The sequence below is a fragment of the Rattus norvegicus genome, chromosome 8 (genome assembly GCF_036323735.1).
Source record: "Rattus norvegicus strain BN/NHsdMcwi chromosome 8, GRCr8, whole genome shotgun sequence".
Taxonomy (NCBI): domain Eukaryota; kingdom Metazoa; phylum Chordata; class Mammalia; order Rodentia; family Muridae; genus Rattus; species Rattus norvegicus.
Window position 1 is genome coordinate 95,404,015 of NC_086026.1, and position 100,954 is coordinate 95,504,968.

Consider the following 100,954-nt stretch of genomic DNA (forward strand, 5'->3'; position numbering starts at 1 on the left):
TGTCGTTTTGTCCTAACCACAGTGTCCTTTGCCTTACAGAAGCTTTGCAGTTTTATGAGATCCCATTTGTCGATTCTTGATCTTAGAGCATAAGCCATTGGTGTTTTGTTCAGGAAATTTTTTCCAGTGCCCATGTGTTCCAGATGCTTCCCTAGTTTTTCTTCTATTAGTTTGAGTGTGTCTGGTTTGATGTGGAGGTCCTTGATCCACTTGGACTTAAGCTTTGTACAGGGTGATAAGCATGGATCGATCTGCATTCTTCTACATGTTGCCCTCCAGTTGAACCAGCACCATTTGCTGAAAATGCTATCTTTTTTCCATTGGATGGTTTTGGCTCCTTTGTCAAAAATCAAGTGACCATAGGTGTGTGGGTTCATTTCTGGGTCTTCAATTCTATTCCATTGGTCTATCTGTCTGTCTCTGTACCAATACCATGCAGTTTTTATCACTATTGCTCTGTAATACTGCTTGAGTTCAGGGATAGTGATTCCCCCTGAAGTCCTTTTATTGTTGAGGATAGCTTTAGCTATCCTGGGTTTTTTGTTATTCCAGATGAATTTGCAAATTGTTCTGTCTAACTCTTTGAATTGGATTGGTATTTTGATGGGGATTGCATTGAATCTGTAGATTGCTTTTGGTAAAATGGCCATTTTTACTATATTAATCCTGCCAATCCATGAGCATGGGAGATCTTTCCATCTTCTGAGGTCTTCTTCAATTTCTTTCCTCAGTGTCTTGAAGTTCTTATTGTACAGATCTTTTACTTGCTTGGTTAAAGTCACACCGAGGTACTTTATATTATTTGGGTCTATTATGAAGGGTGTCGTTTCCCTAATTTCTTTCTCGGCTTGTTTCTCTTTTGTATAGAGGAAGGCAACTGATTTATTTGAGTTAATTTTATACCCAGCCACTTTGCTGAAGTTGTTTATCAGCTTTAGTAGTTCTCTGGTGGAACTTTTGGGATCACTTAAATATACTATCATGTCGTCTGCAAATAGTGATATTTTGACCTCTTCTTTTCCGATCTGTATCCCCTTGATCTCCTTTTGTTGTCTGATTGCTCTGGCTAGAACTTCAAGAACTATATTGAATAAGTAGGGAGAGAGTGGGCAGCCTTGTCTAATCCCTGATTTTAGTGGGATTGCTTCAAGTTTCTCTCCATTTAGTTTAATGTTAGCAACTGGTTTGCTGTATATGGCTTTTACTATGTTTAGGTATGGGCCTTGAATACCTATTCTTTCCAGGACTTTTATCATGAAGGGGTGTTGAATTTTGTCAAATGCTTTCTCAGCATCTAATGAAATGATCATGTGGTTCTGTTCTTTCAGTTTGTTTATATGATGGATCACGTTGATGGTTTTCCTTATATTAAACCATCCCTGCATGCCTGGGATGAAGCCTACTTGATCATGGTGGATGATTGTTTTGATGTGCTCTTGAATTCGGTTTGCCAGAATTTTATTGAGTATTTTTGCGTTGATATTCATAAGGGAAATTGGTCTGAAGTTCTCTTTCTTTGTTGGGTCTTTGTGTGGTTTAGGTATAAGAGTAATTGTGGCTTCATAGAAGGAATTCGGTAGGGCTCCATCTGTTTCAATTTTGTGGAATAGTTTGGATAATATTGGTATAAGGTCTTCTATGAAGGTTTGATAGAATTCTGCACTAAACCCGTCTGGACCTGGGCTCTTTTTGGTTGGGAGACCTTTAATGACTGCTTCTATTTCCTTAGGAGTTATGGGGTTGTTTAACTGGTTTATCTGTTCCTGATTTAACTTCGATACCTGGTATCTGTCTAGGAAATTGTCCATTTCCTGAAGATTTTCAAATTTTGTTGAATATAGGTTTTTATACTAAGATCTGATGATTTTTTGAATTTCCTCTGAATCTGTAGTTATGTCTCCCTTTTCATTTCTGATTTTGTTAATTTGGACGCACTCTCTGTGTCCTCTCGTTAGTCTGGCTAAGGGTTTATCTATCTTGTTGATTTTCTCAAAGAACCAACTTTTGGTTCTGTTGATTCTTTCTATGGTCCTTTTTGTTTCTACTTGGTTGATTTCAGCTCTGAGTTTGATTATTTCCTGCCTTCTACTCCTCCTGGGTGTATTTGCTTCTTTTTGTTCTAGAGCTTTTAGGTGTGCTGTCAAGCTGCTGACATATGCTCTTTCCTGTTTCTTTCTGCAGGCACTCAGCGCTATGAGTTTTCCTCTTAGCACAGCTTTCATTGTGTCCCATAAGTTTGGGTATGTTGTACCTTCATTTTCATTAAATTCTAAAAAGTTTTTAATTTCTTTCTTTATTTCTTCCTTGACCAGGTTATCATTGAGTAGAGCATTGTTCAATTTGCACGTATATGTGGGCATTCTTCCCTTATTGTTATTGAAGACCAGTTTTAGGCCGTGGTGGTCCGATAGCACGCATGGGATTATTTCTATCTTTCTGTACCTGTTGAGGCCCGTTTTTTGACCAATTATATGGTCAATTTTGGAGAAAGTACCATGAGGAGCTGAGAAGAAGGTATATCCTTTTGCTTTAGGATAGAATGTTCTATAAATATCCGTTAAGTCCATTTGGCTCATGACTTCTCTTAGTCTGTCTACATCTCTGTTTAATTTCTGTTTCCATGATCTGTCCATTGATGAGAGTGGGGTGTTGAAATCTCCCACTATTATTGTGTGAGGTGCAATGTGTGTTTTGAGCTTTAGTAAGGTTTCTTTTACATATGTAGGTGCCCTTTTATTTGGGGCATAGATATTTAGGATTGAGAGTTCATCTTGGTGGATTTTTCCTTTGATGAATATGAAGTGTCCTTCCTTATCTTTTTTGATGACTTTTAGTTGGAAATTGATTTTATTTGATATTAGAATGGCTACTCCAGCTTGCTTCTTCTGACCATTTGCTTGGAAAATTGTTTTCCAGCCTTTCACTCTGAGGTAATGTCTGTCTTTGTCTCTGAGGTGTGTTTCCTGTAGGCAGCAGAATGCAGGGTCCTCGTTGCGTATCCAGTTTGTTAATCTATGTCTTTTTATTGGGGAGTTGAGGCCATTGATATTGAGAGATATTAAGGAATAGTGATTATTGCTTCCCGTTATATTCATATTTGGAAGTGAGGTTATGTTTGTGTGCTTTCATTCTCTTTGTTTTGTTGCCAAGATGATTAGTTTCTTGCTTCTAGGGTATAGCTTGCCTCCTTATGTTGGGCTTTACCCTTTATTATCCTTTGTAGTGCTGGACTTGTAGAAAGATATTGTGTAAATTTGGTTTTGTCATGGAATATCTTGGTTTCTCCATCTATGTTAATTGAGAGTTTTGCAGGATACAGTAACCTGGGCTGGCATTTGTGTTCTCTTAGGGTCTGTATGACATCTGTCCAGGATCTTCTGGCCTTCATAGTTTCTGGCGAAAAGTCTGGTGTGATTCTGATAGGTCTGCCTTTATATGTTACTTGACCTTTTTCCCTTACTGCTTTTAATATTCTTTCTTTATTTTGTGCGTTTGGTGTTTTGACAATTATGTGACGGGAGGTGTTTCTTTTCTGGTCCAATCTATTTGGAGTTCTGTAGGCTTCTTGTATGCCTATGGGTATCTCTTTTTTTAGGTTAGGGAAGTTTTCTTCTATGATTTTGTTGAAGATATTTACTGGTCCTTTGAGCTGGGAGTCTTCACTCTCTTCTATACCTATTATCCTTAGGTTTGATCTTCTCATTGAGTCCTGGATTTCCTGTATGTTTTGGACCAGTAGCTTTTTCTGCTTTACATTATCTTTGACAGTTGAGTCAATGATTTCTATGGAATCTTCTGCTCCTGAGATTCTCTCTTCCATCTCTTGAATTCTGTTGGTGAAGCTTGTATCTACAGCTCCTTGTCTTTTCTTTTGATTTTCTATGTCCAGGGTTGTTTCCATGTGTTCTTTCTTGATTGCTTCGATTTCCATTTTTAATTCCTTCAACTGTTTGATTGTGTTTTCCTGGAATTCTTTCAGGGATTTTTGCGATTCCTCTCTGTAGGCTTCTACTTGTTCTCTAAGGGAGTTCTTTATGTCTTTCTTGAAGTCCTCCAGCATCATGATCAAATATGATTTTGAAACTAGGTCTTGCTTTTCTGGTGTGTTTGGATATTCCGTGTTTGCTTTGGTGGGAGAATTGGGCTCCGATGATGCCATGTAGTCTTGGTTTCTGTTGCTTGGGTTCCTGCGCTTGCCTCTCGCCATCAGATTATCTCTAGTGTTACTTTGTTCTGCTATTTCTGACAGTGGCTAGACTGTCCTATAACCTGTGTGTCAGGAGTGCTGTAGACCTGTTTTCCTGTTTTCTTTCAGCCAGTTATGGGGACAGAGTGTTCTGCTTTCGGGCGTGTAGTTTTTCCTCTCTACAGGTCTTCAGCTGTTCCTGTGGGCCTGTGTCTTGAGTTCACCAGGCAGGTTTCTTGCAGGGGAAAAGTTGGTCCTACCTGTGGTTCCAAGGCTCAAGTTTGCTCGTGGGGTACTGCCTAAGTCCTCTCCGCTGTGGCAGCAACCGGGAAAATCTGTGCCGCTCCTTCTTGGAGCCTCCGTGCACCAGGGTTTCGGATGACGTTTGGTGTTTTCCTCTGGCGCCTGGATGTGCACAGAGTGCAGTCTCTTCTGGTTTCCCAGGCGTGTCCGCCTGTCTGAAGGTTCAGCTCTCCCTCCCACGGGATTTGGGTGCAGAGAACTGTTTATCCGGTCTGTTTCCTTCAGGTTCCGGCAGTGTCTCAGACGCAGGGGTCCTGCCGCTCCCGGGCCCTCCCCTACGGGAACCCAGAGGCCTTATACAGTTGCCTCTTGGGCCAGGGATGTGGGCAGGGGTGGGCAGTGTTGGTGGTCTCCTCCGCTCTGCAGCCTCAGGAGTGCCCACTTGATCAGGCGGTGAGGTCTCTCTCCCACGGGGTTTGGGAGCAGAGAGCTGCTGCGGTCCGGGATCCGCCGGTCTCGTATCCAGTTTGTTAATCTATGTCTTTTTATTGGGGAGTTGAGGCCATTGATATTGAGAGATATTAAGGAATAGTGATTATTGTTTCCCTTTATATTCATATTTGGATGTGAGGTTATGTTTGTGTGCTTTCATTCTCTTTGTTTTGTTGCCAAGACGATTAGTTTCTTGCTTCTTCTAGGGTATAGCTTGCCTCCTTATGTTGGGCTTTACCATTTATTATCCTTTGTAGTGCTGGATGTGTAGAAACATATTGTGTAAATTTGGTTTTGTCATGGAATATCTTGGTTTCTCCATCAATGTTAATTGAGAGTTTTGCTGGATACAGTAACCTGGGCTGGCATTTGTGTTCTCTTAGGGTCTGTATGACATCAGTCCAGGATCTTCTGGCCTTCATAGTTTCTGGCGAGAAGTCTGGTGTGATTCTGATAGGTCTCCCTTTATATGTTACTTGACCTTTTTCCCTTACTGCTTTTAATATTCTTTCTTTATTTTGTGCGTTTGGTGTTTTGACAATTATGTGACGGGAGGTGTTTCTTTTCTGGTCCAATCTATTTGGAGTTCTGTAGGCTTCTTGTATGTCTATGGGTATCTCTTTTTTTAGGTTAGGGAAGTTTTCTTCTATGATTTTGTTGAAGATATTTACTGGTCCTTTGAGCTGGGAGTCTTCACTCTCTTCTATGCCTATTATCCTTAGGTTTGATCTTCTCATTGAGTCCTGGATTTCCTGTATGTTTTGGACCAGTAGCTTTTTCCGCTTTACATTATCTTTGACAGTTGAGTCAATGATTTCTATGGAATCTTCTGCTCCTGAGATTCTCTCTTCCATCTCTTGTATTCTGTTGGTGAAGCTTGTATCTACAGCTCCTTGTCTCTTCTTTTGGTTTTCTATATCCAGGGTTGTTTCCATGTGTTCTTTCTTGATTGCTTCTATTTCCATTTTTAATTCCTTCAACTGTTTGATTGTGTTTTCCTGGAATTCTTTCAGGGATTTTTGTGTCTCCTCTCTATGGGCTTCTACTTGTTTATTTATGTTTTCCTGGAATTCTTTCAGGGATTTTTGCGATTCTTTCAGGCATTTTTGCGATTCCTCTCTGTAGGCTTCTACTTGTTCTCTAAGGGAGTTCTTCATGTCTTTCTTGAAGTCCTCCAGCATCATGATCAAAAATGATTTTGGAACTAGATCTTGCTTTTCTGGTGTGTTTGGATATTCCATGTTTGTTTTGATGGGAGAATTGGGCTCCGATGGTGCCATGTAGTCTTGGTTTCTGTGGCTTGGGTTCCTGTGCTTGCCTCTTGCCATCAGATTATCTCTAGTGTTACTTTGTTCTGCTATTTCTGACAGTGGCTAGACTGTCCTATAAGCCTGTATGTCAGGAGTGCTGTAGACCTGTTTTCCTCTCTTTCAGTCAGTTATGGGGACAGAGTGTTCTGCTTTCGGGCGTGTAGTTTTTCCTCTCTACAGGTCTTCAGCTGTTCCTGTGGGCCTGTGTCTTGAGTTTTCTTGCAGCAGAAAATTTGGTCTTACCTGTGGTCCTGAGGCTCAAGTTCGCTCGTGGGGTGCTGCCCAGGGGCTCTCTGCAGCGGCAGCAACCAGGAAGACCTGTGCCGCCCCTTCCGGGAGCTTCAGTGCACCAGGGTTCCAGATGGTCTTTGGCTTTTTCCTCTGGCGTCCGAGATGTGTGTGCAGGGAGCAGTCTCTTCTGGTTTCCCCGGCTTGTCTGCCTCTCTGAAGGTTTAGCTCTCCCTCCCACAGGATTTGGGTGCAGAGAACTGTTTATCCGGTCTGTTTCTATCAGGTTCCGGCGGTGTCTCAGGCAGGGGTCCTGCCGCTCCTGGGCCCTCCCCCACGGGAGCCCAGAGGTCTTATACAGTTTCCTCTTGGGCCAGGGGTGAGCAGTGTTGGTGGTCTCTTCCGCTCTGCAGCCTCAGGAGTGCCCACCTGACCAGGCGGTTGGGTCTCTCTCTCACCGGGTCTGGGAGCAGAGAGCTGCTGCGGACCGGGATCCGCGGGTGTGGGAGTTAAGTTGACTTTTAATTTCACAGTGTATTTTAAATTTGGGTACTTAGATGCTAGCAGAGAATCAAACTAAGTTTCCTCATTCATTCATCCAGCTATTGTTTTAATGGGCTCCTGATAAATGTAAAACCCCAGAGTCAAGCATCAGGACATGCTAGAAACAGAAAGAAAAGACTACGATAACAGAACTTCATAAGTGTAAGTTGATGGATAGTAACAGTGGCCTTTTCTCTGCCCTGTGCCTCGGGAATAAGATTTTAAGGGTTAGCATGGCTTCATCATTCTTGGTTTTCTGTTGTGTGATTATGGGCTTCCAACCCAAGGCTTTATTCATTCAAACTGAATGTTTTTCCATGCTACATGCTCAGCCTACCATCCTTCTTGAGAACAGCTGGACTTAACAAAGTAACCACAAATCAAAACCAGTGCTGGTCAGTTTTTATTGTCAACTTAAAACAACTTAGAGTCGCCTGGAATCAAGAACCTCAACTGAGGAATTAGCTATATCGTACTGGCCTGTGCCCACATCAGTGAAGCATTGTACTGGCTACTAACTGATGAAGGACTGTCCAGCCCGCTGTGGATGGCACAATCTGCAGGAACGTGTTTCCAGGCTGTTTAAGAAAGCTAGCAAACCACGAATCTGTGAGCAAGCTAGAGAGCGGCATCCCTCCATAGGCTCTACCTCGGGTTCCTGCTTTATTTCCTGCCTTGACTTCCTTCAATAATGGACAGTGACTTGGAAGTGTGAGGCACATGAACCCCCTTAAGTTAATTTTGTTCTGAATGCTGTTTCAGAACAACAGACTGTAACTAGAACACAGCCTGCCTTCCTACAAGTCTCTGAACAGAAACAGTGTCCACATCTATGTATCCACAGGGACCCGGACTCCCTCCTCTATAGTACACACCATTACTTCTATTCCCCCACCTACTCAGATACAGAGCCGTAACACAGGGTTCAGGTTAGGTGAGTCCATAGCGCTTCAAGATCTTTGTGCTTCTCCCTTATAACATAATAACTTCACATTTATGCATCTTTTAAACGCCTTCAGTGACTATTAATTGAGTTATAGTAATGATAAGACATATTTTAAAACCTGGATCTGGGCAATCACCACTCTTAATCATGTCCCTGATCCCTCCAATTATAAGCTAAAGTAAAAATATACACCATGAAGAGTATACAGGATTCATATGCGAATCAAGCAATTGGCTGCCCAGAAGATCTCTCCAATAACTACAAAGTATGAATGTAACTTTTGGGAAAGCTAATGCCATGTCCTCACAATATGTAAAGTAAGGTTCTATTTTACATGTGTTAACCCAGCTGCTGCTCACAGTGGTCTGTGAGGGAGATGGAAGTTTACCAGCCTTTTTTTATGTAAGGAATCCCAGGCCATAAGAAAACTCAATGACTCCTAGCTGCCAAGTAACAAAGGCAGAGAACACCCAATCAATCAGGCTCTAGATACAAGGATTGGAACCCACCTAGAAGCACTGGGACGTGACTTGCACAAGCACAATCCATTCCTCTTTCTTCATCATGTTCGATGTGCAAATCATCATGATTAAAGGCATAAGAAATGTGCAGATTAAAAGAAGACTTCACAAAACTAGCCAAGTACTAGAAGAACACAAAAGTCATTAAAAGCATGTGTGTGCCACATCCCCACTCTCGTGTTCTTTCTTCAGTCACACTTCTTACTGTCAGTAAGACATTCGTTAGTACTCCTGGGTCAGAAGAAGGAAAGCCACAAGTAAGAGGGAATCACCGATCTCTGTAAACTGGGGTCTTCAGGAACACAAGGGTGCTGTATAGCTAGCCACCACAAACCACTCTAGAAATGGACTTTGAATTGAAGGCAGATGCGAATGGAGCCTTTATTGAATGTCATGTTTTAAGTTAGATCAATGTCACATGTCTCAAGTAATGCCAAAACATAAGACATATCCAAAAGACTCCATGCCTTGTGAAGAAGATATTAGAAAACCCTTATGAATACCTGTTCCCACCAACCTTCAATAGCTCTTCATCCAACACCCTAACACCCTTCCAAACTGCCTGAGACCCTTCACAGTTCTTGAGGAAATGGAAGCAGGTACTGACTGTAAGGAGACCCCCAGGGGTCCACTTGAAGTTTATTCCCAGAAAACAGCCAAGAGCTATACTTTTTAAATGTATTTAACCACCAAAGGCATTTAGTTACCTAGGCTGTTATATTTCTCAGTCTTCTGCCTTGCTTTGTCTCCTTCAGTGATCCTGTTTAATGCCCCTCATAATCCAATTGCTTAAATTATAAATCCTAAGGTTTGTTTTGAGCCATGTATCTTAATAAAGAGCAAAAATAATCAATGGTCTGCTATAATTTTATAGGCACCTGAGGGTACTCTAACAGGTTATTAGGAGAATGGCTGTAATGTATGTCTACAACTCAGATTTGCATCTTTAACAAGCTCTGTGGGGAAGCTTTCAAGAATTTTAATTAGCCAAAAATACTATGCTGTGGATCAATTCTAGATGCTGGGATGCATGCGTTCTTTGACTGCCTCATATGAGACCAAAAAGGGGGGAGGGGCAACCTGTTGCCCTAGCCCTTGGCCCCGTAAGATGGTCCTTGAGGGTAGAGTGCAAGAAGGTGTGGAATCAACAATCAACAACACAGATTCTGGGAGTCAGATGAGAAGCAGAAGCAGACTCACTTAATGTAATAGTGGGGAGTGCCTTTATACTCTTCGCCCATCAGTAACTGCTCTTCCCGCACAGTTGGCACAAGCCAATTGGCTGCCCCATCACACGCTGTCTTTGGTCATCTCTGGGTGTCAGGCAGGTTACCAGGTTAGTAAATGCAGAAGCGACTGCTGTGCATGCATGGGCCATCTAGTCAGAACAGGCAGCCTCACTCCTACCTCAAAGAACCAACTAGAATTTATCACATCTTCTAAGCCTATCCTTAGACTGAAATAGCTTTACTAGGCCATGGGAAATTTATGGAGATGTTCCCATCTGGTGTTAAAGAATATTGGACATTTATACATGTGATATTAAAAGTACAGGGAAGGCACAGTGGAGGGCAAAAGTTTTCATCCACAATGAGGGGAAAGTGGTGAAGAAGAGGCAGTGGGGTAGAAGGCAATAGAGGAAGAGAGGCAGTCAGGGAAAGGGTTAGCCAAAATTAAGGGTGGAAAGCTACTACTTTGAAAACTTACTTCAAGAAAAAAAATTTTTTAAAGAATTTGAATAGAAGTACCCTGCACACGTGGGTAATGTGGTTCCCAGAATCCACAAATTCTTAAATTAAAATCTCAGTACCAAGTGTGTGATTCTTCCATATGAGTTGTTACCCAAGAAGGACCCCAGAGATCTTGACAATATAGAGTGATGTCAATACTCTTGGTTGTCAATCAGAACTAAATGCTAAGGCCCTACACCTGAAGATGTCACACACTTCGGTATCAGGGCGTATAGATATTAAGCTGGAACTGAACTAGGAACTTGCTCTCTGCTGGCTAACATTTGTAGTACCATAAAGTGCTGTTCAGACTACTACTGTTGAGAAGTCAGCTGTCTCATCCAATGGTAGACATGGATGCTACAATACCGAGCTGGCAGGCAATCACTAGCATAATAGTGGCATGCCTGATGTAGGGGTAACAAACTACTTGAGGACCAGCCCATTGAAGGGAAATAATGTCTGGCTGTTCAAACCATACACCCACAAAATCCCACAGCTGAGGAAGTCATAAGTCCCAGAAGTAAACCTCTACTAACATCCTGCTAAATAAATGTTGTCAAACAGACCTCTATAAGTGGTGATCTCAGCCTCAGCCAAAGAAGCTCCTTTTTTGCAGTAGTTAATACAGAGACTCACAACTGTTCAAAGTCATGTGAATAAATGACTATTGAGTGCCAACTCCTGCATGGGACATCTCTATCACCCTCTCCAAGGCTCGGGGAGCAAGACTGAACAGGAGGAGGGAAGAATATAAACCTGAGAAAAAGGAGGAATGTGTGAGACAGTCTTCTGGACATGGCTGTTACAACCATGTGATGTCCTGAACAAGTTCTACACCAGAGTAGATTATCAGCCTTCGACCGTGGATGAGAGAGGAGCTCATGAGATCCCATCCCTTCCCTGAAGAGCTATAGGCTTTATGTTTCTGGAGGAGTAGCACATTTCCCAGTGGTGTAGCCACTAGTAAACTGCCCTTGCTCAGATAAACAACCCGCATGCATGTTCATGCGTCTGCCACCTAAACCCAGTAGATAACATAGAGAAGGAGGAGGAGGACTTCAGAGGAAAGAGGTCAGCAGGAGTGGGAGGGGAGTAAGAGGGTGATGGGGAATGTTAACCTGATCAAAGTGCTTCATGTGTGAGTGTAGTTATGAAATTGTGAAAAAATACATTGAAAATAGTCTTAGATGAGTATTGGTCACTCAGAAAGAAAGGAAGAAGGCATACATAGTGAAGGGCGGGTGTCTTACTCTAATATTGGCCAAAAACGGCAAAGAATGAAAATGGAGTCAGAGATGTTGGCTTTTGCGGCATTCCGGCAAAATGATAAAAATCACGAATGACAGTCTGCGTCTCTTCTTTGCCTTTTGTGGGGGAAGGTTGTAGAAAGAGACTGTCATTGCTCCAGACATTATTGAAGTCAAGTGAACAAGAAAGAGAAATAAATAAACCTACCATTTTATATTAAAAAAAAAAAAAACCAAACGAACAACGAACCTGTCTTGTTGGAACGGCTGACTATGGAGCTGATGACCATGAGCTTGACAGTCCCCGCTTAGTAAGCTCTCACTAACTACATTTACTTCACCACTGGGGACATCTTTCCTTTCAGTGCTTTTTACTACTGATATAGATTTCCAGCTGCCAATATCTTCGAAACCATAAACTAAGCAATGAGCTATTTATTTTAAAAGCACAGAGTGTAAAGGAAAAATGGCAAATTTCACTATTCTACTCTAAGAGTCTGTGTTGCCTAAAGGAGAGAACATTGGCATGAACAGGCAGCATGCAAGTGCTGGAGGAGGCTTTCAAGGCTGTGGGAAGAATTTCTTCAACGTTTTGAAATGATAGGTTGTGCTTATTCTTTTACATTTATATACATGTGCCTTTTTATACACAATTTATATACAACGCCTTTTTAATAATATCCACTACCTCATCCCAACTCCACCCGAAGTCCCCAATCGATCTCCCGTAAGATTCATGTTCCTCTTTGTTTTTAATTATTTCCATTACGGATAACTTCCTGAGCCCAATTAGTGATGACCATATGTACATAGATATGGGGCCATTCCCCGGGGCCCTTCCTTTGCGGCCATCAGCTGCCAATAGTAATTCCGTTAGGGGTGGAGGGGTGGGGCTCCTGGAACTCCTCCTCCTCCACATAGTAAGTGCCTGCCTGAACGAGACCCATACAATCTTTACAAATTTTGAAGACGGCAACCAAATGGAAAACTGAATAAAACCTTGATAACATATTGCGTGCAACGGAATATGCAGATGGACGATAGTGAGTAAATGATTGTTTATCCTCATTAGTCATCAGAGGATCACGGGAAACTCCTGCAATGCTATGCAACTGAAAACAAGTGAGAGTAGGTGACTAAAACAACAGGAAAGGAAGGTGGCAGGTGCTGAGGAAGAGCCCTGGGCATGCGCAGACCCTGTTGGAGAGCATGTTAATTAGCTAGAAGGCTTTTGGGGGGCAGTGTCTGCCAAACTGAACATATGTGTGCCTTATGATCAAAAGACATGAACATATGTTAAGCACCAACAGTACTGGAATGCTCATAGGTGCCCCACTGCAATAGTTCCCTCAGGGAAACTAGCCAAATGCCTATCCACAGTAGACAGAATAAACAAAACATGGCATATTCACACAGCAAGGAGAACCACCCTATAGCTGTGCAAATGTGTGAGTGACACAGCACAAAGTTACACACACACACACACACACACACACACACACACACACTCTATTCTTTCTATTCCAATTCCTTAAAGTATGAAAACTGACAAAAAATGTTATGTGCTTTTTACAAGACTCAGTTACTGCCAGAGGTGAGGAGGCAGGCTACTGGGAACTTCTTTTGATTTTCAATATAGAGTTTGCTTACAAGCTGTATTCATTTAATAGAAAAACTGTCAAGTAGTATAATTAGCATTTTGGGGTATAATGCTATTCTTCAATATAATTACCAAACAACAAAGAAATGAAAACAAAAACCTTTTATTCCACAGGGAACGTTGCATATTTTAATAAGTAGTATTTGCATTTCATCTACCTTCTTTGTAATCAAAAGAATATATTCTTTGAAGCACTCTTCTACAAGAAAACCCAAGCATTTACAATATATTGTTTTCTTGAACTGATACAATAAATTTTTACAGTAAGCTAAACAAACCAAAAATATTAAGAAATCTTGCGTGTAAGTATGTTTTGATGTGACTTGTGTTTAGCAGAATACTTCCTACTTCAGTGCATGATATATCTCCCATGAACACCATGTGTGAGGGAGAGTAAGCCTCGGCATTATTGTTCCATTTTATGGATGACAGATAAAGCTGAGGCTGCAAATGTGGGGCCAGAGAGATGACTCAGTGGGTAAAGGTGATGGCCACAAAAACGTGCCAATCCAAGTTTGACCCTTTTATATTGTATATATGGAAGGAGAGAACTGACCCACATCGTTCAGTGACTTCCACATGTGCACTGTGCCATGCTGATCCACACACATGCATGCACAGGTATTAATCATAAATATTTAAAAAGATACAACATATCCAAAATCACCAGGGTATTTTACATCCACTAGATTTTATACTTTCCAGGTGAGAACCAAATTATGAATGTGCACAGATGTTATTTTAATTTGTCATGTATTCTTAGCAATATGCTTTAGGTAAAAAAATCTATCTTCACTCCCTTTTCCTTGTTCAAAAGCAGAAAGATTTCTTGATGAAGCACAGATTTCATGACGAAGTATTAGTTAGAAGATGTTTGCTAGGTTATGTTTTATGCCTTGTGTCATTTTCCCTTTGTTTTGAATTTGGAAAAATATATGGAGCTATGCATTGTGTTGAAAAGAGTTCACTCCATGTAATTTGTCTTTTTCGCAGGTGATTGAAACAGTGGTACAATGAGAAGGTGAAAAGAGGGGGAAAGAAAGATGAGCACATGTAAAAATAATTTATAGTTATGTTCTAAGGCTATACCACTGCTTTCTTTGATAAGCGATGTTGTTGCTGAAGACCTACGGGGTTGCATTCCCACGGGTTTGATTATTCAAGAATATTCCCTGATGTTGAATACAGCCCATCTGGTTTCCCAATCCTTCATTTGATCAAAATGGCTCCTGACTGCAAGTGAGAAGCCATACCCCATCAGAGTGATGTAATTGTCCTCCAAGACCATTGCACCTCAGTGGTTCTAAAATGCCTTTGGTTGTTTTAGAATGGATGTTGAAATAGAGGTCATCCTTGACTCGAAGTGAAGAATTTTGCTGTGTTCCCGTGATACTTAGAATTTAGAGACTAGGATCTTTAGTTCACAATGAAATGTGCCAGTTATTCATTGTGTCACAAAACATGAATGCAGGCATAGTAGCTGAAAATAATGTAAATCAACTGTCCCAGAGGTCAATGGTTGAAAGCCCAGTGTAGATCGCACTGAACTTTCCCAGTTCAAAATGCCCAGGCAATGACCAGCTGTTTGGTGTCCTAGTGGTATGAGGTTACCTGTGGTTTTCTGTTTGTGGTTATGACTTCCAAGGTAAGATGCTCTTTCTTTGCTGGCTGACTTTGAGACAGCTGTCCCTAGCATCTAGAGTTCCCCTTCCCAGCAAGTTGATGAGTCTTGGTAAGGGTGCATCTCTCTGAGCCACTCATCTCTCTGAGTCCAGCTGGATGCATTAGGATCATGTCACTGTTCAAGCTCTCTGGGTTTAATCACATCTTCAATTTCTTTATGCTTTTTTTGGGGAAATGCACAAATTCAGAGGCCAACAGATGCCTATCTTCGCAAAGGCGTACATATTTCTGCTTTTTTCTCTGTTTGAGTGAAAAGCACAATTGTCTTATTTTTTAGTCACTGTAAGTCGCCTTATGACATTATGTTTATGACATATTATAGATATTTATTCATTGAACTCCGGATTCCATATAGTATAATAAATTACTTGGTAATCAAGTAAATTATTTGGTCTTTCTTCTCTCCACCATCTTCTCTTTTTTTTTTTTTTTTTTTTTTTATTAACTTGAGTATTTCTTATATACATTTCGAGTGTTATTCCCTTTCCCGGTTTCCGGGCAAACATCCCCCTCCCCCCTCCCCTTCCTTATGGGTGTTCCCCTCCCAACCCTCCCCCCATTGCCGCCCTCCCCCCATAGACTAGTTCACTGTGGGTTCAGTCTTAGCAGGACCCAGGGCTTCCCCTTCCACTGGTGCTCTTACTAGGATATTCATTGCTACCTATGGGGTCAGAGTCCAGGGTCAGTCCATGTATAGTCTTTAGGTAGTGGCTTAGTCCCTGGAAGCTCTGGTTGCTTGGCATTGTTGTACTTTTGGGGTCTCGAGCCCCTTCAAGCTCTTCCAGTTCTTTCTCTGATTCCTTCAATAGGGGACCTATTCTCAGTTCAGTGGTTTGCTGCTGGCATTCGCCTCTATATTTGCTGTATTGTGGCTGTGTCTCTCAGGAGCGATCTACATCCGGCTCCTGTCGGTCTGCACTTCTTTGCTTCATCCATCTTGTCTAATTGGGTGGCTGTATATGTATGGGCCACCTGTGGGGCAGGCTCTGAATGGGTGTTCCTTCAGTCTCTGTTTTAATCTTTGCCTCTCCCTTCCCTGCCAAGGGTATTCTTTTTCCTCATTTAAAGAAGGAGTGAAGCATTCACATTTTGATCATCCGTCTTGAGTTTCGTTTGTTCTAGGGATCTAGGGTAATTCAAGCATTTGGGCTAATAGCCACTTATCAATGAGTGCATACCATGTATGTCTTTCTGTGATTGGGTTAGCTCACTCAGGATGATATTTTCCAGTTCCAACCATTTGCCTACGAATTTCATAAGGCCGTTGTTTTTGATAGCTGAATAATATTCCATTGTGTAGATGTACCACATTTTCTGTATCCATTCCTCTGTTGAAGGGCATCTGGGTTCTTTCCAGCTTCTGGCTATTATAAATAAGGCTGCGATGAACATAGTGGAGCATGTGTCTCTTTTATATGTTGAGGCATCTTTTGGGTATATGCCCAAGAGAGGTATAGCTGGATCATCAGGCAGTTCAATGTCCAATTTTCTGAGGAACCTCCAGACTGATTTCCAGAATGGTTTTACCAGTCTGCAATCCCACCAACAATGGAGGAGTGTTCCTCTTTCTCCACATCCTCGCCAGCATCTGCTGTCACCTGAGTTTTTGATCTTAGCCAATCGCACTGGTGTGAGGTGAAATCTCAGGGTTGTTTTGATTTGCATTTCCCTTATGACTAAAGATGTTGAACATTTCTTTAGGTGTTTCTCAGCCATTCGGCATTCCTTAGCTGTGAATTCTTTGTTTAGCTCTGAACCCCATTTTTTAATAGGGTTATTTGTTTCCCTGCGGTCTAACTTCTTGAGTTCTTTGTATATTTTGGAAATAAGGCCTCTATCTGTTGTAGGATTGGTAAAGATCTTTTCCCAATCTGTTGGTTGCCGTTTTGTCCTAACCACAGTGTCCTTTGCCTTACAGAAGCTTTGCAGTTTTATGAGATCCCATTTGTCGATTCTTGATCTTAGAGCATAAGCCATTGGTGTTTTGTTCAGGAAATTTTTCCAGTGCCCATGTGTTCCAGATGCTTCCCTAGTTTTTCTTCTATTAGTTTGAGTGTGTCTGGTTTGATGTGGAGGTCCTTGATCCACTTGGACTTAAGCTTTGTACAGGGTGATAAGGATGGATCGATCTGCATTCTTCTACATGTTGCCCTCCAGTTGAACCAGCACCATTTGCTGAAAATACTATCTTTTTTCCATTGGATGGTTTTGGCTCCTTTGTCAAAAATCAAGTGACCATAGGTGTGTGGGTTCATTTCTGGGTCTTCAATTCTATTCCATTGGTCTATCTGTCTGTCTCTGTACCAATACCATGCAGTTTTTATCACTATTGCTCTGTAATACTGCTTGAGTTCAGGGATAGTGATTCCCCCTGAAGTCCTTTTATTGTTGAGGATAGCTTTAGCTATCCTGGGTTTTTTGTTATTCCAGATGAATTTGCAAATTGTTCTGTCTAACTCTTTGAAGAATTGGATTGGTATTTTGATGGGGATTGCATTGAATCTGTAGATTGCTTTTGGTAAAATGGCCATTTTTACCATATTAATCCTGCCAATCCATGAGCATGGGAGATCTTTCCATCTTCTGAGGTCTTCTTCAATTTCTTTCCTCAGTGTCTTGAAGTTCTTATTGTACAGATCTTTTACTTGCTTGGTTAAAGTCACACCGAGGTACTTTATATTATTTGGGTCTATTATGAAGGGTGTCGTTTCCCTAATTTCTTTCTCGGCTTGTTTCTCTTTTGTATAGAGGAAGGCAACTGATTTATTTGAGTTAATTTTATACCCAGCCACTTTGCTGAAGTTGTTTATCAGCTTTAGTAGTTCTCTGGTGGAACTTTTGGGATCACTTAAATATACTATCATGTCATCTGCAAATAGTGATATTTTGACCTCTTCTTTTCCGATCTGTATCCCTTTGATCTCCTTTTGTTGTCTGATTGCTCTGGCTAGAACTTCAAGAACTATATTGAATAAGTAGGGAGAGAGTGGGCAGCCTTGTCTAGTCCCTGATTTTAGTGGGATTGCTTCAAGTTTCTCTCCATTTAGTTTAATGTTAGCAACTGGTTTGCTGTATATGGCTTTTACTATGTTTAGGTATGGGCCTTGAATTCCTATTCTTTCCAGGACTTTTATCATGAAGGGGTGTTGAATTTTGTCAAATGCTTTCTCAGCATCTAATGAAATGATCATGTGGTTCTGTTCTTTCAGTTTGTTTATATAATGGATCACGTTGATGGTTTTCCGTATATTAAACCATCCCTGCATGCCTGGGATGAAGCCTACTTGATCATGGTGGATGATTGTTTTGATGTGCTCTTGAATTCGGTTTGCCAGAATTTTATTGAGTATTTTTGCATCGATATTCATAAGGGAAATTGGTCTGAAGTTCTCTTTCTTTGTTGGGTCTTTGTGTGGTTTAGGTATAAGAGTAATTGTGGCTTCATAGAAGGAATTCGGTAGGGCTCCATCTGTTTCAATTTTGTGGAATAGTTTGGATAATATTGGTATGAGGTCTTCTATGAAGGTTTGATAGAATTCTGCACTAAACCCGTCTGGACCTGGGCTCTTTTTGGTTGGGAGACCTTTAATGACTGCTTCTATTTCCTTAGGAGTTATGGGGTTGTTTAACTGGTTTATCTGTTCCTGATTTAACTTCGATACCTGGTATCTGTCTAGGAAATTGTCCATTTCCTGAAGATTTTCAAATTTTGTTGAATATAGGTTTTTATAGTAAGATCTGATGATTTTTTGAATTTCCTCCGAATCTGTAGTTATGTCTCCCTTTTCATTTCTGATTTTGTTAATTTGGACACACTCTCTGTGTCCTCTCGTTAGTCTGGCTAAGGGTTTATCTATCTTGTTGATTTTCTCAAAGAACCAACTTTTGGTTCTGTTGATTCTTTCTATGGTCCTTTTTGTTTCTACTTGGTTGATTTCAGCTCTGAGTTTGATTATTTCCTGCCTTCTACTCCTCCTGGGTGTATTTGCTTCTTTTTGTTCTAGAGCTTTTAGGTGTGCTGTCAAGCTGCTGACATATGCTCTTTCCTGTTTCTTTCTGCAGGCACTCAGCGCTATGAGTTTTCCTCTTAGCACAGTTTTCATTGTGTCCCATAAGTTTGAGTATGTTGTATCCTCATTTTCATTAAATTCTAAAAAGTTTTTAATTTCTTTCTTTATTTCTTCCTTGACCAGGTTATCATTGAGTAGAGCATTGTTAAATTTCCACGTATATGTGGGCATTCTTCCCTTATTGTTATTGAAGACCAGTTTTAGGCCGTGGTGGTCTGATAGCACGCATGGGATTATTTCTATCTTTCTGTACCTGTTGAGGCCCGTTTTTTGACCAATTATATGGTCAATTTTGGAGAAAGTACCATGAGGAGCTGAGAAGAAGGTATATCCTTTTGCTTTAGGATAGAATGTTCTATAAATATCCGTTAAGTCCATTTGGCTCATGACTTCTCTTAGTCTGTTTATATCACTGTTTAATTTCTGTTTCCATGATCTGTCCATTGATGAGAGTGGGGTGTTGAAATCTCCCACTATTATTGTGTGAGGTGCAATGTGTGTTTTGAGCTTTAGTAAGGTTTCTTTTACATATGTAGGTGCCCTTGTATTTGGGGCATAGATATTTAGGATTGAGAGTTCATCTTGGTTGATTTTTCCTTTGATGAATATGAAGTGTCCTTCCTTATCTTTTTTGATGACTTTTAGTTGGAAATTGATTTTATTTGATATTAGAATGGCTACTCCAGCTTGCTTCTTCTGACCATTTGCTTGGAAAGTTGTTTTCCAGCCTTTCACTCTGAGGTAGTGTCTGTCTTTGTCTCTGAGGTGTGTTTCCTGTAGGCAGCAGAATGCAGGGTCCTCGTTGCGTATCCAGTTTGTTAATCTATGTCTTTTTATTGGGGAGTTGAGGCCATTGATATTGAGAGATATTAAGGAATAGTGATTATTGCTTCCCGTTATATTCATATTTGATGTGAGGTTATGTTTGTGTGCTTTCATTCTCTTTGTTTTGTTGCCAAGACGATTAGTTTCTTGCTTCTTCTAGGGTATAGCTTGCCTCCTTATGTTGGGCTTTACCATTTATTATCCTTTGTAGTGCTGGATTTGTAGAAAGATATTGTGTAAATTTGGTTTTGTCATGGAATATCTTGGTTTCTCCATCAATGTTAATTGAGAGTTTTGCTGGATACAGTAATCTGGGCTGGCATTTGTGTTCTCTTAGGGTCTGTATACCATCAGTCCAGGATCTTCTGGCCTTCATAGTTTCTGGCGAGAAGTCTGGTGTGATTCTGATAGGTCTCCCTTTATATGTTACTTGACCTTTTTCCCTTACTGCTTTTAATATTCTTTCTTTGTTTTGTGCGTTTGGTGTTTTGACAATTATGTGACGGGAGGTGTTTCTTTTCTGGTCCAATCTATTTGGAGTTCTGTAGGCTTCCTGTATGTCTATGGGTATCTCTTTTTTTAGGTTAGGGAAGTTTTCTTCTATGATTTTGTTGAAGATATTTACTGGTCCTTTGAGCTGGGAGTCTTCACTCTCTTCTATACCTATTATCCTTAGGTTTGATCTTCTCATTGAGTCCTGGATTTCCTGTATGTTTTGGACCAGTAGCTTTTTCCGCTTTACATTATCTTTGACAGTTGAGTCAATGATTTCTATGGAATCTTCTGCTCCTGAGATTCTCTCTTCCATCTCTTGTATTCTGTTGGTGAAGCTTGTATCTACAGCTCCTTGTCTCTTCTTTTGGTTTTCTATATCCAGGGTTGTTTCCATGTGTTCTTTCTTGATTGCTTCTATTTCCATTTTTAATTCCTTCAACTGTTTGATTGTGTTTTCCTGGAATTCTTTCAGGGATTTTTGCGATTCCTCTCTGTAGGCTTTTACTTGTTTATTAATGTTTTCCTGTGCTTCCCTAAGTGTGTTCAGGTCTTTCCTGAAGTCCTCCAGCATCATGATCAAATATGATTTTGAAACTAGATCTTGCTTTTCTGGTGTGTTTGGATATTCCATGTTTGTTTTGGTGGGAGAATTGGGCTCCGATGATGGCATGTAGTCTTGGTTTCTGTTGCTTGGGTTCCTGCGCTTGCCTCTCGCCATCAGATTATCTCTAGTGTTACTTTGTTCTGCTATTTCTGACAGTGGCTAGACTGTCCTATAAGCCTGTGTGTCAGGAGTGCTGTAGACCTGTTTTCCTCTCTTTCAGTCAGTTATGGGGACAGATTGTTCTGCTTTCGGGCGTGTAGTTTTTCCTCTCTACAGGTCTTCAGCTGTTCCTGTGGGCCTGTGTCTTGAGTTCACCAGGCAGCTTTCTTGCAGCAGAAAATTTGGTCTTACCTGTGGTCCCGAGGCTCAGGTTTGCTCGTGGGGTGCTGCCCAGGGGCTCTCTGCAGCGGCAGCAACCAGGAAGACCTGTGCAGCCCCTTCCGGGAGCTTCAGTGCACCAGGGTTCCAGATGGTCTTTGGCTTTTTCCTCTGGCGTCCGAGATGTGTGTGCAGGGAGCAGTCTCTTCTGGTTTCCCAGGCCTGTCTGCCTCTCTGAAGGTTTAGCTCTCCCTCCCACGGTATTTGGGTGCAGAGAACTGTTTATCCGGTCTGTTTCCTTCAGGGTCCGTCGGTGTCTCCGGCAGGGGTCCTGCCGCTCCTGGGCCCTCCCCCACGGGAGCCCAGAGGCCTTATACAGTTTCCTCTTGGGCCAGGGATGTGGGCAGGGGTGAGCAGTGTTGGTGGTCTCTTCCGCTCTGCAGCCTCAGGAGTGCCCACCTGACCAGGCGGTTGGGTCTCTCTCTCACCGGGTCTGGGAGCAGAGAGCCGCTGCGGGCCGGGATCCGCGGGTGTGGGACTTCCGGTAAACACAGAACGTGCCCGGTTCTAGAGAAATTCTGCTTCCGTGTGTCCCAAGCTCACCAGGCAGCTTTCTTGCAGCAGAAAATTTGGTCTTACCTGTGGTCCCGAGGCTCAAGTTCGCTCGTGGGGTGCTGCCCAGGGGCTCTCTGCAGCGGCAGCAACCAGGAAGACCTGTGCAGCCCCTTCCGGGAGCTTCAGTGCACCAGGGTTCCAGATGGTCTTTGGCTTTTTCCTCTGGCGTCCGAGATGTGTGTGCAGGGAGCAGTCTCTTCTGGTTTCCCAGGCCTGTCTGCCTCTCTGAAGGTTTAGCTCTCCCTCCCACGGGATTTGGGTGCAGAGAACTGTTTATCCGGTCTGTTTCCTTCAGGGTCCGGCGGTGTCTGTGGCAGGGGTCCTGCCGCTCCTGGGCCCTCCCCCACGGGAGCCCAGAGGCCTTATACAGTTTCCTCTTGGGCCAGGGATGTGGGCAGGGGTGAGCAGTGTTGGTGGTCTCTTCCCTCTTCTCTTTTTTTTAACTGTCTACCTCTAAGCTCTCCATCTTTGTTCCCATAAGGAGAGAAAACATGAGGTATTTATTTCTCTTTCTGAACATGGCTTATTTCACTTAATGTGATAACTGCTTTATTCCACCCATTTTCCAGCAAATGACATAATTTTGTTCTCCTTTATGCCTCAATAAAACTCCATTCTGAATGTACATCCCGTTTTCTGTACCATTAATTTGTAGGTAGATACATGTGCTGTTTTCATTTTCTGGGCTACTAGCATTAGAACAGTAAAAACACCAAGGCATGGATCTCTGTGCTGTGCTTATAACGTCCTTCCATACACACTCAGGAATAGCACAGCTAGAGTACACTGTAACTCGATTTCCTGTTTCTCAGAAACATTCGTACTGACTTCCTTGTGGCTGCCCAAGTTTACATTCTCACCATCAGTAGAAAGGACTTTTCCTCCCCACGCACGCTCCCTACAGTATTTCTTGCTATTTGTTATCCTTGTTTCCTTTTCCTGTGGAAGAAAAACAATATCAACCAACCAGACCCCCTGAGCTCCCAGGGACTAAACCACCAACCAATAAGTACACAGGGAGCGACCCATGGTTCCAGTCGCGTAAGTAGCAGAGGATGGCATTGTCTGGCATCAGTAGGAGGAGAGACCTTGGGTTCTGTGAAGGCTCCTTTCCCCAGTGTAGGGGAATGCCAGGACGGTGAGATGGGAGTGGGAACATCTTCACAGAAGCAGGGGGAGGGGGGAAGAGGTAATGGGGGAGGGGGGAAGGGGATAACATTTGAAATGTAAATACATAAAATATCCAAGAAAAAAGAAGAAAAAGAGTGCTGCAATACTCAGGCAATGGTTTGTTTTGGTTTTTTGGGTTTTTGGGGTTTTTTTTCTTCAATTATCACTGCCAGTCCATAATACATCATGCAAAATCCCAAAGTACAAATTCAAGTCAGGCAATGCCTTTACTAAATTACAAAACATTTACAAATCAATACAGTACTCATAAACACAATAAAATACTATTTTTGCTGGATCCATATATTAACTTAGTACTATTTTTCATTCCAAAAGTACTGTTTAAGTGCCAAATCAAAAGTATATATATATATATATATATATATGTATATATATATATTTTAAATTATATGATTTCTCCGATGAAAATGAGTCTCTCATGCAGCTCATTCTAGTTGGCAACAGTGAGCAACTGTGTGGACATGGGGTGGCTGGGCTCTATGCTGGTTGGTTCGCAGAATGGGAATGATATAGTATCTGGAAAACTTTAAGGCTCTACCTGAGGGAGACAAGCTCAATAGCAATTTCTTTTAAGTACTTCAAACACACAAACACAACCTGTTAATTGTTCACATGAACACAAGACTGTCCTAGTCAATCATCTCAACCCCTTCTAGGGTCAGATGAATCCTTTGATTTAAAAGCTTTGGTCCTGGAACACCCATTCAGAGCCTGCCCCACATGTGGCCCATACATATACAGCCACCCAATTAGACAAGATGGATGAAGCAAAGAAGTGCAGGCAGACAGGAGCCGGATGTAGATCTGTCCTGAGAGACACAGCCAGAATACAGCAAATACAGAGGAGAATGCCAGCAGCAAACCACTGAACTGAGAACGGGACCCCCGTTGAAGAAATCAGAGAAAGAAGTGGAAGAGCTTGGAGGGGCTCGAGACCCCTTATGAACAACAATGCCAAGCAACCAGAGCTTCCAGGGACTAAGCCACTACCTAAAGACTATACATGGACTGACCCTGGACTCTGACCTCATAGGTAGCAATGAATATCCTAGTAAGAGCACCAGTGGAAGGGGAAGCCCTGGGTCCTGCTAAGACTGAACCCCCAGTGAACGTGATTGTTGGGGGGAGGGTGGCAGTGGGGGGGGGAGGATGGGGAGGGGAACACCCATAAAGAAGGAAAGGGGGGGGATTAGGGGGATGTTTGCCCGGAAACCGGGAAAGGGAATAACATTCAAAATGTAAATAAGAAATACTCAAGTTAATAATAAAAAAAAATCATTTGGGAAGGTTGAAATAGAGAATGAAAAAAAAAAAGCTTTGGTCCTCTGTTTTGATCAAAAGTCACAGCCTTAATCTACCTCATTAAAAATAATAATAATATCTTGGCATATACCCAAAAGATGTCCCAACATATAACAAAGACACATGTTCCACTATGTCATAGCAGCCTTATTTATAATAGCCAGAAACTGGAAAGAACCCAGATGCCCTTCAACAGAGGAATGGATACAGAAAATGTGGTACATCTACACAATGGAATATTACTCAGCTATCAAAAACAATGACTTTATGAAATTCGTAGGCAAATGGTTGGAACTGGAAAATATCATCCTGAGTGAGGTAACCCAATCACAGAAAAACACACATGGTATGCATTCATTGATAAGTGGATATTAGCCCAAATGCTCGAATTACCCTAAATGCACAGAACACATGAAACACAAGAAGGATGATCAAAATGCAAATGCTTCACTCCTTCTTTAAAAGGGGAACAAGAATACCCTTGGGAAGGAATAGGGAGGCAAAGTTTAGAACAGAGGCTGAAGGAACGCCCATTCAGAGCCTGCCCCACATGTGGCCCATACATATACAGCCACCAAACTAGATAAGATGGATGAAGCAAAGAAGTGCAGGCCGACAGGAACCGGATGTAGATCTCTCCTGAGAGACACAGCCAGAATACAGCAAATACATAGGCAAATGCCATCATTAAACCACTGAACAGAGAACGGGACCCCGTTGAAGGAATCAGAGAAAGGACTGGAAGACCTTGTAGGGGTTGAGACCCCATATGAATAACAATGCCAAGCAACCAGAGCTTCCAGGGACTAAGCCACTACCTAAAGACTATACATGGACTGACCCTGGACTCTGACCTCATAGGTAGCAATGAATAGCCTAGTAAGAGCATCAGTGGAAGGGGAAGCCCTTGGTCCTGCCAAGACTGAACCCCCAGTGAACAGGATTGTTGGGGGGAGGGCGGCAATGGGGGAGGTTGGGGATGGGAACACCCATATAGAAGGGAAGGGGGAGGGTTTAGGGGGATGTTGGCCTGGAAACCAGGAAAGGGAATAACAATTGAAATGTAAATAAGAAATACCCAATTTAATAAAGATGGAGGGGGAAAATTATATAAGATTTTTTTAAACTTTTACCAGGAATCTAAGAATAAAGCCAAACTGTTGGAAATTACAAAAATAATAATAATAATAATAAAATATACCTATGGCAGCCATTCTAACTGGCAAGAATTAAAATCTCAGTGTGGTTAAATTACATTTCCTTAATGTCTATTTTGCCAATCCTATATATCTCTGGATGAGTGATAATTTCTTCTACAGAAGGAAATAAAAGAATATTTGAAATAAAGTTTGTTTGTTCACATGAATTTTTAAAAATTTAAAATGTTTAAATGCTTAATGTTTCCTGGGGACAGCATACTATGACAGGGACAGCCAGCAAATATTTGCTTGATTCTTATATTTTGTTCCTACTTATAACTAATTAAGTCTGAAGGGAAAGATGAGGTAGGGAATAAGATAATGAAAAAGAATATCATATATATATTGAGCTTCTCATCTCCAAGAACTGGAAATAAGACATTGGGAGATAATGATAGTTAGATGAAGATACAGGAGTGGGCCCATGAGAAAGGATCTGTCCTCTTGTATAGGACCACCAGTAGTCTCAGTAGTCTCTCTCTCTCTCTCTCTCTCTCTCTCTCTCTCTCTCTCTCTCGCTCGCTCGCTCGCTCGCTCTCACTCTCTCTATCATACAGAGTTACAAAGTTGAATAATTCTCATTTTCAAGGAACTGAACAATCAGAAAAGAAGATGTGGCTGTGGTATTTTGTCTTGGGTGATTTGCATATTGCTGATAACGTTTGGAAACTCACCATGTTTATTCACTGCTTTTGTTGTGTTTCCGTGTGCAGAAAACATACTTTCTATTTCACATGGAGAGAGAAATTTTGCTTCTGCAGAACATGGTATTCTAGCATCAGATGAGAACAGCTGCTGGATCCGCCTGTTTTTTCACAGGGGCAGTGGGCACTTCCACAACTTCTGAGAAAACCCATGGTCTTAACCTCAATGATCTGAACTCTCTATGACCATAATAAGAGAGTAAGGAATTCAAAAATAGACCTCATTTAGACTCCAAAGTAGCTTAAGTATTGTCTTTGTTCCTAAGGGTGACCTTTTGTGCTTCTTTGATGTGACAAGCTTTGAGTGCTTCATGTGGAAAAGGAGGACATGTGTGTCACTAAGTTCTTAGGCTTCTTTCAGTTAGAATTGCAAAGGCTCTTTTCAATGAAGACAGCACCCCTTGGAAACTCTAAAAGGCTTCCCTTGCAGCAGCCCTGGGCAGCAGCCCTTGCTGTAACCTGCTGAAGGCTTAAATGCGCTTTTTTTCTTTAAGCATTATATGACTGTTCTCTCCTTGATTTGTCATAGATCAAAGGTAAAAGCAATCCACTGTGATATATTAAAGTTCTAAACAGTTTAATAGTTTTTTATTATGAGATCAGAGCAATTTCTCAATAACATATAAGAGAAAGATAAGTCACTAAAAGCAAGAGTGGATTATAGTGATGTGGCCACAAGCAAAGGAACACCTGGAGTCACCAGGATCTAGGAGAAACAGGAAGAACTTCCCCAGAGAGTATTCAAAAGAATCAAGCACAAATGGTGAACTTCTATCTTTCAGAACTGTGACTAAATAAGTAGTAGCTGTTTCAAGCCACCAAGCACAGGGCTGTGTGTGTGTGTGTGTGTGTGTGTGTGTGTGTGTGTGTGTGTGTGTGTGTGTGTGTGTGTGTGTGTGCATGCAGCCCAAGGAACTCATACAATTTTCTAGCACATTGCCACATTGCAAGGACTTCAGTTTAGTTAGGGAATTTTCTAGCACATTGTCACATTGCAAGGACTTCAGTTTAGTTAGGGAGAAGTAGGAATCTTTGGTGGGTCACAGTAGAGAAGTGACATCATCTATCATTTTTTTAACTAGTATACAAAGTTGAAAATAAGTTATAAGACCCAGGTTAATTCTGATTTCCCCGATGTCTGAGTTGGTTGCTTCTAATTGACAATATAATTTAATTTCAAAGAACAAGCAATTCTGTTCTTTTAATCTTCATTACTAAATACCCTTTGAAAGTCTTTATTTTCAGTGCTAAGTATGGTGAAGCTTGTTCACATTTTAGCACTCAAAAGACTGGATAATCGCCATGACTTTGAGGCTGGCTTGGACTACATAGCAAGACATTGTTTCTAAAACATCTATCAATCAATCAAGTGGTTCTTAATCCCTAATATGTTTTGCAATCAAAATGTGACGATTAAATGAACATGACGTCCAAGCGTCACCCATGCCCAGAATAGCAGTCAGATACTGTGTAGTCCCACACAACACTTACTTTCCTAGTGTCACACCAGTATCGGGCTCAGCATTTGCTGAAAGGAAATGTCCACTTTCTAGCAAAGCTGATGCCAGGGGGTAAAACTGTCTCACTAAAGCCATCTTGCATCTGGAGATATCTCCTTGGGAAGATAGGCAAAAATAAACAGTGACCCGTGGGATCTTGACCCCATTATACTTTTATTAACATGGTAACTCTTTTAACTAAGCAATATCCTCGATTGGATAATTACCTCCCACATTGTTTCCCTCTTGACTTAAGAACTAAGCCCCAGGCTCTTTCTCAACCAATATGCTGTGCTTGAACCAAGTTTCTTCTGTGCTGTTAGCCAGCTGTGTCCCAGCTATCCAGATGTTGCCTGAGCATGTCCTAAATATAGTTCTTTAAGCACATCCAGAATTCCTTCAGGAAAAATTAAACAATGCAAGTAAGTATATTTCCCTTATGAAAATCAGGAGTGATCTCCAACAAGTCCTTTTGGGAGAGAACAGGATTACAAATAAGGCGAACAAGACAGAATTTTATTCTGAATGCTTAATTTCAAACTAGTGACCTGACCATGGTAAAAAGATTATCAGGTACATGACCCAAAATTATTAAGCACAAAGTTCTTTTCCAGGAAGATGATACCACTAATTAGAGGTAATTTAACCATAAAATGGCTGACTATGAAAGGAGGTATGTTGTGGGGAAGAAAACTGCTTGTGTTTTGAATTTAAATAGTATTTAAGTAAAAACTGAAAGAAAAAGAAAAGCAGAATTATTCTGAAGCTAAAAACAGACTGGGATTCCCATTTCCCATCCACATCATAAATGAGTTCATTCCACAGCAATGATGCCTTACACTATGGGTGTGCCCAGATGGGGTCTGTGGCCTGGACTCAAGGCACCAAGAGAACACAGAGAACACACACACACACACACACACACACACACACACACACACACACATACAGAGGGGAATTCACAGCTCTACATGAAGCCATATAACCATGACTAATTCTTTACAAAGTTTATGAATGAATAGCTAAAGTTGCTTCAAATAGAAGTGGCAGAAGACAATGTTCTTCTCATGGTGCTTTGAAAATAAATCCCATTCATTAGTGAAGTTAACAAAATATGATGCTTTGACACCAAAAATAATACTTAAGAGTCTAGAAATGCTCTGTCATGTGGTGTAAAATCCCCCAAAGGATTATTAAAGTCCAGTGTCTCTGCTCTACATTCAGAGGGCTCTACCCACATGGCTTCCCTCCAAGCATGGCGCTCCTATTCATGCAGCTGGCACCGACATGCAGTAGCCTGTCCTCCTTCGCCTCTCACTTGGAGAGTTGCAGCCACAGCCCTCTCCTTGATCCTCAAACAGAGCATTAATTTGGAGGAATTCACAAATGACATGGTGAGAGAGCATGGCGAGGCGACGACACCACAGCCCGAATGAAAACATCGGAGCGAACTCAGCTGAGGAAGGAAAAGTTGAACTAATGACTTCAGGAGGGTGAGTAAGAGGCATGATTTACAGACGTGACTGTACCCTGTGGGAGATGAGCACGCACACAGCAGAAGCAGCCAGCTCCAGTCCCGTCCACATCATGCTCTGTGGTGGCTGTGTTTTCCATTTCCCATCCACATCTCAAGTGAGTTCATCCTGCAGCAATGATTCCTTACATAGCGCTTTATTGTGATCATCGCTTAGCTGCCAAATTCTGTTCTCTGGTTCAGTTGCTGACTCCAAGTCTCATTGGACGTTTGTAAGGAATGTGGCAATCATAGTTGCACTGTACCTAGTAGGTATTTTGGTTTTTTTTTTTCTTGTTTTGTTTGAGTTTTTTGTTGTCTGTCTGTTTGTTTGTTTTTATTGTTTCCTCTGAAAAATAAAGAAAGAAGTTGCTAATGATAGATTGAACATTTGATTTTGATGATTATTTTAAGGGATATTTTTAAAAAATAGAAACAGAAGATAATTTTCCATTAAGACCTAAGGTGAGGGGAAACAGAGAAAGGAGAAAGAAGAGAATAGTGAAGAGAAAAGAAGGAAGAGGAAAGAATTCGAGCTGTGGTTAAAGACGTCTAATGAGTGATATCATGGCTCTGGATAAGAACACAGGGCTAATGCTCTTGGATCCGATGAAATTGCAAGAGAGAGGGAGTAGTAGAGAGAGAAAGGGAGTTCAATGGAAGAATGCTAGGTACGTTTGGCAACCGTTTCTTCAAATTCTTAGGCTTCCTTCTAGCATTTCCTCTCAGCTGTCTGGCTACGTACCAGGGAAAAGACAAACCTCCTCATACCATTCCTGTGGGGACTTTGAATTGTAAGTATGAAAAATAGCCATGCTCCACAAGCCAAAGAAGGAAATGGTGAAATTCCTCAAAGACTAGAGTGACTAGATCGGGAGCAGGGTGACAAGTCTCTGTTCTTCCACCTCTCTGTGGTCATGCCCAAGATGTCTCTTTCTGGCCTGAGCCCCTTCTGACAAATTGGCAAGAGCTGGCTTTGACTCTGGTAAGTCCCATGCTCCCTAAATACCACTGCAAAATCACTAACCCGTGCAGTGTGTTTGTGGGAGCTAAGGACTCCTTGATGGACAAGCTACACTTAGTGCAAAGTTGTTTCTGCCTGGATCATTCTGGCAAGTGTTTAAACATGAGCCTCCATTTCCTCAGATAGAAAATAGGATTAAGGGGCTGGGAACATAGCTTGGTTGGTAAACACATACCTGTCATGCAGGAAACTCTAGGCTCACTCCCTAGTTCTGTATAAACCAAGTGTGGCATTGTGCACTTGTAATGCAGCACCTGGGAGGCTGAAGTATCAGTCGTAAGTTCAAGGTCAATCTTGTCTACATAATGAGTTCAAGGCCCGTAACTTTAATGTTTTAACTTCATTTTTAAATATGGTTTTTTAATGCTTTAACCTTCCTTATAACCCACTATCCACCAGAGGTATTGGAAAAGAAAGGATACAGGAGAAGTGGACCTGTTTAGAAAGGTTCTTGGGAGCAACTCCTGTCTGTATAGTCTGGAAATCATCAGTTCAGTTCACAGGTTAGCAGGCAGCGGCAGCTCGATCTACTTGTAAACACTTCACGGATACACTAGCAGTCCAGTTCACTAGAGCTGGGAGAGCAACAGCAGTGACGCGACTCAGCAGAGAGAACCAGGCCCCAGCCTCAGCTTGAGTCAGCAGGAGAGACCAGAAGGATCACCAGGAGAAGTTCTTGGTTGAGCCTCTCTCTGGGAAGCAAAGATCAGCGAAGACAAGAGACACAAGCATCGCACAGCTAGCTGTACCAGCAAGCTAAGCTCTGTCTCCGTCACTCCGTCGAGTCCCATTTATACCCTCCAAACATCTCGTGCCCTCCACTTCAGCACAGGTCTTGTCTTACCATGTGCATCCAATCAGCCTGAGTCCTTGAAAGCAGGAACAAACTTCAGCACACCACCAGAAGGTTTTTGGTGCATTTCTTCCTATGGAGTCCAGACAAAAGTATCTCAACTACGCAATGTAAGGCGGACCAATATATGTACGTCGTTAGCAAAGAATCTTTTATCCCATGTCTTTTTAGATGTTTGTTTCAGTAGAGCATCCTGCTTCAGGGATGTGGTCCTTCACAGGTCTGGCTTAGCCTTTTACACCTGTGTCCACTCTAAGCCTTCCTTCATGTATTTGCCCCAGGAAAACACCATCCAACCAACTTTCCAAAGAACCCTTAAGTTTCCACTTAAGAGAGTCCCATGAGATCTTGTCTCAAAAAGAAAAAAAAAGTGTATTTCTAACAGTTCTTTCCTTATAAATATGTACCAATTGATTTAAACTATTCACAGTATTTGACAGATAGTAAGCACAAAATATATTAACCATTAAACTGATAATCATCAGACTAGTAATATTTATGTGACTCCCAGGTGCACATAAGAGTCTTTTATATTTCACATTCCTATAAGTCCTATGGAAAATTAATCATTTAGATGTGTATACGGCCTAGAAAGCTTTATAAAATAGCCAGATATTTCATTTTGCTTTTTATTACTCAATATATACATTTCTGTGTGATAGAGTATATATACATATGTGCACATGTAGAGGCCAGAAGAAGGCTTGAAGTGTTTCCTCTCTCACTTGGAGGCAGCGTCTTTCCTTGAAGCCAAGCCTCTGTTTTCATGGCTAAGCTAAGAGCCAACGACCAGGATGATCCTCTACTCCACTTCCTCTGAACTGAAGTTACAGTCGTCTACTGGCTGGTTGTGTGGGTTCTTAGATCTGGACTTGGGTCCTTGTGATTGTGGAACAAGTACTTTAAACTGCTGAGCCATCCCTCCAGACTCCTCATATATCAATTTAATTTTACATCATTTGTTATAACTATGCAAAAAAATTATGTTTTATGTTACATATTTTGTATCCATCATCGTATGAATAGTTTTTTGGATTTTTTTTCCATTGGTTGGTTTTGTTTTTTGTTTTCTGGGGTTTTCTTGTGGTTGAGTTTAGGGTTTTGGTTTGTTTTCTTTTGTTTTATTGGATTTTTTATTTACATTTCAAATGTTATCCCCTTTCCCAATTTCCCCTCCAGAAACCCACTATCTTCCTCCTGCTTCTATGAGGGTGTTGCCCCACCCACCTACTCCCTCTCACCTCTCTGCCCTGACATTCTCCTACACTGAGGCATAGAGCCTTGACAGGACCAAGGGCCTCTCCTCCCATTGATGCCAGACAAGGCCATCCTTAGCTACGTATATGGATGGAGCCATAGGTCCATCCCTATGTACTCTTGGGAAGGTGCTTTAGTCACTGGAAGCTTGTTGGTTAATATTGTTGTTCTTCTTATGGGGTTGCAAACCCCTTCAGCTCCTTCAGTCCTTTCTCTATCTCCTCCATTAAGGACCCCATTCTCAGTCCAGTGGTTGGCTATATGCATCCGCCTCTGTATTTGTTATGCTCTGGCAGAGCCTCTCAGGAGACAACTATATCAGGCTCCTGTCAGCATCCACTTCTTGGCATCGGCAATATTGTCTGGCTGTGATGGCTGTATATGGGATGGATCCCCGGGTAGGGCTGTCTCTGGATGGCCTTTCCTTCAGGCGCTGCTCCACACTTTGTCTCCGTATTTCCTCCTGTGAGTATTCTGTTCTGCTTCTAAGAAGGGCTGAAGCATCCACACTTTGGTCTTCCTTCTTCTTGAGCCTCATATGGATGATATTTTCTAGTTCCATCCATTTGCCTAAGAATTTCCTGAAGTCCTTGTTTTTAATAGCTGAGTACATTGTATAGATGTACCACAGTTTCTGTATCCATTCCTCTGTTGAAAGACATCTGGGGTCTTTCCAGCTTCTGGCTATTATAAGTGAGACTGCTATGAACACAGTGGAGCATGTGTCCTTGTCATATGTCAGAGCATCTTTTGGGTATATGCCGAGGAGTGGTATAGTTAGGTCCTCAGGCTGTATTATGTCCAATTTTCTGAGGAATCGCCAAACTGATTTCCAGAGTGGTTGTACCAGCTTGCAATCCCACCAACAATGAAGGAGTGTTCCTCTTTCTCCACATCCTCACCAGCATCTGCTGTCACCTGAGTTTTTTATCTTAGCCATTCTGACTGGTGTGAGGTGGAATCTCAGGGTTGTTTTGATTTGCATGTCCCTGATGACTAAGGATGTTGAACATTTCTTTAGGTGTTTATCAGCAATTCGATAGTCCTCAACTGAGAATTCTTTGTTTAGCTCTGTACCCCATCTCTTGAGTTCTTTGTATACATTAGATATTAGCCCTCTATCCAATGTAGGACAGGTTAAGATCTTTTCCCAATCTGTTGGTTGCCATTTTGTCATTTGCCTTTCAGAAGCTTTTTAGTTTTATGAGGTCCCATTTGTCCATTCTTGATCTTAGAGCATAAGCCATTGGTATTGTGTTCACGGAATTTTCCCCTGTGCCCATGTGTTCAAGGCTCTTCCCCACTTTTTCTTCTATTAGTTTCAGTGTATCTGGTTTGATGTGGAGGATCTTGATACACTTGGACTTGAGGTTTGTACAGGCAATAAGAATGGATCGATTTAGATGGATTTGAATAATGGGTGACTTTACTTCCTGTGTGCTGGGTTTAAAGGTGTATTCCCAGATGAATAGTTTTAATTTTATATTGACAGCCTATGAAAAGTAGAAATGTTGTCTGAGAAAAAAGGAAGGTGGAATTCATTGAGAAACAGTAATAAAAATAGCAGTGAGCCTCCAGTTTCTTTTATTTTGCTATCATTTACTTATTTATTTGTGTTATGTGCATTGCTGTTTTGCCTATATGTCTGTGTGAGGATGTCAGAAGTCCTAGAACTGAAGAGAGCTGTCATAGTGCTGGGAATTAAGCCTATGTCTTCTGGGAGACCAGCCAGTACCCTTAACCACTGAGCCATATCTCCAGCCCTGAAGTTCTAGATCTTTTTATTGCCCCATTTAAAAAGTATTAAACAGAGGTCAAAATGGGGCGGAAAATTTTACTCCATAGTTAAGAGCAATGGCTGCTCTTCCAGAGAACCCAAGTTTAATTCCCAGCACCCACAGTGTGACTCACAACTATCTGTAACTCTACAGGCACTCAGACAATATCCATACACATAAAAATGAATAAAACATTTTTAAAAGAGTTAAGGTTTGCTTGCTCTCAAAGAAGTCAAAAGGACAAATGTTTTTCTCTGCTAATCTGCTAAACATTTGTCTGATGAGCAAGTGATTGAAAGAGTTGATATATTAGGATAACTTCACCCAGTCTAGAGAGTACTCCCTGGAGCTGTATAAACTGTCCCTCCCTGTCCTGTGCTCCATATAACTCTCCCATGTCCCTCCCCCTTCCCCTTTCTCTCATAGAGTTGACTTTAATTAAAAAAGAAAAAAAACAGTAGTTACCACCCTACTAGAATCAGAATCAACACCTTCCATAGCCTAGCAAAGAAACGGGCACCATGCAAAAGCACTGGGTAAGAAGCAGTCTACCATTCTGTTTTCTTGGCAGGCAGGCTGTTGTCCAAAAGAGACTAGTTTCAGTGTGGATGTCCAGTGAGCAGGATCTGGAACATCAGTAAGCGAAGACTCTATGTGCCTACCCTTATTCCACATCACTGCCTTCTGGCTGATGCTCATGGAGATATTTCCAACAGCTTCTGTTTCTCTGTTTTCTTCCAGATGCCTGTCAGGGCCAGAGCGGTTCCTCAGCTAAGGGTGTCTCCTTCTCCACGTTGTCTGCTATTAAACTGTTTTTTATATTACTAGAGTATGTTGGCCTTTTCAGATGAATGGCTATTTCTTTTTTAAAAAAATGATTCATTATCTTGACCCTTGGAGTTGGAAGTAATGTCTTATTGAGCAAAAAGGAAGCACAGAAGCACAGAGAAACTGCATTTTAGACTCAGCTCATACCTGTTGGCTTCCCAGAACTCTGTGGAAATTATTGTGAGGGAGCAAAAAGAATTTGGCCGGGACATATGGAAATAGCAATAAAAATCTACTCTGTGTTAGAAGCATTAGAGAGAGCAGTCATTAACAGCACAGCTACAAGTAGCATTTAGTTGCTGGGTCATTTACTCATCCAGGTTAAAATGATCTCTATGGGAAAAGTTTTGTTTCCAAAATATTACTCCTAATAATACTCTTGTCATCTTATTTATATGAATGGACTTACTAATCCTAGAGCTGAATGACAAAAATTGGAAAATAAGTATATTGAATTAAATCAGAATGGAGGGTTGTGGTGAATGTATAGCTAATTTGCAGGTCAAAGTTCTTAAGGATTAATTCAAGAGTTTAAAAAGAAACAAAAAAGGCCAAGCTTCAGCCACTCATCTCATGCTTTTGTTTTGTGTTACTGTTGTTCTTTGGGGGTTATCTTGTATTTGAATTCCCCTTTAAAGGGTGAAGAAGAGAATAATGTCTGTCATTATGATTATGGTTAGGTCTTCTTCATCTCGTATTTTCAGAAGTTTACTCCTTTTCTTGTTGACATGGGTCTATTAGATAACCACTTTGTAACTAAAATAAATTCCTAGCTTCACTGAACTCATGTTTTAGAAGACAAGCAAGAACTCCATCGATAAGATATATAAAATATACAAAGTATAATCAGGAGATCTCATCGACTCAAAGATGGCTTAGGGAAGGAGCAATCTTCTCTAAGGAGAGGCAGTGGACACGAATAATCAAATGTGTCAGACAGCGTCGGTACTGAGGGACATTCTGGGATGAAAATAAATGTTATTCCTGGAGACAGGAGCATAGGAATTAATTCATGAAGTGTCCAACTGCTGTAGCCGGGGTGTGGGGAGGAGGCAGACATAGGGTAGCTCAGTTGGCCAAAACTGGAGTCACAGCGGGTTCAGATTCATAGCTGAGACAAGGAGCCAGCTCTGTGAACACAGCCCTGCAGCTGCACAGGCCTTAGTAGGCAGAGCCCTGGACTTGGATGGATGTTCCACATTAACCTCCTTGAAAACTGAAAGCCACCAACTAGCCCCTGTCATGTCAAAGACTTTGAATAGCAAGTCTTTCAAAAAAAGAGTTAAAAACAGAACCAAAACCCTCCTCAGATTATCTCTCTCTGTCTGGCTTCAACAAGAGTCACTCAGTCACTACTCAAGAGTGCCAAGTCTCCAAAGAAGGAAGATGGATTTCTGAGAGAACACACCCAGCCACGCACTCCTGGGGAAATGGCTGTTTGAGGTTCTTGGCCTTTTCTCTAGTTCTTACTCACACCTGGGTTTGAAAATATCCTCCAACCCACTTATACCACAGCCTTCTAAATAGTCTCTGGGATTACATTTATGAAAGCAAATCCTTCAAGCAAGAACACAAAACACCATTTGCCGATCCCTTTTCCAAAACACACAGTGTTTCAATCAGCCTTCCAATCCAAGTACTCGGAAATCTATGCAACTACTCCTAGGATCTGGGTGGGTCTCCATTTGAGTTCCAGTTACACATTGGCTTATGGTATTGCCTATCTGTGGAATAGCATATCAAGCTGTATCTTGCTGAAATTATTTATGATTCGATTCCTTATTTTCCTTATTTAAAGCACAAAGCTCTTGGCCCAATAACAATGCTTCATTCACCTACCAAAGTCATTTTTATTTCCAGTGTCTTCTTTTTCCTTTTCTCATTTCATCACCTCACCTTCACTGGTAAAAGTGATCATTTCCCTCTTTGAATTACTTGAGACATTTTCCTGTAAATCTAGGTCCATATAAACAATATGCTTTAGTTTCTCATTATTTATTGAGATTAAAAACTCAAGAAGTACAGAAGCCCATAGCAACATATATAAGCACAAACAACTGTAATATATGCATATGTGTATATACATGTACACAAATATAACACTCATATATATGTAGGCTTTGATTTTTTTAAACCTACTTTTAATGAAGGATTACACATGCTTTGACACCCCCCCCCACTTCTACCCACCATCTAAAGGAAAGAGAGAAAAATGGTAAATAGGACAAGGGGATGTGGACCTATTTAAAAATAGTTTTGGGGGGACAATCTCTGTTTCACAGAATACCGACGGTCCAGTTCAGTAATGTCAGGATACCAAACACAAATCAGCAGCAGAGGCATGATCCAGTAGAAACAGCCAGGCCTCCACCAAATCTGCACGAGTCAGTGGAAGCAACCAAGATCAACTGAGGATTCCAGAAGAAGTTCTCTGCCATGCCTTTCTCAACAAAATGAAGATCAGCAAGACAAAGACATGAGACTTACAAGGCGTTACAAGGCTAGCTATGCAAGCACACCATCACTATCTAGCTAAGTCCTATTTATACTCTCTCCAAATATCACCTATTCTCCCATGGGTCTTGCCTTAGTAAAACACCATGTGATTCTGTATCAGCAAAATACTATGTGAGTGTTCATCACCTGATATATCAAAAAAGTGCCACCTCAAATATATCTGTACACATGCACACAAATGCACACATATACATATACATGCATGGATATAACATAAACATTTATATACATACACATACACAAGTAACATATTTTCCTGCCTCTTACCGCCTTTAGTTCCTTCTATTACATCATATAACACAGTATATAAAAGTCTTGCAGGGATGCCATTTCTTCCAAAGAGAATGCTTAATCTTTATCCCATTAGATAATAGATACCTAGATGAAAGATAACTTTAAATAGATCATATTATTATTTTAGTTCATCAAAGGAAGATGGATAGAGAGAGGTGTCTATCTTAGAAAAGTTTTTTTACTCATAAATCTCTAGAAAAAGTAGCATACTATGTGGTAGACACATGAAAAAAGTAGAAAGGTCAATTAGATGTAAAATATACAGAAACCATAGGCAGGAGTCTTTCTTGTAAGAAAGAATAGCAAAGGGTAGGGAAGCAGGTGACACGTTCCCTATAATGTCAACATGCTCTAGGGTTTGGAAGCTGCTCTCACTTTGGAAGCTGGCCCTGAGATGGCTGAAAATATCCCAGAAAATGACAGTCCTACAAAAACCTGGTGAGTTTGTTGCTGGATTGGCTGCCTTACCCTCTATAGGAAGTAGCTGAGGTCATCCAGCACGGTTTCTAAATGACCAACAAGGCTACAAGATAACAAGCATCTTACTAAGAAAAGTCCAAGTTAGCTGTACCATAAAGTCACCATGTCCAAAAGAGCATAAAACTAGGAGCTGAAAAGCAGAACATTCCAGTTAAAAATCTCAGAATGTGGGGTAGGCACGGTGTCCTCCAGTTTGTCATTCCAGCCCTGGGGAAACTGGGGCAAAAAGGTTCAAGGTCACCTTGGACTAGCAGTAAGACAGTGAAAGGCACCCTGGTTCCGGGATGAAAAGACTTGAATCCCACACTGGTTCCCGGTTGAGGAGGCTTGAACCCTGGACACCCTGAAAAGAACAGTAGGCATTTCATCTGACTCCTAGGAAACCAGGCCCATTACTAGACCTCAGTCCTCTATAGATTTGTGGCTGTCAGTCATGTAAAGGACATCCCCCTAAGCCCCTCCACAGGTAGGGAATGTGACTACAGGTCATGTAGGCTCAAGACAGATCTCCATTATAATGAGACACCTAAAGGCCTGGAGGCTTAGCCAATGAATTTCCCTTCCCAGACACTCCTCCCTGCAAAAAGTATTTAATCTCAGGCCAACTCTGAGAAGTGGGCTACAGTTTTACTCATCCACTTTCCGCCATGACAATAAATGCCTTAAAACCATAGACTGTCTCTTTTCATGGGGATCCATTGTGGGAAGCCACAGAGAAGGCCTTCACCTACAGAGCCTCCATCTAATCTCCTGAAGAAAGCCTCCCTGTGCTACCAGTGGTGACAGCTACTAAGCTCAAGCCCAGCACTGCAGTCAAGTCAAAGACTCCGCACAGGACCAGCCGGAGCTCCCCCCGCCCCCACTTCACTCTCAGCCATTCCGCAGCATCCCAGCAGTGACTGGATGTCCAAGAGCCTGAGAACCCGAAGGCCTGGCCTCCTTGCAGGCCTGGACCCCAGAGCCAGCTCCAACCATGTCCTGCTCCCAGACCGAGCTTCCCCTCAAACCCCAGCAGGGTCCTGTGGCTTCCCGCAGCCTGACAGCCGCCTGGTGGTGGTGTGGGGTAGGCACAGACAAACTTCCCCTGTACTGCCTCCCTGAGCAGCCTGAGCCCTGTGGAGGAGGGGACTCGGGACCCAACTAACCTAAAAACTGTCTCAAAATTCTCAAAGGAAAAATTACCATATTTCTAAAACTCCATTTACACACACACACACACACACACACACACACACACACACACACACAGAGAGAGAGAGAGAGAGGGAGAGAGAGAGAGAGAGGGAGAGAGAGAGAGAGAGAATTAAAGAAATAGAAATTATAGTTCAATTATTTCCACTAATAAAATATTCAAACACTGCTTTCCCTAGTAAAAATTAACATCATAAAAGCCCAGGCACGCTGGTATACACCTGAAATCCCAGCATAAAGGGGGCTGAAGTAATACGATCTTGAACTGGAGTCCATCCTGGGCTGTAGAGTGAGTTCAAAGCACGTCTAAGCTAATAGTGAAACCATGAACTGAAAACTTTCAAGTGCTGGAGATGTATGTGAGAACATTTGACTTGGCAGACACAAGGCCTTCAGTTCAATCACCAGTACTGCAAAAGTACAACTAGAACGTAGCAGAGCCGTGTGACCTCCAGAGGTCATAAATGTGGCTTCTACGAAATAGGAACTCTAATAGGCATGAATACTGGCACACACAAGTTTATCTCATGCGAACATGCAAGCATGCTGACCTGTGTGGGCCTGTAGACACACACATACATGCATGCACACACATACATACACATTTCTGTACTGGTGATGAAGGTGTGAGCCGGTATGGAGTGGGCCTGTCCTCTTTACTGTACACAATTATGGGGCAGCGCTATGACGGGGAACAATGCTCTCAATGTTTAGCAAAGGATTCTCGATGTTTAATCAGGAAGACATGATCAGCGTTTGGGAAGATATGCATGTTTGCTCAAATTTCAATGTTACACAATGTTCTCCCGTAAGCTGTGCGAACTTTACAAGGATACAACACAGACCTCATCTTCGGGGGCTCCTCAAATATGCACAATCCTCATTTATAACCTACGAATAAATTTAGTTTTAAAATGCTTTTAAAGAGTATTTTGAGTATCTTTGGTCATTTTCCAGTATATTCAAAGATTTATTTTCACTATTTTTTCCTGTTTAAATACTTGTTATCTTTAAGGGAGAAATGGCTTAAATTATTTGTGTCTATTACCTCAAACCTAGCACCACTTTTTGCATGTATTTAGTGTGTATGCACAGGCATCTGTGTGCATGTGTGGTGTGGTGTGTGTGTGTGTGTGTGTGTGTGTGTGTGTGTGTGTACCTGCATGCATATGTGTCTACGGGCATGCATGAATATGTCCGTGCAAAAGTGTGGTGTGTGTTGTGTGTGTGTGTATGTGTTTGTATGATTGTGCAAATGTGGAAACCAGAAGGTAACATGCAAGAAGAGTTGGTCCTCTCCTTCCAACATGTAAGTCTCAGAGCAAATTCAGGTTGTTATGCTTGGTGGCAAGTACCTTTACCAACTGAGCCATCTTGCCATGCCCCAATCTTGTTTCCTTGACGTGCAGTTCTATGACATCTAATTGTGAAATGACATAGTAAGCAGTGTTCAAATGTAACCGTGTTCAATGTAGCATCTGCTCCAGCATAAGCAGTGGATAAATGTGACAAGCATTGCTGTTTAGCAATATTGATATATTTTATTTGTTTGCTTCTAAAAGGAAGTATAAAAGTTTCCAGCCATTTCCTTTTTAGTCTTGGGTGTGTTTTAGTGGCATTGACAACACGACAAAAGTCTCGGAAAAACAAAAAGAATAATAAAACAGAAAGCCAGCCTTTTGTGACTTGTAAAAATATCTCTCTCTCTCCTCTCTCTCTCTCTCTCTGACACACACACACACACACACACACACACACACACACACACACTATTCTTTTACGATGCAATGTAGTTTGATCTTGAGAGAACTATCATTTTGAGCCACAATTTGAAGAAATCTTAACTAGATCCACACAAGACGCTCCATAACCATCTGAAAGACAGCAGCCCCACCCACCCTTCATCAACACTAAGAACAATGACAGCTGAATGCCAAGGAGCAGCTAAGTGATGCGCAAGAAACTATTTACAAGAGTAAAATGTCTTCAGGTTTCTAGTGCTGGGAAGAGATACCATGACCATGGCGACTCTGATGAGGAAACATTTAATTGGGGCGGGTTTACAGTTCAGAGTTTTAGTCCATCAACATCACATGAAGGGAAGTGTGGCAAGGCAGACACGGTACTGGAGAAGGAACTGAGTTCTCTATCTGGATCACCAGGCAGCAGAAAGTGAGTGAACCACTAGGCCTGGTTTGAGATTCTGAAACCTCAAAGACCATCACCAGTGACGGACAAAGCCACACCTACTCTACCAAGTCCGTATCTTCTAAGAGTGCCATTTTCATCCAAACCATCCCAGAAAGTTCCTCTGAAATAATTCTAACCAGTTCATCGTTTAGATGTTTCATCATGACAATTCCTACCTCTAATCGTGTTAGTTAACATACCATGCATTAATGGTTGTAGAAACTGTTGTGAATGGATGTGTATAACAATCATCAGAGACCTAATCCTATGGAAATCACAAGTAAGGGGAAGCTTAAAGTTCAGATCTCTGGCGACTCCGCATTCAACAGGACCAACCTGCAGCGGCAGGCTGACAGGAACTGAAGCAGCACTAGCACCTGTCCCACGCAGGCCTCAGGAGGAGGAGTCTAGTCTCTGAGTGTTGTATTTTCTCTGCCCCGCCCCCACTTTCTTCCATTCTTCTCTCCTCTTCCTTTCTTCCTTCCTTTCTCTTGTTCTTTTCTTCCTTCCCTCTCTTTTCTCTTTTTTTCTTTCTACTTTCTTCTCCTTTCCTTTTTCTTTTCTGAGACACGCTGGTCTGGGATGCACTCTGTAGCTCAGGATGACTTCGCACTTATCATCTTCCTGCATCCTGGGTGCTGGGATTACAAATGTGTGCCACTGTACCCAGCTATAACTGCAGCTTTTCCATGGGCAAAGAACTCTAGGATTCCTCAGCCGTCGGCAGCAGCTGGCTGAGCAGCAGGGCTGAACCCTAAGATTCCTTAGCCCTTCCATGACAGCTGCCAGTGTTCAGCTCCTGGACCAGAGGAGTCTAAAAACCCTTGGGCACAAGGGCCAACCAGCTCTGTGTGACTTTCCCAGTGACCTGGGCCCGGAGCGCCTCGCCTGGCTCTTCGCAGCCTTCAGTCCTTCTTCTGCCTCATCTGTCCATCCTCCCCACTTCATGCCCCTTCTCATTCTCACTCTGGCCACTCTTGTGAACTGCCGCTCCTCTTCAGCTATCAAGCACTTAGTTGTTGCCAGCGTCTGCAGCTCAGCCTCCTTTGTGCTCCATTGCCCCTGCCTTTGCCGCTCTCCTGCGCCCATCATCACTGCCTGGGGTTTTCAACTCTGGCTTCTTTCATTACCTGCCCAGTCTCTACTACTAACAAGATGCAAGAAAATCCACTTGGCAGCTTTATCTGGAGCCTCCCAATGCAAATACGCAATGGTGCACCTCGTGCTACTCAGGGAGGGAGCACAAGAGAAAACTGCCCAGGAAACACACTAAGTGGACCCAGCAGCCTACATTGATAAACAGGGGCGAGGGCTGAATTTTGGACCAACCACAGCACAACTACGTGAAATGACAGCATGCATATACACCAATCACAATACACCTTACAGACTAATGGGATTTCGGTTTCCGCCAATCACAGCATTGATCTCAGCATTTCCTCTGGTAGAGCAGCTGTGGAAGAGCCACCTCTCTAGACTAATTGAAGGTGGCTGCTGAATCATCTGGAGTTTGCCTTGTCGTGTGACAGACAAAAATCTGATGCGAACTCAATGCTTACTGGGGCTGCCTCCTCAGAAGCTGGAGCAATCAGCTAGGATCCTGTGAAGTTTTCTTAGGCAACTGGGGAGTCTTCAAAACAGCCCCTGCTGGCAGTAAGTGTGGCCCTGTTAGCTGTTTGACAGTCCTTTTTAAAAAAATATATTATTTATTTATTTATTTATTTTTCTTTATATGAGTTCATTGTAGCGTCTTCAGAGACACACCAGAAGAGGGCCTCAGATCCCGTTACAGATGGTCGTAAGCTGCCATGTGGTTGCTGGGAATTGAACTCAGGATCTCTGGAAGAGCAGTCAGTGCTCTTAACTGCTGAGCAAGTCAATCAGAAACACTTGAGGGCTGCAACTGCTGTCCCATGAGATCTTTGCTTATTTACAGGAAACTGAACAAATAAGGAATACTTGCAATAAGAAAATAAAGAACTTATAGTTAACTATAGTAATATACGGTTACACCACATCCCTTCATTCTCTTTCTTTCCCTAACTTCTCCACGATCTTTCCTCATTCTGTCCCAAACTCCTGGCCTCCTCTTCCTTAACTGTTATTGTTGCATGTATATGTATTTACTTCTTTTGAAAGTCTATATGCCATTTTCATATACAGTAAAAACTGTCCTCTTTGTTAAACTTCTTTCTGATATGAAAATATTAGGCAACTAGGGAGTAAGTGTGGGACTGTTCCTTACCCTTCCCCAACTTTTGTAATCCCTCTCAGTCTCCCCTAAATTCTTCATTCTGTCTGGCAAATGGGAAGTTCATAAAATGATGAAGTTTTTAATCAAGAGCCTCCCAGTGCAATAACAACACAACATCCAAGTGTGGAGGTGATACCTGGCAGTCCTTCATCATTGCTTAACTGAAGACACTTGAGTATAGAGGAAGGATTATCTAAAAGAAAATTTTAAGCTATTATGATAAAAGAGAAAACAATACAAAGGCAGCTATGGATCTGAAGCTCTGGCACCAGGGAAAGGCGCTTTCCAGCCAACATCCTGAATACCCCAGATGTGTTTTTCTAGTTAATGATAATGGGTATCCTTATTCCTGGCTCTTTAATCAGTAACAAAATCAAGTCAATTAGCTTAGCATGTAGCTGCCAATCAGGAGACCCTAGACTCAGTAAAAACCACTCTGAGAATATCTCAAACATTTTCAACACCCCTTATTTGGCTGGGTCAGGCAGTTGAAGGTTCTAGTCGAATTACAGACAATATTCTGGATGTGACTGTGAGTGACCAGTTATTTATTACATGTGAGGACTCTGAGTTGTAAATCATTTCAGATGAAGAGTAGTATCTATGAACAGAAAACATCCACTGGCCAAAGGCACCACGGATCACAGTATCACATAGACCTCACTGGCAGACTTCCTGTCCAAAAATATAATAATCCTAAAATTGTAATAAATAATTCTACTATTCAGTTAACATACAGGATTATCAAAGCCAGCATTTAGACTGTAGGGGGGAAATGACTGATTATTTAAACACTGTTCAATCTTGGCAGTTTGGTACTGTGTGTGTGTGTGTGTGTTTGTGTGTGTATGTGTGTATGTGTGTGTATGTGTGTTTGTGTGTTTGTGTTTGTGTGTGTGTGTGTGTGTGTGTGTGTGTGTGTGTGTGTGTGTGTAAGGGGAAGAAAAGTATGATGCTTTGAATAACTATGGCTCCCATAAGCTCATACATTTGACTGATGGTCATCAGGAGTGGCATTACTCGAGTAGGAGGTGGTGTGGCTTTGTTCAAGGAAGTATGTCCATGGGGTTGGGCCTTGAGGTTCTAAAAGCTCAAGCTAAGCCAAGTGTCTTGACCTTCCTGCTACCTGCACATCCTATTATAGAACTCTCATTTCCTTCTCCAGCACCATGTTTGCCTACATACGACCATGCTGATAACAAACATCTGAAACTGTAAGCCAGTCCCAATTAAATTTCCTCTTTTATAAGGGTGTTCATGGTCATGGTGTCTCCTCGAAGCAGAACACTGACTAAAACAGGAGGACAGAGTACAAACTTAAGTGTCTTCTTTATAACACAGCCTACCTCCTTTTTAGATAGAGACTCTCATGGGCCTAGAACTCACCAAATAGGCTAAACTTGCTGGCCAGTGAACCCCAGGGATCCTCCTGTCTGTCCCTATCAAGTGCTGGAATTACAAATACATGTCACTATGCCAGCCATTTTAAGTGAGTTCTGGAGAGAATATTTACATCCTTCTGTTTACAAAGTAAGCACTGTATCCACTAAGCCATCCCCTTCCTAAGGTAAACAGATTTGTAATTTTACATATAAGATGCTTCTAGTATCTGTTTAAAAAAATGTTAGAGGGAGCTTTTTTATGTCCACACCTTAATGATGTCTATCCATCTGGATCCATAAGACCCCAAACTCTTAAAGTCTTGACTAATATTGGCCATGTGTACTTCGGAGTCCATGTTGTGTTTTCTGGCCATGGATGATGTTTTGATCTCTGAGTTTGCACTTCTGTTCTTCACTGAGCAACAAGGAACAGTCTCAGCTGTCAAAGAGCCCCATGTGCCTTCTTGCTGGCACCCCTAGCATCACAGAGACCCATTCACTGTGACTTCTGAGCCAGCTTTAATAACAAACCATCCATGGAAAGCTGAAGTTTACCACTGGACCATCCTAGCCCTGTGGCTATGACCTGTGAAATCTGAGCAGGGAACAGTGAAGTAGGTGTCTCATGATCCCCTTCAGAGGGTGCAATCAGACTCCTTGAAATCACTGTCCCAAATGGGATATTGGGCATTAATCTTAGTATAAAGTAGTGGATATGTTTCTTACATATTGGCAAATAAAAATAACCTAAGTAAACTCTTAAAAATCAAAGTACAAGGTATTTTCACCCACAACAGGGGTATGGGGAGCACTAGACATTGTATTATTTCATATTTGTTGTCTTATTTACCTTTTTTTAAAGATTTATTGATTTATTATATATTATATCAAACACACCAGAAAGGGGCATCAGATCTCAATACAGAAGGTTGTGAGCCACATGTACCTGTGGGATTTGAACTCAGGTCCTCTGGAAGAGGAGTCAGTGCTCTTAACCACTGAGCCATCTCTCCAATCCTTAGTTAACTTTCGATGCTGTAATAAATCATCATGACCAAGGCAACATACGGAAGAATTTATTGAGGCTTACAGTTCCAGAAGGTGAGTCCATGACTATCATGGTGGAGATAAAGGCAGACAGGAATGGTACTGGCAGTAGCTGAGAGCTTACATCTTGAGACACAGCTATGAGGCAGTGAGCCAACAACACTGAAAATGGCATGTGCTTTTGAAATTTCAAAGCGTATCCCCGGTGACACATCTTTTCCAACAAAGCCACACCTCCTAATACTTCCTAACCAGTTCCACCAATTGGACATTAAGAATTCAAATACATGTACCTTTGGGGATTGTTCTCATTCAAATCACATTTTTTTGGAACTAGAAAAGTTATAATAAGAGGATCAGAACACACCCAGGAGGAGTAGAAGGCAGGAAATAATCAAACTCAGAGCTGAAATTAAAAAAGTAGAAACAAAAAGGACTATACAAAGAATCAACAGAACTAAAAGCTGGTTCTTTAAGAAAATCAACAAGATAGATAAACCCTTAGCCAGACTAACCAGAGGACACAGAGAGCGTATCCAAATTAACAAAATCAGATATGAAAAGGGAGACATAACAACAAAGCCAGAGGAAATTCAAAAAATCATCAGATCCTTCTATAAAAGCCTATATGCAACAAAACTTGAAAATCTGGAGGAAAGGAACAATTTCCTATACAGATACCAGGTACCCAAGTTAAATCAGGAACAAATAAACCATTTAAACAACCCCATAACTCCTAAAGAAATAGAGGCAGTCATTAAAAGTCTTCCAACCAAAAAGAGCCCAGCTCCAGATGGGTTCAGTGCAGAATTCTATCAGACCTTCATAGTAGACCTCATACCTATACTATCCAAACTATTCCACGAAATTGAAACAGATGGAGCGCTACTGAATTCCTTCTATGAAGCCACAATTACTCTTATACCTAAACCACACAAAGACCCAACGAAGAAAGAGAATTTCAGACCAATTTCCCTTATGAATATCGACGCAAAGATACTCAATAAAATTCTTGCAAACCGAATCCAAGAGCACATCAAAACAATCATTCATCATGATCAAGTAGGCTTCATCCCAGGCATGCAGGGATGGTTTAGTATATGGAAAACCATCAATGTAATCCACTATATAAACAAACTGAAAGATAAAAACCACATGATCATTTCATTAGACGCTGAGAAAGCATTTGACAAAATTCAACACCCCTTCATGATAAAAGTCCTGGAATAAACAGGAATTCAAGGCCCATACTTAAACATGGTAAAAGCCATATACAGCAAACCAGTAACTAATATTAAACTAAATGGAGAGAAACTTGAAGCAATCCCACTAAAATCAGGGACTAGACAAGGCTGCCCACTCTCTCCCTATTTATTCAATATAGTTCTCAAAGTCCTAGCAATCAGACAACAAAAGGAGATGAAAGGGATACAGATTGGAAAAGAAGAAGTCAAAATATCACTATTGCAGACAATATGATTGTATACTTAAGTGATCCCAAAAGTTCCACCAGAGAACTACTAAACCTGATAAACAACTTCAGTAAAGTGGCTGGGTATAAAATCAACTCAGACAAATCAGTAGCCTTCCTCTACACAAAAGAGAAACAAGCCGAGAAAGAAATTAGGGAAATGACACCCTTCATAATAGTCCCAAATGATATAAAATACCTCGGTGTGTCTTTAACCAAGCAAGTGAAAGATCTGTATGATAAAAACTTCAAGCTTCTGAAGAAAGAAATTGAAGAAGATCTCAGAAGATGGAAAGATCTCCCATGCTCATGGATTGGCAGGATTAATAGAGTAAAAATGGCCATTTTACCAAAAGCAATCTACAGATTCAATGCAATCCCCATCAAAATTCCAACCCAATTCTTCATAGAATTAGACAGAACAATTTGCAAATTTGTCTGGAATAACAAAAAACCCAGGATAGCTAAAACTATCCTCAATAATAAAAGGACTTCTGGGGGGAATCACTACCCCTGAACTCAAGCAGTGTTACAGAGCAGTAGTGATAAAAAAAAAACTGCATGGTATTGGTACAGAGACAGACAGATAGACCAGTGGAATAGAATTGAAGACCCAGAAATGAACTCATACCTATGATCACTTGATTTTTGAAAAAGGAGCCAAAACCATCCAATGGAAAAAAGATAGCATTTTCAGCAAATGGTGCTGATTCAACTGGAGGTCAACATGTAGAAGAATGCAGATCAATCCATGCTTATCACCCTGTACAAAGCTTAAGTCCAAGTGGATCAAGGACCGCCACATCAAACCAGATACACTCAAATTAATAGAAGAAAAAATGGGGGAAGAATCTCCAACACATGGGCACTGGAAAAAATTTCCTGAACAAAACACCAATGGCTTATGCTCTAAGATCAAGAATCGACAAATGGGATCTCATAAAACTGCAAAGCTTCTGTAAGGCAAAGGACACTGTTGTTAGGACAAAATGGCAACCAACAGATTGGGAAAAGATCTTTACCAATCCTACAATTGATAGAGGGCTTATATCCAAAATATACAAAGAACTCAAGAAGTTAGACTACAGGGAGACATATAACCCTATCAAAAAATGGGTTTCAGAGCTAAACAAGGAATTCACAGCTGAGGAATGCCAAATGGCTGAGAAACACCTAAAGAAATGTTCAACATCTTTAGTCATAAGGAAAATGCAAATCAAAACAACCCTGAGATTCCACCTCACACCAGTCAGAATGGCTAAGATCAAAAACTCCGGCGACAGCAAATGCTGGCAAGGATGTGGAGAAAGAGGAGCACTCCTCCGTTGTTGGTGGGATTGCAGACTGGTACAACCATTCTGGAAATCAGTCTGGAGGTTCCTCAGAAAATTGGACATTGAACTACCTGAGGACCCAGCTATACTCCTCTTGAGCATATACCCAAAGATACCCCAACATATAACAAAGACACATGCTCCACTCTGTTCATAGCAGCCTTATTTATAATAGCCCGAAGCTGGAAAGAACCCAGATGCCCTTCAACAGAGGAATGATTACAGAAAATGTGGTACATCTACACAATGGAATACTACTCAGCTATCAAAAACAATGACTTTATGAAGTTCACAGGCAAATGGATGGAACTGGAAAATATCATCCTGAGTGAGGTAACCCAATCACAGAAAAACACACAGGGTATGCACTCACTGATAAGTGGATATTAGCCCAAATGCTCGAATTACCCTAGATGCACAGAACACATGAAACTCAAGACAGATGACCAAAATGCAAATGCTTCACTCTTTCTTTAAAAGGGGAACAAGAATACCCTTGGGAGGGAATAGGGAGGCAAAGTTTAGAACAGAGGCTGAAGGAACGCCCATTCAGAACCTGCCCTACATGTGGCCCATACATATACAGCCACCAAACTAGATAAGATGGATGAAGCAAAGAAGTGCAGGCTGACAGGAACGGGATGTAGATCTCTCCTGAGAGACACACCCAGAATATAGCAAATACATAGGCGAATGCCAGCAGCAAACCACTGAACTGAGAATGGGACCCCTGTTGAAGGAGTCAGAGAAAGGACTGAAAGGGCTTGAACGGTCTTGAGATCCCATATGAACAGCAATGACAACCAACCAGAGCTTCCAGGGACTAAGCCACTACCCAAAGACTATACATGGACTGACCCTGGACTCCAACCAATTAGGTAGCAACGAATAGCCTAGTAAGAGCACCATTGGAAGGGGAAGCCCTTGGTCCTGCCAAGACTGAACCCCCAGTGAACGTGATTGTTGGGGGGAGGGCTGTAATTGGGAGAGGATGGGGAGCGGAACACTCATATAGAAGGGGAGTGGGTGGGGTTAGAGGGATGTTGGCCTGGAAACTGGGAAAGGGAATAACAATCAAAATGTAAATAAGAAATACCCAAGTTAATAAAGATGGAGAAAAAAATTCTGCATTAAAAAAAAAAGAGGATCAGAGAGCAGAGTGATGATCACCAAGAGCAGATTGGTAGGAGAGGTTGAGGAAGACATTGGTCAAATTGGTCAAAGGTCATGATGTTGTATTTAGACAGTAATAAACTCAGTGTCTATCCTACAGCACTGTGACTATAGTTTATAGCAATGTGTCACATTACAGTTTTGTGTTCTCACGTAGATATATATGGTAAAGCACATGAGTTAACTTGATTTAGTGATTGAACAATATATAAACTTTTCCAAATATCATCGTATGTACTGAAAGTATATAAAGTTTGTCAATTATAAAGTTAAAATAACTGTCTTAATGTGCTCTAACTATGTTTGTTCAATCTGCCCTGCCAGCCCTTATCTTACTTGTCTTTATTTCCTCTACAACTGGCTGATTCCAAGGCAAAGATCAGAGTCCAAGTTTCCAAACCAACTGTTCAGTGCTAAGGGAACACATTGGCTCTGTAACCTTATTTAGGAATTTTCCTGGGGACTACTTGATAGGCTTTATGTCATGTGCTGTCTAAGGTGGAGCCCTTTACTCAAGCTGAGACAAGAGCTGTTTCCTTTCAATGTCTTCAGAGATACAGTGTGGAATTAGAGGCTCCTGTGTGGAGTACAGTGAGGTCTTTCAGAGTGATTTTTCTCAAGTGAAAGAAGCCAAAGTTTGTGGTAACTCTGTTCTAAAGGAACCAAGCTGAACCCCTAGACTTTCCTTCCGTAGAGAGAAGCTGTGTCAGCTGAGCTGTGTCGTGTTTGCCTAAGTGAACTTGAAGAAGAACTGAGACTACTTTCGATGAATTAGCACCCTGGGCTTAAGAGGACTTTGGTGAAGCCCTGTAGGTGAAACAGCAGAGGAGTGTTCTGACTTGGTGCTGCATTAGAGATGTGTGGCTATTACATAAGTAAATAATAGGAAATAGAAAAAGTAGGTCTTAAACTGTCCCAGCAAGGAGTTCACTGGATTCTATACCTGGTTTTATAATGTTGCAACAATCAGGGTATTTGGCTATTCCATCTGACCCCGGAAACATGCATGTGCATTTTTGCAGTTAAATGAGAAAAACTAAGACACTACTTAGACCACAGAATGCAGGTGATCACTCAGCTGGAACCAGGGTAAAGAGAGGGCAGAGAGGCACCTGGCAACAAAACTTTGAGAAGCCTAAAACTGCTCTGTCACAGAGTGTGGGGAGACCCAGCCCTGCCACAGCCTCCAGAGGTTCTGAACATGATCAGAGCTCAATAGCAGTTTATTATGACAGGAGCACTGACAGCCTAATGTCATACTCGACATGGCATGAAGCGCCTTAGAGATGGTGACATCACTTGCAGAACCCATTACAAAACCAAGAACTGTATTCAAGATGATTTTTTTCCCTCTGATGGTTTCCATCTCAACCTGACAAGGGGTTTGTTTAATCATACTTTGTTATCTAATACCATAGTTCCTTGGACTCTGAAATACTAACTAAGCACATGAAGCTTAGGTTTGGATAGATGCATGACAGAGGCTTAATTTAAGCTCACTAAGACTTCTTAGAGTCCCATTAGAGAAGTTGTTCTCTCATCTTTGGCCCCAGGCCCCAAATTTCCAAAACTATCATTCAAAGTTTTGGATCCTTAAGGTCCACTCAGAGAATCTAATGAGAATTTCTCCAAATGCCAAAATGTAACTGCCCCTAACTCTGAGTGAATGGGTGTAGCCAGGTGACCTGCCTGGGCTTCCCTTCTCTCTTCCTCAACAATTTAGGATTCTGGTGATCAATACACTTACCCATAGAAAGCCAAACTGAAAGGCTCAGGAATTAGAGACTAGATCTCTCACTAAGGAAACTCAGAGACCAGCCAGGGGGGGATGGGCAGGACTTGGTGTGTTTACCAGAGCAGAGAAGAAATGGGTATCATTTGTCACCTAGAGGCTAACTGCAAGAGTAGTTTATTTCTATCAATATTTTCCCTATAGAAAGGAAGAGAGAACCAGAATCCTGAGGGGCCTGGCTCCAGTATTCATTAGAAGCAAGTATATCTAAAATCAAGAGGGTCAGACTATCATGAACTCAAGGACACAGTGCTGTCTCCATATGAGCTCTGTAGGACACAATGACAGGTAGAAGGACTTCTTAACTAGTCATTTTGTGCTTCCAAATCACAAAATAAGATGTATATGGTGTTCCATGAGTTAGGATCAGAACTTTGCAGTATTTTCTCTACTGTATCCTATCGCTCAATGTGCATCATGGCAGCACAACTAATTTCAGTGTCCACAAGAATCTATCTCCAAGATGATATAAATTATCTACGAGGTGAGAAGGTTATAAGACTGGTTATATTTGAAAACAAAAGTTTATACTTGAGATTGGACTAGATTGAATTTTGAACGACTTCCAATGACAGAAAATTATGAATTCTGGACAAACTACTATTTTAGAGTGGGGGAAAAATCAGACATAATAGTATAGAGAACATTTAATAGCATACATTACAATTTTCTTTACATAGCTTTTATTGTTTTTCTTCTATTCTGACAAACTATCTGAAACCATCTATGTTGTAAAGAAAAAGTTTGTTCTCCTTATACTTGGAAGGTTCAAAGAATGGTGCCAGCTCTTCTAAGGACCTCACTAGATGAATCACAAAAGGTGAGTCGTATAGGAAAGGAGAGGTCCTATGTCCAGGCAGCATACATCAAGCTATTCCGTAATTATGCTTGGTATTGACAACCTGCTTTTGTATGAATTACTTCAAACTCTCATGTACTTTCTTATTTTTATTCAAGAGGGTTCCATCAATATTCAAGGAGCTCCCACTAAACTTCGAAATCTCAGCATCTCCTCCCAATATGGCCGCTCTTGGGCCTAGAACTCCAACTCCTGAATCCTTGGGACAAAGAGCCATCTAAGCCATTGTATCCTCATTCTCAGAGAAACTATTCTGTAAACTACATAAAACTGTGTTCTTATGAAGACTGTGAGTTATTAGAAAAAATAATGGGTTAGGTTACAGTGCCAAAACTGAGGTTTTGCAACTATTTCATTCTTGCCATAAATTTTAGTTAAAGCTCAGTATGTGACCCCTTCACTTTCCATAAAATTTTATAACTTTCCTAGATATGAAGATCATGGAAAAATAAAGTGTCCTACAGTCCTCATTCACATCCTGCTCCATTTTGAACAGATTAAGGGATAACTGGAATCCACAGTATCTGATAATTATTTCCTTAAACTGAACAGTGTATTAGAGTAGACTTTTTATAAGTTTCATCAAGAATAATGTATTTTGGGCTGGAGAGATGGCTCAGCCATTAAAGGCTAGGCTCACAACCAAATATATAAGAATAATGTATTTTTCATTAATTATTTTACTTATTTATATTCCAGATGTTGTCCCCTTGCAGTCCTCCCTCTTGGATCCCCTTCCAGATTTTTCATCCCATTTTTCCTCCCCTTCCCCTCCCCAGGCATTCCCCTTCCCTAAGGCATCAAGACTCTACAGAATCAGGTGCATCCTCTCTTACTGAGAGAGGCAGTCTTCTGCTATGTATGTGCTGGGGCCTCAGACTAGTCAGTGTATGCTCTGGGTTATTGGCTTAGTCTCTAAGAGCTCCCATGGTTCCAGGTTAGTTGACACTACTGGTCTTCCTATGGGGTTGTCATCCCCCTCAGCTTCTTGTATCACTACCCTCTTCCATAAAGGTCCCCAACCAAAGTTCAGTGGTTAGCTATAATGGTTTTCTGAATCTGCCTCAGTCAGCTGCTGGTGAAACCTCTCAAAGGACAGCCATGCTAGGTTCCTGTCTGAAAGAACAACATAGCATCAGTAATAGTGTTAGGGTTTGGTGCCCACCCATAGGATAGATCCCAATTTGGGCCAGTCACTGTGTAGAAATACCTTTGGTTATATTATTTTGCTCTATCGAGCTTATTCATATTAAATATGAAACGTGGGATTAGGTATTAGTAAAAAGTGTTTGGAACTAAGATCAGTTGTGCATTAATTCAGGCCTTGATGGAAGTCCAGAGAGCATCTGCTGAGGGCTGCAGACTTTGTTCTCGAGGTCCCAGAACAAAATAATTCAACCAGGGGTTGTGAATAGTGGTAGAAAGGAGCCATGACCTTTATGGGTCACTAAAGCAGCACCTACCTTCTCCCAGATGTGTGTGTTATGCACTTTCCTTGCATGAGATCTGTCCCTTACACGTAAGCCTGCTGGGGAAGGGTTTCCAGTTGTACTGTACATTACAATGGTGAGTGTTCATGTGCTATTTGAGTTCACTGAGATGCTGGCTCTGGAAGCAGGGTTGTTCCCCTGTTCCTATTTCCGACCCAATACTTAGTTCAAAGAACCTTCCAAGACCTCCTTGGCTGGAGATGAGCCACCTCCCCTAAGTCTCTGATACGAAGGATAAAACAGCCCAAGAGTCATAACACCATGTCCCTGAAAACAGCTGGAAGGTGAACAATTTCCAAAAGATGTTACCATTGTTTATCCCATGTTATAAAAGTGTCTGTGGTGGGAAAGGGATGCTGAGGGCTCAGCCATGGGTGGTTCACCAAGGAGGAAGCTCAATGAGGAACTTTATTGGACTGCCTCAGATTCCCCAGGCAACTTCTGCTGGGTGCAAGCCCCTGGATTTACAGTGTGACCTTCTCATTTACCTGGACTCTCCATCTGTGGGGACACTGATCTGCCTGCGACTCTCAATGAGGAACTACCCCTTAATGGGGTAGCCTCAGACAGCTTCTGCTGATGTTTGTAAGCTCCCAACTTGAAGATGTTACCTTTCTGCAGTTTATTTGATTGCCTGTTTTGGCTCGGCCCCCTCACCTGAAGAGACGTTCTATCTTGTCTTAGATTCTCTCCAGCTATAGACACAAGGAGGCATCTCTAGTCCATTTCTGCTGGATATTTTAAGCACACAATTTGATGGTGCTTTCGTATCTATCTGTCTACCTACCTACCTATCTACTTATGTGTCTGTCTGTCTATTTATTCACATCCAACAATTGCTTGGGGGTTTTTTGTTTGTTTTATTTTGATTTGCTATATACTTAATAAACTCTTTCATTCAAAACCGAAAAACAAAAGATTATCCTGCAGATAGTACAGCCTTTTAACCAACAGGCTTTTTTTTGTATTAATCTTTTCTGACAGTTACATACATGTTTAAAATTAATTGTGTCCACACTCATGCCCATCACCCTCTTGTATTCCTCATCAGCTTCTGATGATTCCTTTCTTCTTTCAATCAAAGCTTGATCTTATCCCATGTCTAGTGACATGGTGTGCGTCTGTCTGTCTGTGCTCCTGTGTATATATGAGAAGGTTCTTCTGAAGACAGCAACAGTTTATGTATCTTCTAGTTTTTACATTTTTTTGGCCACCTCTTTCATGATATTGTTTAGATTTGGGGTGTTTACAGCTGAGATCTTGTTTAGAGATGAGATCTCAGTAGTTGCTTATTCCCAGAACGTGGACCAGGTGGAGTCCTTGCATTTTCCATCACTCTGCAAAAGAAGCTTCTCTGATCCAGGCTGAGATAAGCAGTAGTCTATGGGTCTAATTATACGTGTTTGTGGTGAAGTTTGACTATGTGTCCACTCTATAACACATCAGTAATAGTCTCTCCTAAAGCCTGTGACTGCTCCATTCATAATCTTCTGAGTAAATTTATAGTACCAGATACATATTCTCTCTCAATATCAAGCCTCAAATACAACTGGAGAGCAGTTTGTTAACCACAAAATATTCTTGACAGTATTGTAACAGTGGGCACATCTTATCTGACATGTTGATAATATAGTCTACAGGGTACATAGGTAGGAGAGACCATTGGTGTCTTTTCTCCCCCTGCACCCAGAATAGCCCCTTCCAGAACTATGAGAGCCAGCTATCAGGGAGGAAGCTACCAGACCAGCCCCAGGTTAGTTTCTCTGTTTCTTACATCCAGAGTGAATGATGTCCTCTTCAAAAGTCTTACCGTATAGTTCTGGTGGATGACTGAGAGCAATGGCAATCACCTACTCATTGACCTTGATGTGCCCCTCCCTCTGCACTGTTCTATTGTCTGTTCCTGTAGTGTGAGGTGGGTCATTCCATTATCTGAATCAAATTTCTGTGTCAGTTCAATATTCACCCATTGCATTTGACACACAGCACATAATCTTGATGGTGAGAGAATACAACCACCTTGAATTTCTTCTGTCCTTGTCTTTGTAAAATTAAACCCACAAGCTTCAAGTATCTGCAAAATAATAAATGGCAATCAGTTAGGCTTAACACAAAAACAGTTTTGCTTTGAGATAGGACTCGTGTCCACTCCCTCACCCCTAACAGAGGAGCTGTTTGCAATTGATACCTACTGGAAAAGGCAAAGCCAGTTTTATCCAATGGAGTGATGCTGGTCATATAAACCACTTCCAGTAGATTGCCAACAAAGAACCAGGCTTTAGGGGGCAGCTTTTTTGGTTTGCTTGGTTGGTTTTGGTTTGGGTTTGGGTTGGGTTTTGTTGTTGTTTTGTTTGTTCATTTATTGTTTGATATTGTCTTGTTGGGTCTTCTTTCATGTGTTTTTTTATTTTGTTTTTGTTTTTAGTTTTGTTTTTTCTTTGAGAGGAAAGGAAAGAGAGAAAAAACATGAAAGTTGGGTGGATAGGGAAGTGGAGACAGCCAGGACTACATAGAGACACCCTTCCTCTGTAAAATATAGCATTCTAACAATCACAGTCTAAATGAGAATTAAGACTTTCTAGAAGGAAAAGTTAAAGGTTGCAATGTACTATAGAGTAAGCTTTCTTTTCTCCTCCCCTTTCATGTAACTAAGATCACATAAAGGCATCTACTGTTAATCCCATTATGACTCCTATAGGAAAATCAGTAATGATTTGTTCTAACCATAAACAGTGTCAGAAACCATCACTACAAAGATTGTGGTCAAACTAGAAATAAACTAAAGCACTTTGAAAAGTATGGATGGTTATGATAAAAACAAGACGTTTGTTTTTCATTACTGTTGTTACTGCAGAGTCAACCACCATGTTTCTGATGCCTTCTGCAACTTCTCCAAGCTTGCAAGGTTGTCATAAATGCTGACACGAGATCAATACTGTAGTCCATAAATACTGTTCTATTCCTTTGATCATACTTCCATAAAACACACTTGTTTTAGATTCGCTTGTCTCTGGAATACTTCATCCAACAGGCTTCATCATAATTATAGATATAATTATAGTGATGGGAAGAACATACTTAGAGGTTCTGGGTGGGAATGAAACGTTGAGCATCAGATGTGATTTTCTCTCAAAGAGTCCCTACGCTCCTTTTCTACCATAGCTCATGGACACCTACAGTAAATCAGAATCTAGAGATGGGATAGTCCAGGGTAACCTGTCAGTGTAAATTACTGCGGTCACTAAACAGGTCTGCATTCAGCCTAGGCTGTCCAGGGACTTGAAACTACTAAATCCAAATACATTTTTACTTGAAAGAAATTTTAAAAATTATATGAGAAACCTTGATGCTCTCTATCCCATTTAACTGTGGGGACTTTTAAAAAAATTAACTAAGAAAAAACTTTTTACATGAAGGTACATAGCTTAAAGTGATATTACCTGGTTATTTTTTATATTCGGCATCCAAAAAGGAAACAAACAAACAATTAAGAAGAGTCAGAAACTGTGGAGTACAGAATGTGGTGCTTCCCACCCCCAATAGACTCATCAGGGAGTGGTACTACTTAAGAGGGATTTAGAAGTGTGACCTTGTTTGAGTATGGCCTTGTTTGACGTACTGTGTCACTGGAAATGGGCTTCAGGGTTTCAGAAGCCCAAGCCAGGACCAATATTTCTCTCCTCTTGCTGTCTGCCTGTGTGCCATCAGGTTTTCTGTCATAATAATAGACAATACCGAGAGACCTCACCGCCTGGTCAGGTGGGCACTCCTGAGGCTGCAGAGCGGAGGAGACCACCAACACTGCCCACCCCTGCCCACATCCCTGGCCCAAGAGGAAACTGTATAAGGCCTCTGGGTTCCCGTAGGGGAGGGCCCAGGAGCGGCAGGACCCCTGCGCCTGAGACACCTCCGGAACCTGAAGGAAACAGACCGGATAAACAGTTCTCTGCACCCAAATCCCGTGGGAGGGAGAGCTAAACCTTCAGAGAGGCAGACACGCCTGGGAAACCAGAAGAGACTGCACTCTGCGCACATCCAGACGCCAGAGGAAAACACCAAACGCCATCTAGAACCCTGGTGCACGGAGGCTCCCGGAAAGAGCAGCACAGATCTTCCTGGTTGCTGCCGCCTCGAAGAGGACTTAGGCAGTACCCCACGAGCAAACTTGAGCCTTGGAACCACAGGTAGGACCAACTTTTCCCCTGCAAGAGACCTGCCTGGTGAACTCCAGACACAGGCCCACAGGAACAGCTGAAGACCTGTAGATAGGAAAAACTACATGCCCGAAAGCAGAACACTCTATCCACATAACTGGCTGAAAGAAAACAGGAAAACAGGTCTACAGCACCTCTGACACACAGGCTTATAGGACAGTCTAGCCACTGTCAGAAATAACAGAACAAAGTAACACTAGAGATAATCTGATGGCGAGAGGCAAGCCCAGGAACCCAAGCAACAGAAACCAAGACTACATGGCATCATCGGAGCCCAATTCTCCCACCAAAATAAACATGGAATATCCAAACACACCAGAAAAGCAAGATCTAGTTTCAAAATCATATTTGATCATGATGCTGGAGGACTTCAAGAAAGACGTGAAGAACTCCCTTAGAGAACAAGTAGAAGCCTACAGAGAGGAATCACAAAAATGCCTGAAAGAATTCCAGGAAAACATAAATAAACAAGTAGAAACCCATAGAGAGGAGACACAAAAATCCCTGAAAGAATTCCAGGAAAACACAATCAAACAGTTGAAAGAATTAAAAATGGAAATAGAAGCAATCAAGAAAGAACACATGGAAACAACCCTGGATATAGAAAATCAAAAGAAGAGACAAGGAGCTGTAGATACAAGCTTCACCAACAGAATACAAGAGATGGAAGAGAGAATCTCGGGAGCAGAAGATTCCATAGAAATCATTGACTCAACTGTCAAAGATAATGTAAAGCAGAAAAAGCTACTGGTCCAAAACATACAGGAAATCCAGGACTCAATGAGAAGATCAAACCTAAGGATAATAGGTATAGAAGAGAGTGAAGACTCCCAGCTCAAAGGACCAGTAAATATCTTCAACAAAATCATAGAAGAAAACTTCCCTAACCTAAAAAAAGAGATACCCATAGGCATACAAGAAGCCTACAGAACTCCAAATAGATTGGACCAGAAAAGAAACACCTCCTGTCACATAATAGTCAAAACACCAAACGCACAAAATAAAGAAAGAATATTAAAAGCAGTAAGGGAAAAAGGTCAAGTAACATATAAAGGCAGACCTATCAGAATCACACCAGACTTTTCGCCAGAAACTATGAAGGCCAGAAGATCCTGGACAGATGTCACACAGACCCTAAGAGAACACAAATGCCAGCCCAGGTTACTGTATCCTGCAAAACTCTCAATTAACATTGATGGAGAAACCAAGATATTCCATGACAAAACCAAATTTACACAATATCTTTCTACAAATCCAGCACTACAAAGGATAATAAAGGGTAAAGCCCAACATAAGGAGGCAAGCTATACCCTAGAAGAAGCAAGAAACTAATCGTCTTGGCAACAAAACAAAGAGAAGAAAAGCACACAAACATAACCTCACATCCAAATATGAATATAACAGGAAGCAATAATCACTATTCCTTAATATCTCTCAACATCAATGGCCTCAACTCCCCAATAAAAAGACATAGATTAACAAACTGGATACGCAATGAGGACCCTGCATTCTGCTGCCTACAGGAAACACACCTCAGAGACAAAGACAGACACTACCTCAGAGTGAAAGGCTGGAAAACAACTTTCCAAGCAAATGGTCAGAAGAAGCAAGCTGGAGTAGCCATTCTAATATCAAATAAAATCAATTTTCAGTTAAAAGTCATCAAAAAAGATAAGGAAGGACACTTCATATTCATCAAAGGAAAAATCCACCAAGATGAACTCTCAATCCTAAATATCTATGCCCCAAATACAAGGGCACCTACATATGTAAAAGAAACCTTACTAAAGCTCAAAACACACATTGCACCTCACACAATAATAGTGGGAGATTTCAACACCCCACTCTCATCAATGGACAGATCATGGAAACAGAAATTAAACAGAGACGTAGACAGACTAAGTGAAGTCATGAGCCAAATGGACTTAACAGATATTTATAGAACATTCTATCCTAAAGCAAAAGGATATACCTTCTTCTCAGCTCCTCATGGTACTTTCTCCAAAATTGACCATATAGTTGGTCAAAAAACGGGCCTCAACAGGTACAGAAAGATAGAAATAATCCCATGCGTGCTATCGGACCACCACGGCCTAAAACTGGTCTTCAATAACAATAAGGGAAGAATGCCCACATATACGTGGAAATTGAACAATGCTCTACTCAATGATAACCTAGTCAATGAAGAAATAAAGAAAGAAATTAAAAACTTTTTAGAATTTAATGAAAATGAAGGTACAACATACCCAAACTTATGGGACACAATGAAATCTGTGCTAAGAGGAAAACTCATAGCGCTGTGTGCCTGCAGAAAGAAACAGGAAATAGCATATGTCAGCAGCTTGACAGCACACCTAAAAGCTCTAGAGCAAAAAGAAGCAAATACACCCAGGAGGAGTAGAAGGCAGGAAATAATCAAACTCAGAGCTGAAATCAACCAAGTAGAAACAAAAAGGACCATAGAAAGAATCAACAGGACCAAAAGTTGGTTCTTTGAGAAAATCAACAAGATAGATAAACCCTTAGCCAGACTAACGAGAGGACCCAGAGAGTGTGTCCAAATTAACAAAATCAGAAATGAAAAGGGAGACATAACTACAGATTCAGAGGAAATTCAAAAAATTATCAGATATTACTATAAAAGCCTATATTCTACAAAACTTGAAAATCTACAGGAAATGGACAATTTCCTAGACAAATACCAGGTACCGAAGTTAAATCAGGAACAGATAAACCAGTTAAACAACCCCATAACTCCTAAGGAAATAGAAGCAGTCATTAAAGGTCTCCCAACCAAAAAGAGCCCAGGTCCTGACGGGTTTAGTGCAGAATTCTATCAAACCTTCATAGAAGACCTCATACCAATATTATCCAAACTATTCCACAAAATTGAAACAGATGGATCACTCCCGAATTCCTTCTACGAAGCCACAATTACTCTTATACGTAAACCACACAAAGACCCAACAAAGAAAGAGAACTTCAGACCAATTTCCCTTATGAATATCGACGCAAAAATACTCAATAAAATTCTGGCAAACCTAATCCAAGAGCACATCAAAACAATCATCCACCATGATCAAGTAGGCTTCATCCCAGGCATGCAGGGATGGTTTAATATACGGAAAACCATCAATGTGATCCATTATATAAACAAACTGAAAGAACAAAACCACATGATCATTTCATTAGATGCTGAGAAAGCATTTGACAAAATTCAACACCCCTTCATGATAAAAGTCCTGGAAAGTATAGAAATTCAAGGCCCATATCTAAACATAGTAAAAGCCATATACAGCAAACCAGTTGCTAACATTAAACTAAATGGAGAGAAACTTGAAGCAATCCCACTAAAATCAGGGACTAGACAAGGCTGCCCGCTCTCTCCCTACTTATTCAATATAGTTCTTGAAGTTCTAGCCAGAGCAATCAGACAACAAAAGGAGGTCAAGGGGATTCAGATCGGAAAAGAAGAAGTCAAAATATCACTATTTGCAGATGATATGATAGTTTATTTAAGTGATCCCAAAAGTTCCACCAGAGAACTACTAAAACTGATAAACAACTTCAGCAAAGTGGCTGGGTATAAAATTAACTCAAATAAATCAGTAGCCTTCCTCTACACAAAAGAGAAACAAGCCGCGAAAGAAATTAGGGAAATGACACCCTTCATAATAGACCCAAATAATATAAAGTACCTCGGTGTGACTTTAACCAAGCAAGTAAAAGGTCTCTACAATAAGAACTTCAAGACACTGAAGAAAGAAATTGAAGAAGACCTCAGAAGATGGAAAGATCTCCCATGCTCATGGATTGGCAGGATTAATATAGTAAAAATGGCCATTTTACCAAAAGCGATCTACAGATTCAATGCAATCCCCATCAAAATACCAATCCAATTCTTCAAAGAGTTAGACAGAACAACTTGCAAATTCATCTGGAATAACAAAAAACCCAGGATAGCTAAAACTATCCTCAACAATAAAAGGACTTCAGGGGGAATCACTATCCCTGAACTCAAGCAGTATTACAGAGCAATAGTGATAAAAACTGCATGGTATTGGTACAGAGACAGACAAATAGACCAATGGAATAGAATTGAAGACCCAGAAATGAACCCACATACCTATGGTCACTTGATTTTTGACAAAGGAGCCAAAACCATCAAATGGAAAAAGGGTAGCATTTTCAGCAAATGGTGCTGGTTCAACTGGAGGTCAACATGTAGAAGAATGCAGATTGATCCATGCTTATCACCCTGTACAAAGCTTAAGTCCAAGTGGATCAAGGACCTCCACATCAAACCTGACACACTCAAACTAATAGAAGAAAAACTAGGGAAGCATCTGGAACACATGGGCACTGGAAAAAATTTCCTGAACAAAACACCAATGGCTTATGCTCTAAGATCAAGAATCGACAAATGGGATCTCATAAAACTGCAAAGCTTCTGTAAGGCAAAGGACACTGTGGTTAGGACAAATCGGCAACCAACAGATTGGGAAAAGATCTTTACCAATCCTACAACAGATAGAGGCCTTATATCCAAAATATACAAAGAACTCAAGAAGTTAGACTGCAGGGAGACAAATAACCCTATTAAAAAATGGGGTTCAGAGCTAAACAAAGAATTCACAGCTGAGGAATGCCGAATGGCTGAGAAACACCTAAAGAAATGTTCAACATCTTTAGTCATAAGGGAAATGCAAATCAAAACAACCCTGAGATTTCACCTCACACCAGTGAGAATGGCTAAGATCAAAAACTCAGGTGACAGCAGATGCTGGCGAGGATGCGGAGAAAGAGGAACACTCCTCCATTGTTGGTGGGATTGCAGACTGGTAAAACCATTCTGGAAATCAGTCTGGAGGTTCCTCAGAAAATTGGACATTGAACTGCCTGAGGATCCAGCTATACCTCTCTTGGGCATATACCCAAAAGATGCCCCAACATATAAAAAAGACACGTGCTCCACTATGTTCATCGCAGCCTTATTTATAATAGCCAGAAGCTGGAAAGAACCCAGATGCCCTTCAACAGAGGAATGGATACAGAAAATGTGGTACATCTACACAATGGAATATTACTCAGCTATCAAAAACAACGGCCTTATGAAATTCGTAGGCAAATGGTTGGAACTGGAAAATATCATCCTGAGTGAGCTAACCCAATCACAGAAAGACATACATGGTATGCACTCACTGATAAGTGGCTATTAGCCCAAATGCTTGAATTACCCTAGATGCCTAGAACAAATGAAACTCAAGACAGATGATCAAAATGTGAATGCTTCACTCCTTCTCTAAAAGGGGAACAAGAATACCCTTGGCAGGGAAGGGAGAGGCAAAGATTAAAACAGAGACTGAAGGAACTCCCATTCAGAGCCTGCCCCACATGTGGCCCATACATATACAGCCACCCAATTAGACAAGATGGATGAAGCAAAGAAGTGCAGACCGACAGGAGCTGGATGTAGATCGCTCCTGAGAGACACAGCCAGAATACAGCAAATACAGAGGCGAATGCCAGCAGCAAACCACTGAACTGAGAATAGGACCCCTGTTGAAGGAATCAGAGAAAGAACTGGAAGAGCTTGAAGGGGCTCGAGACCCCATATGTACAACAATGCCAAGCAACCAGAGCTTCCAGGGACTAAGCCACTACCTAAAGACTATACATGGACTGACCCTGGACTCTGACCTCATAGGTAGCAATGAATATCCTAGTAAGAGCACCAGTGGAAGGGGAAGCCCTGGGTCCTGCTAAGACTGAACCCCCAGTGAACTAGACTGTTGGGGGGAGGCCGGCAATGGGGGGAGGGTTGGGAGGGGAACACCTATAAGGAAGGGGAGGGGGAGGGGGATGTTTGCCTGGAAACCAAAGAATTATTATTAAGTATTAAATAAATTTAAAAAAATAATAGACAATACCTCTGAACTATAAGTCAGCCCTGTAAATAGAATTATAAATTCTACCTAGTTTGGATAAAAGACACACAATTCAGGTATTTTATTTACAAGCTGTAAGCCTATATTGGGCAGGTTTTGAGCTATTCTAACTTACATCCCAACCTCAGGTTCCTTGTTGCCTGCTGTTTCTCAGGGCTCATGGTCCATTTCCTTTCATGGTCGTCTCTTCCTCTTCTGTGTTCTTTCTTCTTTGCTTCTGTCTCTACCTATACTATCCAGCCGGGTAAGTGAAAACCCACCGACCTCTTTCTATCACTTAATCACAGGTGTTAGCCTTTTATTGACCAATTCACTTGGAGAGCAAGGTTCACACAACAAAGGCTGGTGTACTTGAGAATTTCCGAATAAGGGCAACCAGATCTAGGAGGCCAATGTTTTGCACTAAAATACATTGCAGCACTGGAGCAAATACCTATAAAACCCCAATTAAATTCATTTTTTATAAGAGTTGCCATAGTCATTGTATACCTTCACAGCAATAAAACACTGATTCAGGGGGCTGGCGAGATAATAGCTTAGCAGTTAGAGTTAGAGCTTCCAAAGGTCCTGAGTTCCATTCCCAGCAACCACACGATGGCTCAAAACCACCTGTAATGGGATCTGATGCCCTCTTCTAGTGTCTGAAGAGAGCAACAGAGCAGCCCAGAAAGCTGAGGAAAGATTTCATGTTCTCATTTCCATATGCCTCAGGAAACATCTTCTTCTCTGTATAAGGCCTGAGATTACAGTATCTCTTTCTCCCCCTTTCTTAGTAATGGGGACTTAATTTTTGAACAGGGGAAATAAAATATCCAGGCTAAACCCCAAATGCAAGCACGCACGCACACGGTTTCCTGGCTTCCCTTCTAACTCTAACTCTAGATAACCAAAGGACTCAGGTGTAATAAGTTAAGTGGCGGTAGACAGGTGGCTTGCTAGGAAACTGTTTAAGGGACGTGAGTTCAGTTGGCCTCGGCTCCTTTCTGTTTACATTTCTTCTTCTTGGCATGTTTGGTAATGTAGGAGCCATCTTACAAACCTGAGGGAGAGAAGCCGAGCTAATGGTAGCCGAGCAGAAAGGCTGTTTACTCTGGACTTGTTTGTGCTTGAGACAGTGAAGCCCTGCCTGTCTCAGCCAGGGCCGTTCTGATTGTCTGCGCCAAAGACTGTCTCTAGCTGCTCTGTCATCTATAGAGCTGAGGGATCTGAGACCACAGTGCAGCTGAACTAACCAGTCCCACTGCTGATAGGCAGTGCGTCTATCAAATCCACACCTGTTTCCAAGGCAGCTTTGACTTTTTTACTGGTCTACACTCTTGGATTTTGGTCCAAAGTAGAAAGATTTGAAGTGTTTCCCTAGAACTAGATCCTATGATAATTGTATCTGTCTGTCTGTCTGTCTGTCTGTCTCTCTCTCTCTCTCTCTCTCTCCCTCTCTCCCTCTCTCCCTCTCTCCCTCTTTCTCTCTGTGTTTCTCTTTCTCTCTCTCTGTCTCTGTCTTCATCTCTCTCTGTCTCTCTGTCTTTCTCTGTCTCTCTGTGTGTTTCTCTGTCTCTCTGTCTCCATCTCTCTGTCTCTCTGTCTTTCTCTGTTTCTCTCTGTCTCTCTTTTTTTGTCTCTCTCTGACTCTGTCTCTCTCCCCATGTGTGTGTGTGTGTCTATGTCTGTGTATCTGTGTGTCTGTGTGTCTGTGTGTGTGTCTGTGTGCCTGTATATGCCCACGCATGTACATGTGGAGACCAGAGGTCAGTCAATGTTGGATTTCTTCCTCAATCTCTCCTTACCTTATTTTTTGTTACAGAATCTCTCACCGACCCTGTAGCTCTCCATGTCACCTAGACTGCCCCACTCCCCAGGGATCCACCTGGCTCCTCCAAGTCCTGGAGTTACAGATATCCTTTGTCATACCAACGTTCAAACACTGGTCCTAATGTTTGAGCAGCAAATACTTTGCCTACTAAACTGCCATCTTCCTTCCCAGCATAGACATTCTTAGTACTAAATGACCGGAATCTCTCATGACTCACACCCGATGTGAGGCCCAGGTACTTTTCCAGTCCTCAGTGTCAGATAAAGATAGCCACTCTAGACAGGTTTTGGCTAGCCTGTGACCTGTGCTGTGAGTGTGCAAGGATCTCGGTGGCTGAGAATGCAAAGGCTTTCCAAGCAAAGGGATTCCTTTAGCAAAGCATAAGAAGGCTCTAGTCCACTTCCACAAGAGCATAGGGTGTGTGGAGGGCAGTCTTCACTTTTGACAGTGATTTTCCTATTATTTCCAAATATTCAAGAAGGCAGATTGTAAAATATGAAGATGAAATAAAAACAGAGTGTCAAAGAGCAAACCAGCTTTAAAAGTGACAAGCCTTAACTAAGAAAGATTATCACAATTTAAATGCCAAAACTGCTTTTGAGCTTTCTGGCCTCAGAAGCAAACACGGTCCACTGTGCTTATAAAGGGAGTAACAGTTGTCCAATCGTTCAGCCAAAGCAGTTGACTGCAAGGCAACTCACTGGGTTATGGTTAAGTTATTGCCAAAGGGCAAGCCTGGAAATTCCACTGGGAGCAGGCTGGCCCTGACTCTACTGTGGTACTGGATATCAAAATTGACTTCTCTATCAGAGACCGGTGACAGAAGGAGAAACAAGAATTCTGAATCCTACAGGAAGCTAAGGCTTGTGGAGGCAACCCATGCAATGGACATTTCCTTCTTAATCTCATGAGGTCCCTACAACACATCCGCGCCCCCCCCCCCAAAAAAATGTGCTATAGAGAGTCTGGTTTTCCAGATATACAAAAATGCTGACATTTTAGTAATGTCTTGACAGCATGACAAGAGACACAAAGAGACTAAGTCAGAACACTGGAAAATAATCTTAATACCTCACAGACTCTGCAACTGCCGTGCTAGAAGTTTCTGGTGTAAATGCAGCAATTGACCCTTTCCTGAAGCACAGTGTCAAACCCATGCTCTGCTACGGAGAGGTCACACTCAGCCCACCCAGATTCTTTTCCTAGCAACCATTTCCTGAGTAGCTGGAGACCCCAGAGTGAAGTCCAGGAACTAATGCTATGCTCTGATTTGGGCTTACTTGGCTCTGAGAGCTGAGGTGATAGATGAACACAAACCTTCCAGGGGAGGATTTTTGTGTATAATGCAGGCTGCTCTCCAGCACTGATTCATTCAACTGTGTGGGTTCCTTCTTCCCATGGCCACCCGCATCGACTTGTAAAAACTGAGGACATCTGTTAAACCAGATATGTTTGAAAATGTATATTGGAAAATAAAAGACACATTCTTATTCGGTTTTGAGTAGAATTAAATGTGTGCTTAACATGCAGTAGAATCTGTCTTCTCTGTCAAATGGACTTTGTCAAATTATGCAAAGTAGAAGTGACGAAACTGGAATCACTTGGAGAGAGAAAACGGAAGGCTTTCTAAGGTTGGTTGAGCATGGTTCAGTAGGCTAAAGAGCCCAAGTAAATCTCAGAGAGCATGCTTTGACTTCTAGCTACACCATTCATGTTCTGTTTCTCTCTGAAACTCTGAGCCATGGGCATGCAAAGTTGAATGAGGGACTAGAGTTAACAGACATGGCACAAAACCATATAAAGACCCTTGGAATGCATTTTCATTTCAGATAGGTGTACAAGTTGTGGTTTCTACTGCTGTGATAAACACCATGACCTAAAGCAATTTGGAAGGAAAGGGTGTATTTCACTTCCACTTGGGATATCAATTCATCACTGAGGAAAGTCAGAGCAGGAACTCAGGCAGGGCAGGAACCTGAAGGCAGGAAATGAAGCACAGGCCATGGAGGAATGCTGCTTGGTGACTTGCTCCCCAGAGTTTGCTCAGCCTGCTCTCTCTTAACATAGGACCACAGCCCACAGGTGGTACTACCCATGTGTGCGGGGCCTTCCCACATCAATCGTCAAGCTAGAAAATGCACCATAGGCTTGTACACAGGCCAATCTGGTGGGGCATTTTCTCTTCCAAAATGACTGTAGCTTGTGTCAAATTGACATAAAGCTAGCCAGCATGGTATTCCAGATGCCGGGCACTTCAGTATCTTGGTCATAGATGTTGCAGACTTCATGTAGGAGAGGAGCCTCAATACCAAAGATTTATTTTAAAAATTTGGGGAGAATCCATGTAGCCCTAGGTATAAATATAGTTTAAGACAGTTGCACAGAAGTTTCTTCCTTCTTAATCTTATCCTGACGGGAGACAGAATTTTAATCAGTACATGAAATGCCAGCTGCATAAGCCAGAGTCACTGCTTTCTGACTGACTCCAATCCACCAATCCACTGTTCAGGAGGACCTGCCAAGTACATAGGGACTGTGTCTTTTGAGGGCCTGCTGTCTTAATTACAATACTTCTAGCAGTGTAGTTTGAGAATTCTCCTGAAAACTTAGAGGGTTCTCTTCAGACATTACATGTCTGATGGTGGGTCAGGATGAACATTTGCATAGGGGTCCTGAGGCAGAAAAGATGGGGTGATTATAACAGTTCAGTCCAAAGAAGATATGGTATTGAACTGAGGTCACAAAATAAAAGCAATGGTGAGAAAAGGGATAAAATAGACATATTCAGGGCCTGGGCAAAAGAAAGGATTCTAATGCAAAAGGATTCTTAAGAATTTACAAACTTCTTATAACTTCTAATTATGGTAAATTATCAAAACTAAACATGATAATTGGTCTTGTGAGGAAATGTGTTTGTACTATCATCTATGAGCAGAAGTTACAGATAAGCTAAATGTTAAACAATGCCAAGGAAATAGGCAAGTAGCCTAGCCTGAAGCTCAAGAGCAATATTTCGTCAGATTTTTAAACCTGAAGATAAAGCTATGTCACAAAACCCAAGGGCCACTCCCTTCCTAGTACACCCACTAGTGAAGCCATGGCTGCTGGTCTAGGCAGGGTTTCCAGGAATCTAGAAGTAAGTGAGGTAAAGATGGTCTGCCCAAGGCTAGAAGTTCAGAAGGGAACTGAAAGACCCATGTAGGTTATGAAACTCAAGAGGTGTCTCCAGGGAGGCCAGATGCGAAGAGAGGTGGCCTGATCAACAGTTCAGCAGATGTCAGAGAGAGTGGTTGGCCGGCCCTGAAGAGACACCCTGAGAGGCTTTCAGAGAGTATCTAAGGTTTTATCCTTAGGTATAGTGGAGGCAATTAAAGGTTAGCACCAGGTTGGGGAATCATAACTTCTTTCATCATCATCACCATCATCATTAGTGTTTGTGTACACATGTATGTGCACATACGTGGGTACCAAAACCACACTGGACATCAAAGGCCAACTTCATAGTAGGTTCTCTCCTTTCCCCTTTGTATGGCTTCTAGAAATTAAGCCCAGGTCTCTAGAAACCCTGCAAGTTTCCCAAAGCCACCTCACCAGCCCAATCACAGCTTCTTAACATAAGAAAAGGAACAGTAATCACTATATACCCATGTGCTTTTCTTAATCCATCTAACCAAACCCTTTCTAGGGCCTTCACTCGAAGCTGAAGAGCCCCATGAAGAACAATGTACTACTGTACTTGCATTGGCAGCGAAAGAAACTACCTAGAACCCAGGTAACTGAAACCCTTTATGCAAGCATGCATTTTTTTACAGCCTATTCCAGATAACAAGCATGAATAAAGGATGGACTTTACAACAAAATGAGGACTTTTCTAGCTCTACATCACAGTCACACTGCATTCTCCTCTTCCTGTGGGTTCTGTTACCTCCAGGCTGGAAAACTCTGAAGGTGATCATGTTTGCCAACCCCAGGAAGGAGGGTGTGGCTAGTTACGCAATGTAATACTGTAATGTAAGAGACTCCATTGTGACAGGAATCCCAGCAGGCCAGAGTAACTTTAAGCTAGGCCATTTAGCTGACATCCTCTGCTATAAAATAGAATATCATTAGTTTTACTATTTTCCTTGGTTGTGACCATAATGAGATATAAAAAATAAGAAATATAGATGCATAAAAAAATCTATATATCTTTTAAATGCCATGTAAGGTAATGTTAAAAATTATATATGAGGGTTGGTGAGATGGCTCAGTGGGTAAATGTGTCTGTTCCCAAGCATGAAAACCTGAGTTGAAACCCCAGTACCCAACTCCCCAAAGTTGTTGTCTGGCTTCCACATCCATGCCATGGTGTGTGTGTGTGTGTGTGTGTGTGTGTGTGTGTGTACATTTCTTTTAAATGTCATCAATCTACACACAAAATTGTGAGGAAAAAAACGTATGCTGGTGCTGACATGGTGGCACTTTAATTCCTGCACTCAGAAGGCAGAGACAGGTGGATCTATGTGAGTTTATGCCAGCCTGGTCTACAAAATGAGTTCCAGGCCAGCCAGGGCTATTGCTCAAAACAAAAACAAACAGAAAAGCGTACTGAAACCTGCTCCTGCCCACTAGACTCCTAAATCCCCAGGAGGTTCCACACTCAAAACCCTTAGATCTGACTAATGGAAGATCTCAATGTTAAAATGCTTCTGATCTGAACTCGATGACTCAACTAGCCTTCGTTCTAAGTTTGAAGACTTCCGTACTCCACACATGTTAATCTCAGATGCTGAAGTTCTAACTCAAGTCAGTTCACCCTTCTGCTCTCTCTTTGTGAATAAAATCAACATCCATCAATGTCACAAATGAGTAACGTGGGAGTTATTTGGCTTGCCTCCCCCAACCCCGTTCACTCCACAAGTCTGTTGTTGTAAACAGCATGTGCATCTGGGCTGGTTATTGTTGCCTTTGTCTTCTGGTCTCTGTTTAACCCTCTCTAGTTTACTTTTTTTTTTAATTGTTGCTACTGCGAATGTTATTTTTCTGAGATTTAAATACAATCCAGATATTCATAAACTCTTCAAGAAGCCCAATACAAAAATCAAATCCCATGGCACAACTCACAACCCTTCAAGATCTTGCCCACTCTCCTCCTCCTTATTTACTCTTTTGCTCCAAAATCCAGATACACTGGTTTGCATTTTCAAAACATACAACCACCTCCCTGATCCCACATGTTGCCAGTGCTGTTCTCAGTAGCATTGCTACTTAGCTCACTCCTACAGGTCATTTGCCCTCCAGTAGCTTGCTTTGGCTTTGGGATCCTGGGACTGGAACCCTGAGCCTTGCTAACACTGGGCTCTACCACAGCACTACATACCCAGCCTTAGACTTGACATCAACCTCTTCCAGCAAACTGCCTCGCACCACTCCCAACATAGAAAGCCCTTAGCCTTCCATCTCCACATCTGGGCTTTGCTAATACTCTGAACCTGAAACCACTTTTCCACAGTCTGTTTTCTTAACCAGATGTGCTCCCTGAAGGCAAATACTGAGACTTTTATTGTTTTTTTTCTCCAACAGCCCCCTGTCCCCCTGGAACAGAACGGGATTACTCCTGACCCTGATCAGGTAGTAAAAGCTGGGGAGATCCATCCATGGAAGGAATTTTCTTTTGAATCGCTTCCCAGACAGGAAAAGGATCTCTTTAATTAGGCATGACCTTGAGGTTGGCCAGCAGATGGATAAAAGCAGGTCAACGGTTTAATAATAGGTCTTCTCTAGACCGATGACATTTTAAGGGAATGTACACAACTATCTGGGTATCCTTCAGTTTCAAGGCTAAAGAGAAGCCACAACAAGCAGGAGACAGTCCCTCTCCTTCAACTAAATGCCACGAGTCAAAGAGAGTTTATTCCCAAGGTCCAAAGAATATCTGGTCCTTTGAGTATAAGTCAGAAGAGAAAGAGAGAGACTAAGTCCTTTTGCAGTTATGTTCTTATCTTCTCTAATGTATGGGAAGTCCTCTTGGCCTTGAAAATTAGCAAGAGGCCACTGCTTCCATGGTAACAGCATCTCCTTGCACTGACTCTGGACAAGAAAAGACCAGAAGAAAAGTAGCCTTGAATGTTTTATTAGAAAACTCTTCTTTGCTTAACAAATCTTAGAAATCCATTTGACTATCATCTTGCCTGTAAATTATTATACTTGTTAAAGTGACATCAGTACTATTACCTAGAAACACCAGGATGTGCTCCCTCCATCTTGTCTGACTGACAGTCATCCCAACCCCAGTTGCTCTCTCTCTACCCCTTGACACAGCCAAAGCCCTCTACCAACAGAGTCCTCCAGTCATGCATGTATCCTGGTAGCAAGAAGAGCACAGAAAATCCTTAAGAATAGTAACAGCAGCGCTCCCATTTGATTTTAGCAGATGATTCCCTCAGATTATCAGAAGTAGAGACAGGCAGAGAAACTTGCTCAACTCTTTGGCTGGAGAATATCCATCCCCCACCTCTTGTCAATGAGATTCTCATCGGACAGAGTGGACGCACACACCTACACATGTCCTTTCAGGCAGATGCAGCTCCTGGAAGGTAATAAGTTGTCTGTAGCCTGGATCGCCTCATCAATATTTTAGCAAATTCTTTGCAGCCTGAGAATCTATAACTTCAACGATGCACCTGGCTTGCTTTTCTCTGGCCTTTGTTGGTATCTGTTCCTCTTAACAAAATGTTTTCGGGAAGGCAGGAAGACCCAGAGGAGCTAAAGACAGCAGTACTTTTTGAAACACTTCCATTTATGTTTGTTTGGAAAACACTCAAGTTAGATCCAATTATTCATTCATGACTTTACAAAGTGAGCCAGGGGTAACTGGCACAGGGGAGCCTAGGGTTTACATTTCTGCTTTGTTTTATAGTTTTAAAACGTTGCTGTGAAAAGCAGCTGCTTAGACTTTCCAGATTTAACAAATACAAATAGGGAACTCAAGTTCAATTTGGATTTCAGATAAACAATGAAAACATTTCTGTCATAAATGTAATAATCTGTCATAATCTTTGGGATGTACAAAACACTAAAAGGACCTTTATCGATTATCTGAAAATCACACTTATCTGGACATCTCTGTCTCATTCACGATACTACACGTATTCCTTATGGTCATAAATGACTGAAGCAGACGAAGGAGAGAAAACCACACAGACCATTCAATGTGGCAGTAACAGTTCTGTCCAGGGTCGGGTTTCTTCTGACTTTTATGCTTATTAAATTGGTGTGAAACTTTCAATTTTTCATATTAACTTTCTTTTGTACTGAGAAATCTAATGCAAGTCGTATTTTTAAATGATCTCTATAGCGGACTTCTAATTATGCAAATTGTATGCAAACAGAGCTTTATTTTTTGAAATGGAGTCTCCAGTCCCCTCCTCCATAACAGGCTGCAGGAGTAAATGGCTGTAAGGCTCCCTGGTCCTCATCCTGAACATCACACAGAGGAACTTCACCCTACAAGAGGAAAGTACGAGTTTTCATCACAGAACACGCCTGAAATGAAAGTGCTGGTGTAGACCGCAGGGGGAAGCAAGCATGAGGGCTGCTGGGGAGGGGGAGGGGGACAGTGTGTGCAGCAGAAAGGAAACAGAAGTTGTCTTTCAAAGTGATTGCTTTTTTAGCTCCCAAAGCGCACACACAAAAAAGTATGCATTAAAATTTTTTGATCTATGATCCATTGATTCTTGTGGCAAATATCTTTTCTATAAATTTGGTCCATGCTGGGATAAGTACTGAGCCAAAACAAAACAAATTTCACTGCCACAGGCATTGCACTTCTTACTGGTGTCTTACAGACCATAAACAGTGCCACCAACTGAGACTTTGTCAGCCTTTCAGAATCATGGATATGTGAGGGAATTTGCTGTATTATTAATAATAGAAAACCTAAGCTACTTTTCCATGGCAGGACAAGCAGCATCTAAGACTTTGCATTAACAGTTCACTGGGCACAGTCAGACACCACGTCTGTTTATGTGTATGTTCATTGGAAGTTACTTTCACTTTATGGAACAATTTGTTAAAATTGGGTGATCTATGTGGGTTTACAAATCACCCTAAGAAGTGGTTGCTCCTGAATATGTTGGCATACTTGGTGAATTTACACGATTAATGGAGATTAAAGGTTATTAAAAACTTACACGACAAATACGAAGTATCCATTGTGCTAATTATGGCTCTTACTTGAAGTCAGTTTTGTAATGACAGATGCTGTAAAGGGTCTCTCAAACAAAAGAACAGTGTTCGCAAAGGACCTACCTCTTAGTGGAAGGATCCTTTCAACTTCAGATTTTAATGGAATCTTACTTCTATGTTCCCAGCCATAGAAGAGAGGTTAACAGAAAGCCACCAATTAGTGCTAGGGGAGACAGGAACTCTTTGGGTTTTAGGCTTCTTCATTCTTTCTCCTTTTTATTTTTCCTGTGTTTTAGGGTCACTATTCCAAAACTAAGACATAAATGGTAATGACAGTATAAAAATCAAAGGGAAGGAAATCTGCTGCTGCTGAGAATTTTCTCAGAAAATCTAAGAAATTCATCTTGCTTTTCAGATGTTAAGTAGAAACACTACACTATGGCATTAGAGCAATGTCCTTTGTGTGTGTGTGTGTGTGTGAGAGAGAGAGAGAGAGAGACAGACAGAGACAGAGACAGAGACAGAGACAGAGAGACAGAGAGACAGAGAGAAAGAGAGACAGACAGAGACAGAGACAGAGAGACAGAGAGACAGAGAGACAGAGAGACAGAGAGACAGAGAGAAAGAGAGACAGACAGAGACAGAGACAGAGAGAGACAGAGAGAGAGAGGGAGAAGGAGGGGAGAGGGAGAGAAGAGAGGGAGGGAAAGGGAGAGAGAGGGGAAGGGAGAGGGAGAGAGAGAAATGAGGAAGGAAGGAAGGATGGATGGATGGATGGATGGAAGGAAGGAAAGGCAGCTGTCTCCTTGAGTTCACAGAGCTGATTGCTTTCAGCATGATGAGGACACAGCACACCACCCCCACTTGTTTGCAGTCTGCAAGCTAAGACAAGGCAAAGAGTCAGGAAAACCAGAAGGAAGAGAGGGGGAAGGAAGCAACAGGAAGGAGACAGAAGAGAAGGTAAGAGGAGAGTAGGTTGGATCAGGAAAGAGAGAGGATAGCAGGCAGAGAGAAGATCTGTGAACTGGAAGACGGGTAGGAATAACTTGATGCAGAAGGGCAGTCCTTTCCTGGGAAATGGTTTCATCAGGAGGGAGCAGGAGCACTTGTCAAAACCCGAGGAGAATGGGGATAATCCAACTTTTTTGTAGGAGGCTAGAGGACCTGAGTTCAGGGTTTGGGGGTTCCAAGGACTAGCTGACAAGCTTCAGATACCATAAGAGATCTTGTCTCAGAACAACTAGATTGAGGGCCCAAAAAGATGGGTCAGCAGTGAAGAGCTCTAGTTGCTCTTGCAGAGGACCTGGGTTTAGTTCCTAGCACCCACTTGGAAGCTTATAGCCATCCATAAGTCAGCTCCAGGGGATCGGTGTCCTCTTCTGGCCTCAGGAGGCACTATACACACCACGTAGTGCACAGACTTATATATTCAGGCAAAAAACAAACGGAGAGCCAAAAAGGACTAGCCTCCATGGGCTTATTCACAGTTAAGCACACATTTGTGTAAGTACACACACACACACACACACACACACACACACACACACCACACACAGGGTGAGTTGACATATTCCTCATTCTCCATTCTCATGACTACCCCTCTGATCTTCCTCTTGACTAAGGCTCTGTATCTCAGCCAGGGCATCAGCATTTGTCCTAAGAATGAGAAAGGAAGAGCAGAGGTGCCAATGAAACCTGAATAAGCCTTGATCTTTTATAAGAATATTCTCTGTGCATTCTTGCAGCTTAGCAACATCTTTGTAATTAAATTAATTAAAATGTGATTACACCCCTCATGCTCACACAGTGTTGCCTGCATGTATGTTTCTGAATCAGCAGCATTCATTCCTAGAGAACACTAATTCTCCCAATTTCTGTGGTTATTAATTGCCCATAGTTTTTCATCTAGGCATAAGGATGGTGATGATCTCCCACTTAGGTTGGAAGTTTGTGCTGGCTAGATTTATGTCAAGTTGATGAGTGCTAGAGTTATCTAAAAGAAGGGAAACTCAATTGAGCAAATCCTCCACGAGATCAAGCTGTAAGGCATTTTCTTAATCAGTAATTGATGGGAGAGCTTCCAGCCCATTGTGGGTGGTACCATTTCTGGGCTGGTGGTTCTGGGTTCTAGAAGAAAGCAGGCTGAGTGAGTCATGGTGAGAAAGCCAGTAAGCAGCACTTCTCCATGCTCTCTGCATCAGCTTCTGTTTGTGTTCCTGTCCTGACTTCCTTCAATGGTGAACAGCAATGAACAAACAAACCCTTTCCTTCTCAACTTGCTTTTGGTCATGGTGTTTCATCACAGCAATGGAAACCCTAACAAAGACAGATCTCAACTGATGTTGGAATTGTTCAGGTCTTGCTTAGACATTCATGTTGTTGAGATTTCATGGGTGCTTCCCTGTCACAGCTAAAAGGCCCAATCTCACAGTAGAGTTCCTGGCCCTCTGGCTCCTGCAATCTTCCTACACCCTCTTCCACAGTATTTTGAGCTTTAGATGTAGGAATTGTGTTGTAGACGATCATTTAGGGCTGGGCACCCCACAGCCAATCATTGTCTGCATTTTGACCTGTGTAGCTTCTTATAATGACCTCTATCTACTGTAAAGTAAGCTTATTTGATGAGGGATTGAGATCTATACTTATCTGTGATCATAAGGATCAATATGTAGAATGCACTTAGAAATTACACTGCTTCAGGAAAGGCAGCCGTAGGTTTTCCTCTAAGATCCACGGCCTCACTAACCAGAAACAGTTAGTGTTAAAGTAGCAGACATGAGTCCCACTGTTACGCTATGGTCCAGGAATTGAATCCAATTAGACAGCTGGTGTTTAGCTCCAGGATATGAGTCCTACTATTACACTTTTAGAGATATCTTGCCATGCTCGTCATTGTTGGTTCTGTAGATGTCACAGCTGGTGGGACTTTCTTTCCTCTCTTCCCAGTTTGCGTATCCTAGCAGTACAGTGGAAGTTAGTCCTTAATGGGGGGACACTTTCCAGCCAATTCTAGCTCAAATCTTCCAAGTCCCATGTCCAGAGTACACGGTATGTTCAGCAATAGGAATTTACCTTCACGTTCTGGAGGGTAACCAGCGGTAGCAACGATGATACATATTGTTTTGGAAGTCTCTTGGGCTCCAGTGAGCAACAACTTGAAAGGTTTCTCATGCCCAGTACTAGGAATTTTTGTTAGAAAGTTTATGACTCTTGGGCAGAATGTTATCAATATTCACATATATATATATATCATGACAATACTATATATAAAAATATAAACAATGTCATATGTGTGCATATGTCTGTGTGTGCATTTCAAGCATCTTAGTGTTATTTATCCCTCTTTCCACCCTCTCCTTCTGGATTGCCTCTCCCTCCTCCCCAATTAAAGCCTCACTCTGGTAGAAGTGCTATGAAGGAGAAAATGGGAATAACTTAAAAAAACAAAAAACAGAAAACAAAACTTGATTTTAACTCTCCAGCCAAGGTCAGTCATACTTGTTATAACCTGGTCAATTTTTGGTACCTTAATTTTACCACTGGGTGAGCTCATGGCTCCTGAAAACTCTGTGTGCAAAATTTTCTCAGAATTGAAAGTAAGATGTTTATTTCCATCTCCATCTTCAGGCTTTGGTTGTGCCGCTCTTTCCAGAAAGTCTACTCGAGTTGCCCTGAAAGTCAATATCTAATATTTCAGTCCTAGATGAAACCCTGAGTCCAGGTTTGCAGCAAATGCAGTCTTGGTGTGTATCATCACTGTTTCAGCAACTGATACAACCCAAGTGCAGATCTGCTGACACCTGCAACTCGTTCTGCATGTAGTGGGAAGGGTAGCTCACCCTGCTGGTTAGTGTTTGTCAGCCTAAGACAAACTATAGTCACCTGGGAAGAGAGGCTCTCAACTGGGGTTCTTCATCCATCACATTGGTCTGCTGGCGCATCTGTAGAGTGTTTTCTCCACATTAACGTTGTAAATGGGAGGGTCTAGCCCGCTATGGATAGTGCCACCCCTGGGAGTGTGGTCCTGGGTGCTATAAGAAAGCAGGCTAAGAGATTCGTGGAGAGCAATTTAGAAAGCCTCTGCTTCAATTTCTGCCTCCGATTCCTGCCTTGGCTCTCCCCAGTCATGGAATACTACCTGGAAGCACCAAGCAAAGTAAATCCTTTCCTCTACAAGTTGCCTTTGGCCATGGTGTTTGACCACAATGATAGAAAAGAATTAAAACGTCCTCAGGGATCTCCTTACGAGCATGACACACCCGGAGCCTCGTCCTCCATCACTGACCTGTGTACTCTAAGTTCTAGGATTCTGAGTCCTAGAAGAAATCACTTTGACAGGCCAGTCCTGGGCTGTTCTGCAATACCTGTGGCCACCCTTACTCCTACCAACAGCAGCACAGCACTGGATAAAACCAACTAGACAGAGACAACACCCTACAGGCTGCCTTCTGCTGAGGCACGATCTTGTCGCATCACTGCTGTGAGCAGCTGCAAGTAATTTTGGCACAAATAAAAATCAGGTAGAACAGAGCACATGTCTCCACCAGGCGCCAGAGTTGTTCCAGTGGCTCTTTCCACAAGCCAGCCTGAAGATAGGGGCCTAGGGATATGTCCTATGTGCAGTCTCAGAAGCCCATCATTAAGTTCTGAAGACAGTCCTTGATGACTCTATCCTCTTCTACCCACAGTAGGAAGTCTTTCTCCATACAGTGATACTTGAATCTGAAATAGTGCTGGTGAAGTAGCCTGTTGGCCACCGAGGCTGATTCTAAACGGGGTCACATCTGAGACACAAGGACCTGCATACTTTTTTATTTTTCCGGAGCTGGGGACCAAACCTAGGGCCTTGTACTTGCTAGGCAAGTGCTCTACCACTGAGCTAAATCCCCAACCCGACCTGCATACTCTCTCCATGCTTATGCTGGGAGCCTGTCTAGAGGCCCCATCATGAGGAGTGGCCTTGGACAGCTGTGCTGCGTAAGGCTGGGGATATGTGGTGTATTCCTTTGGCCACCACACACCTCACAGCTGAGGAGGAGGATGCTCCAGGCTCACTCCTAGCATGGCAATGAATCAGGCTAAAACTTGAGTGACTCCCACAAGTGTGCAGGTCACTGCCCAATACCAGGCAGGTTCAGAAATTCTATGCATAAACTTTGCCCTAAGTATAGAGGCTTTCCATATCTCTCTGGTCCACCCTCTCATCAAGGAGGGAACTCGTGCCTGCTACTGTAATCCTAGACAATCTGTGGCTGCAGAGGTCACAGATCCTCGAAGAGAACCTCCTGTTGCCATTTTCCTAAATTAATATAACCTCTAACTGTATTTTAAATATATGCCCTTATACCCACAGGTAAGTGTAAAGGTCAGTCTTCATCAAGGAAGCTTCTTTTTACAACAGAGACCATCACAGAGACCAGAATCTAGTAATAAGTGACTGTGGGATGCCCAGCCACAATTGTTATAATACAGCATGAACACCTAAGGCTCATGGAACATTCGTGGAAGAAGGCGCAGAAAGATTGTAAGAAATAAAACTACAAGACATTGTCCTCTAGACATGACAAGGTTGCTGCGTGATTGCCTAAACAAGACTTGCATAATGACCACACGTAGATGGGGGAGTTTCACAAGGCCCCACTGTAGAGGAAGAGTGGTAGGTAAATCATTGGCTGATAAGAAAGAGAGACTCTATAGTCCCAGGGACAAACATCCTGCTATGTTATCCAGTTCAAGGAGATAGCCCTAAAACTTATGTGCATAAGAAATGCACTAAATGGACTCAAAATAGTCTCTCTCTCTCTCTCTCTCTCTCTCTCTCTCTCTCTCTCTCTCTCTCTCTGTGTGTGTGTGTGTGTGTGTGTGTGTGTGTGTGTGTGTATCTGTGTGTGTGTGTGGCAATTACAGAAGAGCTCATTAATTCTAGATGGGGATTAATTCTAGTTGTAGGATTTTAAAGGAAACAAAAGTGGTAGAAATTATATGAGTTCATACTCATGTATGAAATTTGCAAAAAATAAAAATTTAAATAAAAAAATCACTAAATCTTCTGTGTTCTGTCTAAAACTTTGGAGGGAAGCAGATCATCTGGTTTCCTTCTCTATGCTACCCTGGGTGATCTTCCTGCATTCGGAGTCCCCGGGGGCCACAGGTCTTGCTTGCTCAAGTATCAGTTCATTTGGCAGGGTTGTGTGCTTCTCCTTGTGTCCCTGCCAGTGTGTCACCACAGCAAGGCTTAGATGGTTTGATGGGAAGCAAACAGTTTCAAACCAATAGCAACTTGACTCTCCGCTATCTCTGAACCAACTATGAAGCCAGTGAGAAGTTTTTAAAATCCCAGTAAGGAAGCACGGCCTTCTCTTCTTGGAAAAAACATCTCAGGAGGCTGGTGAGGAGGTGCAGCTGGTAAGGGCTCTACACCAAACCTGCAAACCTGAGTCCGAACCCCAGAACTCACAGAAGGAAAGGAGACTCCAGCCTGCCCTACGTGCTGCCCTCTGACCACCACATGAGGTCCATGAAATGTACACACACAGACATGCACATATGCACGTACACGTTTGCACACATGCAGGCATGCATGCATGCATGAACACATACTCAAAATAAGTAAATGTGTGTGGGCTGGGGGGTGGGGATGAAAAGACACAAATGTATGACTGGGAACTTACTTTCTCTCCTCACCTCTTGCACTTTCTCCCTTCATTTCTGCACACTGGGCATGGGCCAGAGATCATTTGCCCCAACTAAAAAAGTTAGCATAATAAACGTAGTCTACTATAATAACAAACTGGCTAATTACTTATAAACATCCAAAACTCAAAAGGAGGTCAGAATACTTTTCAACATACTCCCTAGAACGACTCCATCTTAGCAAATCCATATCAAATATCTTGAGAGGAAGGCTCACTCAAGTGAGTCCCGTGTCTTCAAAAGACACCTTTACATCTGTGACACGAAGCTGTCATCAGAGAACCACCTTCAAGTCTCCTTAGGTCCAGACTACAGCTGCTCGGACTCTGGTCTACACCTGCCACTGCCCCTACCACTAAATATATAAAATATCTTATATATAATAGATTTCTGGTTTTCCAGAGATACCCAAAAGGAAATAAACACACAGACACATGTGTGTATACACATACATGTTTATATTACAGTTATATACACACTATTTTATAGTTAATAAAATAGACAGAAGTATATAAATAGCGTACATGGTTATACGAGTTAGAACTGTGTTTGGATTTAAAGTTATGTGCACAGAAATAAGATAGAATAAACTATTATTTAAATAATAAATATATTTCTTAATTTGTTACAAATTATACATGTATCTCATATGCATTTCCGTAACTTCACATAAACTACATTAATAGGCAGGGATAGAAACCTTGTTTTAACTAAGTACCTGCAAGGTAGTTTAAATGTATAGTTTTATTCTTTTATGAAGCAGCCTCAAACACATTAACTTAAAAACCGTTATTATTCTCAGTTCTGCCAAAGGCGGATAGTGGAAATGACATGGAGTTAATAGTAGCCCTACTGCCTTGTCTGGCCTCAGTGGGAGAGGATGTGCTTAGTTGCACAGTGATTTGATGTGCCAGGGTGGGTTGGTGCCAACAGGGGTCCTCCCCCTCCTCAGAGGAGAAAGGGAGGACAGTGGGAGGAGGGGCTGTGTGAGAGGGGACTGGAGGAGAAGGAGACTGAGATATAAAGGGAATAAATAACTAAGTAAATAAAACTCAACTTCACTGCAAAGAAATCACACTAATTGAAAAGGTATGTTAAATTAAGCATCTAATTTTTCTCCGTAAATTAAGAACTTTTATTTATAAGGATTATGTCTTTTCCTGTCACGTATTGTGTAGAGAAAGTCAGTGTGCTGAAAAGTAAAGGTTTCCGGTCAAAAAGAAAAAGAAAAGAAAAGAAAAACATCACCCAAATGAAGATTATCTTTTGCTCTTATCAGGAATTGAAGGCAGCCCTGCCGGCAGGCCTTGTGGACCAGCTGGCTTTTCGGTGAAGCCACACATCAAAGAAGCTGCAATTTGAGTCCCCAGGTGGCTTTATGCAAAGCAACCTATTTTTACATTATATAAAATGAATACAAACACAGTAGTGCATTCACAAAACAATAGCCCACGCTTCCCTCCTCCACATGGTTTCATAATACTCTCATTAACTTGAATTTATCTGTTAGCTAAAGTCTGTAATTGAATTGTAATAAGAGCCTCCCACTACATTCTAACTAGAAGTCACAACTGATCGTCTTGAAATATCATCTTAGTTCCTCAACCTGATGCTCATTATAAAACCATGCAAAGAATTAGAATAGATATTTTATTCATCGTCTATTCTTAGAGGAAATGTATTTTGTTATAACTTTGGGTAAGTGTTATAATTATTTTTCCAACTCTTGACAAAGGTTTTATAATCAAAGAACTTGAGGAAATGTTATAAAAATAGAAAAGTGAAGGACAGCGTCGATGGCAAACCCAGATGTAAATTCAGTCAGCGAATAGGTGCTCTGAGCCAGAAGAATATTGTATGTGTCCTTGGCTCTTCTGTATTTAGGTAAAAAAAAAAAGTTTAAATTTCCCTTTTGGCTAAAACTAGCTTTAAGGGAATTCACATCCAGTGTCCTAATCCCCAACTTGCAGCACAAGAAACACTACCATCCCTTGCTTCTCCAACCCCGTGTATGCATAGCAAAATGTTCACAATACATCACAGCAAATCTTTAGAATTTGGTAGAGAAGTTTACTCCAAAGCGTTTGGTAAACTCATGAAGATGATGTGTAATTTCCCAAGATCCTAAAAGAAGACCATTTCTGTTCTACAGAAGGGAAATGATTTAAGGACTTTTAAAAAATAAGTGTATGTTAGAGTTGAAATTAAATAGGTGGGTTGTGTCTTGAATTCTTTTTGAAAAGAGTTTTTAACTATATGCAGTTGAAATAAATTAAATCCTTTTTGATAGGTTTTTATTATTTGTATTCACTGTACAACCTGAGTTCCTTAGACATTTTCAGGCATCACATACTTTAACCATATTCAATCCCTCGTGCTTAAATTTAAGATATCCTCTTTAATTATTATTGTTAGACACAAATGCACACACACACATCTACACACAGACAGCCAGACAGGTAGACAGCCAGCCAGCCAGATAGACAGCCAGCCAGAGAAACAGATTCAGAAAAGAAAATATATTCATACATACCTAAAATCAACACATATGAAAAATGTGATTTTTTTCCTTTCTGAATTTTGCTTAAAATAATGATCTCCAGTTCCACTTACTATACTTCAAATAACATAACTGACTCTTTATCATAACTATTTAAAATACCATTGGGTATATGTGCTGCACTTCCCTTAGCAACCTGATGAACATCATCTGATTTATAATTTGGGTAGTGCTACAAAAACACAGACAAACAAGTGCCTCTGTAGTATGTTTAGACTCTTGAGGATATCTCCCCAAGACTGATAGAGCAGAATCACACAGTGGCCCTATTTTAGTTTTTATGTTCTTGAGGGAGCCTACATATTGGTTGCCATAGTGACTAGATGAATTTACAATTTACACGCCCCACAACATGCCCAACAAAATTTCCTTTCCCTTAACACCTTGACTAGAATTTGGTTCCTGAGGGGGTAATACAGAAAAGGGGAGAGAGAGAGAGAGAGAGAGAGAGAGAGAGAGAGAGAGAGAGAGAGAGGAAGGAAAAGAAAAAAATCAAAACATATCAAAGATCTTAATGCAAAACCTGAAAGTGAAAGTTCATAAAAATATTTCAAGATCTCCACATAAGCCATAATTTTCTTAAAGGATGTGTAATGGAAAGAACTAATAAATGGAATTGCATAAAATTAAAAAGCATCTCTACATCAAACGAAATTATAAACTGAGGGAAGATGCCTACAGAATGGGGGAGTTCTTTGTCAGCACATATCTGGACGGTGGCTAATATGTATGAAGAACACAAAAATCTCCCCAAACCAGAGAGTCAAATTAATAGATCCACAAAAGAAATTTGCTGGCTAGTTCTATGGCAACTGGGCACAGCTAGAGTCATCTGAGAGGAGGAACTGTCAGCTGAGTAAATGCATCAGCTGAGTAGGTCAGTCTGTAGGTCAGTCTGTAGTGCCGTCTCTTGATTCGTAATTGCTGTGGGTGATCCCAGCCCATCTTGGGTTTGTGGTCTGGGATTTAGAAAAAGGCAAACTGAGCAAGCCAGTAAGCAGCGTTCCTCCATGGCCTCTGCATCGTGTCTCCAGGTTTCTGCCTTCACTTCCTGCTCTTACTCTCCTCAGTGATGGCGTGAGACCTGAGAGTTCTATGCTGAAATAAACCCTTTCCTCCTCAAGTTACTTTTCTTTGCATTTTTATTGGATTTTTTTATGTATTTACATTTCAAATGTTATCCCCTTTCCCGGTACTCCCCTCTCCTATGCCCCCTCTCTCTGCTTCTGTGAGGCTGCTCCCATGGTGTTTTATCACAATGGTAGAGACCCTTCCTAAAGCAAAAATGGACAAATGACTCTCAAAGGGTGAAATACAAATAGAAAAAAAAGCATGAAAAATGTTTATCATCTTCAGCTATCAAGTAAATGCAAGTCAAAACTGCATGGTGACACATGAACGACCCCCAAATAACCAACACGACTGTAAGCAAGAACAGCTATACTACTGATATTATGATGCCCTGGTTTTAAATTATCCTATAGAGCCATAAGACAAAATAGCATAGGGCTGGTACACACTCAGCCTTGTGGACTGATGAGACAGAACCAAGAACGGAGAGGTCAACCCACACAGCTACACCCAATTGACTGTCAACAAGGAGCAAAGACTCAACGTTGGAGAAAAGACAGCCTCTACCGTAGTAAATGAACTCTTACAAAATTCTGTTATAGGTCCATCTACAAGAAGGAATAAGAAAAGGTTAGCTCTGATCTTTCATCGTCTCTAAACTGAATTCAGCACAGACTGAGAAAGTGTCACCTTGGTATTCTTCCCTCTACAAGTGTTCCCAAGGGGAAGTCCCACTCTGGCAAATGATAGTACTGAAGAATTTGTGTTCTGAGGTTCCCTGCTTAAAGACAGTTTTATGGGGGGTGTGGGGAAAGAAATGGGGAAGGAATAAAGAACACTCCTCCAGAGACCCATAAACAGTCAGTCTAACTCATAAGCCCTACCCCCAGCACAAAAGGAGAAAGCCCACCGTGCCCAAAGCCGCTAAGCATCCTACTTTGCTCTCTTTCCTGTGTCGAGAAGAGATTTCTCAGGGGTTTTGTGCTTTTCAAGGCTCCAGAGATGGAAAGCAGAAGGCTCTAAGGCATCGTCAGATGCCCAGAGCCTGGAAGCCTCGCAGCCTCATATTATGATGATTGTTTCCTATTTTTATTTTCAAAAGAGAACAGAGAATTAGGATTATGTCATTAAAACATTAAAACATCGGCTTAACCTTCTATTTGAGGTGGACAGTGGTAGCAATGGAGACAAAGAGAGACATCTCTGGGATATATTTTGGAAGTAGATTGACATATATTGTGGTTGAAGAAGTAGCAAATAAAAAAAGAACTAAGAATTACTCTGAGGTTTTTCGTTTTTTCATGTTTTTTTTTCCCTTTGAGTAACTGAGTTTCCTTGAGTTTCCCACCATTAAGAAAGAGAAATATAGTCAAGATATGTTTGTGGAGTAAGAAATAGGAATTAGAAAGTTCTGATTTGGGCTGTTTTAGTTTTGCAGTGTATTGTAGCCATGTAAGTGCAGACCCAGTTCCAGCATTAAAATCATGGCTGACATATACTCATCTCCACATACCGTCACTTCTGATCATCTTGCTTCCAGAGGAGAAACCTCACTGTCATAATAATCAAAGCCTTGCATTTCTGCCAGCCATTTTCTCCCAAATCTTTCAAGCTTTCTACACTTAATTGCACTGATGCGAACTCTGAATTTCTCCACCCAGCCCATTTGTTTCACCCCAATTCCCACTGCCCCATGTTCTCAGTGATCGTTAGAACTAAAAGAACAAGATTGCAAAACTTCTATTGGCTGTCTCCTTCATAATGCAAGAAAGAGCTCAACAAATAATAAAACAACAAATAATAAATGTGAATGTGGTAGAATTTCTGCTTCTGTAAGCTGTTCCTGCTTGCATTGTTCCTTCCCACTCTGGGCCCAGAAGGATTATTGAGCAGTATCAGCTCTATAACAATTGGTTGTCTTGACTGTGGATACAAAAGGATAATAACCAAGGAACATTGCAAAGGCATTAACAGAATTCCAGTTAACAAACACTCCAGTTTTAACATTAAAAATGATCGCGGAAGGGCTGGAGAGATGGCTCAGAGGTTACGAACACTGACTGCTCTTCGAGAGGACTTGAATTCAGTTCCCAGCAACCACATGGTGGCTCACAACCATCTGCAATGAGATCTGATGCCCTCTTCTGCTGTATCTGGAAACAGTTACATAAAATAAACTTAAAAAAAAAAATGATCCCGAAGTCTAAAACAAATGCCCTCAGTTCACAGCAGTCTTTTCCCTTCAAATCTGTTCATCTCAAAACTTCAGTTTTAGCTAATATTTTCTTCATCATTTCTTCCTTTGTCCATGGTTAAGATAGATGTCGAGCCAGACATGACGGTGCATGCCTTTAATTCCACAACTCCAGAGGTAGGCAGAACTCTGGATTCAAGGCCAGCCTGGTCTACCGAGTGAGTTCCAGGATGACCAGGGTTACATAGAGAAACCCTGGCTCAAATTAAAAAAAAAAAAAGAAGTGATGCTAATCTGACTAGCCAGAGTCGGGAACACCGCCATGCCTTTCTTCAGTGCTCACCTCCATAAGAAATTAATTTGTGTTGCACAACTTGGTCTTCTGGTGTAGACAGAAATATTTCATTTTTTTTAGAAATTACTAAAAATATTTATAGCTTGATGAAGCTAATTTAAAACACACAGGAAAGGCATGCCGTGTCTTCGGTTCCCTGGGCTGCAGCTGCAGAAGTGGTCCCTTGTCCCTCCCTCAGCAGCGATTGCTCAGGCAGGGGCTCTCTGAGAAAGCATTTCTGGACTCCAGACGACTGCTGAGCAGACGACCGGCCTTTCTGCTCACTGGGTGATGAATGACAGGATGAAATCGCCTCCTGTCCCATTCCCTAACTTGCCAGGCGTTTGAGTCTCAGCATCAGCAGTGCCATCCCACAGTGAGCTGGCTTTTGTTTTGTTTGTTTTTTGTTTTTGTTTTTAATGACCTGGAAGCATGTCTTATAATCTATTTCCTAATCTAGGAAAAGCCAACTCTTACCCCTGTTTAAGAAAAAATAAAGAAAACTAACTAAAATTTGTTCTGAAAAAATCAGTGATTAAATAAATCAACTGGAAAAATATTTTTCTTTGTTCTGCTGAGTAAATTCAACAGAGCCTGAGGACCCAGCCAGCCTGGCCATTAGGAATCCTGGCCGAGGTAGAAAAGAGGCCGTGCTTACCCTCTCCTGCCGAAAGAGCCATAAGACACTTCTGGTCTTGTTCTGCTCCTTGGATAGAAACAACCACTATTAGCTTCTTTAAAAGCTCCAGAGAAGATGAACTCCGTCATCCCTCAGCATACTAGAGGAATCATTTTTTTTTTCCCTTCTGATGGAACTAGCAATACTTCTTGTGGAAAAACTATTTTGTCATAAATTTTAAAGAGCACACAAGGAGAAGCAATTTGCTAGCTCCAAAATGAACAAAGCAAAAAGAAAAGGGGGGAAAAAAAGTCGGAAGGGAGAAGGGAAGGAAAAGAAATAGGGAGGGAGGGAAAGGGAGGGGAAGGGAGAGGAAGGGAAGGGAGGGGAAGGAAGGCTATCAGAAAATGGGAAGAGCCGCTAATCACATTTGTTCTGAGGCGGTGCTAGGCGGAGGCCGATTTCACGCTCTGCATTTGAGGCACATATGTCTCTTGATAAAAGCAAAGGGATTGAAATTATAAAGGCTGACAGTGTCATCACCATAAAGAGCTCTGAAAGTTATTGTCTTAAAATAAATGCCTGGGAGGCCTGAGAGGCCTGGATAGTCTCACCCACACAAAAGCAATTTCTTTTGTCATCTTCTTATTTAACCACGCTAACCCCTGAGAAGTCAGCGCGGGGCTCTGACGAAGTGCCATGTTGTGAACCATGACACTTAACAGATGAGCGCGGTGTTCCTCCAAGTGAGCCATTGCCCTGAGACTGGGGGAGCGAAAAAAGTCTGAAATGAATCACACAACCAACATACAATGGCGCAAAAGATGACTCGCCAGGTCCCAAGGAAAATAAGTAGGAATGAATGAGTAGCGCTCTCAGGGAATCATGGTCCCAGAGGGCAGTTTATTGGTCTGTCCACACTGAGCCTGCAGTGGGATGCTACAGGAAGTGCTGTGACGGACAGTGCGTGAGGGAACTACTCCTTCTGGTGGTACTGCTTGTCTTCCGAGGGGAAAGGGCTCATTGCACTAAACCCTCTGAGTGTATGCAGTGGGTGATTTATCGGAAGGCTCACAGCTGGCATCAGATAAAACATTTGGGATCGTTTTAGTCGTCTGATACCTGGAGGCAGCATTCCCTCTCCGACGCGAAATCTAAAGCATGCCTGTCATTTCGGGCTCTTTAATGAAATCTGTTTCTCACAGGATGTCTCCGTAGGATGTGATTCCCCTACCAAATGGAATCACCTATTTTTATAACTGCTTTTGTGGGGATGGACAGAGAAAGAAAGAGATTTGCTTTAAGGAAAAACAAAAAAGGAAAACAAAACAACTCATGATGCAAGTGATAAAGACGTGCTATCCGGGATGGCGAGGGTGGCGGCTCACTGGCACCTCCAAATAGCTCACACTAGAGGTGACAGCTCACTGACTCATGACAAGTCCCCGAGATACTGGCTCCCACAGTTGTTCTTTAAGGAAAGAGGGACCAAAAAATGTGGTATGACAAATGTCCCCAAAGAATAACAGCTTAAATGGCTTCCGCGGAGGCTAGAGTTGCCTTTCTAGATAGAGGTTCACCATGTAAGAGTATAAATCAGGTGATAGCCCTTTCCTAACGAGAACTAACAGAAAACATTGACGACCCACCCCACACATGCATGCAAGTCCAAATCCAATGGGATGAATTGACAGGCTGTGAGTCTGTCCTGTTTAAAGCTTGAGCGTTAGTCAACTTTATTTCTTTTCTTTTCTTTTCTTTCTTTTTTTTTTTTTTTTTTGGTTCTTTTTTTCGGAGGTGGGGACCGAACCCAGGGCCTTGCGCTTCCTAGGCAAGCGCTCTAACCATTGAGCTAAATCCCCAACCCCCGTCAACTTTATTTCTTGATGCAGTTTGCTTGAAGGAAAGTCAGTGCTGTGACTCTTACTGTCCATATCTCAACTATAGGTTCCGAAGCTATTTTAAGAAATTAGAAAGCAAGTTAAAGCAAGTCCCAGGAAGAGTTCCAGTTAGAAGCCCAAACATTCGCACTCTTTACAATTGGTAAATGAGCATCTTGCCCACACTCATTATAACCCACAGGCAAACCACATCTTTAACTTCTCCCATATGTCCTGGGTTTGCATGGTGACAATCCTTCTGCTTACCACCGTTTTTCACTTCGTCTAGAAATAGCCAGAGAATTGGATGCTATTTCTAGCAGGCCAGGAAGGATGGCTAGGACTCTGTGCTCACAAGAGTCTACAAGTGCAAGGGAGGTTAGCACTCCCTCTTAAGGTCTGAGTGACCCCCCTCTTGCTTTACAATGGAACTGGAAAATCACAGATGACCAAGCTCAAGTTCCCACAGCCCTCCTTTAAGACAATCGGTGCTCAGGTCCCCAGGAGTCCCCATCAGTGGTACCTCAGAAGAACTGAGAAATCTTTGGTTCTCTTATGTTCAAAGCAGAGGAGCCTCCAATCATGACCCAGACCACATGGGCTCTTCAGTTTGAGCGGACTTTGTCAAACTGCTAAATCTTCTACAAACTGTCTCATGAAATCTGTTTCTCACAGGATGTTTCAGTCTTGGAAATAGTATGTATTCCCCTACCGAATGGAATCACCTATTTTTATAACTCCTACTGGGGGACGGGAGAAGGAAAAAGAGAAAGAGAAAAAAGAAGATATTTCTTTTAAGAAAAAATATTCTCACACAGGATATTCCCATAGAATATCCACCCCCTCATTATCGCCCCCCCAACAATCCCATACACTGGGGATCCAGCCTTGGCAGGAACCACAGCATCAATGCTATGGCATAATTAACACCGAAAAACACACACCCAGTCCTCACTACCAAAACAAAGAACATCAGTGCTCCCGGGATTCTACCATGTTTTCCTCCATGTTAAGCTGAAACACATCACCTCCTCAAACCCTTTTTGATGTGAGCCTTTCCATCTAAAGACACTTTCCTAAGAAGTCAAGCATTTGTTGAAACCTGGTGTATGTACGTTCTGGTGAAGCAAACTACTGTTTGGTATTGTGTATTGCATTAGCTTGCAATGAAAGGCATTCAGGGCACAAGATCAACTGCACATAATCTTCTGGAGAATGCAATCACCTCTATGACAATAATGAAGATGGCGTTAGATTACCAAACCAAAGGGTCTCACACTTTTCCATCCGGAGAACTGAACTGCTGATTGTGAGCAATCTGCTAGCTGGGTTTAGTCAAGGAAAGGTTACCTCAATGAAGACTTGTTCGCAAAGCAGTTCATCACCCGTCTGATTGTTAGACATTTTTTTTTAAGATTTCTTTATTCTTACCTAGATGTATATGGTCTGCTTGTGTGTGGATGTCTTTGGAAGCCAAAAGAGGGTAACGAATCTCCTGGGGCTACAGGTACCAGTTGTGAGCCACCTCATGTGGGTGCAGGAAATCAAACTTCAGGCTTCTTCAAAAGCAGCAAGCACTCTTAACCAATGAGCAAATTTCCCCAGACCTTTAAACCCTTTACTCGGTGTTCAGATCGGCTTGATTTGGGATTTCTTGTTGATTTCCAGAGTGCAAACAGAATTCATGTGCTCTCTTTAGTTAAAACATGCTGTGGTTAGCAAGGCCTGACCATCCATACTCAGTCACGGAGCTGTTTTAGATGATTTGAAGGGGTCATGAAACACGCCTATCACTGCCAAGCAGAAAACTAGGCACCACTCTTAAATACATTCTCTTCAGTGTTAAAAACAAACAAACAACAATTATCTTTTCTATCAGTGTGGAAATTTCAGCTTTTATGACAGCAACTTGCAGTACTGGATCACTAGTTAGAAATTAAAGTTGCTTCCTTGAGCAGTGACACTGGCAGGAGTGGGGGTGGGGTGCTGTGGGAGATGCCCAGAACCTGTGGGCTCTGTCTTCAAGACAGAGATGAATGGCTTGCTGCTGGACTGGCTTTCTTATGTGAGTGAGTCCTTTTCTGGCCCACCCGCTCTGTCTTACTTTGTGATACCCTCCATCATTTTAAGATCCAACAGGAAACCTTCACCAGAGGACATCCCCGGGATCCTGGGCTTCTCTGTTTCTAGGAACACGAGGTTGCAAAGCTTCTGTTCCTTATGTCCACTCTTGGGGATTCTATTATGGCAACAGAAATGGACTAAAGCAGCCCTGATTCACTATGTGAGTCATCAGAATCTTCCTCTGACATTCATACTAATTACAATCCTGGCCTTTATCGTCATTAGTGTTATTGTTAAAATAGATACAGCCATTGTGATATCTAGGATCACAGAATTATATTCTAACAGAAATGTTCATGAAATAAATGCCAAATTTAAGACTCCTATGTTCACCAGCAAGTGAATTTCTTCTTAAATCTGTTCACACTGTCTGGCTTTTTTTATTCATATGTCCAGTTTAATGAAGAGTGTGAACTACGGCAGTATCCCACATCAATGTAACATGGTTCAACTGTTTATGCAGAAGCTAATGGATACAGCGAGGAAAATGACTGTTAGAGTCTTAGCTCCAGGAAGAAAGTTAAATATCCCAGCATTTGCACAACCTGCATCTATTTACACGCTACCCCAGTGGGTGCTTTCCGGAAGGAGCAATGGGAGTACACGTTCCCTCCCTATGAGGTAGACTTTACAGACATGGTCCCACCGTAGGGGAAAGAGCAGCTGGGGAAGTATAGGATTGCTTCCGGACAGGTGTGCAGAACAGAGCTAACTGTCCTGACTACTCAGTGGCTCTTGTCACTGTGACAGAGCAAGAATACTCCCTCTACGTCCTGCGCCTGAATTCTCTCCTTTCCCTCCCTCCCAGTCACAGGGTAAAGACAGAAGAATTTGGACATACTTCTTTCTGTGGAAATACTTCTTGTTACTGGTGTCATGCAAGGAAGGGGGACTGGGTAACTAGCTATTCTAATACTGAAGTCAGAATAAATGTCTGAGTACCCGCTATGTGTGGGTAACTGCAGGGCCACAGAGCTGTTTCTATGTGAGTCCAAGGTAGAAAGGAAGGGACTCTCAATACAGCAATCGACATTGGTTCCCATGCTCACACTAAACGGGGAGTGAAGGTTCACTAGACACACCAGACACACTTACTCTGCCAATAGGCTCCTGAATCTTGGGACACAGAAAGGGATGAAGAAAAAAAATAACCGATTCCTCCTGCTTTCGGTGTCTAAGAAAGGAATGAAAGAGATACATGGTCAGAAAGAATTTAAGCCCCCATATTTTAATATGTTGGGTGGAGGGTTACTTGGGAACTGTTTCAAAAGCTCTTTCTTCTTATAAGAAAAAGCATGCATAGTGACCATAAAGAACATTCAAATTAGAGAGAGAGAGAGAGAGAGAAAGAGAGAGAGAGAGAGAGAGAGAGAGAGAGAGAGAGAGAGAGAGTGTGAGTGAGTTTACTCACCAGATGTGGTTTGATTCCACATAAATATACTTTTATATTTCTTAGTAAATCAGTAGTTTTGCTATACAACGAAGAACAGAACTTTGCAGTTTCATATTAACTGAAAGCATGTGGAAGAGACAGAAACTAGATACCTGGGAAGAGGGAACCACAACTAAGAAAAGGTCTTCCTGAGATTGACCTGCAGGCAAAAGTCTAGCGTATGCTTGAGATTAATGGTCTGAGAGAGCCCAGCCACTGTGGGTGGTGCCATGCCTGAGTAAGTGACCCTGGGAGTTCTAAGAAAGGTGGCTGACCAGAAGCCTGAGAAGTAAGCCAGTAAGCTGCACTCCGCCGTGGCTTCTGCTTCAGTTCCTGCCTCTAGGTTCCTACCTTCAGTTCCTGCCTTAACTCACCTCAGTGAAAGTGTAAGAGGAAATAAACCCTCTCCTTCCCAAGTTGCTTTTGGTCATGGCTTTGACACCCGCAATAGAAGCTGAAGACACTGCTTAACCCCAAGTTCACTCATTTATCCTTCAGAGTGGTCTCATCTTCAACACTGGAGCTCTGCTTAGGTCACCCTTTGATGTCTTCCATTAGTTCCCTGGTGTAGTAAGTTCTCTGCCTACAAAGACAGGCATTAGCGGAGATGGGGCCTTGATGGTTCTTACCTACCAATATCAAGAACTGATTCCTGTCCCTGGTACTCTCAAGAAAATAAATGGACATGGCACTCACTGGCTCTAGGATTCCAAGTTCTTTGTCTCTGTACTACTGTGTCCTCAAAGCCTGAGGGACTACATAGCCCTCAGGCTTTTAAGTTTGAAGTAATTATAGTCTCACAGAAAGATGCAAAAATACTACAGTTCCAGACAACCACCAACTAACTTCCCCACCAGTAACATCCTAAGTAGAGCTATAGCATATCACAGATATATGAATGCAGAAGTCAAAACCAGGAAAGTGCTATCAGTCTATTACTTGCTTTACTGTCTCCATCCTTAAGCCTATGTTCATTTTAGAGCACTTTTATGTAATGTCTCCAGGTAACCACCTACACGGGAGAGACAGATGACCATTTCACCTCTTTTCGGTGGTTACTTTGTATTTTGCCCTGCTGTAACTGACACCTGTCCCCTGGCAACTACTAATCTGTTTTCCTCCACAACTTTATTTTGATAATAACTATATATATATATATATGCACAATATTTTTATTGTATATTTTGGCTTTCTTTTTCAGCAGCCCTATAGCACTTAAGGTCTATCCAGGTTGGAGTCATGCCCCAACAGCTCATCTCTTTTTATGGCCTATGAATCAGTTTGCCAAGCAGCTGTAGCAAACTGTAGCAGGGACCGTGCCCATTCTCCTCCTCCTCTGGCTACATAAGTAAACAGTAAGAAGTGTGAAAATAATCCACCCACAATGCAAGGGATGTAGGTTGAGGGAGAGCTAGGCAGCTCCCAGTATTTTCCTATCACAGCTAACCTAAGAACATGTACACGTTTTGTGTTCTGTATAAACTTTTTTTTTCCTCTAGAAAAAATACGCAGGTGCAACTTCCGGGGGCAGTTCTCCAGAATGGCTGTATCAGTTTTCATTCCCACCAGCAACTAAGAAACCAGCATTTCCAGGTATACAGCAACACTTGATATTTTCACTAGTGTGTTGTGTTTTCATTGTGAGTTTCATATCATGCATCCCAAACCCACTCATCTCCTCATCCTTACCTGCCTTCTGCCATTGCAACCTCCTGTCTTCATTATTCAGTATTTCTTGGTTTACTTAGCCATGGCAGTAGGTATGCAATGGTAGGCCATTGTGGTTTTACTTGTTATTTTTCTACTAGCTAATGAACATGTTTTCATGAGCTTATCTGCCACATCTACTCCCTCATATGAGATAGCAGTTGATTCCCCTGTTTTGAAACCAGGTTGTTTTTATAGAATTGTTTTTTGTCTTATCTTTGTTGTTGTTGTTGGTGGTGGTGGTGGTGGTGGTGGTGGTGGTGGTGGTAATGTCTCTCTCTCTCTCTCTCTCTCTCTCTCTCTCTCTCTCTCTCTCACTCACTCTGTGTGTGTGTGTGTGTGTGTGTGTGTGTGTGTGTGTGTGTGTGTGTGTTTAGGACCTTTTGTTCATACTTAAAATGAAGCTTTAAAATGAAGCTTTTCACTGCCACACATTTTCTGGTGATTGTTTTCTTTCCTTTGGTTTTTAGGTAACTCTTTGATGGCCAGTTTCTCCCATTAGAAGAAACTAAGGATGCATTTCCAAGTGCTTGATAAGGGAACTGGAAGCATGCTTTATGAAGCCACTGGGGGACAGCGAGACATGAAGCGCATGTGATCTCAGCAGTACTTCTATGAAAATTAAAGGATAATCACGAACCAAGGCAAATTTGTATTTTAATACAAAAGAGACCAGACTGTTTTCTCTTACACAGCAGCTGTGCTCTGGGGCTCTAACTGCTGTTCTTCCAGGCTTGCTCTGCTGAAGAACTGCAGTAGCTGCATTTCCGATCTCTGTTTCACCAACTACCATGTTCTTTATATAAATCAGCAGTATTTCATACTCTGCTCAAGTAGGAACTATTACTATACCTCAAAGTATGCAGTGTATAGGAATACAAGGACTATTTCTCCATCTCAGAAGTGACACTCGTCCTCTGGCTGTGGAAAAAAATAAATAGTAGCAAAGACTATAGTAGCAACACAAAGGATTTAGGCTGAGGGGGATCTAGGTAACCTCTGGTATTTTTCTATTACAACAGATAAAGAACATCTGTGTACAAGGTGTGTGTAAGTATAAACGTGTCCTTCTCTAGGAAAAATACTCAAAATGTACCTGCTGGTCACACAAAACCTAGACCTTTAGGAGGCAGAAGTATTACTCAGGTGGAAGTTTCTGGTAGCATCATGTGATGCAGACTCACATGGTATTTTGCTGAGGAAAGACCAGTGGACAGACACATGATGTTTGAAGAGTATAAATAGGACTCAATGGCCAGTGACTGCACGCTACGCTTGCATTGCTAGCTTTGCAATGGCTTCCTTGGTCTCTAGTCTTTGCTGATCTTTGACTTTGTTTCATGGTTGCTCTCACTGACTTTTTCCTGTGATGTGGAGGAAGCCTGGCTGTTTCTGCTGGATCGTGCCACTGCTGCTGATTTGTTTGGTATCCTGACACTATTATACTGGACTGCTGGTATCCTGACAACGGAAATTGAAATTGCCTCCAAAGAACTACATCTAAACAGGCCCACATCTCCTTACCCCTCTCCCCTCCTACTTTCTGACAGTGGGCCAGAAAGGGTGTAAGAGTGTGAATGTGTGTGTGTGTGTGTGTGTGTGTGTGTGTGTGTGTGAAGTATTTGAAAACCCTTATTAAAAGTAGGTTTAAAAAATCTAAGCCTAATATTACTAGTTTGACTAGTTCCATAGCTTCCATATCAAACTTTAATGTCAGAGTGATCCAGAATAATCTCCCAGAGGGCTCCCCCAAGAAATATGCAAATAAAAGGGAGAAATTACAGTGGCATTTTACAGGTTCCTAGCAGCCCTGAAAACAGAGATCTCTGTCCAATATAACAATGCCCAAATTAACTTCACCATGGGGCTTTTTAGATAAAACCAGTACTCTGTCATAATCAGCAGTCCATTTAAAGGAGCCCTACATTCACTACACAAAAATTGCTGCTTTAAAATGCTTGCTATTTTTGTAAACTATTTCTGAATTGAAGGGCACTACAGTAGAATTTATGAGAATTCAGTAATAGTTTACCACGTGGCACGAGAGCATGTTACTAGTGAAAGAAACCCTAATCAAACTTTGTCAAATTATGCATGCAATCCAGTTACATATATGCATTTATATGTATTTATTTACATGTGTTATATGTATTGCATTAAGTATATAGTTGCTTTTGAACTCTGAAGATCACAGAGTCTGAGAGCAAATAAGATCAAAGGGAACAAAAAAAATCTTAATAATCCTGACTTTCACTTTGTAGGGCTTCCTAACCTGAAAAGTGAAAGATCCAACGTATCCTCTAAGTCCTAGTGGCCTCCTTTAACTCCAGTGTTTCCAGCACAGCCTGATGGGACATCCCAAGTCCCACGTGAGCATCAGACCCCCAGCCTCCTCCCTGTCCTTGAAGCCTACACTCTGTGGGATTTAAATAAAGACTTGTCAGTGACAGCAATAATGAAAAGTAGCTCTAAGAGTAGACATCTCACTGGAACCACACTCTAAGCCATTCTCCCCCCCACCTCCCCCCCCCCCCCCCGGAGCTGAGGACCAAACCCAGGGCCTTGCGCTTGCTAGGCAAGAGCTCTACCACTGAGCTAAATCCCCAACCTCACTCTAAGCCATTCTTTCCCTAAAAGTTCCCCATTTCCACTATGATTGGCCAGTGAATCAAGGGCATGACCATTTTACAGCAACAGCACAAAGGACTGAGAAACCCCGAGTGTGTCGCCAATGGTTCTCTTCCTTTCCAAGTTAGTGATATTTCCATTTTGCCAATCTGAAAATGAGAATATTAGAATTGTAAGCTGAATGTTTCTTTCTGGTAAGTGTGACTAGTAATTTGTTTTAAACTTATTTTCAGAATCCATACAGGACTTACTCAAGGACAGGGAGACATACCTTAGAGACAGATTTTTGTCTAAAATGTAAAATTAACAAAAGTTCAATTGAGTTAATAACTAAGACCATCCTGAGATATTTTTAGAACAGCTGTTATTTCTAACAAAGTGCATTCAAAGGAGCCAGACATGCTGGTGAATGCCTGTAATCCCAGCACACGGGAGGCAGAATTCCAGATTTGTCAATCTACACAGTATACAACCTGGACAGAGACCATGGCTAAAAATAAACAGGAACCCAAAGGACTGAGCTAAAGCACTTAGTAGTATCAGACAAATGTGGTTTTATGAAGGTGCTTTTGTATATCATATTTTTTCTCATTTTGTTTGTATTATACTTGTACTTTCTCCCGATTCTTTTTCTTTTACTTTGTTTTTGTTTTTGCTGCTGTTGTTTGCGTTTCTGAGTAGTCCTTTTCAAATTACAGGTCCGTGCCCCTAGGCTGTCCTTTCTTGTGAGTTAAGAGACCACCAAGCTAAAGTTCCATATCTACCTAGAGAGATGAGCAGGGGTACTGTTCTCAACCTGTGGTCTCATCCCCTGGAGTGGGGATTGAACAACCGTTTCACAGGGGCCAAAGGCCATCAGAAAACACAAAGTTACCTTATGACTCATGACAGTAGCAAATTAGTTATGAAGTAGCAATGGAAATAATTTCATGGCTGGGGGTCACCACAACATGAGGAACTGTGTTAAAAGTTCTCAGCATCAGGAAGGTTGAAAACCATTGCCTTAAAAGCGACTGGCCAGTCAAGTGGATTTTATTAAGAAGCTGAAAATGTTGGCATTTCTCTCTTGGGGTCCTTACAGGATATTCTCATGAGTGAATTGATGGATCTTCTAAATCTGGGTGGAGTCAACATGTGAGGGGCTCACAAATCAGTCACAGGTCCAGGTGCCCTATGCACTGAATCCTCAGAAGCTGTTCCTTACAGAACCAGCCTCTGCAGGCGAGAACACGAAGTTAGACAGCAGAAATCTAGAAGCTTCCTACATGGTCAGAAAACCCTACCCAACGTCCATCGACATACGGACGTGTAATGAAACGTGGTATATCTACGCAGCAGAATGTTATACAGCTATTAAAAAATAATTATGAAATTCATAAATAGGTGGACCCAGAAATAATCATTCGGAACGAGGCAACCCATATCCAGAAAGATAATCATCACATATTTTTCTCTCATTTGTGGAACTTAGTTTTGAATCTTTAGATATATTTGTTTCATTTGGAACAGAATACCCACAGAGGTCAGGGAATTACTAAGAAGTAGTAGACAGGGGCTTTCGGGGGAGGGGAGATAGAATACACTGGAATAAGAGGTCAGAGGAGAAATTACAAAGGAGGAAGGAATAAATTGGAGTGGGAGATGAGAAGACAGAGTAGAAGAGGGAAACTGGGAGGAAAGACAGTCTTTCCCACAGTCTTAAGAAACCTACTGCTGTAGAAGCTTCCTAAACTACACACATATAGAAAGTATTAAAATGGAGCTATCCTATTAACAGTTCAAGAACGTTCCTGCTAGACATAAGGAGCTAACAAACAAAAAGTCTAGTGCCAGAAAAGGGTTGCATCTTCTGGGGCTGTTGACTACTGAGAAGACAAAGGACTGAAGATGTCTTTTTTTCAATTAGGTGCTTTGCAGGAACTGTTTAGCATGCAGTAGGAATTCCAGTTCAGAACATCAGGGAAAAAATATCCTTAGACTTTACCTGAAAAATCCACCACAGAGCAAGGAAAACAGCAGCTATGTGTCTTGTCTTTGAGTCCCAGCCCCCAAATGGCTGCTCAGAAACATCTGTAACTCCAATTCCAGCACTCTGATGCCCTCTTCTGGCCTTTGTGGGCAATGCAGTGTACAGACAGATGCTGATGAAACACATTTACAAATAAGTAAATGTAACAAAGATAGTAAATGAATCCTGAGACCAAATGTTTGAATTTGTTTTAAAAGACACAGATAACACAGTAGGAGCAATAGGAAAAACATAGGGAAGATTAAGTAGACGGTATGGATGAGCATCGTGATAGACGTTGGAGGACCACCAAGTGTGTAGGTTACTTAACAATGAAGAAGAGGCTAGGCACAAACCACAGCTTCGGCCAGAGTGATTCAGGTGGAGGGTGGAGGACTACAGTTCAAGAAAGAATGGGAATAGGAGTGTCTCGCTTCAACACAAGCCAATGGCTGGCCAAGAACCAGAGAAACAGCTCAGAAAGTGTACAGGTGGATAACACATGTAGAACCAAGACAGTGGCTTTGGTATCTGTCACAGTTTGGGGTTACCTCAGCGTGTCTCTGCTCACTGCTTCCATTTCTCCTTAGGAGAGGGCTCTCCTTTTTCCTGAAGACATCTGTGTATTAACAAAGCTGAAGTCTCTGGACAACAAGCTTTATATTCCTATGTGCAAAGGTTGTCGTTTATATTTTTTCTTGGTGAACTGTTATAGATAAATGGCAGTTTCAAAGACACAGCCTGCTGTAGTTGAAGGGGAACCATACTACAAAGGGAGAAGACGCCATTCTTATTGGGCACTTTCTGGGTTTCACTTCCTTCCGTATATAAAGTAAAGAAAGGTAAGCCAATATATATCACCATGTCCTTCAGAAGAGCTACAGAAGAGCTGCCCACCCACGGCTGGCCGTCAGACCAAGTTGTTGTTCACAGAAAGCAGGATTTTCTAAAAAAGGCATGTTTTTAGAATTTAGAGACTTAATTAGTCAAGAAATTGACTTGGCTTGACTGGCAGTTTTCTTGCTTTTATATCTTAATACATTCTCCTGCTGGTTCTCCATCACACAGCATCACCTTTCTAGACTCAAGTTCTGGGCTTGTCTAGGTGAGGCTTGAAGGACCTATCCTAATGATCAAATTGGCGACTCACAGATTTTCTTCAGTTCTATTGATTTGCTTGAAGCTATGCAGATAGAGATGGATGGGTGACTTCAGGAATATACTG

The 100,954-nt window shown here is 41.8% G+C and overlaps 1 long non-coding RNA gene across 1 annotated transcript; it reads left to right on the forward strand.

The window, feature by feature from the left end:
- Positions 1-28,858: 28,858 nt before the first annotated feature.
- On the forward strand, positions 28,859-95,714 carry LOC120094217 (uncharacterized). Its single transcript, XR_005488351.2, has 3 exons — positions 28,859-29,107; positions 94,886-94,979; positions 95,564-95,714. It is a non-coding gene; the product is annotated as an uncharacterized LOC120094217 (long non-coding RNA).
- The last annotated feature ends 5,240 nt before the right edge of the window (positions 95,715-100,954 follow it).